The sequence below is a fragment of the Nuphar pumila genome, chromosome 5 (genome assembly GCF_984573655.1).
Source record: "Nuphar pumila chromosome 5, dmNupPumi1.hap1.1, whole genome shotgun sequence".
Classification (NCBI taxonomy): domain Eukaryota; kingdom Viridiplantae; phylum Streptophyta; class Magnoliopsida; order Nymphaeales; family Nymphaeaceae; genus Nuphar; species Nuphar pumila.
Genome location: NC_143253.1, coordinates 124,360,174 through 124,504,352, shown reverse-complemented (window position 1 = coordinate 124,504,352; position 144,179 = coordinate 124,360,174). Strand labels below are relative to the sequence as shown.

At 38.2% G+C, this 144,179-nt stretch overlaps 6 protein-coding genes and 1 pseudogene across 11 annotated transcripts; 5 read left to right on the top strand and 2 right to left on the bottom strand.

Annotated features, from left to right (window-relative positions):
• The first annotated feature begins 21,493 nt into the window (after positions 1-21,493).
• Positions 21,494-44,084, top strand: LOC149838531 (TOM1-like protein 1; annotated as a pseudogene).
• Positions 43,527-58,174, top strand: LOC149838530 (uncharacterized). 2 transcript variants are annotated; one of them, XM_090006653.1, is made up of 7 exons: positions 43,527-44,111; positions 44,292-44,446; positions 45,670-45,849; positions 51,954-52,056; positions 52,932-53,061; positions 53,154-53,219; positions 57,799-58,174. In XM_090006653.1, exons 4-7 carry the CDS (start codon positions 52,019-52,021, stop codon positions 57,856-57,858), a joined length of 294 nt encoding a protein of 97 aa, XP_089862779.1. In that variant the 5' UTR covers positions 43,527-44,111; positions 44,292-44,446; positions 45,670-45,849; positions 51,954-52,018; the 3' UTR covers positions 57,859-58,174. The 2 variants fall into 2 exon arrangements, with proteins under 2 accessions (XP_089862779.1, XP_089862778.1); XM_090006652.1 differs by lacking the exons at positions 43,527-44,111; positions 44,292-44,446; positions 51,954-52,056 and having other exon boundaries at positions 45,699-45,849; positions 57,799-57,975.
• A 7,200-nt stretch (positions 58,175-65,374) lies between these two features.
• TSBTYPE2 (tryptophan synthase beta type 2) lies at positions 65,375-75,465 on the top strand. Of its 2 annotated transcripts, XM_090006651.1 has the most exons (7): positions 65,425-65,563; positions 72,938-73,271; positions 73,366-73,582; positions 73,669-73,924; positions 73,991-74,206; positions 74,281-74,379; positions 75,071-75,465. In XM_090006651.1, the coding sequence occupies exons 1-7, from the start codon at positions 65,500-65,502 to the stop codon at positions 75,325-75,327; spliced, it is 1,443 nt and encodes a 480-aa protein (XP_089862777.1). In that variant the 5' UTR covers positions 65,425-65,499; the 3' UTR covers positions 75,328-75,465. The 2 variants fall into 2 exon arrangements, with proteins under 2 accessions (XP_089862776.1, XP_089862777.1); XM_090006650.1 differs by having other exon boundaries at positions 65,375-65,563; positions 73,669-74,206.
• Positions 75,466-80,857: 5,392 nt separating this feature from the next.
• LOC149838528 (protein FLX-like 2) lies at positions 80,858-112,019 on the bottom strand. Of its 3 annotated transcripts, XM_090006649.1 has the most exons (7): positions 111,892-111,979; positions 111,210-111,552; positions 110,869-111,076; positions 83,585-84,168; positions 82,902-83,047; positions 82,707-82,810; positions 80,858-81,460 (listed from the first exon to the last, which is right to left on the bottom strand). In XM_090006649.1, the coding sequence occupies exons 4-7, from the start codon at positions 84,142-84,144 to the stop codon at positions 81,155-81,157; spliced, it is 1,116 nt and encodes a 371-aa protein (XP_089862775.1). In that variant the 5' UTR covers positions 84,145-84,168; positions 110,869-111,076; positions 111,210-111,552; positions 111,892-111,979; the 3' UTR covers positions 80,858-81,154. The 3 variants fall into 3 exon arrangements, with proteins under 3 accessions (XP_089862775.1, XP_089862773.1, XP_089862774.1); XM_090006647.1 differs by lacking the exon at positions 111,210-111,552 and having other exon boundaries at positions 111,892-112,019; XM_090006648.1 differs by lacking the exon at positions 111,892-111,979 and having other exon boundaries at positions 111,210-111,716.
• Positions 112,020-121,636: 9,617 nt separating this feature from the next.
• On the bottom strand, positions 121,637-126,684 carry LOC149838527 (protein CHAPERONE-LIKE PROTEIN OF POR1, chloroplastic-like). 2 transcript variants are annotated; one of them, XM_090006645.1, is made up of 5 exons: positions 126,392-126,684; positions 126,013-126,110; positions 123,395-123,774; positions 122,039-122,115; positions 121,637-121,931 (listed from the first exon to the last, which is right to left on the bottom strand). In XM_090006645.1, exons 1-5 carry the CDS (start codon positions 126,511-126,513, stop codon positions 121,781-121,783), a joined length of 828 nt encoding a protein of 275 aa, XP_089862771.1. In that variant the 5' UTR covers positions 126,514-126,684; the 3' UTR covers positions 121,637-121,780. The 2 variants fall into 2 exon arrangements, with proteins under 2 accessions (XP_089862771.1, XP_089862772.1); XM_090006646.1 differs by having other exon boundaries at positions 126,013-126,089.
• A 3,065-nt stretch (positions 126,685-129,749) lies between these two features.
• On the top strand, positions 129,750-136,353 carry LOC149838526 (enolase 1, chloroplastic-like). Its single transcript, XM_090007720.1, has 7 exons — positions 129,750-130,265; positions 132,049-132,356; positions 132,611-132,765; positions 132,861-133,178; positions 134,731-134,877; positions 134,959-135,009; positions 136,087-136,353. Exons 1-7 carry the CDS (start codon positions 129,883-129,885, stop codon positions 136,150-136,152), a joined length of 1,428 nt encoding a protein of 475 aa, XP_089863846.1. The 5' UTR covers positions 129,750-129,882; the 3' UTR covers positions 136,153-136,353.
• Positions 136,354-139,152: 2,799 nt separating this feature from the next.
• On the top strand, positions 139,153-143,875 carry LOC149838525 (proline dehydrogenase 2, mitochondrial-like). Its single transcript, XM_090007719.1, has 4 exons — positions 139,153-139,721; positions 140,692-141,337; positions 141,879-142,119; positions 143,386-143,875. The coding sequence occupies exons 1-4, from the start codon at positions 139,203-139,205 to the stop codon at positions 143,429-143,431; spliced, it is 1,452 nt and encodes a 483-aa protein (XP_089863845.1). The 5' UTR covers positions 139,153-139,202; the 3' UTR covers positions 143,432-143,875.
• Positions 143,876-144,179: the final 304 nt, after the last annotated feature.

Here is a 144,179-nt window from a genome sequence, read left to right as displayed (position 1 = left end):
TGGAAAAAACTCTTGAGAATATTAATATTGAAAAATGAATGTCGAAACCTTCTATATATATGGAGCTTTCTCAATTTGGGGTAGGAGTCTTTCATCTAGGGGTGTATGTTGGCATGGCAAATTTCTATGGGTAAATTTCCTTCACAAGTGTCTTTGAAGAATAAAAGGTTCACCAAGTTTTAGTAGATGAAATCTTTGTTATGCCAATGAAGAGGCAAGATGGCACTTATTTTGGAATTTAACTTTCTTTACAAGTACCATGGATTGAGGATGGGGTGACATTCAGTTGGGCTTGGATCTTGGGTTAAGTTGTAAAGATACATTCTAGCTAAGAATATTACAAGAATGGGGAAATTAAAAAATGATTGATTGGCTTTTCAAGCTTATAAGTATATATGTACTGAAAAGAAATGCTGCTAGTCTTTTATTATGTGTGTGAACGTGGAGAACATAAGCATTCAGCTTCAAAGTGATGTGAGATTGAGGGCTGAAAGTAGCCATGCACATTGGACCGGGTAAGCCTGGGCTCGTTTGATAGTACAAGTGAGCCGAGACCGAACATATTAAGATCAGAATCCGTGTTGTAAACAAGCCGGGCTTGAACAAGGAACTAGGATTGATGAAGCCTGATAAACCCTACTAAGCTCATAATTTTGTCATATATATAAGATCAGTTATATAAAAATAAGAAATAGAGCCCTACGATCTAGGGAGGAGGTTGTGTGTTTGATTAATCCTTCCTTCCTAAAAGATAAAGGAAAATGTTTCCTTTTTTTGTTGATTAATTTGTACTCATTTTACACTTACTACTTTGTTAGTGGTTTTATTTTAGATACATTGGTTGCAGGATTCATATGAAATATTTGTTTTGTAACGAGGGTAACATATTTGATGTTTGTAACGCACTTCTTTTGTAGTTCTAAAGTTTCAGTTTTGACGTGATTTCTCATCATCACTGTTTCCGTGAACTGTACTTATTTTTCACAAAGGTTTTCTTCTTTTTGCTAATTTCCACGAAAGCAAATGATTTTTTATCATTCCAAAAAATATTATTGTTATATTCCTATTTTAATTTGATGCGGATGGCTGTAAGAGAGGCCTTTGTTTGTTACAAAATGGAAACAAATGAATTGTATCCATTAGGAGATGCCATAAAAGCACGCGTGTGCTTGTTCTACATTTTTAGTACCTGAAGAATGGTATCTGCAATATTTTTTTTCTTCCTTCATGTTTTTGATTGATCAACTTCGATTGATTACTTGTATTTCTAAATTTGATGAACATTGAGTATTAGATCATAAATAGCATCATTGGAAGTAACAAATTTGCTACACTGTATATGAATACATGATGATTAGACAACCTTGTCTTGACAAAACCTTCGTCCAAAAGTCTCTCTCTCTCTCTCTCTCTCTCTCTCTCTCTCTCTATATATATATATATATATATATATATATATATATATATATATATATATATATATATATATATATATATATATATATATATATATAGATAGATAGATAGATAGATAGATAGGATGCTCTGAGATCACCTACTCCCATCCAATAGAAACCATAAATTTTCATAAAATTAAATGTTTTTGTTGATTAAACCATACAAATATGATCTACATATATTTCTTAATAGGAAATAAGTTTTGGATCGTGTGATTGTGAGGTATATATAGGATTTTCAAGATCTTAAAAATTCAAAGGGTTGGCAATGCACCAAATTTCATGACTTAAAATATCATATTTTCATGTCTGAAAAACACGATTCAAGTTTTGATTTCTATCAAATAAACTATGTTGAATTCTATGGTCTGATTGAGAAGTTGTAGCTCTATTAGGTGGGAGTAGGCCATATATTTATGAAAAATTATTAGCTACACTCTAGAATTCCATACTCTCTAGAGAAAACTCATAGATACAAGTTTTGTTTCATCAGTTCGACCCCACACATGCATTCAGCATATTTCCTTTACAAGAAAATGCACTCTTGATCAACTAGTTTTGATGTAAAAATACGATTTTCCCAATCATGAAATGTTTACATATTATATACTGTTAAATTTTGAAGCATTTAAAAAATCTGCATATACCATGCGATCAAATGATCTAAATATGCTTTTGAGTAAACAAACCATATAGATTATATTAGTAAGGTTTGATCCACAAAAAAAACTCAAAAAAAATGTGATGGAACATACTGTTTCTACTAGGAATGGTAAAATCGAGGGTAGCCAATAATTTTTCCACACACACACACACACACTATATATATATATATATATATATATTTATTTATTTATTTATTTGTGTGTGTAATATTTTATCTGTAAACTTTTTTAGGTACAAAGTTACAAACACCTTTGGATCTCCACAACCCACGTTTTTATTCAACTGGACCTAATACATGGATTCAGCGCGTCCAATTAGTGGGGATTAGTTTTTGAATCGATATGACCTGGGAAGTATCAACATTATAGGCCATTGATTTTTTAATCTTTATAAAAACCTGCCAATGTGTCGCACTTGGTGATCTACGAGCCTATTCTCACTAAGAAAAAACATGTAGATTACATTTCTAAGGTTAGTTTCATGAAAAGCAACCAAAAAGAGCTAATATACAAATGCAAATAAATGGTTTATTTGCTGTGTTTGGAGTTTTACAATGTTTATTACATCATAAGATTCAATTTCTAAGATGGTAGAAAATTGACCGCTTACAATTCATGGTGTCAATGAAAATAGTAAATAAAATGTGCTAAACAATGTAAAGGTTAGCTTTTGCTTTAGAGATTAGATTTATGCAAATCAAGTGTACACTAGAAACAAGCTAAGAGCTTATACACACTCAAACTATATATATATATATAGAGAGAGAGAGAGAGAGAGAGAGAGAGAGGAGTAGTTGCCAACAGGACTGGTAGCCAACCCTGGCCAACGCATCAGGGCCGCTGATCGCGCGCCCAAAAAATAGCCTTTAGCAGCAGGCACTATCTGCGTAAAGACCCTTCAATAACAAAAAAGATGTATGACGTCCACTGTGCACGCGATGGATGTCGCACAGGAGTTGGCTACTGTAGGGACGAAGTGCCGTTGACAGCTACTATATATATATATATATATATATATATATATATATATATATATATATATATATATATATATATATGAGAACTAAAAATATGGGCATTTCCAACACTTTTTTTGCAATTCCAACCATGTGGCTTTGCTTGGCATAGTGAATTTGCTACGAATTTGAATAGTGTATTTTTTTTTTAAAATAAAATTTTTAAATGCTTGAATATTTATGAAGATTATGAGCCATTAATTTCAAAGCATTAAAAAAATCTTGTTTATGCATCAAAATCGGACGATTCAAGAGCGGGTTCTTATATAAAACCAAGCATGCAAATCACATCTGTACCATTAGATTCAAGAGAAAAGAACAAAAAATCCATGACAATAGCAGTTCACACATTAGTTCTCATATTCTAGTGATTCTCTCTCTCTATCTCTCTCTATATATAGATATATATGTTAATATTTAGTAATAATGAAGGCATAGAACTATTGAGCAGAAATCACCCTCTTTTCCTTCTTTTTAGGTTTTTTTTTTTATAGATCCGTCCATGTGGATGTGAACTACATGGGTTTGTGTAGTAGAAATTGAGTTTTGAATCACAAGATTGGAACATGTATGTCTTTTAAAAGTTTTTAAAAACCTTAAATGTCTTTTAAAAGTTTTTAAAAACCTTAAATCAGATGATTGGGACATGTACCTTTTTTTAAGTTTTTAAAAACCAACGGCCAACAATGTTACATAGAAAAACCACAATTGAAGGCTTGATTCTTAGCAAACACTTCATGCTGGATGCTTCTGGTCAGATCGAACTGATAGCTAAGATTTTCAGCTCAATAATTTCATACCTAAGTACATATATAAACCTCTCTCTCTCTCTCTCTCTCTCTCTCTCTCTCTCTCTCTCTCTCTATATATATATATATATATATATATATATATATATATATATATATCATGGTTAAAGGAGCTGAAGGATATCCGGGATCGACCTTGCACGGTTTTTCAAGCTTCTGTCAATGCACGTTTGCTAGCCAAAGTTTGGACACTTTTTTCTTTTTTATGGGCAAAAGTTGGTATAGTTGAAGGTAAGGAAGTGGGAAAAAGATTGTGATATCCTCCTAAATCCGTTGCAGCAGAGGAGGTTTGTGTGATCTCCCTGCAGCCCCATCCATTAACATCTGATGGGTCTGGCAACCGATTACTGATCCAGATCTCCACCGCCTGTTAATCTTCACCAAGGTGGATGCCGTTGTTTGCACAGGATACCAACATGTTGTCGTTAACGACAAAACGATCAGAGGATCTTTTTTCTTAAGAAAATGGAAGGATAGTATGAATTAATATTACCAAGATCAAGATTTGGCTGTCATTCTAATGCTAAAATTTGGACCTTCTTCACCTTTTATCAATTTCTCTTCCATTCCATCTTCCTTTTTCTGTTCTTTCCAAATGACTTCATTTTTCAAGCATCCAGCCTTTCCGTCTTCCTCTCCGACAAAATAAGGCTTCATATACAGGCATATTTACCCTGCAAAATATTGCAGTTCTCCACATAAAATATAAAAAGGAAAACAGAAAAGAGAAGGAGAAGCAACTTTCTCTTTTGACAAAAGCGGGGTAAAAAGTACTCTCTTTCCTTCCAATGCCATCCTCCTCCCCTTGCACACACATACAAAGAAAATAAAAAGTAAATAAACAAATAAAGAGGAAAGAAGAAGCTAGTACCAGAAATGTGCCTCCTTACCTGCTTAAGCCCCAAACCCATCAACACAAACTTAAAAGAAATGGTAGAGAAAAGGCTCAGCAATGCCAATACTGTTACCTTTTGTTGGCACATATATATGTCCATGAATCATGCACCTTCCCTCAATAACAAGAGAAAATTGGAGCCTTTCCATATCTTCCCACAGCATTCTTGAGCTTGCAGGGGGTGAGGCCTGTCAAAAGAATCCCTCCAAACCCTCAAGTTCAAGAAAGCTGTGGAAAAGCATGAATTGGTCCTTCTGAACATTTCCAACGTAGGCAAGGAAAGAAAGTGAGGAAAACACAAGAAGAAGAAGAAGAAGAAGAAGAAGAAGAAGAAGAAGAAGAAGAAGAAGAAATGAAACGTTTAGTCCATGCATTCTATCCCCCCTCCAAGGCCTCTTATTTATTGTACCCCACTCCTCGTCTTCTCTTCCAGCGGAAGAGAGCGTCAATTATTATCTCCGTGTTGTGCTGGAGTCAGAAGAAAATTTAAAAGAAAACCCCATTTGGAAAAACCACTAAAAAAAGATCTGCCTTTTTCATCATATCATGAAAAGTTGAAGTAAATATCACATGTATGATGCACCCTCTCTTTTCATTTCAAAAATAACAGAAAAAAGAAAGAATAACATCACACTATTATATCCATGTTTTTTTAAAGAGTTACTATTTTACAGGGAGGATCAGGTGCAATGTAATTCCACACTTTTAGTGTGTGTGCTGCTGCACCTGATCACCCTCCATCTTTGATATAGTCGTGCAATTACATTGCACACTAAAAGTATGCCGTACCCTCCATCTTTTGGTGCAGCGGCACACTTTTTGCATGCAATGTGATTGCACTTGATCTGCGTCTCTTTGAGATACTGAAGATGTAGAGGTGCAGCAGCACACTAAAGGTGTGCAATTACATTTCACCTGACCCTCCCTCTACTATTTTATCCTCTTGAATGCTCCAAGCAGCCATTCATGCATATTTGAAGACAAATCATGTCAAGAGATCACATCACCAGAGAATCTCCTTCAAGGGCATTATTACCATTTTAGAGGTTCCTTTTCCTTATATTTTTAATGTTAGATATGGAGACAGGCCACGTTAATGTGGCCGTGAGATAAAGTAAAATAAACGTCCTAATCAAGGACAACAAAGGCCTTTGACTCATGAAGTGTCTGCATTCACTTTTTCAAATTCCAAAATTATCAAGGAATTCCAAGAAAAAAAAAATAACCCACTACCAAACGTATAATTGACCGTACCCAACTCCTTCTTGGTCCATGGTGGAAGTATAGAATACACTCTAGACCCAAAGGGTTTGGCGTAGTGGGATGGGGCTTAGACTATTTGACTCCCAGTCTAGGTTTAAATCTCATGTGCATTACTCACTTGCTTAAGCTTAGCCAACATGTACAGAAGACCGTAGGTATGGCAGGCTGAGCCAGCTGATCTAGGTCTATGCACCTGGAGGGGAGTAGAAAAAAAGTATAGAATAAATGTGATAATTTTACATAATCAATGTGTGTTCATAATCACACTGAATTGGTGAAGATACAGTTGCATTTGCCAACTGATTCAGCTTTCAAAGCAAACAACATTGATAGGATGTGATTGTCATCCTTCATTTCACATTGAAACCTTGTGAACACTAGCCGTTTTGTCTTTAAGATGGTTTGTTATCATCAAAAGGTACTGCTCACAAGGACACCGCTCATCTGGTAGGGGCCACACTTGTGATTGTCACCAAGTTACAGTAGTCACAAGTTTAAAACCCACAGATGGCGTCCCTTGTCTAAAGGGCAAAGCTGGGCCCTACTCTTCAGTAGGCAGGGAGGGAGGACCTCAAAGATTTTACCAACCAGAGGCTGGCCAATGCACCTCGGTGATGAGGGTTTTTTCTTTGGATTATAAAAAAAAAAAAACATAATCAAAAGCACTTGATGTTATAAAATTTTGTTCATTATTTTGAATAAAACTTTTTTAAAACTTATAGCCTTTGGCAAATTTACTAGAATATGTAGTTTCTAATCTCCCTCTCTTAACAAACCCTGTTTGATTTTGAAGACTTTCACCCCCTGCTCGTTAACGATCTCTTCTTTCCCAAGGCCTTTACTTTTTTCAGCTCTTCACTAATTGGCCAGCGTCTCCCCCCTCTTCGTTTTCATCAGATCATCATAACCCACCCTCTTCCTCCTTAACGACTTTCTCACCGTTTTTTAGCCTTTCCCATCCTCCCTCTTGGCTTTCCCACGTTTTACCCTTTTCAGGGTCTTTTCCTTCTTCTTCCACTCGCCTTTTTCCTGAACCCACCCCTCGACCCGAACCCTTTCCGAGATTCGACCCGGTTTCAGATCACTGCTCCATGTCCTCTGCCCAACCCGACCTGATTTATGTCCTCACTAGGGGTGGCAATTTCTGACACGACCCGCCAACCCGCCTCTTAGGCGGGTTCGGGTTGGGCTTAAGCCAACCCGTTTAATAAACGGGTCGACCCGCGTAACCCGTTTATTAAACAGGTCGGGTTCGGGTTGGGGGTATGCCAACCCGCCAACCCGGCTGACCCGTTTAATAAACGGGTTAGGCGGGTGGGTCAACCCGCCAACCTGTCTGTCAACCCGCCAACCCGACTGACCCGTTTAATAAACGGGTTAGGCGGGTGGGTCAACCCGACCCGCCAACCCGACCCGTCAACCCGACCCGCCAACCTGACTACCTGCCAACCCGATCCGTCAACCCGCCAACCTGACCCGCGAACCTGAAAACCCGTTTACCCGACACAACCCATTTATTAAATGGGTTGGCGGGTCGTGTCGGGTTACCCATTTATTAAACGGGTCGGGTTCGTGTTTGCCACAGCTGACCCGTTTAATAAACGGGTTGGGTTCGGGTTGAGGTATGCTGACACGCCAACCCGCCAACCCGACCCGATTGCCACCCCTACTCCTCACTCCACCTGTACCCATTTTTGTGTTGGGCAAATCCACTTCACCCTCGTGTTCGATTTCTCCAGGTTCTTCTTCTTCAATGATTCCCCTTCCTTCGATTTCCATTTTGGCCGATCAGGATGTCTCTTGTCTATTGGAATTCGAGGCTGAAGTGTGCATGGTGAGGGAGGAGCTCCATATCGATGGAGGAGAAGGGAATGGGAAAGTGCAGTAAATGACATGCATGCTTCAAGAGGGATAACTTGATACTCTTATCGATGATCTCTTCCCGATGCAGGGGTTAAGTATATCCACCCCCTAGGATAGTCGTTTTCCAGCCTAACTGTCCCTTTGGATTCTCAATCATGTTAGGAAACCAATGAGTTGTTGGCCTACCACTATCTCAGTGGCTTATAACTCAAGGGTCCACTATGTAAGTGGGTCATAGGATTTTTAGTCCATTACTTTTGGGTCATTGGATTATCTTATGAGATTCAATTATAACACTTTGAATTCAATATCAGGATTCGATTCAACTTATGAAATATGGGTTCCAAGTGTGAGACTCAATGAACGCACTAGATTTGTATAAGATCTAACATCTCCCACTTGACTATATGGGACAAACACTCACATTGTATCATAAATAGTCCATCATGTATTGCATATAAAACTTCATGACAAAACATGCACCAATAAACTTGCACAATTCTTTAGGTTATAACAATATCTAGGTATAATATTTTTCTCACATGCTATGAGTTATTTTTTCATATAGTTATGTGGGTTTTTTATCATTCATTTTTTTAATATGAGATTTTCACATATGCTATAGGTTGTTTTTTGCATAGCCATATGGATTTTTTTATCATTCATATTCAGGTATGAGAATGAGGATTTTGCACTTACTATAGGTTATTTTCTACATAGTTATGTGCACTTTCTTTTATTTTCAAGTATGATATTTTTCACACATGCTATGAGTTATTTTTCACATAATCATGTACTACAAAAAAAAGGCAATTGATACAAAATATTAATTATGGCTTCTGAAAGCCCCAGTTAAAAGTAGTTATTAACTATGGTTTAATAAGGAGCCGTAGTTAATAATAGGTCATGGGACTTTTAACTACGGTCCTTTGACTTTTAACTACGGCTTCGGTCATGCTTAAATAGCCACACAGGTGTGCCCTTTTAACTACGACTGCAAGGAGTTGTAGTTAAAAGTTGTTTTCGAGTATTAGCTATGGCTTTAGATCGTAGTCAATATACTCTAGCGAAACTTTGCGGGGCGAGTAAAAAAAACCCTCAAACCTTATTCTCTCTCTCTCTCTTGAGTGATAGCGATGTCGAAGCAAATATCCTTCTTCGTTGCTTTCTTTATCCTCACAAGTCCTAGCATCGCAAAGGACCTCGAGTAGTGTGGTGAGTCCAATTTAACTCCTTTCTAACATCTCTCCCTTTCAATCTCTTCTTCTATGGTTTCTCACCCTTTTGTTTTTTGGGGGGTTCTTTTTTCGGTGTGGTTGCAGGTGGGAGAGAAGGCTTTGCGGTGAAGGTGAATGTAGTCGACATTGATCCTGATCTAGTTGTGAGGGCATCTTCTCCTCCACAGGTAACGAGTTCCTTTATAGATTTTCTTCTATTTTTTATCTCACTGTGATTAGAATCATTGTCACCCATTGTCCTCTTCGTAGCTGATAGGCCTGAGCATTGCTTTACCTCTAGAGTTTTTTTTTGTTTTACGTCACCTTTTTTTGTTGTCTGATGAATTAACTTATCGTGATTCACTCGACCAAAATATAAACTAAGATGCGTGTTTGTTACTCTGAATTGCTCAAGTTCCATCAAACATTTGGGTGGGCGCTCCCCTTATACCTCAAACGCTAATGATGAGTGGGATCGTATTTGTTTCCATTGAATATTTTTGTCCAATGAATTTTTCCCATCCATCAATATGGTATGTTTTTCTTTTTCTTTGGGATACAGAAGGAAAAGTTTGACTTGGTAATTGTGTACTCTATGTTTGGTTTAACAATGGTTGAGTAGATGAGTTTTTCAACTAATGTTTTGTATCTTCTATCATCTTCAAGTTACTTGTGTTGGACATTTAGGATGTGGGTCCAACCCATAAAAGTGACCTGGTTTGACATTGTTAATGAACTATTTTAGTGGATAGTTAATAGGAGTTAGTGGGATGGAGGTTACGTGAATGTGAAGGGACCATATTCACGTAACCACCCCTATCTCCTATTATAAAAGGAGGGGTTGGATTGTATGTATGATGAGAGATAGCAGCCAAAAGCCATTCCTCTAGTCTTATTGTCCACATTCTGGTATAAGGTCCTGCTCACCATCGACCTAAGGCCTGGGCTCATCGTGAGCATCGATAGGCTGAGGAGAACGTCGAGCAGCCATACCTCGCATCCATGGCATCTACTGGTATGTATTTGTAATTCAGTTTTGTTTTTGCGAATATGCCAACATTGGGTTATGGGTCCACAGCATTGTGCATTCTGTTGCGCATGTGTAAGACGAGATACTAGATGTCCCTCATGAATAGTAAAGATATCGCATACACTAATTCCATCCTCAAGATGCCTAACTTCCAAGTCAAAGGCTATCATGAGTAGAGAAGCAAATCTTACTCCATCTTCTCCATCAAAACCTTAGATCTCTTATCACTCTAAACTCTCATCAAACATATAAAAGAGATCCTTCAATTGAATTTATGTAAGAAGTTTTGAAGGATTGGGGGTGGGTGTTTTGCTAAGAGTGCAACTATAATTTAACATCCCAGTTAACTCTTTCCATCAACGAAAGGACGAAAGGACAAAAGGACAAAAGGAGAGGTTTTTGAGGGTGACCCATTATGTTAAAACTTAAAAAAAAGAAAGATATTTTTTGGGTGTTTATTTATTGTTTTGTAGGTAAAAACCCTAGGTAGATCTTGGTGTTTGCTTATTTACTTTAGTTTAGGAAATATATCTAGAAACACTTGTTGAAGAATATCTTGACATGTAGGTTTTATAAAGATAAACTCGATAACCTCCAACAAGTTAGCTTTACATTTTGCGCATGACATTGTTTGCATCGCCTTTGTTCTCTTCATTTATCTTCATTTTTTAGGACTTTGACCTAGGTAGGTTTCTCATCATCCAAACAAAAACAGGAAAGCAAATATCATGCCTTGATAGCCAATGCTTAGTGATGGCTTTAATTGGAAAGGGAGTGGGGTGTTCCCACAATAACTAATAATGAAATCACCATAAATAGTAAATGATGTGGAGAAAAGGTTGATTTGCAAGAAGCTCAACAAACTCTTAAAATAGCTTAAACCAACCTAAAGAAACAAGATTGCAAGAGAGAAGGTGGATTTAGCTCTCTAATGAGCTAGGGCTTGTGTACAAGCTAGGAATGCTATTTGTATTAGTTGATCTATCATAATTCATAAGAACTAAAAGTATTTTATTTATATGCCATATTAGATTCATTACAATGTAGGAGAATTAATCTGATTGATGTGGTAGAAGAGTAGTAAGCAATAGAAATAAGGGACACCTACAAAATGAATAAAATAAAAGAGATTGAAGGTAGAAAAAATTATTGCATTTCTTTCATTAGCTCTGGTACCTCATAGGTTCCACCTACTAAAAGAATCAACAAAAAAAAGAAAAATAAATCTTTCTATGAATCTAAATTTTGATGTACACTTAGATTTTGAATTGGATTTGATTTTGAGACATTATGGGACACCCATTTACAAGCTGAGAATCTTCCCTCCTTCATCGAGTAGAGATTGACCTTGTTAGTCCAACTCCTTTATTTTGGTTTTTGACGTGCAATACAATATATATTGAATGTGATCTTAAAAAATTTGAGATTGATGGTGTAGAGACACCATGAGTGCTCAAAAATATGCAAAAATATAAGCAAATATCCAAATGTTAGTAAAGTATGTACTTTCTCAAATAAATAAAAAAATAAAAGTTAGAAAAGTGTGAAAAATCAAATCTCATCTCGAGCTTTAGTGGCCTTTTTAGGTTGATGCCAATCATGCAGATAGTCTAGCAAACTTTAGTTAGTCACAGGATCTAAGAGGCTTGTTGAGATAGAGATCTAGACCTAGGTCAGGCTCATGCTCAATAGGGTCTCAGTGTGGTGCACTAGGCTAGGTCAACAACAAGATTTGGGTGCTAGAACTTATAGATTCTAAAGGTTCGAATAAGGAAATTGAGACCTTATTATAGGTTTTCTAAAAGATATTGGACTTAGATTCAATGGTATCCAAGCTCAAATATCCAAATCCAATTACCATGCAGTAACTTGGATCTGATTGGCTAAGTTTGAGGTGATGTACTCTAATTGTTGCGTGCAAACTAAAAAATGAGATTTAAAAGGTTGGTGGGATAGGATCTAGGGTTTTTATAGGGTCTATATTTCAAAAATCCACGATTTAAGTTGGTTTGAGCTAAAACACCCTTTCTTAGGTGAAACAGGTCCAAAATGACATATTAGACATGTTTGTTTGTCTTTCAATGTATAAATCCAATTAATATAAAATTTATTGCATTTGAAAGATAACATATTTTCGTTCAATTTTTGCATGAGCTAAAAATGTTATTTGATTGATCAAAACACATTTCAAGTGGCCTCTAGCTAAAAATAAAGGTCTATCTCAAACTCGCTTGTTTTGGCCATATATCTTTTCTTGAATGTCCAATTTGATTGAAATTTGTGTTATTTTGAAAACACATTCTATAATGTTTAGCCTTTTTGTAAGAATTGTCAAAAATGACCTAATGGTCAAAAACCATGTTGCAAGAAAAATCTACCTATTTTAGATGTGAAATACCCTGTTTAAGAAAAGTGATTTAAAATCTATTTTTCCCAATATCCAAATGAATCAAAATTAAGGTGTCCACACTTTTTCTCTTGAAAAGAAAATGCCAACTTGGGATCTAAAGTTAACAAGATTCATATCAAATATCATTTTGAACATATCATTTGAAAAGGTATATTTTGCCTATTTTATTTTGTAATAGAAGCAGTTTTGTAATTTTACCATTCATAACTCATGGCTAACATAAGCCACTCCAACTAGTCCTTATTTGACAAATTCAATGAAAATTTACATCTTGAAAAGTCTTTTTAATAAACATGAGACTATTTTGAAAATAGGGCAAAAGGTTACACTTTAAGGGTGTGTTTGCTTGTCGGAAGAGGGTGTCATGGCAGCACCTGTTGCGACACCTTCTTCCATGGAAAATGAATTGCGGAAACTGAATCCATGGAAAGCGGGGTCCAACGTGTAAAATGAGGGTTAAATGGCAAGGGCGCCCATACATTTCTGCAAAAAAATCCCCTTTTCTATGACATGCACGTGGGCCCTAAATGGAGTTTTCCCAAAACTAGTAATGTGTTGATGCTATGCACCAAAATATGAGAGCGAGTGAGAGAGAAACCCTGAGTTAGGTAGTGTTTGTGTGGAGCAGGATGCTTCACAAAATGTAAATACCAAGTTGGCAAAATGGCTAGTTGACTCGGGAATCGCCCGAGTCGACCCGGATTGGACCCCAATTGGGTCACCCATTCAAGACCACTGATCAGCATGCCACTTATGTGTCTTTTGTCAGGCATTTCATGGTTTTAATGCATAATGCTTATAAAAAGGATAATTTTTATAAAGAATCATCTATTTTTAAATCATTATATCAACAATTATGTATAGTTGAATACTTATATAGCTTAGTCATTGATGTCGTGCTAAATTTAGTGATTATACAGTTTGGAGTTTGATTTTTTTCATGTTTTAATACTAAAACATTCATGTCCTAACTAGTCTGAGTTACCGAGTCAACCTGCTGACTCGCGAGTCAAGGGTCAGGCCATCCGAATCTGAGTCAGGAGTTTATCATCTATGGATTAGTCAATAGAGAACCTCTCCAAAACTGCCATGTTTAGAATTGATTTCATGTTTAAAAACTCAATTACTCCTTATATTAGTAAGGAGAGAGACGACTGGGGTTAAAGGTACTTGAATTCAAACAGGGTGCAAATGGTTTGGTTTTTGGCATACCTTTGATCCAAATCCAGTACATTATTTTTGGAAGATGACTTAAGATAATTTTAAAAAATATATTGAGATTGTAGCTTTTTTGAAAGAAAGGCAAATAGATTAATTATAAGATGTATAGGAAGAATTAGTACATTAATCAGTAGGATGATGAGAAATCATCCCACAAAGGGGGATGCAGGTCTCCTATCCAACAAGAGAATACAACCATCAATGGATGACAGCTATGTGTATGCTTATGTGTGCTTCACAAGACGGAAAAGCCAGTTATTTGAAAATTTGCCAAAGAAGATAGCCTGCATTCTTGAAAAATAGACTGCACCATAAGCATGCACTTCTCCTGATTTTCCGTAAAGAAGCTAGATATAGAATCATAAGTTCCAACATCAGCAAATAGAGTAAGAAGTTTGAGTGACTGCCAACTTCTCCTCTATTATCTTACAGAATTTCTAGTACATTCACAACATCAGTGAATAAAACAAGGAGTTCGAGTGACTGTCAACTTCTAAGATGGCTTCATAGTGTAAAAGATGATTGTGTTGTGAAGCGTGGATTTCTGAGCTTGTATTTGTCCTTCAGTACCCACAAAATCACTATCTTTAACACTCAAAAACGTATATTTCTTGATAGTGTTGATTTACAGAAACACTCAAAAGGGATGACATGCATAACAAAGTTTACATCTGTTACTTTCTTTAGAAGATTTACAGCCAAAAATATCAACTACATAGACTACTAGAGATAGGATTGGCATCTGGTTTCATCCAAACCTGGTCAGGCTTGATCATAGTTTACTGTATCAAGTGGGATATTAAAGAGCAAAGATATTAACATTGTTGGTTAATTAGTGGAACACTGATAACAAGTTCTGCACTTTTTGCTGCCCTTCACTATTGTGCACATGTCAGAATCTGATGCCTACAGTGTTGAGTGCAAGAAGATGAGAAGAGGAAATTCAAATAATGGAAAACAATGGAGACTACTCCTTTTTTGGAGTATGTTTGGACTTGATGATGTGGAATAGTCCCATATTGAAGAGTTTCAAGTATGTTGTGGGTTTTATAGCCTACATGAAAGCTCTTACACTTGTTTCAAAGAACAAGGGAGTGAGATTACTATCACACACATGCGTGTGCGCCCGCCCGCCGAGTTGGGTTCGGGTTCAGGTAATTGGCTCTTTAGGGGCCATATCCAATCAAAGTCCAGTGATTTTTTTGCCCTGATTTTCTGTTTTTATTTGGATTAGATAATGAGTTAAGAGAATGGATAACGGATAGATTCGTTATCGGGTCACGACCCTCGCATTCCGTAACGGGTCTCTTCCACGTTTTTGTAACCGTTCGTGGGTTATAAAACGTGGTTAGGGCTGGGGTTACGAATACAGAAGAAGTCGCTTGACTCTTCATTTTCTCTTTCTCTCTACTGCTATCTTTCTCTCATTCTCCTAAGTTTTCCCAGAAAGGGGTTTTCTGCAACAGTGGTTCTAAGAGGTTGTCTTCGAAGGACGATCTACCGTCGGAGTGCACCGATCTGGATCGTCGAGGCTATTATATTCTAGGGGAAGGACGTCGGACCCTATTTGCACCGTATGTGGAGGCGAATCTTCTTTAAGGAGAGTACTTTCATACGCCTTAGCCTGTTACATAATACTAACATGTTACTGTTATTTTTATTATATTCTATGCATATGTTTGGTCATTTGCATTTGTCTGGATTTTGGTATAATGTGGAAATCGATATGTTTGCTCCATGTTTTTGTTTCGATTGACTGTTAATCATGATTATCGTGTTGATTCCTATTCTGAATTCTATCATGATGTTGGTTGTGAAACGATGTAATCTGAAATATGATCCAACAATCTTAGAGAAGATTCTAAGCATGTCGATTGCATCGAGTTTTATACCAAAAGTGGACATGTCCGGTATGCCTGAAAAAATTGCCGATCAGAATTTCAAGCGTTGGCAACAACACATGAAAATCTGGTTCACGACTATAGGTTTGTTATTTGTTCTAGAACTCGAATGCCCTTCAGTTTCTGAGACTAACCTTGATCCCGCTGCGGTTAATGCGGCTATAGAGTGGAAAGAGAAGGACGGTATATGTCATGGTTGCATTATGTTGGCTTTGTCTAACACTTTGTTTGATGTATATTATTCCTCGTCTACCACTGCTAAAGCCTTATGGGATCAACTTGACAAAAAGTACAATACCGAAGACCAAGGTATTGAGAAGTACTCGGTTGCCAAGTTTCTAAAATATCAGATGATAGAGGGCAAGTTGGTCACTGAACAGACACACGAGTTTCTGTTGTTCCTCCACAGTTTGGTTGAGGCTGATATGAAACTTCTTGAGAAGTTTCAAGTTATGACCATCGTGAAAAAATTTCTAAGTCTTAGGTAGGCTTTGGTATGTCTCTCAAGCACCGTAGAGGAAAGATTTTCCTGTATGATTTCATGATAGTCAAAGCCATTGAGGAAGAGTATATGAGTCAGAAACAGGTTGTGATGCCAACTGAACCTAAAGTGAACATGATGACCTAATCTTTTAAAGGCAAGGGACAAAAACCAAAACCTGCAATGAAAAACCAATTTAAACCTAAGGTCAAAATTCAGAAGATGGCAAAGAATAAACCGTACTGGAACTATGGACAGGTTGGGCACTGGGCTAAGGAATGTCCTTTCAAGAAGACCAAGGCTCATGGGACCACAGATGGAACTCCTCAAGTCAATATGGTGACTGAGGTCGTTGGGACAAGTACTAGGTATATTTCTGTTAACTTACAAATCTATCATGTTTATGACCCGACTGAGTGGTTGGTTGATACTAAGGCTAATGTGCATGTTTGTGCTGATAAGTCTGTCTTTGTCTCATACCAGGTTGCTGCAGGCAAATTCGTGACTATAGGCAATTCAACAACTGCAAAGGTATTACGGATTGGACGAGTGGATCTGAAGTTTCTTTCAGGACGAGTTCTATCTCTAGACAGAGTGCACCATGTGTCTGTAGTTAGAAGAAACATTTTAAGTGGTTCATGTCTAGTTAAAGAGGATTACGAATTCCATTTTAAATGTAATAAAGTTGTTATTTTACATTTTGAAACCTTTATTGGCAAGGGGTATTTAGATGATGGTTTATTTAAACTTCGTGTTGAAAATGTTTGCAGTAATAAATTAGAGAATGATATTTCTTCTGATTCATTGTCTAATGTTGCTTATAATATAAAATCATCTAATTTGTGGCATAATAGATTGGGTCATGTGAATTTTAATTCTGTAAAATGCATGATGAACTTGAAGATGATTCCTGAGCACTCCATAGATAAAACTAAAAAATATGAAATTTGTGTTCAAGCGAAACAATGTAGAAAATCATTTCATACGATTGTTAGAGATTCTAAAATATTGGATCTGGTGCACACAGATATCTGTGAGTTTAATGGAGTGTTAACCAGAAATCATAAAAAATACTTTATCACTTTTATAGATGATGACACTAAATATTGTTATGTGTATCTGCTAAAATCAAAAGATGAAGCTTTTGATAAGTTTTTTATTTTTAAGAATGAAGCAGAAATACAAACTGGTAGAAAACTTAAAAGATTGAGGTCTGATTGAGGGAGATAATATACCTCTAACAAACTTGATGAATATTGCAAATCTGTTGACATAGTTCATGAGTTTACCGCTCCATATTCTTCTCAATCTAATGGGATTGCAGAAAGAAAGAATAGAACCCTAACTGACATGATAAATGCTCTACTTGAGAGTTCTGGATTACCCACCTATATGTGGGGAGATGCTCTGAATACGGCTTGTCATATTCTGAATAGAGTTTCTCAGAAGCATAAGGACAGTAGCTCTTTTGAACTCTGGAGAAATAGGAAATCTAGCTTGAAATACCTCAAAGTGTGGGAGTGTCTTGCAAAGGTACTTGTCTTAGAGCACAACAGGAAGAAACTGGGTCCTAAAACCATAAATATTGTCTTTTTGGGTTATATAGAGAACAATTATGCTTACAAGTTCTTAGTAATTAAGTTTGAGATATCTGGCATAGATGTAAACTCTATTGTTGAGCTTCGAGAAGCTACATTCTTTGAGGATATATTTCTCATGAAAGTTAGTGTACCTCAAAATCTTTCTTCTTTAGATATACCTTTAACTTCTGGTTTCATTCCCGAATATGTAGAAAGGATGACAGATGTGGGGGTTGAGTCATCTTGTTCATACCCTAGATTAATTGAGTCTGAGGAAGTGGTTGAACCAAGAAGGAGCAAGAGACCTCGAATTACCAAGAATTTGGGAAGTGATTATATCACTTACCTTATCGAGGATGATCCTCCCACTTTTTGAGATGCAATGGCTTCACCTGAAGCAAGGCATTAGAAAGAAGCCATAAAGAGTGAAATTGACTCTATTGTCTCTAATGGCACTTGAGAATTGATTGATCTCCCTCGTGGTAGTTTCACTATTGGGTGCAAGTGGATCTTTAAGAAGAAGTTGAAACCAGATTGATCCATTGATAAATACAAGGCGAGACTGGTTGCCAAGGGGTTCAAACAAAAGGAGGGAATAGATAATTTTGACACCTATTCTCCGGTTACCCGGATGACTACAATTAGGGTGCTTATTGCACTGGCTTCCATTTATGATCTCTCGGTTCATCAAATGGATGTGAAGACTGCCTTTTTACATGGCGATTTTAAAGAAGAGATCTATATAGATCAACCTGAGGGTTATGTGGTTCCTGATAATGAAAATAAACTTTGTAGACTTGTTAAGTCATTATATGGATTAAAAAAGCCCCTAAACAATGGCATGAGAAAATTAATAATGTTATTTTATCATTTGGCTTTGTTGTTAATGAATCTGATAAATGTGTTTATTGCAAAGTTAAAAGTGATGCTTGTATCATTTTATACATGTATGTAGATGATATTCTATTGTTTTGTTCCAATATGGGAATTGTGAATGAGACGAAGTCGTTTCTTAGTAGTAAATTTGATATGAAGGATATGTCTGTTGTAAATGTGATCTTAGGCTTAAAGCTGACTCGTTTAGCTGATGGTATAGCTATTTCTCAATCTCATTATGTTGAGAAAGTACTTGAGAAATTTGGCTATAACCAAGAAAGATCTGTAGCAACTCCATATGACCCTTCTACTCCTCTTTATAAGAATACGACTGGTGTCTTTGTGTCTCAATTAAGATATTCTCAGATTATTGAAAGTTTGATGTATCTTGCAAATTGCACAAGATCAAATATTTCATTCTCGGTGACAAAATTAAGTAGATACACAAGTTATCCAAATCGCACTCATTGGAAGGCATTAGACAGGGTGCTTAGGTACCTGAAAGGAACTATTTCTTTGAGTTTGCATTACAAAAGATTCTCTGTCATACTTGAGGGATATAGTGATGCGAGCTGGATAGCCATGAACTCTGAGAGTTATGGCGTAACAGGGTATGTATTTACCTTGGGTTGCGGCGCAGTCGCCTGGAGATCAGTAAAGCAAACCATCTTGTCACAATCTACTTTTGAGGTTGAACTCTTTGCATTAGATATCACATGAATGGAAGCTGAGTGGTTAAAGGGACTTCTTGAGGAACTTCCTTTAATGAGCAAACCAATTCCTGTAATATCTGTGCATTGTGACAATATGACCATAATTGCAAAAATCAAAAGCACAAAATATAATCAAAAGCAGAGAAGACACATCCAAGTCAGAATAAAATTTGTAAGGGAACTGATGTCTAAGTTAGTGGTTGTTGTGGACTATGTTGGATCAAAAGAGAATACAGTTGATCCATTAACGAAAGAACTAGATAAGTCATTAGTTCTGAAATTCAGAGAGGGGATGAGACTGAAACCCATCAGTAGTTCATCTACAGTGGCAACCCAATCTATCTCAGTGGAGATCCCACAAAGTAGGTTCAATGTGGTAATAACAAATTATAGGGTGAACTGAATAGCACATTCCTAATGTGATACTATGTATATGTGTATGTTCCCCTGATTACTCTAGAAAGGTGTTGTAGCTGCAAGTTAAGGAAGATTTAAACTCCAAATGGGTTCAAAGTCTTCTAGACGAGATGTTAGCAGTGCATCTCTGGAGAAGCCCACCTATGTGACTGTGACTGTGTGACCGCAGTTTAAAGAATTGTGTTATGCCTGAAGTCAATCATGAAACAGGATTCGAGCGCATGGCCTTTAATACGCTGCCCCAAAAGATTACAACTAGAATCTTTATCGTGTTGTTGCTAATAGACAATCCTACACCAAAGGTTCAAGTTCAAGACTTCAGTTCACTTTGTTCCTGTGGGGGTAAAGTCAGTCAACTAAGGTAGTGGTTCAAATCGGAAGGTACCATTACTGAAATCATGATATCACTACAAGAAAAATGACCATTAGCGATGGAAGTTTGCGACATATTTTTTTCGTCACAACTTTGCAGCGGATTAACGAGAGAAACAAATCCGTCGCTAAAATTCGTAATATTTACGAAAATAGCGACAAAAAAACTTTCGTCGCCAAATTCGTCGCTAATTGGCGACGGCTTAGCGACATTAGGTTTTTGTCGCAATACCTGTGACATTTAGCGACGGATTTGGCGATAAAGGTTTTTTCGTCGCTACGCAGCGACGACGTTAGCGACGAAAATATTTTGTCGCTAACTGGTCATATAAATTTGCGACGGAGTTGCGACAGAAGTAGGTCGTCACCAAATCCGCTGTTAAGTTTTCCGTAAATCCCTAATCAGAACTCTTCTTTTTCTTTCCTATTTCGTCTCTCTCGCCCGACGCACTCCCCCGGTCACCGCTCTCTCCCGCCCGACGCACTCTCCGGCCTGCCGCCCGCCGCACTCCCCGGCCTGCTGCCCGCCGCCCGTCGCTCCCCGGTCCGCCGCCTGTCCCTTCCCCAGCTCATCGCCTCCCGTTCCACCGCCCGTCGCTGCCCCAAGGAATCTCTGGTTTTTTTAATTTTTTATTTAGGTTTTGTTTTATTTTTTTGTTGTTTTTCGATCTTCCATCTGATCCCCATTTCAGAAATCGAGGTAAGTTTCTCGTTTTTGTCCTAATTTTTAGAGAACTTGGGAATCGATTTTCGTGATTAGTTTGGAAATTCAGGCAATTTTGATATACCGAGCTCGTGGGTGTCGTTCCTAACTGCGTGAATCATTGTTTTGATGCTCGATTTTGTGGCTTCTCGGTGAAGTATTATGTGGGTAATCATTGTTTTGGGGTGTTTCTGATGAGCTTTGCGGGTTTTGTGAAACTCGGGTTTTGCAGGAGGGGGTTGGGTTTCTTGGGTATTGGGGTTTTAGGAATGGAATGTCACTTGGTTTTAGCCTGATTCCATGGGTTTTGTGGTATAAATGTATGTGGGTAGGCATTATTTTGTGGAGTTTGTTGCTTGATTAGCAGATTTTTAGGAAACACTAGGGCTCTTGTATGCTTGTTGCATGGAAGGGCCGGTTCTAGGGTTTTAGATGTGTTGTGTTTTTGTTTTTCTTGATGCCATGCTAGATTCATTTTTCATTTGATATCACATCTTTTCTGAATTGAAACTTTATTTGGATTGAAGTTGCTTTTGATTTTTTTTATGGTTTGATAGATTTAGGAGCCATTGATTTTTTTGCGCGAAAACTAGGGTTCTGAAATATGAGTGATAACCTGTTGGATAAAGTTAGTACCTTTGGTGAGCGATTGAAGATCAGTGGTGTCGAGGTTGGGAGGAAAATGTCGGCAGGGATGAGCTCGATGAGCTTCAAGGTGAAGGAGCTTTTTCAAGGGCAAAACCAAGTTGATAAAATTGTTGAGGAAGCTACCATGGAGACTATGGAGCAGCCGGATTGGGCATCTAATTTGGAAATCTGTGATATGGTGAACAGTGAAAAGATTAACAGCCAAGAAGTTATCTGAGCGATCAAGAAGAGGATCATGTTGAAGAATCCTAGAGTCCAGTATTTGGCTCTCGTTTTGCTTTAGACATTTGTTAAGAACTGCGAGAAGGCATTCTCTGAGGTTTCATCTAAGAGAATTCTTGATGAGATGGTTAAGTTGATTGATGACCCCTAGACTATCGTGAACAATCGAAACAAAGCTTTGATTTTGATCGAACAATGGGGTGAATCCTCTGATGAACTGCGTTACTTGCCTGTGTTTGAGGAGACTTACAAGGTAGATAACCACTGAACATTGAGTCCTTGTATAGTTAATGCTTTTGTTTTTTTATTTTTCTAGCTCTGGAATTCATTACAATTTGAAATTACACTATTAGATGTTAATCAGAATATCACTACTAATAGTTCTGATAACAGGATTGTGGTTTGTTGTGTCCTGTTCTCAATGGTGATGGGATTTGAGATTGAGCCTGTAGTTTCTTGTGTTACCTTCTATTACGTGCTTGTACAGGCTGGTACATGATTTTCCATAGGCTGCACAATATTTGGTTCTTCTCTTATTGCAGAAACAATAGATTGATCCACTTTTGTTGCTTAAATTTTGTGTTTATACAGAGTTTAAAATCCAGGGGCATTTGTTTCCCTGGACAAGATGATGAGAGTCTGGCACCAATCTTTACCCCACCACATTTGGTTGCTACTCAAGATCAAAATGTATATTCTTTTGGGCATCACCTATCAAGTTATCCACAGCCGCAGTTTCATGACAATCATCCTATTCAGAGCTTTTCTCCAGAACAAACAAAGGAAGCATTTGATGTTGCTCGTAACAGCATTGAGCTTCTTTCTACTGTTTTATCTTCATCACCACAACTGGATGTTCTAAAGGTGATTTTAATATGTTCCTCAAATTTGATATCTATGATATAGTTAAGTAAGATAATGTCAGTAGCAGAATATGCAACTTTCTACTAGTTTGTTGGTCGTAAAATGATTACATGGTCACCTTGGATCTCGAATTTTGGGACTTCAATTTTTCATATGACTTGTTCTGCTTGATGTTACATTAAATACTTTAGTTTTGGGTTGCAAATATAATGATTTTGTGTTGCTTTAAATGAAATAAAAATTGGTAATAATAAAAAGTGGTCCTCATATAGGATGCATTAGCAGAGGACCATGTATTTATGATGTTATGTTCTAAGGACTCTTCCCTTTTCTAGCATATATATTGTATGTGTATTTATTGAAAGAACTGAATTCACTCTATCAGACTTATTTTCTCATGGAGAAAACATCAATGGAATAGATATCTTATGTCCTCTCACAAATCTTGCTTATACAAACCACTTTTTTATCTCTCCAGTAGCTTCTAAAGCCCTGCATAATTGTTTTGATCCAACTAATTGCTAATTTGGAATATAAATACCTTATACGATTCATTTGATTGTTACTACCTATTGATGATTCTCCTTATCTCATATCATGGTAAGTTGTTGTAGTGTACATGAGGTTTTTAACCTTTTACAACATTCTTTGAGAGTCAAATTACGAAATGATACTTTACTTACCTCATCTCACTCTTTTATTGAAAGTTGATCTAGTCTTCCAATTGGTCCTTCATTTTCTTATAACAATCCTTATCTTCTCTTTCTGCATGCCTTATATAACATGTTGCATCAACTTTTATGTTATGTGTCAATCTTGCAAGTTCTGCCATGGGAGCTTACTGAAATACTTTTACACTGGACATAGACACAAGCTTAACAAACTTTCTTTTGACATCATTAGGTAATCTTGAGAATCTAGTTTTTTTTTTGTCACAATTCTTATAAAGATTTTTCAGTGATTGAGTAGTAAAGAGTATTAGACCTAATTTCAAAAAATCATATTTGAAATTGCAACCATATTTTTCCTTGGAAAAATCTATTTCTAAACTTTTAAGTGCTCATTTCTAGGAATTTCTTACACAAACAACTTTGATTACCCTTTAAGCTTTTATGATTCTGGTGCATGTATCTCCTAGTGAATGTCTAGACTTTTTATTGACAATAGGTGTTAATCTAACTTCCATATGAATTATTTCTCTTCACATATTTGGTCACTTTTATGAAAATTATAATGTGAACTCATGATAATTTATTATCAAACCTAGTATAATATCACTTCAAGAGCTTCAAATGTTCTCAACTCCATGCTCTGGCTATTGGTTAGAACTTCATAGGTTCTGAACGGCCTCTTCTTTTGGATCATAAGGTATCCTACTGCTCTTTTGGTATCATCTTAAAAAATTAAGTCGGGATTATTATACCCTCTTGAAGATTTTCTTTGGTGAAAATTTCATTGGCACATGCAATAATGAAAAAGACGAACAGTGCTGAGATTCATATGAGCATGGTAGAATCACATATACGGGTTTTTTGACTGCCTTAGAGCACATATGAGCAAGATATAATCACATATACAGTTTTTTGCCTGCTTTAGAACACATATGAGCATGATAGAATCACATATACAGTTTTTTTACTGTCTTAGAGCACATATGAGCATGATAGAATCACATATACAGTTTTTTTGACTGCCTTAGAACATATATGAGCATGATATAATCACATATACAGTTTTTTGCCTGCCTTAGAACACATATGAGCATGATAGAATCACATAAACAGTTTTTTGACTACCTTAGAGCACATATGAGCATGATAGAATCACATATATAGTTTTTTTGACTTCATTAGAACACATATGAGCATGATATAATCACATATACAGTTTTTTGCCTGCCTTAGAACACATGTGAGCATAATGGAATCACATATAAAGTTTTTTTACTGCCTTAGAGCACATATGAGCATGATAGAATCACATATAAAGTCTTTTTGACTGTCTTAGAATACATATGAGCATGATATAATCACATATACAGTTTTTTGCTTGCCTTAGAACACATATGAGCATGATAGAATCACATATACAGTTTTTTGACTGCCTTAGAGCGCATATGAGCATGGTAAAATCACATATACAGTTTTTTTTACTACCTTAGAACACATATGAGCATGATATAATCACATATACAGTTTTTTGCCTGCCTTAGAACATATATGAGCATGATAGAATCACATATAAAGTTTTTTGACTGCCTTAGAGCATATATGAGCATAATAGAATCACATATACAGTTTTTTTGACTGCCTTAGAACACATATGAGCATGATATAATCACATATACAATTTTTGCCTGCCTTAGAACACATATGAGCATGATAGAATCACATATAAAGTTTTTTTACTGCCTTAGAACACATATGAGCATGGTAGAATCACATATACAGTTTTTTTACTGGCTTAGAGCACATATGAGCATGGTAGAATCACATATAAAGTTTTTTTACTGCCTTTAGAACACATATGAGCATGATTGAATCACATATAAAGTTTTTTAACTGCCTTAGAACACATATGAGCATGATATAATCACATATACAGTTTTTTGCTTGCCTTAGAACACATATGAGCATGATAGAATCACATATACAGTTTTTTTACTGCCTTAGAGCACATATATATGAGTATGATAGAATCAGAAAAACAGTTTTTTTACTGTCTTTAGAACACATATGAGCATGATTGAATCACATATAAAGTTTTTTTACTGCTTTAGAACACATATGAGCATGGTAGAATCACATATGTATTTTTTTGACTGCCTTAGAGCACATATGAGCATGATTGAATCACATATAAGTTTTTTTTACTGCCTTAAGAAGACATATGAGCATGATAGAATCACATATATAGTTTTTTTACTGCCTTAGAACACATATGAGCATGATAGAATCACATATACAGTTTTTTTACTGCCTTAGAACACATATGAGCATGATAGAATCACATATAGAGTATAATTTATTTCAGTATATTTTGTTTATCAATACTGACCTTTCTTTTCTCGTGTAGGTTGCTGGCGATAATCAGCGTAGTGGAGCTGAAGGGACAGATCAAGACAATGAACAAGAGGATGCACAAAATCTTGGCGATGATTAGATTCATGTGTTGAATTTGTTTTACCTTCTTTTTGTTTCAAAAATGTAAATGTTGAATTGTAAATAATTAGAACTTGCGAATTTTACAGTTGATCGATTAATTGTTTTAGTTTCCTTTTATATGCATTTTGATGTGTACTTTGTTTTTTATTCACAGAAAATATAAATTGTACAGAAAATATAAATTGTATCACGAGAATTTTTTTCTCGATATTTAATTTTCAAATATTTTTTTAAAATTTTTTCCTTGTTTGTGATGAATTAGCAACGGATATATTTGTCGCTAATTACTATTAGTGTTGAATGTAGAGACGGATTAGCGACGACTATAAATCCGTCGCAACACCAAAATCATTGTATAGTAACGACGGCCCTGCGACGGATGTTGGCATTCGTTATTTCGTCGCAACTTAGCGACAGAACTGGCAACAGAATGGGCGACAGATATATTCCATCGCTAATTAGCGTCAAAAAAATCGTGATAGAAACTATCTCTCTCTAATCCGACGTTAATCCGTCGCTAAGTTGTTTAGCGATGGATTAGCATCGGATTAGCGATGGATTTAGGTCGTCGCAAATCCACAGGTTTCTTGTAGTGTATGTATTGCTGCAGATTACTCCATCTTGCATCTTGGTTTCCACCTGTTTTCATTCTTTGAATTTGTGGGGGAATGTTGAGTGTAAGAAGAGGAGAAGAGGGAATTCAAATAATGGAAAACAATGGGGACCACTCCCTTTTTGGAGTATGTTTGGACTTGATGATGTGGAATAGTCCCATATTGAAGAGTTTCAAGTATGTTGTGGGCTTTATAACCTACATAAAAGCTCTTACACTTGTTCCAAATAACAAGGGAGTGAGATTACTAACACACACACACACACGTCGCGTCGTGCCGAGCCGGGCCGGGCCAAGTCTGGGTCTGGGTTCGGGTAATTGGCCCTTTAAGGCTATATCCAATCAGAGTTCAATGATCTTTTTGCCCCGATTTTTTGTTTTTATTTGGATTAGATAATGGGTTAAGAGAATGGATAACGGATAGATCCGTTATCGGTTCACGACCCTCGTATTTTGTATCGGGTCTCTTCCATATTTTTGTAATCATTTGTGGGTTATAAAAACATGGTTAGGGTTGCGGTTACAAATACAAAGGAAGTCGCCTGACCCTTCGTTTTCTTTCTCCCTGTTGCTATCTTTCTCTCATTCTCCTGAGTTTTCCCAGAAAGGGGTTTTCTGCAATAGTGGTTCTAAGAGGTTGTCTTCAAAGGACGATCTACCGTCGGAGTGCACCGATCCAGATCGTCGAGGCTATTGTATCCTGGGAGAAGGACGTCGGACCCTATTTGCACCGTATGTGGGGGTGAATCTTCTCTAAAGAGAGTACTTTCATACGCCTTAGCCTGTTACATAATACTAACATGTTATTGTTGTTTTTATTATGTTCTATGTATATGTTTGGTCATTTGCATTTGTCTGGATTTTGGTATAATGTGGGAATCGATATGTTTGTTCCCTATTTTTGTTTTGATCGACTGTTAATCATGATTATCGTGTTGATTCCTATTCTGAATTCTATCATGATGTTGGTTGTGAAATGATGTAATCTGAAATATGATCCAACATACAGTTCCTCATGAACTAATTAGGGGACAGCTTGATCATCTGCATCCACTGTTGTCAACCATGTTTTTCATTACCAATTGTTGTTACAATTTCTCATTAATTATCGGTTGTTATATCTGCCTTTTTTTCTTGTCATTGGCTACACATTGTAATTTTCCTTTTCAACCTCAAATTGGTCTTTACACAGGGGGCGTGTGACCTGCTCTCTGACCAGCTTTGACATGGGTGACCTTTAGTGATTTTTTCCAATGAACCAAACCATTTCATATGGATATCAATAACATTAATGGAACAACTTCAAAGCATGGGAGAAAAAGGAAAGAACTGCTGTAAGAAATGGGGGAGAAATGAAAGAAAACATAGCCTTTTTGCAACATCAAGACAACTGGTAAAACAAAATCTCACCAGTAGAACCAAAAGCTTTTAGTATATTTGGTTGCTCTTTACAAAAGTGAAAATAAATCTCATGATTTTTCAAAATTATGTCAATTAGAGTCTCATCAGATTCCACTTATCATCTTTGGTTGCATGCAATGACAAAAAAAATGGGAAAGAAGGAGAGCAGATCAGGTCATATGTCAAGAGGGGCTCTTATAGAAGAGGGCCTTGTCGGAAAACAAGCAGCAGCATGCATTCATCTCTTGTTACCAATGGAGCTTGCTGGAATCACAATTCTGCCAAGCTCCACTATGAAACCACCCTCTGGTGGTTTTGCATCAACCAAGAAAGAAAAGAAAATTCATAGGAATAAGGCCTTGTCGAAAAACAAGCAGCAACACACATTCATCTCTTGTTCAGTGGCCAATGGAGGATGATGAGGATGTCAAATGGCAGATCACTTGATCTGCTCTCGGGAAGAGGGGCGCTTATAGAAGAGGGCCTCATCAAAAAACAAGCAACATCATGCATTCATCTCTCGTTCAGTGGCCAATGGAGCTTGACAGAATCACGATTTTGACAAGATTGACTATGGAACCACCCTCTGGTGGTTTTTCATCAACCAAGAAAAAAAATCATAGGAAGAAAGCCTCATTGAAAAACATGCATCAACACACATTTATCTCTTGTTCAGTGGCCAATGGAGCTTGCCAGAATCATGATTCCTGTGAGCTCCACTATGGAACCACCTTCCGAGCTCCACTATGGAGCCACCCTCCCGTGGGTTTTACATCAACCAAGAAAATAAAAAAATTTATAGTAAGTGTTTATTGTGGCTTGAATGAGTCTCTGTTGAACTATGACTCACCTTGCCATAAAAAAGCCTTTTTTGGACTCTCATGTAGAATCTCATATGAAATAAAAAAAATATGAATCATAAGAACTTTATCTTTGAGAATTATAAATAAAATTTGTACTCTCTTTTGAAAAGGTAGAGTAATACTTCTTGGCTTGATAGAGAGAGAAAATAGATGGTATCTCTTTTTTAGTGCTCAAAGAATGTGGTTTTGCTCTTTTGATCGGTTCAACCATGTTTGAGGTTTTTTTTGGATTTTGAGAGAATTATGAAAGAGAATGTAATGGCTTTTTCTTTGTGAGTAAAATGAAGTTTTGAATTGCATGCATCGATGCTCTTGGTGGGTCAAACAATAGGTGTGGTTTTTCTCGTTTGTGGCTTTACTTATTTTCTCTTGTATCAGTGATTCATTATATTAATAAAAGCTCTCGGTACTTTTTCGAGTAGATGTTAATGGGATCACCTCAAATCCAAATTTAGATTTCAATTTTGAACCGTCCAACATCATCAAGCAGGGAAAGAATGAATATGGAAACAATCATGCTCACACGCAAGGTAAGAGTGAATCAAGCAAGGACTTCAGTCAAGAAAAGCCAGCATATGGAAAGAATCGGAGACATGGTAATGACAATCCTAATGTGGTTACCAGTGAAGGAAAGGTGGCACATGCTAAGGAAGGTAAGGTCAACTCTACTATGGTCACAAGAGAAGTAAAGTTGATTAAGAATGACCCCTGTATGATAAGCACGCATAGCAGCCTCATTCAAAGAATGATCCAAGCACAAGGCAAGAATCAGATAAATAGTCACCTTACCATTGAGAGAAATCAAAGATGAATCAATTGAGCAGGATAAGGATCACGTATTCAAGGAAGCTACCAGAGCTACTGTGGTTGCCAATGTTTGCTCACCTCAAGTAAAGAAAGATAATTTTGTGTCTAAGGCAATCATGTGTGGCATGAAATAGCAATGAAGTCAAAAAGTTGCCTAACATGAAATGAAAATGATGATAGCCAAAGATTATCGTCCCTCTCTTGTAAAAATTTTATTGTTGGTTTTGCTTGGCTCAACTTATATAAAAAAACATAAGTGAGCTAATGTTTTATGTATAATGAAGTGAGGATTTTTCTTATTGTGAACATAGGTCACATCGATCAAATCACAATACTCTTCTTTCTTGCTTTCTTCTCTCTTGCGTTTTTTTTTTTACGTAGGTGGTTTTGCCGAACCACGTAAAATTCTCTTGTCTTGTAGTTATTTATTTCTTTACTGAGTTTTATTGTGATTGTCTGTGTTCTCTAATCGCATCAATATTAGATCTGACCTAATGTGATCATGAGCATGACCCCCAAAATCACAACGGAAAGATTGCCTTGCTAGAAAACAAGTAGCAACAAGCCTTAGTCCCTTGATTCCAGAGAGTTTCACCATGGAACCACCACCTGGTTTTGCATCAACCAGAAAAAGAAAAAAAAAATCTGACTTGATTTTCTTCACAATCTCTGGTGAGCTTTTCCGACATCCTTCACTATCCCTCTTCCAACAAGAGGCAGGTGGCAGTTTCGCTCCCTCTGTTCCTTGCTCTTCTTCTTCGTATTGAAAGAGAGGGAAAAAAAAAAGAGATGACCTTTGCAGGCTTTTTTTGTATAGCAGGTGTGATTTCGAATACGGGTGAGATAGTATATCCCACGGGCCTCATGTTTAGTTGAGCATGAGATTTGGGGGCAATCTTAAAGCATCAAAAGTGACAACAATTCAACCAAGGGGGGTGGGGGTGCTCCCCTTGGTTGGTAGGAGCTGTCAATGTGGTGGGACGTTGCAAGTTCAAAACCCAGCGGTACAGTTGAATAACTAGTGGGAGTCTGCCTAACCCTAGCTTGCCTTTCAAAAAACAGAAAGTGACAACAAATAGAAAGAAATTATGGGATTTTGGTATCCCAGTCCAAAAGCCAGAGAGCACATCAAAATTTTCTATGCAGAGATCATACTTTCTAAAAAAAACCCAAGCCAAAATCGTAGGATTGCGGACAAGAACAGCTGTTTGCATGCCCATGCTAGGATTTAGAAAAGAAACCCTAAAAAAATCTGAATTTTCAAGCAAATATTCACAGTTTCTAATTTTTAGTATTTTCTTACATTTTCTTGGAGAGAAGGTGACTTTTTTTTTTAAAATATCGATTTTTGCAAACAAATTCATCTCCGAACCCACTACGGCGATCAATGGTTTTCCTCGGCCAAACCTTGGATCGCGATTCCTCGCCGATTTTGTCAATGAATCGCCGAGGACAGCTACCCTGATACCAAGGCACTTATGATAAAGGAATTAAATTCTCATAACTATATAGGTGATTCGGTCCCACAACATTAGGAGGGGGGGTGGGGCTCGTCCGTACATATCCTTCTATAATCATATTGGTCAGGCACACGAGGCCTTAAATTACATTACTTTTTTTTTTTTCAAATTCCTTAATTTGAGCAGAACCATCAGATGGAACAACTGGATTTTAAATTTTCAAGTTAAAAAAAAAATAAAAATTTAAAGTACACTATTTTTGCTTGTAGGGTGCTGCATTTTCTCTCTCTATCAGAGGCTGCATTTAGTGCATGTCACCACCGGGCTCGAGTGCCTTATAATTCGTGAAAGTAAAAGGACACTGTTCGCTTTTACTGTTGAGTCATGCGTGTCCTTTTCTTTTTATGCTTACCGTTGTTTTTGAACAAAAAAAAAATATGTAATAGCCTTTTCAAAGCAGGTATAAGACAGTAAGAGAGGGGCGTTGCAGTATTCCCCCTTTCCCTCCATGTAATTGTCAGGACACGCTACTTGGCTGTGCGTCCTTGGTGACACGATTCTGACACGTTATTACATGCTGACATGATCTTGATCTGTAATGGAAGTTTGTTTTAATATTTTTAAATAATATTTCACTAAAAAACAAATTTTATATGTTAAAATATACAAAATAGTTTCTATTGACTAAAAATAAATAAGAGCAATGTTATGGTGCTCCGGGAGCACCTACTAGAAATCAAAATCATAGTTGTAGGTTGCATCTTCTCAATTAGACCCCTTATAGATGTACTTAACACAGTTTATTTGATAGAAATCGTGGATCATGCTTTTTGGACATCAAAATAGGTTTTTTTTTAAGTCATGAAAATTTGGTACATTGTGAGTCTTGATTTTTGAAGTTCTTAAAAAACCTACATGTGTGCCACAATCGCATGATCGAAAACTAGTTTTTCACTAAATTATGATTGTAGAACATATCTATAGAAACTGAACAACAGAAAAAGCACTCAAATTTTGAAAATTTGAAGCTTCTATTAGGTGAGAGTAGGTGCTCCCAGAGCACCCTATCATTACTAAATAAAAAGTGTGACTTTATGTCTTATTTTTTAATAAAATTTAAACTTGAACATCACAGTCAAGTCACTTGTCGGTAGGGATGCAAATGGGTCGGATCCTGGATGGAGGCTTTGCACTTTTTGGCTGTTCTGGATCCGATTTCGATCCAAATCCCTATGTAATTAGCTCTTCCGGATCCGAACTATTTGCATCCCTCCGTGTCAGGTCATAACCGTATCTTTGTCACATAGTTGGACACGGCTTTGTGTAAACAATGCCAAGATCCCCATGAAGCTGCCTTCCTCAGATTTTGAAGCTTCTCCAATAAAATATCAATAGGATTTATTTTCCTTTTGAAAGAAAAAAAGGATTTCAACTTCCAGTGTTGGTGGAAATGCACAATCTCACTATCGAACCACTAACCTCAAAATAGCAAGTGAAAGAATTTTTTTCATTATGTTATTGTATGTGGAAGTTAAAAAGTAAAAAAAAAAAAAGAATTCCATTGGAGTTGACAAAAATAATTCACCATCACCCTTAGAAGTTATCTTTAAGACAAGACATGCACGTTGGGAAAGCAAAAGGACAGCTGGTGAAACCAGACATTTCACTTCAAACAACTGCAAAGCAAATAAATTGTTGGATCTTCTGCGTACACCATCTTCTCTGAAATGGTGAAAAACTCCTTATGTTCCCTCCAATTGTCTCAGAGCTCTCTCTCTCTCTCTCTCTCTCTCTCTCTCTCTCTCTCTCTCTCTCTCTCTCTCTAAAAATACATTGCTACTCTTGTCCATATGCATAACGTCCCATTCTGTGGCATGCAAGGATGCGTGGAAAATGGACCTAGCTACCTATGCATTGTTAATTGGTGAGCAATTAATTGAGATCTCTCTCTCAAGAACGCAGGAAGCCAAGAAAGCTTCTAGATATTTTCTGGGCTAGCTTTGCATTTTTTTTTTGAAAGAAGTTGGCTTTCGAATTAGAGAACGAGTTAACATGAGGGCCACAATCATATGACCCGATGGACCCTATAGATGAGCCAAGGTGATTAAATCTTGTGGACCTTTGGACACCTCATGTATGTGAGCAAATTTTGAAAGGATATATATTTGCTACGGTCTATGTATGTACAATCTAGCTAGTTGGAAAATTGAAGGTAAGTTGCATCCGCTGAAACTGACCTCATAGATGTGTTCAACATAGTTTGTTTGGATCATTTTTTCTATTGTAATTAGAACTTTTTAATTCACAAAAATTTTGATACATTGTGAGCAGTTGATTTTTGAAGCCCTTGGAGAAAACCTACATGTTGCAGATAGAAACATGACCAAAACCTGTTTACTACTAAAGAAACTATGTAGATCACGTCTATAAGGTTAGATCTACAAAAGCAGTGAAAAAAAATGGTGTTTTATACTAGATTGAACGTACAAACAAACGACTATAGCAAATTTTATATCCATTTTGAAATTGCCATTCTTTCATCTAGACAAAAAAAAAAAACCTTTGAAAATTAGCAATCAAATTTTTGCTTCTGTTAACCTTGAAAAAGAATCCAAAAAGTAAAGGAAGGAAGCAAAAGGTATTATCATTCACTAATGAGGTGATCAGGAGGTGACAAGAGACTGGCTTTTTAAATTATAAAACTCATAGTCTAATGCTCAGTTAATTTTGAGCCGACTTAGAGCGACCTGAAGAAACAGAGGTACCTTCTTCCTAGTTAATCCATGCAAATAATCTACATTTGGAGATGCTGTATCTCAATCTAACGCATGTGGGTAATAGCTTAAACGTAAAGCAAAGAGTGAAGAAGGGCATGAGCTTCAACACAGTTATTGTTTGTAGACAGCAGTATGTTTGTGTGTGTGTGTCTGTGTGTGTGTGTGTGTGTGTGAGAGAGAGAGAGAGAGAGCACCTGTTGCCCTTTAATCATCCCCCTGCAGTTCTGTATGCATACCAAAACATAGGTCACCTGGCCAAGAGAATCCAAAATTACCGTTGTTTGCAGCACTATCCTTGTTTCCGGTTGCAGTCGGCCAGTCATTTTACACCTCTCTCTCTCTCTCTCTCTCTCTCTCTCTCTCTCTGCGAAACCCGGATGAAGTGTTTGGAGAAAGTTGGAAACAGATACGGTTGTTTTGATAATCTGCACACTTATAATTTTCAAGAGGAATTTTCTCAAAAAAAAAAAACAATTTCTCAAAAAAAAAAAAATTGTCATGTGGGTGGAGCATGTCGCACCCTCTCATCCACCATCTATCTAAATATGGACTCTCAGCATTGTCAGCATGTTGGTCATTTGAAGGTCATTCGGCAGTGGGTATTGGGTCGCAAAACGTTAAAACCATGCTATGGAACAGGTAAGGGGGAAAGTCCATCTTCAACATAAATTAAGCGTTCTCCAAACAAGGTACATCAACTCTTCAGCCATCTTTCTTTCAAAAAAAAAAAAAACTCTCCATCCATCTCATGATACTCATAGTGCATATTGAAGGACAGCAGATAGGAGGAAGTGACACCATGTTCTTTAATTGCTTTTTTCCCTACCATGTAAATAAATCTCTATGAATGATTTGGGGAAATTAGTCAATTAATTGTTGAAGCCAAACCTGATGCACTGCATAGCACTGGAGTATATTTCTCTTGCATGCACATATCCATGCTCCAAAAGCTCAGCATATATAGCACGCCCAGAAACAGATCTACAATTACAATAAGGGACTACAGGCTCAAAAATCCTCTCTTAATTCTAGAACTATGCATTAAAAGAAAATGAAAGATAAAGAAGAAAGGAAAATTACCCACTAATGATAAGAGAATTACACCATAGATAAGAAGTGACAGAAAAGTCCTAGATCGCCATTGATTCCCACAGCTTTCTTGAACTTCTAGGTCTTAATAACAAGGATAGAAGTTCAAGAAAGCTGTGGAAAGCAATGGCAGGACTTCTTTCCTCCCTCCTCCCTCCTCCTCCTCAGCGTTCTTCCTTAAGGTTTTTGGTCTCTTTAGTCATCGGATTGTTGTAAAAACATACATCAGACAGCCATAGAAACCAAACCTTTGGTTCATATTTGCTATTTGGCTGGGGACTGAAAGCAGATGATAATCTAGTTGAGCGTAAAGATGAGAAACCCTAGAAACCCCAATCCCAACCAATTATTGTGGACCACTCTCTATATTTCTTGGCCAGTATAATACTCCACATACTCTTGGGGACTGGTTTTTGAGCCACTTTTGTAGTGGGGATGGGGCTGGAATGCTAAGTAAAATGGTAGCAGGAAAAAAATAAAGGGGAATGAGAGAAAAATGTGACTCTAAATCTCTATCTCCATCACATGCCACCATGTGACACCAACTCTTTTTTGTTTACTACAATTTAAAGGCATGAAAGAACAAGCTGGGTAGCGGTTTTGATGGTCCCCAACCCTTGCTTCTTTGTAATGGAAGGTGGAGGTGGGTCACCACCATCATTAACTGACCATGGTTTTGATTCCTTAAGCATAATTAAGAGATGGTTAATTACCTTCATGGGCATCGGTAATTAGACTAACTGAGGCCACCTAACTGCTTTACAGGGACCAAGGTGAGTTCAAAATTTGTAACAAGTTTTGGTTTGTGGCACAGAGGACCCCTCTTATTTATGTTGGAATTTAATGTACCTGTGTGATGTCATAAAATGTGGGGGAAGAAAGAGAGCTGGGCCGATGAGTTGGTGCATGGCATTTCGCTCGATTAAGCTCTCTCTCTCTCTTTCTACAGCTTTAAATGAACTGTAAAGGAAACCTTTTTTGTTTTTTCTCGAGACATTTTTGTAAAACTTCACATAATGCATCAGCATGTGTACTTTGATTAGCAATTAACATTTTTTCTTTAAAAGGAAAAAGCAATCGACTTTTTTTTAAAGAAAAAAATAAAGCAATCGACTTAAAATATCCTTTATTTTTTCACCAAGAATCAGCTCATGTAAAATATGGAATTGGTATTTACCATCATTCTGGTTTTCGTGACTTTTTTCTTTTTTTCACTTAATATATTGAAAAATTTGCAAATACCCGACCAATCGTTGTCTTATTTACAAATTCCCGCCTAACATTTAAAATATTACAAATGGCTGCCTGGTATAGACACCAATTCTCAAAGACAGGCTCACCCAAACTCTTGCTCTTTAACCTCGGTCAGTCATCGACACCCAAGCCCACCAATGAAAGGATAACCAGTAATTTAGTTGGGGTGAGCGGTGCCTGTCAATGGTGGGCTTCGTAAGGGCTTGGGTGTCGATAACCCCACCGGAGATTACCTGCTTTGGCAAGGAACTTCGTCATAAAAAAAAAACTAAATTACTGTTTATATTCCATCACAACTGCACATCTTACCTGATGGAGGTGTGTGTGAGCTTCATTCTCACATATCTCAAGTGAGATGCATGGATCCAAGTGAGATGTGAGGTAGGGATTGAATAAAATCGACACTCAGTTATGTACAATTTGACTGTGATCACTTCTCTCGCTGGTATCCCATACATGTTGTAAAGTCCAGCAAGGCTTAAATGGATACTGATAGAAATTATCCTAATTTTAAGTTAAATTGGTCTTTAGTTTGACGATGCCATATATATATATATATATATATATATATGAGAAATTGAAAACTACAAAATGGGTATGGTGCTAAATGAAACATGTTTCTAGATTTTTGGTGTTTTTTCGAAATTTTGACCATACAGATGTGATATATATGCTTGTTTTTATAGGAATCACATATTTGGGCTTTCTGTAAATAGCTGATAAATTAAGCAATTTTTACAACTCTTGAGGCAATTTTTACAACTGTAAATAGCTGATAAATAGATGTCAAGAGCTTGAAACACAAGGGCATGTGTCCTTTGTTGAGAGGCCAAAGCTGGGCGTACCCCTAGTGAGCAGGGGAAACTTGGGTTTATGATAATGAAATGGTGAATGAGACAGTTTTTCTCAGTTGTAAAATAAATACATATATAAATATACAAAAAAAATAAATATAAATATAAATAATATATATGTATATAAATGAAAACCTACAAAATGGGCACGGTGCTAAATGAAATATGCTAATAGATATTCAGTGTTTTTTTTTTTTTTTGACTCATAGATGTGTTCAACATGATTGATTTACTAAAACTGATCAACACTTAGATCATGCATTTTGAATGAAAAAATAGAATTTAGAGCTTCAAAAATTTATGAAAATTGTAGGCAGTTGATTTTTGAAACCTTATAAAAACCTATCCATACATCCAAATCAAATACCCAAATAGCTAATTTATCAGCTATTTACAGAAAGTCATCCAGCATTTGGCTTATTACATTTAACCTGCTACTTTACCTTAATGCATTTCAAATAACTAATTGAATGATAAATGGCATTTTCAATTTTTTTCTTATAAACAGCTCATCTTACGTCATCGTATGGCATTTTGCCAAACAAATCAATTGCTTTAGTCACCTTCAATTTGATTGAACAGAAATCAAGTCAACTGAATGATTATAGGACTAAAAGCAGGTGGCTAAATGTAACAACTGAAATGTTAGTTTGTTTTCCATTAATAGCTGATAAGTTGGGCATTTCTTTGTAAATTACTCTTTCTTTTTTTTACTCCGAGAAACTGTTCCTAGCCGTGCTGGTTCAACCTGCTGTACTTGGGGTCTCTGTCCATGTCAGTGTAAAACTTCGAGGGCTTACCCCTCAACCCCAGGGGGGTTGCCAAGCTTCGGCTTACGCAGGGGGTGACACCCATAAGATTTAAACCTAGACTGCCTGTCAAACGGTCTAGGCCCATCCCACTATGCCAAACCTGAACCAAAATGGAGTATCAATGTGACCTAGACTTGAAATTGGCTTGACCTCTGCTATATGTAATAGACATCTTGCTTGAGGAGCGCCTTGCCCTTACCCTTACATACAGAAAGATGAAATTTGATATATTGGGATATGGCCCTGACATTGGCCAAAACCATAGTGTAGTACATTGAGATGTTAGGATGTGAACCTAGCTTGTGGGTTTCTGCACAGAGGATGTATCTTACATTACCACTAGGCTTGAGGTGCTCTTTTTCATGGTCTGTCCACAAAAATAAAGTGTAAAGATGATAGGAGAGGAATCATGTGAGGCGTTTTCTATTGGAGAATGATTGGTAAGTGGGCAGCCATAATTCACTGTGAAACAGAAAGGCCACCTTGGTCTGGGTGCAGGTACAAGGGTGCATTGCCTTTGTACAGTCTAAAGTGAACGTTATGTGTTTTTTATTATTTTCCCCTGCTCTCTCTCTCTCTTTCTCTCTCATCAGAAATTTGATATTATGCATTTAGATTAGACCATATAGATGGATTTATATATCATTCATGTGACTTTAAACGATTGGTCTAAGGTTCACATTCTCCCCCTCTTGAATGGATTTATCATGGTTCATTTACCATAAAAAATGCTTTGAATAAAGAAATCAAATACCAATAGAAATTTTAAAGAAAGACAAAATGAATAGTTTAGATTACAGAAAAAAATGTTATGGCCGCCCACAAGGGCTCAACTCATCTAGTAAGTGCGACTTATAAAGTTACCAAGTTGATGGGATGTCACAAGTTTGAAACCTAAAGGGTGCATCCTTTGATGAAAGGTCGAAGCTAGGTGTACCCCCACTCGGTGCGCAGCGAGGGTCTCAAGGGTTTTACCAACCCAAGGCCTGCCAAAACTGTGGTTAGTGATGGAGTTTGATATACTTTGTTTTTTGAAAGGCAAGCTTGGGCACACATGGTGATGTGCACTAACAGCTCCTACCAAACAAGCGGAACCACCACCACCACCAACAATCCCCCCCCCCCCCCCACAACACACACACACACACACACATTAGTAATGGAGTTTGATATACTTGATGATGCACGAGTAGGTGTAATTTCTAAAATCTTCAGCACATGCTTGTGCACTATGTTTGTGTGTGCACCATATATATATATATATATATAGAGAGAGAGAGAGAGAGAGAGATAGATACATATATATATATATATATATATAGAGAGAGAGAGAGAGAGAGAGATTTACTATGATTGAACAGTTGAAGAACCAATAAAACAGAGAGGTGTCATGGAATTCAACTCAGCATGATAGTTTGAAGACTGTTTCATAATTGATGTGTCTATTTGAGCAAGGCCGTTGGCTTGTATTGATTATGTAAATGTAAGAGAAGATCATGCCAAGGCCAACTCTCAACATAAGCATGGTGATCGAACTGGAGTACCAAGAAAAATCACATTCTTCCAAATGTACATTGTCCAGACTTAATTGAGGGCTGGGTGGAATCAGAGATCCTGAAGATCCAGTAAAATCCCCAAAGCGACCCACCAAAGATCCAATTGTCCTATTGAGGCAGATTTGGAAGGTAAAATTAGACAAGGAGAAACTTGAGTTTCTTGACCTCATAATTAGAAGAGGGTTGTCAAGTGCTGGACCCACCCAAGTATGTCTGACCTCTAATAAGCCTTAACCTGATTTGTGTCCAATCATACATAACTGGATCTTGTCCTGGCTCAGATCCAACCCCACATAAACTGATAAACCATCTCTGAGCAAAACAATTGAATTTTGAAAGCCCTTGCTTTAAGCAACTTTTATATGCAAAAAGTTGATGGACCCAGGTTGGGCCCATGGTAGGCTCATCCTTTGATGTGCGGACCTGGGCCCAGATCTGGTCAGATCTGACAAAAACTGAGCTGGATCCAGCACATCATAGTCATCAAGTTTTGTCCCATCTAGGCTGGGACCATCACATTATAGGAAACAGGTTGGATCAGGTTCAAGCCATGCCCATTTTCAGGTCCCCCCCCCCACACACACACACACCACACACACACACACACACACACACGTGTTATGATGTTGCCTGTTAGAAAGGGCACCTTTCACAGTTCAGACAGTCGCACCAGGTTTGGTCCTAGGGCTGGAAAACAAGACGAGCTGCTCGCAAACTCACCTTGTTCGGCTTGCCCAAAACTTGTTCAGACTCGTTGAGGCCGTGTTTCGAAAACACGGCATCGGAGTAGATATATAAGCTGAGCATGAACAAGGGATGTCCGGCTGGCTCAGCCCATGTAGGGTTGTTGATATAAGAACTGAAAATATGAGAACTACCGTGTGAACCGAGAACTAGAATATGAGAACTGGAAACAAGTGAAAAATGAAGGGAGCCAGGATCAGGTGCCATCACATGACACACTTTTGAGTGTGCCTCTGCACCTGGGTGCCCTCCATCTGCTTTTGGGCCCCATATCTGACAGACTGTCAGCCAAAGATGAAGGGCCGCCAGGTGCAGAGGCACACTCAAATTGTGCCATGTGATGGCACCTGATCCTGGCTCAAAAAAGGGAGGCATTTATACTTACAAATGACAGTAGCAATATATATTCACCTTGACCTAGTGGATCTAGTAGAGTCTAGCTCTGGGCTTAGATTGCACAGCCAAGGGTTCAACTTAGCCTGGTTGGTCTGACAAGCCTAATGTGCCCAGTCTGTTTCGCAACTGCCATAGGCAGCGCTCAGATCAGAATGAAGCCTGACCAAACTCAGACACATCAACTAAGCTGGCCAGAAACTAGGTCTCGCTGGGTTGGTCGAGCATCGCTATTAGGCCTAAACTTGGACCATATATCAAATAAAGAGTTGGCTAGCCGGCAGCCAATGGCACAGTTACTGGACTAAATCTGTCCATTCAGTTTTAGGCTTAAATGTGCCAAAACCGGCATAATCCATGTAAATGGCCCAGTTCTAGTTGATTTGAGCCCCAACACTAGGGGTGTCAACGGGTTGTGTTTGGTTCGGACTCAGGTGGAACCAGACTTGGACCAGATTTTTGGGTATGGTATTGGGTCCGGACCCTGTTCTAATTAAGTCCACTATAAGAAAAACCATACCCGGACCCAATACGAACTACATGAACCTAACCCGGACCATACCCAGTAAAACCATACTTTTTATCATTTTTACATTGAAAATTTGCAGGTCTTAATCAGAATTCGGGTCGGGTCTGGGTCTGGTATAAAATTTCACAAACTATACCCGGGTCCATGTATTAATCTGACCTTCGGGTCTGGACCCGGGTCTTAATCAAGTCTTCTTATTTATCACCATACCCGAACCCTATAGGGTTTGGTTCGGGTCGGGTTTGGGTAAACCAGGCCCGTTGGCACCCCTACCCAAGACTGGACCTGCTCTGGCTTATTGAACCCGCTTCGGCTATCATGCATGGCAGATCCACATCTGAATCTGAAATGTGAAAAAGTGCAAATCTTAATTGATGTCGTTGTTCTGTTCTTCTGGTCCTTGTTTCCTGTTTTGAATTTGAAAGATGGAATGCAAGAAATCTTTGATGCCCATGAGCAGCCAGGGGTGCAAAAGGATCAGATTCAGGCAGGATCATGCCAGATCCGAACAGAATCCAAAATGTGCGCAATAAATCTGAATTTGAATCCAGATCTGATGCGGTCATGTTGAATCCAATTCAATATGTGCATGTGAATTTCAAGGATCAAAATGAGGAAATAACAGGTCGGACTTGGATTGGATATCCGACTGCATTTGATCCATTTGGACCCCTAAATGCAGCCCTTCATTTATGCCTATTATAACCTAATATTCCAGTCAATTAGCACCTTTAAATGCAGCCCTTCTTTTATGCCTTAACCTAATATTACTAATTTGTTGTCTTTCTATAATTGGAATTAAATGTGCATGTAATGAGAATGTCTAGGCTCATACATGCATGTAGTGGGAATGTGTAAGAGTTACACATGCATATATAGAGTATGTGATGTGTCAAGAGTCATGCATTGTCTTAACGGTCAATAATTTTAGATTAATTTTACAAATTTGTGATTGGTGTTAGAGCCCAATGAAAGGAGTATAAAAGTCATTCTAATGGTTATTGAAGTACATGTGTCGAAGGGTCACCATCATTATATTATAAGCACTGAATTAAAATGTAATTTTTATTGAGAAAGAGAGAGAGAGAATGTGAAGAACAAAGAAGAATATTAGCATTCAAGAAATCGGCACTCTTCTCCTTGCTTCTTCTCCATGCCAGTCACTGCTCTTGCATGGCTTTTGTGATTTATGTACAGAAGAAGATGAGACCTTCTGCTCTTTATGTGAATGTTTTCCTGAACTGGGAAGTTTTCCTTTTTGTTCCTCCCTCCTTGCTGCATAATCATATGATTTTCCTGCATCCTCTAGACTATTAAGGTGCCAACCATAGTCTCAGTTTCTGTAAAGCATCATTTATCTCAGCTACTCATCTTCCTAATGGACTTTGTCTAACACCTATAAATTAAGTTAATTAACCTTACATTGTTATTATCATCTTTCGACAATCTCATCTTTTTCAGTGAATCTTCACCATTAGGGTCAGTATTCTTCAAGATTTTCTTGTGTACTAGTTGATCATTGTATTAAAGGAACATGGTCTCTTCAATCCGCTTTTGGCACCCTTATTACACTGTGTGTGCGTATGACAGAAGGCATGAATCATGAATTATATGATAAGCACAGTCCAACAATGCTAAATTTGATATTAATCCATTTTTTTGCTAAATTTGACACTGTATATATAATTCTTCACGCCTCTGTTGCCCACATACTCGTGTGTGTGTGTGTGTGTGTGTGTGTGTGTGTGTGGAGGGAATAGATTCTCTCCTATTAGTACTTGACAAAACAATCAACAGCTTTTCTATTTTTCCTCATTGGCATGCCTTGTCTATTATCAATCAGCCCACCCTCATGCCGTGAGGCGTTCACTGAAAACAAGTTTGCAAGGATAATGGGGTCGACCATGGTGGTGGATGTACTTGAAACATATCCTATGGTTGCTTTGCATCTTTGAAGAAAGACACCATGTAGTTGGTCTGTTGATGATTATTCAATATGCATCACAGGCACTCTTTAAAGAAAAATAAGTGGCCAAAACCATTTGAGCCCTTGCAATTGAACTCATTAGTCAGTATATGATGGAAATGGTAGCGTTCCTTTTGTTCAGGGCCATCAACAATATATTTATTGGTCCATGCCTGCAGGTGGATCCAAATAATGTTTGGTCTGTTCCCACTTTATGCTTGGGCAAACAAATTTAATAAGGATCAAGATCTTCTACATGACTTTGAATCAAGAAAGTCTTAAAACCCCCATTTGGTTCAAACCAAATCTTTGGTTTATGAGATCTATCCTTGTCACTAATATGCCCATCTAGTCACTACAAGAAATTGTGGAAATAGTGACGGGTTATAGTTCGTCACTATTAAGCCTTTAATAGTAGCGACGGTCAAAACCGTCATTAGAAACCCAACTACCAAAGAAAAAAAATGTATGGGTAAAGAACGAGACGAGAGGAAAGAAATGAGGGTTAGATGAGTCAACTCGCACTCCCTCCTTTATTTCTCACTCCGTGAAATGGGAATAAGAAATCGAAAGCCCTAATTCTCTCGCTCTAAGGAGGTGAGCAAGGGGATCCTCCTCCTCTTTTTCTTTGTGCGATCATCCTCCTCTTTGCGATCGATCGTTCTCTCTGGGATCATCCTCTCTGTGATTGATCCTCAAGCAACCGATCGTTCTCTCTGATTGATCCTCAAAGCAACCAATTGATCCACACTTCTATCATCCACAATTCGTGTTGTCTCTGCGATCATCCTCAAGCAAGCTCTCCGATCATCCTCATCTCGTGTTCTCTTTGCGATCACCTTGTGGGATTGAGCTTGATTTTGGTCGGTTTTTTGGGGGTGAAAAGCCGGGGTGGATCATGCAGTCAGATGCCGTGAAGAGTTTACTGGAGATCATGTGGCGGATTTCTCGGACTCCTCTGGTCAGAGACTCAGCGATGACCCAAAAGATTCCTGCGATCCTCACGACTTCGATTGTCGTGCTTCTCGGCTGCGTGTTCTTTCTTGTGTGGAGGATGTCAGTGGGGAAAGAGACGGGAAGACTGCCAGGGCTGCGGCGGTTGTGAAGCTGATGGTCGTGAAGGAGAAGTTGGAGATCGAGGCTGGGAAGAAGAAGGCCATGGAGTTCTTTGGGACGTAGACCTGCACCGTTGAGGGATTCACTAAGGTAATCCAAGTGGCATTTTTCTTGTTTCTATTTTCCATTTCCAAAATTTGTGTTATAAATGATTTTCTCTGTCTGTAATTCGCGCTATCTGAGTTTGGGGCTCGTTTTCTCTCCTAAACCTTTGTTCTAATATTTATCATCGTCTCTCTTGCCCTCATAATCTCATGTGCTCTGATTTAGGGCTCGTTCTCTCTTGTAAACCCTTACGCTGATCATCGAAAGCTCCTTCCTATTGTTGCCGCTCGTTCAAATATAGTTGTAGTGACAGGAATCAAAGTCGGATCCGATCAAACAAGTGGGAAGAGGGTTCAGCTGCGTGAGATCCTAATGAATAGGTACTTTCTTATCCCATAAAGTAATTTGTTTGTCCTAATTAATCTTTCACCCTTCTTTTTCTAATTTTCTTTGCCTCTGTTGTTTGTTTTGTTTTTCTGTATATATGTACCTTACCTTGTGAGGGTTAGTTGTTCCTTTGTTAATTGGTAGATTGTTGCCTTCAAAAATTCAAAAAACTTTTGCTTCAAACCTCCTCTTTCTAAAGAATGTTGAAGTAAATACAATTCAGAGTGTTTTCTTGGCATTCTTTATTTCCCTTGCATTTCTTTAAGGCTTAGTTTTAATTTGCCTTACATTATTGTTTGTGCAGTTAGTTACCTATATCTGCTCTTTCTTAATATCTGGCTGATCCCTACTATCCCAGACACTTAGACAACTCATAAGTTTGAATCACGGGCAAATATGTGTACTAATTTAGACTTTGATTCTCTTCATGTTTTGTTAGGTCTGAAGCTAAATAAATTTAGCTTATGAACTTTTCTATTCATTATAGTAGCATGGTTGCCAATACTTGTAGCTAGATTTGAACATTTGAGTGCTATCCTGTCATCACTTTTTCTATGTTAAGAACCCTTTTCTCATTTCTCTAATTTGTACATTTTAATTTCCTCTTTTTACTATAATAAGCATGCAGTTGAAGTTACAAACTAGATAAGGGTTTTCTATTGTGTGAACTTTCAAGTGTTCAGCTATCTAATATATACCCAGATTTACTGATGAAATAGCAAATAATATATTAATTTAAAAATAAAAAATGGATGATGGGATTGTGGTGGATTTGGTGGATAAAAGTAGTTAAGGAAAGAATTAATCTTGTTTTTGCCATTGGATAATGGAATAGTACATAAACGCATTAACTATGTATAAGAATTAATCTTTTTTTCTTTTTTTTGAGAAGAATATAAACTGCTGCACTCAAATAGCAAAGCAAGCATATTCTCATTAAGATGCTGTAATTTTTTGCAACTCCACCCTTTTCAACACGCCTCCAAGCCTAGGTTGTAAGTAACTCAGCCAGGCTACTGATTTCACTGTATCTGCCTCTGTCTTGGACGATTGGTGAAGCCAGCTCGATTTGCTAATTGGGTTGGTTTCTTGGGATGTTTTGTCAGCATCTCAGAATTTGAAGGGAGTTGCTATAATTACTTTTGTCATTTACATGTATAAAACGTTTCCTGACTATAAAATTTGTTGTGAGCCCTTTTTTCTTAATGAATTATAGGTAATGCATTGGCTGGCATGAGACAAGCAAAGTTGATCAAATGGTACATAGAGCAGAAAAATGCCAAAGGGGCCTTCAGTAGTCTTGAGGAAGTGGTTGAGGAATATAAATGTCTCAGAGCTATACTCCAGTGTACATCAATGTTGGTGATGGGGGAAATCTAGAAGGATTAGCAACCAAGTAAGTTCGTACTATGAAACTATACTTGTGTAGCAATCTTCTAATACTTCTTTGTGCTCGACACCAAGTAAGTTATTCAAGCAACAATTTTCATTCTGTTTTTTTTTGGTATTTTCCAAAAAAAATTTGTTTTTTGATATTTTTTTAATTAGTTAGCTTAATATTCTTCTCCTATTTGTTTTTTTAATCTAGGTTCCAAGTTTGCCACCTTTTTTGTATTTCTTTTTTATAATGTGTGGTTGGATTTTATGTTTATTTGATTTATTCCTTAAATTCTACTATCAATGTCTGGTCTTTTGTATTTAATGGCCCTTTTACAGTTTAATATGCTTCTTACCTAGTTTTTATGAAGAATCTTTGCAAACAATCAAGTTTTCAAATAACTTGATACTACACAAAATAAATGCACAGTGTTTATAAGCTTTACACCACAAAAGAAGTGCAATAAATGCACAGTGTTTATAAGCTTAAGGAGACAAAACTCCTTAATGTAATACACATTTTTAATGGGCTCAAGTAGCCCTTATTTATAAGGCAAACTTAAAGAGTCATTGGGCTATTCCCAACAGCTCTTATTAGAGACGTTGGGAATCAGCCCACTCTTATTAGAGACGTTGGGAATCAGCCCAACGTCTCTCTTTTTAAACTGTGTACAATAGTTAGTGGCTGACTGTTGTACAGTGACACTATCAGCAGTACAGAAATATTACATAAAAAGAACAAAAAATAAGAAATGAAAATTTTCAAAAATAAGAAAAATTAAAAAGGAGGAATTACAATCATATTAAAAAATATGAATATGTGTAAAATGTAGAAATAACTAAAATACCCCTACAACTAATACAAGAAAGAAATATATATTATATATAAGTAGATGGATACATGTACATATATATGAAATATAGATGTATATGTATCTTATTATATATATAAAATATAGAGAGAGAGAGAGAGAGAAAATATAGTCTTATGAATTACAATTTAACACCCCCCCTCAAACTTAGGGCATAATGACCGAAAGTTTGCCAAGAAGGAAGTTTAATCGCGGAGAGCAGATTTGGTGAAGAAATCTGTCAGCTGATATTCTGAAGTTACATATTAAAGATCTATGACTCCTTTCAGATACGCTTCTCATACATAGTGGCAGTTCATCTCGATGTGTTTGGTTCGCTCATGAAATGTGTGGTTTTTGGCAATATAAATTGCACTCTTGTTATCACAGTATAGCTTGGTGGGTCCTTCTACATTAATCCTCATATCTTTTAGTAGCTGATGAATCCATACAATCTCCATGGTAGTAGTTGTCATGGCTCGATATTCAGCTTTAGTAGAGGATAATGATACCTTTTGTTGTTTCTTACATCTCCATGAGATTAGTGAGTCTCCTAAAAACACACAAAAGCCAGTGGTGGAGTTACGGTTATTTGGATCACCTCCCCAATCAGAGTCAGTATAAACTATTAAATTTAATTCAGAGGAAGAGGATAAAAATACTCCTTTATTCAACGATTTCTTTATGTATCTGATAATCCGCATAATTGCACTCATATGAACGGATGTTGGTGCATGTTGAAATTGGCTGGCAGTATGAACTGCATGTAAAATATCTGGTCTAGTAATACTCAGATACATCAAGGAGCCTACATGCTGTCTGTAGGAAGTGGGATCTTTGATAAGAATTTTATCATCAATTTTCATTTTGGTTTCTACTATAACAGGAGTTTCACAACTTTTATCATCTGTAATACCTGATCTGTCAAGAATCTCAGAAGCAAGTTTAGTTTGAGATAAAAAATAACCTCTATGTGAGTATGCAACTTCAATTCCCAGAAAGTAGGTTAGAAATCCTAAGTCAGACATTTCAAATTTTTCTTTTAAAATAGATTTTATGCTCTTAATTCTTTTAGAATCGCTTCCGGTTATTAGCATATCATCGACATATAGCAGCAATATTACTATTCCTGCGTTGGATTTTCTGACAAATAAAGCGGTGTCAGTAAAACATGAGGAGAAACCATTTTTCAACATTACAGAGTTAAATTTGTCATACAAAGCCTTGGGGGCTTGTTTTAGTCCATAAAGTGCTTTCTGGAGATGAAGTACTTTTCCTTTAGGAGTCTTCATTCCTGGAGGAGCATTCATATACACTTCTTCATTAAGATTGTCATTTAAAAAGGTGTTTTTAACATCTATTTGGTAGATGTTCTATTTTTTAATAGAAGCGATGGTAATAAGGCATTTGACAGTAATCATTCGTGCAAAATGGGAAAATATTTTTTCATACTCAATCCTGTATTCTTGACTATATCGTTTGGCTACTAGACGAGCTTTATTTCTTTCAAGAGATCCATCGCTCTTGGTTTTGACCTTAAACACCCATTTACACCTTATGGTTTTCTTACCCTTAGGAAGATCTTGAAATTCCTGGGTCTTCGCTTTTCTGAGAGCTCTAAGTTCATTATCCATAGTTTCTATCCATTCAATACTTTTTTTGGCTTCTTCAAAGTTTTTAGGTTCTATATATGAGTGAATGGTACTAAGGCAAGCTTTATGTTTAGGTGTGAATGAATCATAAGAAATGAACCTAGAAGGAACTTTTCTATTTCTCTCAGTTCTTCATGGATTTTCCTCATTTGAAGAGGTAGTTCCACTAGATTCGTTATATTTTTTTATTGCACTTTTAAAACTATTTTTATCTCTATGGGAATATGTGATAGGATCTCTAGATGTTCCTTCATCAATATGTTGATAGGTAAGTGGGTGTAATAAAGAGTTATTTTCCTCAACTTCATTATCACTAGAGTCATTATGTGGGAACTCATCATCACTAGCATCATCATTTCTAGATAATAACTCAAATAAAATGGAATAATCCATATTTTCTTCATAAGGTTCACATCTTTCAAAACCGTTAACATTTTCCAGAAAACTCACATTTTTGGACACATATAATTTATCGTTTTTAATATCGTAACATCGAAACCCCTATTGAGTTTTGGAGTAACCAAGAAAAGCACATGTGATAGCTTTTGGTGAAAGCTTGTCATTCTTGTCCGTAAAAACAAAACATTTGCATCCAAAAAATCTTAACCTATTATAATCAGGTTCTTTTGTGTACAACTTTTCAAAGGGCAAAATTTTGTTTAAATTTTTTGATGGAAGCCGGTTTATGAGATAGACAGATGTGAGAGTTGCCTCGGCCCAAAAAAAAATCGTATATTTTGCAAAATGAGAAGGGTTCGAGTAGTTTCAATAATATGTCTATGTTTTTTTTCAGCTAATTCATTTTGTTGAGGTGTTTTCGGACAAGGTTTTTGATGGAAAATACCATAACTCTCAAGATATCTTTTGAATTCATTTGATAGGTATTCTCCTCCAGAGTCAGTTCTAAGAATTTTCAAGTCACCATTAAATTGGTTTTTGATCATCATATGATATGTTTTGAATGTCGTAAATACCCCATGTTTGTGCTTAAGAAAAAATATCCAACAATATCTAGTGTAATTGTCAACAAAAATCACATAATACGAAAACCCCCCTTTTGATAAAACAGGTGTCGGTCCCCCATACGTCCGAATGGACAATTTCAAATGGTCTTGTTGTAAACATAGATCTTTGATTAAAAGATAAACTTTTCATCTTTCGAAGAGTACAATCATTACAAGTGAAATCACTTTTACAAAGATGTTTAACAAAAGGTAAATAAGAAATTTTAACAATATTGGAATGCCCAAGACTTTTATGTCATACATTAATATCGTTATGTTGGACAACATTACAAAAAGGGTTTTTTGGAATTTGAAGGAAGTCGACATAGTATAGATCTTTCTTCCTAGAGCCTTCCCCAATCAACCTCCCGGACTGATGATCCTGTATCCAACATTTATCAGATGAGAATTTTATATCACATCCATGGTCCGAGAGTTGAGAGACCGAAAGAAAATTTAAGTTTAATTTTGGTATAAATCTAATTTTGGGGATAAAAAAACCTTGTTTTTCAAAATTCCCAATTCTTTTGATTTTAAGAAAAGTTTCATCCGCGATTGAAACAAAGGATGGAGATGAATTTTTTTAATATTCAGAAAAGGAACAAATACTTGGAGACATATGAAAGGAGGCACCCGAATCTAAGAGCCAATAAGTCTTACCGGGAGGAGAGAAAGTTGACATGGCAGCTTCGGAAATTGCCCCCTTGAGAAGAGGTTGAAGCGCTTCCACAATTTGATGTAAAGAGAGAGCTCCATTGGAAGAAGATGAACTTTCTTTCTTTTGGGGTTGAGATGTGGTAGTCATGGCTAGCAACTTCTTTCATTTTGGACAAACTGGTTTGATGTGCCCCGGTTTCTTACAAAAGTGGCACACAATTTTGCTATAATCTCTTTTTTCGCCTTGCCCACTATTTTTTCTTGCTCCTTAATTTTGATTTTTGAAGTGGGGAGGTTTGTAGGTTCTCAAATTGTTTTTCGGTCTTGAAACGACATTAACACCTTCACATTCTTCTTGGTTGGAAGGTGTAGCAAGAACACTTGGTTATTTTTGCTTATACTCATACGAGTCTCTTCCCCACTTAATTTACTAATTACATCTTCAAGAGAAGGGGAAGTAAAAGCGGATAGAAGGGATGATCGTATTTGTTCAAATTCGGGTCTAAGCCCATTTAGAAAGTTGAAAAAGCGATCATCTTCTAATTGTTTATGCCTAAGCTCAATGGCTTCACCACTCCATTTGGGCTCAAGCATGGCAAGCTCATCCCAAATAGAGGACAACTCCGCGAAATACTCTCTAATAGTCATTCCTCTTTGTTGGAGGGTCAAGGCTTTTTTTTGAAGATAGTACTTGTGGGACAAGTATCTTGAAGTGTACATTTTTTCAAGCCATGCTTGAGAGGCTTTTTTGAATTTGATAATGTTGGCATTGATTCTTGTTTCAATGGATGAGAAGATCCATGATAGGATTTTAAAATTTCTCATCTCCCATTCTTTATGTTTCTTACTATAGTCTTCAAGCGCTTTGATTCTCTCTTCACCTTCAAGAATCTTTATTTCTCCTCTTGCTACCAAAGTAATCATTGGTTCCGGTTTCGGTATTGAGCCTTGGACATATCCCCAAAGCCCTTTACCTTTGATATGTGCTTTCATATTACCGGCCCAAATATCATAATTTGAGCCATTGAGTTTGAACCCAAGAGAAAAGTGAGAGTCTTTTTCCCCCATTTTGAGAAGAAGGGAATATAGAGTGAAGAAGATCTTACCACAAGCGAGTATTTAGAGTTTACTTGATGTGGTATGATTCTTTCGATATATATTGCAAGTAGTCTACACGCCGAGGATCAAGAGAAAGGTAGGTGCATGCTTTTTGAAGCACACGATCTTCTTCAATAATCTTTACCACAAGCGAGTCTTTAGAGCTTACTTGATGTGGTATGATTCTTTCGATATATATTGCAAGTAGTCTACATGTCGAAGATCAAGAGAAAGGTAGGTGCATGCTTTTCGAGGCACACGATCTTCTTCAATAATCACCTTCCTTCAATAATTCTCAATGGCTTTGATACCATGTGAAGAATCCTTTCAAACAGTCAAGTTTTTACTACACAAAATAAATGCACAGTGTTTATAAGCTTAAGGAGACAAAACTCCTTAATGTAATACACATTTTTAATGGGCTCAGGTAGCCCTTATTTATAAGGCAAACTTAAAGAGTCGTTAGCCCAACGGCTCTTACTAGAGACGTTGGGAATCAGCCCAACGTCTCTCTTTTTAAACTGTGTACAACAGTAGGTGGACTGACTGTTGTACATTGTACACAGTCAGCTACTGACTGTGTACAGAAATATTACATAAAAAAACAAAAAACAAGAAATGAAAAATTACAAAAATAAGAAAAAATAAAAATGAGGAATTACAATCATATTCAAAAACATGAATATGCGTAAAATATAAAAATAACTAAAATACCCCTACAGCTAATACAAGAAAGAAATATATATTATATATAAAATATATATAGAAAAATACATTGTCTTATGAATTACAATTTAACAGATTTTTCCTCATCTATGTGTATCCACATAAATCGCATGAATTGAGTTATCTTGTTTCCAGGTATCATTGTCCCTCAGTATTTGATCCAGCTGAGAAATATATATTGCTGATAATCCCTGCTTTCAATGAGTAGCATAGACCTCCTGAAGATTGAGACCATGAGGTCAGATTTTGTTTACGCCTATGATGCACTTAGCTTTATCTGTTGCTTGTGCTTTTTTTTTCATTATTGAATTAATAATATCTCGACAAGGGAATTTCTTGTGATAATATAGGTTTAGTTGATAAATCTTGGGAAAAGCTCGGGAAAAACTCAGACCTTAAAAAACTTTAAAATTTAAAATTAGCAAAAATAAGAAAATAACATTATAATAAAATAGTACATATAATAAAAGAAATAAGTAAAAAATATAAAATTGTAACCAAATTAAAGGTTAAAAAATAAAATAGAGTCTCCAATCCACATTGACTTGTATGAATGAACCAACTTAGCACCACCCGCACCCAAATTACAAGTGACTTGAGCCTACTAAGGCACAATATGAATCCAAGTAGAGACATATGCACTTTAATGCCACTATATGATTCAAAAATGCTTCAGCATTGCAATGGAGCTAAAACTAAAAACAACCTCTGTGGCAGGATTTACCAGGTACAATTCAACATGACCCTAGCCTGTTCTGTGTTCCTGAACAAACGTTCCAGCCTGAATTTATGTCCTTGTTGATGAAAACTTCATGCTAACGTTGTTGATTCTAAGGTTCTAAAATTAATTGAAAAAGTAGATGATCCTGGATCCTCAAATCAAATGAGTAGTTTTAATTTTTTCATGGACCCGGAGTATGTCCATTTTCTTGTAAGATTAAAAGTTGACCATTTTCTTTGAACTAGCTAGATATTTTCAAGAAAACAGGCATTATTTATACTTCTTTTGACTGATATTTGTTTGCCATTTCTTAATGAGCTAGTTCTCTTACCTCTTTTCTTTTTATAGTTGACAATCACTTCTTTCTTTTTTATTGGCTTTGATCTTTTCAGGTTTGAGCCTAGAACAATGACAGAAAAAAATGATGTATACAGCATTGGGATATTTCTTTTAGAGTTCATAACAGGCCAAGTAGCTTCAGATTTGCGACCGTCAGGATCTGGTCAAGGCCTCAACCAATGGGTAATTATATAATCTTTTTGATTTGTCGAATATGGACTGCTTGATTGCTTTGAATTTTGATTTGTTGAGTTAATCCTATTCCTCTCATGCAGGTCGGGATGGCTGCCACATTGGCTTCAGTTTGTTCAATTGACTATAGGATTTTTCTTCCTCTCATGGTAAATTCTTGCTTCAGAGCTTTGCAATTACTGAGTGATCTTTTTGAAATACATTAAGCTCTTGAAGGGGATGCCTAACACCCCAATTTTTGAAACTGAAATTTTAGACAAAAGAATACAGCTAAAACTCTTTTTTAGTTCGGTTCAAACCTTGGGTGGGTTACAATTTTCGACACTCACTTGTAAGATTAGAATAACTAAATCAAACCATCATTAGCATTAAACGAATCAAATAATAGTCTAAAAAACTATCAGAGTTTACAGGACTTAATAACATAATCAAATAATAAAATATCAAGTTCTATCAACAGCCTTAAAAAATTACGACTCTCTTGGCGCTACCTTGAGCCTCCTTCCATTACCTTGCAGCTTACTTGTTACTTGAAATATTAAAAGTAGAGGCATAAGTCCACTGTCTCGGTAGGTTTTACTAAAACACGTGAACACAAATATATTTCAATCACAAAAATAAGCATTGGCACATTTTCTGATAATATCTAAATCATGAAATAGCTATGTTGCATATCAAAAATAAACATAATTTACATTTACACAATCAATCATGCTTGCATTCATAATTTCAGAACAATTCATGCCACAATGTATCATACCAAGCTGAACATATTAATAATGATGTTCATGTTGGCAGTTGGCCCAGATGGTATACCTATCGAGGCTTGGAAATGCTTGGGAGAGAAAGGTTTAGAATGGTTGACAAATCTTTTTAACTTGATTTGGCGAACAAATAAGATGCCTAATGAGTGGAGGAAAAGTACTTTGGTGCCTTTATATAAGAATAAGGGTGATATACAAGATTGCACAAACTATCGTGGTATAAAACTCATGAGTCATACTATGAAACTTTGGGAGATGGTGATTGAGTCTAGGTTGAGGAAGGTTGTCATGATATCGGAGAATCAATTTGGTTTTATGCCTGGAAGATCAACTATGGAAGCTATACATCTTCTTAGACAACTTATTGAAAGATATAGAGAGAGGAACAAAGATTTGCATATGGTTTTTATTGATTTAGAGAAGGCATACGATAGAGTACCTAGGGACGTTCTCTGGTGGACAATGATGAAGAAAGGTGTTTCTCTCAAGTACATTAGTATAATTAAAGATATGTATGAAGGAGTAGTAACCAATGTCCGCACTTGTGAAGGGGTGACAACCAATTTTCCGATAACGGTTGGGTTACATCAAGAATCTGCTTTAAGCCCTTTTCTATTTGCGATAGTGATTGATGAGCTTACGAGATCAATTCAAGAAAATGTACCGTGGTATATGTTGTTTGCTGATGATATTGTTTTGATTGATGAGTCTAGAGCTGGGGTTAATGCTAAGTTAGAATTATGGAGACAGACATTGGAAGCTAGGGGTTTTAAGTTGAGTAAGAGTAAGACTGAATACATGGAATGTCGGTTTAGTAAGCAACGAAGTAGTGATGGGAGTGTAGTGAAGCTTGGTGAGCAAGAAATACCGGTGAATTATTATTTCAAATATTTGGGATCCATCATTCAAAAGTATGGAGAAATTGATGGAGATGTAAATCATAGGATAAAGGTTGGGTGGATGAAATGGAAAAGTGCAACTGGAGTGCTGTGCGATCGTAGAATGCCATTGCGGTTGAAGGGAAAGTTTTATAGGACGACTATTAGGCCCGCTTTACTATATGGTACGGAATGTTGGGCTGCCAAGAGACATCATATTCAAAAAATGAGTGTAGCTGAGATGCGGATGCTTAGATGGATGTGTGGAAATACAATAAAAGATAAGATTCGGAACGAAGAAGAAGGTAGGTGTTGCACCCATTGAAAATAAGATGCGAGAGAATCGTTTACGGTGGTTTGGGCATATTCGGCGAAGGCCTAATGATGCTCCAGTTAGAAGGTTGGAGAAATGGGAAAATATATTAGTTAAAAGAGGTCGGGGTAGGCCTAGGAAGACTTGGATGGAGGTGATAGGAAAGGATATGAATGCTTTGAACCTCACCGAGGACATGGCATTGGATAGAAATGATTGGAGGAAAAGGATTCATGTGGAAGACCCAAAATGAATTTCTTTTTTTGGTTCATATCGCTGACCCCAATTGTTTTGGGATGAAGGCGTAGTTGTTGTTGTTGTTGTTTGTTGTTTGATGTTTGCTCTACATGCCAAATAGGTAAACAATATTAATTGCATTTCTTTTGCATTTCTTATGATAATCTTGAGCCATTATAAATTATATTTTTTGATGTTTGTGGACCAACCACAGTTCCAGGTGAAAATGGTTATAGATATTACATAATATTTTTTTATGCATTTTCAAGATATTCTTGGCTCTACATGATGAGCTATAAATCTGATGTTGCTAATATTTTAGAAGGTTCAAAGTTTTACTTGAAAAATTGGATGGAAAGAAGATTGAATATTTGCATAAGGATGTTGGTGGTGAGTATTGTGTTCTTGATCCTTTCTTAATAGAGTGTTGTATTGGTCATCGTGTTGTGTTTTCACACATGTAAACAAAGTGGTATGTTTGAGCAAAAGTATAGACATGTCGATAGAAGCCTGAGACTTATGGCTCATGAGAGTGTTCTCCAAAAATTCTAAACGTATGCCTATTATATTGTTATTTACCTCATTAATAGGTTGCCTGCACCAAATCTAAAGTTTAGATGTCCTCTTGAGATTCTTTTTAAAAGAGACCTGACTGGAAATTTCTCAAAACCTTTGGGTGTGTGTGTTATCCTAACCTTAGACCTTATCAAGAGGAAAAACAAAAATCGTCCAGTCAGGTTGATTCTCCTATGTGTGTGTCTATCGATCCAAAACCTGTGATACCCATGGTGACCGATCCTTATCCTGAGCCTGTCTCACCGATTAATGAAGAGGAGTCTGATTCATCTCATGACTCTGCTCCTAGCTCACCTAATATTGATCCTATTATTGATCTCGAATAACTACCTGAAGTGTCTGAACAAAATCATAATGGCACTTTCACACTCGTTCCACAAAGGACCCATCGTATGGTTACCCGTATTCAAGATGGGACTCTTAAGCCCAAGGTTTATCAACTAAATACTCTCTTACCATAAGGATGTTGGTGGTGAGTATTGTGTTCTTGATCCTTTCTTAATAGAGTGTTGTATTGGTCATCGTGTTGTGTTTTCACACATGTAAACAAAGTGGTATGTTTGAGCAAAAGTATAGACATGTCGATAGAAGCCTGAGACTTATGGCTCATGAGAGTGTTCTCCAAAAATTCTAAACGTATGCCTATTATATTGTTATTTACCTCATTAATAGGTTGCCTGCACCAAATCTAAAGTTTAGATGTCCTCTTGAGATTCTTTTTAAAAGAGACCTGACTGGAAATTTCTCAAAACCTTTGGGTGTGTGTGTTATCCTAACCTTAGACCTTATCAAGAGGAAAAACAAAAATCGTCCAGTCAGGTTGATTCTCCTATGTGTGTGTCTATCGATCCAAAACCTGTGATACCCATGGTGACCGATCCTTATTCCGAGCCTGTCTCACCGATTAATGAAGAGGAGTCTGATTCATCTCATGACTCTGCTCCTAGCTCACCTAATATTGATCCTATTATTGATCTCGAATAACTACCTGAAGTGTCTGAACAAAATCATAATGGCACTTTCACACTCGTTCCACAAAGGACCCATCGTATGGTTACCCGTATTCAAGATGGGACTCTTAAGCCCAAGGTTTATCAACTAAATACTCTCTTACCATAGCCTTGTTAAGTGAGCTTACTCGTGATCAAGAACCCTCTACATATAAACAGGCAAACAAAGACCCTAGATGGCAATAAGCTATGCAAGAAAAATGTGGTGCTCTTATCATAAATAACAACTGCCAACTTGTTCCTCAGTATGACTCTCACACCCTGGTAAGTTGTAAGTTGGTCTATACTATCAAAAAGAGAGTTGATGAAACCCTTAAATGATATAAAGCCCATTTGGTTGTCAAGTATTTTCATTAAGGATTAGATTTCTTTGAGACCTTTAGTCCAGTTGTCAAACTAACTGTCATTCACCGTTATATTGTCTATTGCCTTGAGTGCAAGATGGTTGTACAGGCAACTTGATGTCAATAATGTATTCCTTAATGAAACTTTAGAAGATGATGTGTATATGATCCAGCTACTTGGTTTTGAAGATCCACAGTTTTCTAGCTATATTTGCAAACTTAATAAATCCCTTTATGGTTTAAAATAGGTTGGGTTCCAAGAGTTGAGTAACGCTCTTGTTAGGAGAGGCTTCGTTAGTTCTAAAAATTGATCCCTCGTTATTTATTTTTTATAGAGATAAATTATAAATTTTTATCTTGGTTTACGTTGATGATATTTTAGTCGCCAGAAATTGTCAATCTGGTCACTTCTATTGGGAAACAATTTTCTCTTAAAGATCTCGGCAGGTTATATTATTTTCTTGGCATAGAAGCAATATATGCTCAGCAAGGTCTATTTCTTTCACAGAGTAAATATATTTTTGATCTAATTATGTGATCTAATATGTTGGATGCTAAATCTATATCTATGCCCATGTCTGCCTCACTCAAGCTTTTTGCGTGCAGAATTTGATAATCAAACTCTCTACAGAAGTATTGTTGGAGCTCTGCAATATGTTACTCTGACAAAGCTGGATATTGCTTTCATGTGAATAAAGCATGCCAATTTATGCTTCGTCCAACCGTTGAACAGTGAGCAGCAGTTAAAGGCATCCTGTCAATATAGATTGTTAGTAACACCATCAAAATCTCATGGTATCTCAGTTTAATCTGATGTTGACTGGGCAGAATGCCTGGATGATCATAAGTCAACCTCTAGCTATGCAGTTTACCTAGGTCTAAACCTTGTGTCTTGGAGTTTTATAAAGCAACATATTGTATTTTGCTCAATATAGAGCTATTGTAAATGTTGTAATAGAAATTACATGGGTTCAGTTTCTTCTCCATGAACTTGGCATTCACATGTCCTCTTCACCAGTTGTATGGTGTGACATGACAGTGTGTGTCACATACCTTGTAGCACATCCAACCTTTCGTAATCACAGCAAACATATCAAAATTGATATGCATTTTGTTCATGAAAAGGTGGCTAAGAAATAATTGTGTTTAAAACTTATCCTCACGTTACCAGATCGCTGACATCTTAACGAAGCCCTTGTCAGTCTCTTAATTTCAATATTTCAGGTCCAAGTTCAATGTGGGGAGCTATTAGAGATTATCACAGTCCCTTAGTGAGTTATCCCATCGTGAGATCCACCCAACGATGACGACTCCATGAAGAAGACTAGCCTATCACAACAGAAAGTTTTAAGAGAAGAAGGAATGATCGAGAGAGAGTCCACCACAAGAGGGACTATTTGATTCAACCCATAAAACTCATCTTGGAGAAGAAGGAAAGATCAACAAAGAGAGTCTTAGCCTAGGCATCACCTTGGAGAGTCTTACAAGAAACAAGAAAACTATGTTTCCCAATCTTGATAAAAGTCCTCACAATCAAGAGGTTTTCAAAAGTGATAAAACTATTAATGTCCCACAAAAAAAAAGACCTTATGTTTCTAAAGGAGGACTTTCCTTAAAACGTGTGAATGCTTGATCTATAAATAATAGAGGCCATCTCTTGCTTATATCATTGAGAGATAGAGAGAGGATCCCAATACTGTGGATGTAGATCCCTGTGAAAATTCTTCTTGAGTGCTTTTGTTTTTCGTGTGGTTTGGCAAGTCTGCTACTTTTGCAAGAGGTTCTCTCAAACCGATGGAACATAGATTTTTCAAATCCAATCCACCATTGTGACCCTTCATCAAGAGAATCTCTTCATTATTGGGTGTTATATGAAGATGAAGGTCTTATGATATGAATTAGCCACACATGTCGTTCCGCCTACCTGCTCGTGTGGAGCTTCTAAGGCTCTTTTGGTTTCAGCAAAAAACACTAATTTAATTCTTGATGCGACTCAATGAGTTATGTTGTGGTTCAAAGTCAAATTTTGATAATGGGCCCCGTTGCTATCGTAAACAAGGCATATAATCTCTTGCTCAAAGAAGAGAGCCAAAGAGAGTTGGGTATCATTCCCAATATTGAAAATAATGAGGCTGCTTTAGTCAAAAGATGAGGTCTAGATCGATCCTGTGAAGATATGGAGGGAAAAAGTAAAAGCCAATGAGAGTGATCATTGTGGAAAACTTTGTCATACTAAAGATCAATGCTATGTGTTATCTCCCCAAAACCCGATGGCTGCACAAGCACAAATCAAGAGCAAGGTGTCAAGCAGTGGAGGAAGCACATCGACAAATATGGCACCACAACTCGCCATGGAACAATACACTAAACATCTAGCCAACTTAGTATCTTCATTTTCTAGTGTTTGTATTCTTGATACAGGATCAGTGTTGCTCTTCATCCGTCTTGTCTAGTCTAATAGTCTAGTCTAGAAAAAGGCCTATTTCTCATCTCCCATATTGGGAAAGCTCGTATAACTCCCAAAATTGGATTTGATCATGCTTTATTTATTTCATTATTTAGACCCAATCTTATATCCACCAACAAGTTTACCAATTCATTGAATTGTAATGTTATGTTCTTTTCCTACTCATTGTAAAATCCAGAACTCATGCTTAAGAAGGACGATTGGAGTGGGTAGCGTGCAAGTTGGTCTTTATTTCTTGAATGTGGAGAAGAATAAAGTTGCTGCCCCCTCTATCAAACAACCCTTTATTTTTATTTTTATTTATGGCATTGGCGTTTGGGACATCCCTCTTTCCAATGCTTAAAGACTTTATCTCAGATGCATGATTTTATTTCTGTTAACCCAGTATGTTTGCCCTCTTGCCAAACATACTGGGTTACCTTTTGCCACTAGTGGAGAGGGGATCCTGAGAGCGGCTAAGTGCTATGGCTATTTGACACAGTGAATCACATGACAACATTTCATGTGGGGGCTTGCACTATGTAGTTGTGGGCCTCATGCGAGGCTGTCATGTGATTTGACAGCATCGCATAGCCATGGCACTTAGCTGCTCCTTTGATCACAACTCTCCACTAGTGATACACAATCAACTCTTCCCTTTGATCTCGCTCATTTTGATATCTAGGGAGGCTACCCTACTCCATCTACTACATGCTCACATTTTTTCCACACTGTAATAGATGATTTTAGTAGGGCCACTTGGTGTTTTTATTGAGATTCAAATCTCAAGCCAAAGTTTCCTAAAAAAAATCTCATATCAAAGAAATTTTAGGTAATTTTATCATGATGATCAAAACCCAATTTTCAACCCAAGTTAAATGTGTCATATTCGATAATAACGGAACTGATTTTTTTTTCTCATGAGGTCCAGACCTTTTTAAATAAAAATGAGATCTCTCACTAACATAGTTGTGTTTCTACGCTCCAACAAAATAGGGTAGCAAAATGCAAACATAGACATTTGCTTGAAGTTGTTAGAGCTTTATGATTTCAAGCAAATTTGCCCATAAAGTTTCGAGGAGAGTATATTTTTACCGATGTGTACCTCATCAATAGGGTTTCTAGGACCGTTTTTGGTAAAAATTTGATAAAACCCCTCATGAAGTCTGATATGGATCATAGCCTAAATATGAACATCTTAGAGTATTTGGTTGCTTATGTTTTGCTCACAATGTGCATTATAAACATAAGTTTGACACCAGATCTCACAGATGCATATCTGTTGGAAATCCTTTAGAGTAGAAGGGTTAAAAAGTATTTGTTGTTGAAAGTCAGTCAATATTTGTCAACATGGAAGTTATTTTTTATGAGAAAGAGTTTGCTTTTGAAAACTCGATCAGTCTCCAAGACAATGAGCCTGTTTTACCCATTCCTATATATGAGGACCAAACTCGCCAAAATTTATCTGTCTCTTACTCAATGCCAAGAGATACATGATGGAAATCAAGGTGAATCTCAACCGGATGTGCAAACCAATCCTGCAACTTTACTTGAGACTAGAGAAAGCCAATCTGATAAGGAAATCATCCAACCTGAGACAAAACTTAAGAGATCTAATTGGATCAAGTCCAGACCCATCCACTTGAATGATTATCATTGCGACTATGCTGCACTCTATGCCAATACATTGACATCAAGGTACATCTCACCCTTTTGTCATTATTTTACATTTTCTCAATTCTCCACTAGCCATCAAGCGTTTCTTGTTTTCATATCCTCTCACAATGAGCCAAGAGATTGCCAATTGGCCATGAGAGATGAGAAGTGAAGAACTGCCATGAGAGTTGAAGTTTAAGCTCTCCAAATGGGTTTTCAAAATTAAGTATTGCTTTCATAGCGTTGCAAAACTAGATTGGTTGCAAAAGGTTACACAGGAAGTAATGGATATGTTCGCACCAGTGACAAAATTTGTATCTATGTGATGCTTGTTGCCCGTTTTCAATGGACATTGCATCAACTAGATGTTAATAACACATTTATTCACGATGAAGAAATATATATGAAGTTGCCGCCTGGTTACTAAGGTGGAGGAAGACTCGAGTCTACTGTCTTAATAAATCATTATACGACCTAAAACAAGCTTTTAGGCAATGTTTTGCCAAGTTTTTTAATCCACATGCACTGGCTTGAGGGTGACTGTTGGAATAAAATATAAATTCTGAATATTGGTTAAATGATGGATAAGGAAAGAGTTGGATATGTACATCGAGTTTCAAGAAAAGAAAAGTGGAGAGATATCTCCATACGGTGAAAGGTGGGATTGGATTCTCTCAACCAACTCACCCATTGTTTGTATTTTGAATTCAGTTTTATCTTATTGTAGTAAAGTTACCTTAGTAGAAAAGGTACAAAGAAATCTCTCTCTCTCTCTCTCTCTCTCTCTCTCTCTCTCTCTCTCTCTCTCTCAACATGTTCCAACTAAATGGGTTTGGTTTTATTGGTCACGTTTCTTCGTTCCTATCTAAATGGGTTTGGTTTTTTCTCTTTTCCTAATTCATTCCACTTGTACCATGTCAACATTTCTAGATGGTAAGGTCTCTATACATAATGCCCAAACCATCTTAAAAGAAAAAAGATAAATCGTAGTGAATTAAGGCACCCATTCTTTAATTGGGCATGGGCTTAGATCCACGAACCATGAATATCATGTATAAATATGTAGGTGACTAAGACCAGACATAGTAAGTTGCATTTTGTTCAAAAATATGCACACCAACGGATTCCAAGTGAGCTTTGCATATCAAAAAAATTTGTGCAGCTTAAATTGGTCACAAGGCAACCACAGCAGGGGTCGCTCGCGTGGCCAGTGGGATGGTTGTGAGGGTGCTGAGATGAAGGCACCAGATCAAAACCTACTGGAGCATGGGTCAGAGGTGGGCAACGTATGGCAGGGTGGTCATTGGGCCCCACTCGGAATTTTCCTTGCTTTGGCGAAGGTTCCTCATCATAAAAAGAAAAAAGAAAAAAATTGGTCACAAGGCTAGAGTGCTAAACTTTACAGTCGGTAAATCTTGGAGTGAGCTCCATGCTTGATGAATGTGCGCTCAAAAGGGAAAGGCAAATATCAAACAATTTATAGAAAAGTCAAAATAAATTAGTTTGGAAGTTCAAGACTATAGGTAAGGGATGCAGTGGACCGGGGCGGGGTGGGGGACAAGGTCTCCACCCTCGCCATGTCTCAAAATTTGTCCCTTCATCCTCACCTTCATCCCCGCATGGCTTTTGATTTTAACCCCTATCCCCGGTCCATTCTCCATTTTATGTCCTCCATCCACAGTCCAAACGGGGCGAGGCGAGGTGGAGTCTCATTTTTTTGGTCTTTTTACCGTTGTTGTCTTTGACCATTAGAAGAAGGCGAGGAAGAAAAGGAGAGAAATGGAAGCTTGCGTTGTTGAAAAAAAAATAGGCTTTCCCACAAGTGTGAATCGATGGAGGCAATACAACGATGACAGTGGAATAAAGGTAAACCAATAGCGAAAATAAAAGAAGCACACAAAGATTTACGTGGTTCCCTCTCAAACTAAGGTACATCCACGGCGACCAATAGGTCAGCACCTTCCACTATTATCAAACAGAGTTTACAAAATGGTCAAAGAACATAAGCTCTTACAAACACATGAAGGTGTAACGAAATGAACAAAGAGGATATACCTCACTGAAGAACAAAGAACAAATGCTCTGAAGAACCAACCTCACGAAGTTGTCCTGAAAGAAGTGTAGCAACACTTCTCGCTTTTGTTCTCTTCACACCCTTTTGGTGCTCTAAAAGTGTATCTCACACTCTTTCCTGCTTTTTCAACTCTAACTTTTTCTCTCTCATCCATCCCTTAAATAGAGGATGAGACCCGTATTTAATGAGAAAGACTAAACGTCTTGCACAACTTATAATGCGCCTGAATCGCCTTATCACAAATCGTTATCCCGCGAGTAATGAAGCAAATCGCTATCCAGCGAGTACTGAAACAATTCGTTATCCAACGAATACTGAAAATCGCTATCCAGCGAGTATTGCAAATCGCTATCCAGCAAGTACTGAAACAAATCGCTATGCAACTTAAAACACTAACCACAAATCGCTATCGACAAATCGTTGATCCTCAAAACTCTTAACAGCTGAATCATCATTTAGCTGTGAGGCCTTCTACAAATCGTTATCCAGCGAATACTTCAAAAATCCTCGAGAAAATCAAGCATCGTACTTCGAAATTCTGCCGCGATAATGAATGTGCATCGAACTACTGATAATGTCATAAATGATCAGTTATCAGACGATCCATTTCCAAGATAGATGGGTCTCATAAGGAGGAAAACCTAACATGCGTGGCTCTTTAAAAGAAGAGGAAAGAGAGATTGAGAGATTTGAAAAATGGTTTTCCGTTAAGGTTAGGAATATATATATATGTGTGTGTGTGATTTTATAATATGTATAAAAGTATAATAGTAATTTTTTTTACAAAGATCAGGGATGGGGCTGAGCGAAGGCAAGAGTAAGCCTATCCCCACCACCATCCCCGCACAGGTTTTGATTTTAACCTCCATCCTCGGTCCATTCCCTGTTTCATGCCCTCCATCCCCAGTCCAAACAGGGAGAGGTGGGGCGGTGCGGGGGCCCGTTTTACCCCGGTCCACTGCCATCCGTAGGCAGGTCCTAACCAGTCTTATTCATTGAACAGAGTATACCTATAAAATGGACAAGAGCAAGTCGTAGTATCCTGGCTGGCTCTAAATGGCCTTTGTATCCCACCCGGTTGTGACAGCTTTAACCAAATGTTAGTCAGGGTACATGGGTATAAGTTAGTCATAGACAGGGGTGGATCTAATTCAATCCATATCCATGTCCATATCCAACTATATCCATTCACATCCATCCAATTTAAATTTAAGATATAATAGATAGGGTCCTAATCAGTGTTACCTCTTAACCCTGTTAAATGTTTTAGAAAAAAATAGTTGTCAGTGTTTGCTTGATCTGAACTCAAAAATATCCCTTATAGTTTCATAGCAGTAATTAAGGTACCTTTATCTAAGGGCTTAATTGTGTTTTCAGAGCAACAAAAAATCTAAGGGCTCATATTGTACTAAAAGTTGATGTTAAAAAAGGTAGGTTTTTGCGTTTATAAAAACAATATGGTGGGAAGTTTGTTCCCGAGGGGAGAGGGGCATATAGAACGGATTTCATATGAAACCCACAGTCAACGGTATTTTGGCTTCCCATTGACCGCGAGCCCCACCAAAACTCAAGCTTCAACGTGTTTGTTTCACCTTCTCAGAGAATGTTCATTTTCATATGAAACAGAGCTGTTTCATATGAAAATAGGGTGAAACAAACCCCCCCTAAGAGAAAAAAAAACACACAAATCAGGCATGTGCGTAGACATTCGCTGATGATGGTGGGACTGGTGTTGCTGACAACTGATTTACGGAAGCAGATCAGGTCATGCTGAAAATGAGCGTTTTTGCTCATGCTGACATCGTGGCCATCCGATTTGCATTTTAAAAAGTTCAAAAGTCAACAAAACCACGTGGCATTCATCCAAAATGCAAACAGACGGCCATGATGTCCGCATGAGCAAAAACGCTCATTTTCAGCATGACCTGATCTGCTTCCCTGATTTACGGGGTGGTGCGTCATCCTTTGGATTGTACGATACTGGATTATCCATCCAATGTGCTGGTGACGAACATAACATAAACAATGTGGAACACTCCTCCTTGTCAAACTAGAAAAGCAAAGCCTCCCTTTTCCCCTCGGTGCCCTCTCTCTGTGTTTATAGTCAAACCACAAGAAAAAATTCCATAAGATGGCGTCGCTGCTCCCTTCTCCATCCCTCTCCCGACAACACAAGAACCTCACCGGCTTCTTCTGTAAGCAAAACGCATTTCACCATTCCACCAACACCAATTCTCTCTCTCTCTCTCTCTCTCTCTTTGAAACTGATTTTTTTTACTGTATCTGTGGAACTGATCATTAGTACTAAAATGGATGCTATGCGTATTGTTTGATTTTTGGCAATATTTCGTTGAGAATTCAATGACCATCATGAAGATTTGGTGGGTTCGTTCATAATATCGGGAGTGTGAAAGTTCTAGTGTTGTAAATGACCTCTGTTTTGATGAAATTTAGTTCGTGAAAGTTAAAAAGCTGGTTGGTGAGTGTTTGAGCTGCATGAAATTTAGTTGGTGAAAGTTACGCATAGTTGTTTCAGTGATCCATCCTGTTTTTTTTTTAAAGAAAAGTGATCCATTCTGTTGAATCCCATGATTTAAAATTGATGCTTACATGAGATATGTGATAACTGTAACATGCCATAAAATCCTCCTTGATGCTTCATGGTAGCTGATTTCGGTTCTATTGGAATCGTTAGCCCCATCATTTCGAGTATGATAAATCTGTAGGTGCGTCTCTCTCTCTCTCTCTCTCTCTCTCTCTCTCTCTCTCTCTCTCTCTCTCTCTCTCTCTCTCTCTCGGCGGAATAAGCATTGTTGGAAAGGTTTTCATACCTGAGCTATAAAATTCTGGCTGCAATGATGGAAATCTTTCTGTTGAGGAGTTGGATCCTATGTTCACACGGACACTCCATTTTGGCCAGCGCGTATGGCGTCCCCTTATATACTAGTCTTATTGAAAACTTCATAAAAATAGCCATAACCCCCTATCCACAGCTGTATCCATGTGACATAGGCTGGATCCAATTCTTGGAAGAGCTAGAGCTTACACAAACTTTGTCAATAACTTTTGGTACATACCTTGTCAATCAGAAAATAATCATAAAGATAAGAAACAAATGCTGTTGAAAACCATGATTCAATATGTTTTCCTTTGCGCTGAATTCGGGGCATTGTTGGCCCTCTTCTATTAGTATCTCATTTCTTAAGTGTTTGCATTTGCTCACCAGAAAACAGCTCCCAATCTCCTTATATATGATTTTAAGATAGATTATACGATAGGTTAGTTGGATATTTCACCATTACCAATCTGGTAGCATGCTGAAAGAAATCAAGCATAGTTTTAAGATGTTATTGTTGGACGTACATTTGGAAAATATGGTTCACATAGTGCAGCCTCCAGTATAGGCAGTTCTTACAACTCTTAAGATGTTAATATCATGTTGCTTTCTTCAAATCAGTTGGCTGAGATCTACTATGGAGCACAATGTATTAAGACATGGCCAAACAATAAGCATATATATAAATAAATAAAATCAAAATTTACAATGTCACATGGTTTAATTGAGATATTGAATCTACAAATCTTTTGATGCATTGTTATGGATATGATGCCTGCACAAAGGCCTGTATTCCATCTTGGGCTAATATCTGTCTTTGTATCTGCTGCTTCCCGACTTGAAGTGGAAAATTTTCTTTTTTTTCATGCTTTTTAGTTTCGTCCCTGGCTCATAGGCACCATTCTGTATGCTATTCATCTCTTGGCGAAATCAGTGCTCTGTTTCTGCCATTTCTTTCCTTTTCTTCGTTTTACTAATCAAGTTGAGTTTAGATGATAATTAATAAAGGTTGCTTCAGGGATCTAATTTGGATGTTCACTGTTCTTTCTTCATGTAAATTCTAGCTTACCTAACTTGCTAACGTTGAAAACCATATGCTACTCTATCACGCATAAACAATAGATGTTCAACCTATGTCCAGCCTTTGCTAGGAGCTAAGCTTTATCACTGTACTCCCACCTGTGCTTCAGTCGACACAGCACCCGACCACCAATCAATATAACTCATTGAGTTGTTTAATGAATGCGCCAAGAATATCTTTAGATCTGAGATAATTTCACATCAAGGTTCTCAGGTTATCTTCCGTAACATTCTCACCACAATCAAAATTGACATTCCGAACTTGAGATGCTATTTATCAAGAAGAAGATGCCCAAGTCACTGCCACCCTGTGGCCTACGCATATAAATCTCCTAATTATAAGATAAAATTTCTTATGATTGACCATGTTTTGCCAACTAAGCTTTCCCATCATAAATTCAGAAGAAATAAATCTTCTTAGGTAAAAACATTGAGTATCCACCCACTCACCCAATATTACCCTTTCTTATCAATGCCCACATATCCAAATCAAAGGGAGGCCACTTTCATAAGCTCACCTGTCATTTTCTTAGTCATTCATTGTCATAACTTGATATGATTTCATTCAATCTCATTAAACGAACAAGGCCTAGTGATACTAGTTGCCATGACATGTAACATTCTTGAGATTATTTCTATTAATAGAATGTGAAATTAGCTCACTTTATCTAGTGCCTCCAAAACAGTTGAAGAATTAGCTAGAAATGCCATAATTATGAAAGAAAAATAAATCAAAACAGCAAAAAATCATTATCCAAATCCCTGAAACTTGCTAGAAATGCCATAATTATGAAAGAAAGATAGGTCAAAACAGCAAAAAGGCATTATCCAAATCCCTGAAACTTAATTGAAACCTGATATAATAAAATCCTATTCCTATCTGGAAATGCTAAATCCACCATATCATATGCTTCAACAAAGTCCGGTTTCAGATATGATGACATTTCTACTATAAGAAAGAACACTTGTAGCTTCATGTGTGATTAGTGCAATGATTTTTCCTCCCCTTCTAAAATTCTCCTTAAATCTGCAGATACAAACTGTGATGCGCATCTTATCACCGCTGAAATTATTTTGTCTAATGAACTTAGCTTAGCTAGTAGGTTGGATATACAGTAAGTGAACTACCATTTGCATTTTGGGATCGATATCACATGCCTAGGTTAATAGTTTTATCACAGTCAGAACTAAAATGAATTTTACTTGTGAGTGTGTGTGTTTTATGTATCTGGTTGTGTATTTGATAACTAGTCTTGTGATATCTGACTGTTACATTCAGGAATTTGATAGTTCTTATAGAATTATGAAATGATTTACTTTTTTATTATGAACCCTCAACCCATGCTTCACGATTGGTTAAGAATCAAGTTTTGATTGGAAACCAATCGACATGTCAAAACAAAGCGGGAGTTTTTAACTCCACAATTTTGATATATATTCATAGTGCATGGTCACATGTTTCTATGTATATCTGTGCATGTGCACGTACGTGTCATTGCATGATTGTTTTGGCATGGTTTTAAATCTCTTGTTCCTGGGTCAATGCAGCTCTTCCTTTTACTATGGCATGCTTTTCAAAGTTTTATCAACTTGCAATTAGAAGGTCCTTAAAGAGTTAAATTTGGCCAAATTTAGCATTTGTATTTTATCAGCACATGTTTCCTTGCATCCCTACACCAAGTACTGTTAAATTATATGTATGTAATTTCTGTTTCAAGTCAGGGGTATTTTGGTCTTTTCCACTAGGGATAATAGCTTTTAGTATTTTCATTTTGTCTTTTATCTAAAGACTAGGGGCTCTTTGGGCATTGGCCCAAAGAGTCGTTGGGGGTGCCCAACAGTCCCTCCTACTTGGGTCTCTTTGTGTATAAATAGGGGTTAAAACCCCCTTGTTCTTTAATGCTTGTGTTAAGCATTTGGTGAATAATATCCTATATTTTTTACACTCTTGTTATTGCCTTATTGGCTTTTGTTTAGTTCCATAGTGAACTTGTGCATGTGTATGTGCATGTGCATGTGTGTAAGTGTTATCTTGTAAGCCCTTGGTGGCTAGTGTTTGTGTTTCCGCGTATTTCATTACAAAGTAGCTGGGCAACCCTGTGGATTTAATATATCTGCCATCTTAAGCCAATCCAATTAAATCACTTGTTTTCTGAGTTCATTTTCGAGAAATGGAAGTTATGGAAATTCTATAGCTTGTGTAATTTATACCATACTGATGGCTTATATGTACATAGAGCCAGACTAGGATTCATCTCAGAAACACAACAAAAGTTAAAATAAGGATTTTCCTTACAACAACAAACAACAACAACAACAACTACGCCTTCATCCCAAAACAATTGGGGTCAGCGATATGAACCAAAAAAGAAATTTCATTTTGGGTCTTCCACATGAATCCTTTTCCTCCAATCATTTCTATCCAATGCCATGTCCTCGGTGAGGTTCAAAGCATTCATATCCTTTCCTATCATCTCCATCCAAGTCTTCCTAGTCCTACCCCGACCTCTTTTAACTAATATATTTCCCCATTTCTCCAACCTTCTAACTGGAGCATCATTAGGCCTTCGCCGAATATGTCCAAACCACCGTAAATGATTCTCTCGCATCTTATTTTCAATGGGTGCAACACCTACCTTCTTACGTATCTCCTCGTTCCGAATCTTATCTTTTATTGTATTTCCACACATCCATCTAAGCATCCGCATCTCAGCTACACTCATTTTTTGAATATGATGTCTCTTGGCAGCCCAACATTCCGTACCATATAGTAAAGCGGGCCTAATAGTCGTCCTATAAAACTTTCCCTTCAACCGCAATGGCATTCTACGATCGCACAACACTCCAGTTGCACTTTTCCATTTCATCCACCCAACCTTTATCCTATGATTTACATCTCCATCAATTTCTCCATACTTTTGAATGATGGATCCCAAATATTTGAAATAATCATTCACCGGTATTTCTTGCTCACCAAGCTTCACTACACTCCCATCACTACTTCGTTGCTTACTAAACCGACATTCCATATATTCAGTCTTACTCTTACTCAACTTAAAACCTCTAGCTTCCAATGTCTGTCTCCATAATTCTAACTTAGCATTAACCCCAGCTCTAGACTCATCAATCAAAACAATATCATCAGCAAACAACATACACCACGGTACATTTTCTTGAATTGATCTCGTAAGCTCATCCATCACTATCGCAAATAGGAAAAGGCTTAAAGCAGATCCTTGATGTAACCCAACCGTTATCGGAAAATTGGTTGTCACCCCTCCACAAGTGCGGACATTGGTCACTACTCCTTCATACATATCTTTAATTATACTAATGTACTTGAGAGAAACACCTTTCTTCATCATTGTCCACCAGAGAACGTCCCTAGGTACTCTATCGTATGCCTTCTTTAAATCAATAAAAACCATATGCAAATCTTTGTTCCTCTCTCTATATCTTTCAATAAGTTGTCTAAGAAGATGTATAGCTTCCATAGTTGATCTTCCAGGCATAAAACCAAATTGATTCTCCGATATCATGACAACCTTCCTCAACCTAGACTCAATCACCCTCTCCCAAAGTTTCATAGTATGACTCATGAGTTTTATACCACGATAGTTTGTGCAATCTTGTATATCACCCTTATTCTTATATAAAGGCACCAAAGTACTCTTTCTCCACTCATTAGGCATCTTATTTGTTCGCCAAATCAAGTTAAAAAGATTTGTCAACCATTCTAAACCTTTCTCTCCCAAGCATTTCCAAGCCTCGATAGGTATACCATCTGGGCCAACTGCCCTTCTTGATTTCATTTTCTTCAAAGCCTCTGCAATTTCTTTCTTTTGAATCTTGCGCATGAAGCCACGATTTATCTCATGAAAAGGAATGGAGAAGTCTCCAAGATCTTGAGCATGACTATCATTAAATAACTTATCAAAATAATCTTTTCATCTCTCCTTAATCTCCTCATCTTTGACTAAAACCCTTTGCGTTTCATCTTTGATACATCTAACCATACCCAAATCCCTCGATTTCCTATCTCTCATCTTTGCAAACCTATAAATATCCTTCTCGCCTTCTTTGATATTCAACTTGTCATAAACCTCCTTATATACCATAGCCCTCGCGTTTCGAACTACTTTTTTAGCTTCCTTCTTTGCTATCATATACTTCTCCAAATTCTCATTATCACGACTCTTAGATTTCTATAACACTCTCTTTTAACCTTAATAGCTAATTTGACATCCTCGTTCCACCATGATGTATCCTTACCTATTGGTGCACCACCTTTAGACTCACCCAATACCTCTTTAGCCACTTTTCTCATGCCACCCGCTATCTTATTCTACATTGATTCTGAATCCTCCTCGAGACACCAATCAACTTCCTTAACTACCTGCTCTACAAACATTCCTTGTTTAGCTCCTTTCAGTGCCCACCACTTAATTCTAGGATCTATCCTATGTCTATCCCTTTTGCGGCATTGTCTAATTCTAAGATCTAAAATTAAGACTCTATGTTGTGTAGCTACACTTTCTCCCGGTATAACCTTACAATCGATGCAACAACCCCTATCTCTCTTTCTAAGTAAGAAAAAATCTATCTGACTCGTATTAACCCCACTTTTAAATGTTACTAGGTGAGACTCCCTCTTCCTAAACCAAGTGTTTGCTAAGATCATATCATAGGACAAACAAAAATCTAAAATCCTTTCTCCACTTTCATTTCTTTCTCCTATACCATAGCCTCCATGGATACTCTCAAATCCATCCCTACTAATGCCTACATGTCCATTAAGGTCACTGCCGATGAAAAGCTTTTCTCCATAAGATATCCCTTGTACTACTCCATCTAAATCTTCCCAAAATTGATGCTTAATGGAATCATCTAAACCTACTTGAGGTGCATAAACACTAATAATATTAATAATATCCGTACCTAATACTAATTTAATAAATAAAATTCTATCACCCTTCCTACGGACCTCAACTACATTATCTATAAACTGACGACTCATAACAATCCCTACTCCATTCCTATTCCTATTTATTCCTGTATACCAAATCTTATATCCCCAAGGTTCTATCACTTTTGCTTTCTCACCTACCCATTTGGTCTCTTGTAGACATAAAATATCAATCTTTCTCCTACACATAACATCTACTAACTCTACCAACTTACCAGTTAAAGACCCTATGTTCCAAGTGGCTAACCTAATTTTATGGTCTTGGACTAACTTCTTTACCCCCACCCGTCTAACAAAGTGAGGGAACCCTTGCCTATTTGACACCACACTCGGGCGCCGGTGTGACGCGTCGCTTCTGGGCGACGACCTAGCAACCCTTGCCCATTTATCACTGCCTCCGGGCCTAGAGAGTACAGCACGTCGCTCAGTAGGGAACGCCCCAACAAAATTCTCATATTGGTTCATTTTCATAGGGTATGACTAAGTTTTTATGCTGGCTGTCACAGGCCTACCGCAACCCTCCTCCTTTATCCGGGCTTGGGACCGGCAGTGTATAACTAAACAGTTATACACAGGCGGAGTTAAGATTTTCCTTACCAGAATATTTTGCAATAATGCATGATTTTTTATTTTAAAACATTATTTACTTCCACTTTTGAAAAAGGTTGTGGTTATCTTCTGTGTCAGATGGTAGACAATTGCTTCCAAGTTCTGCATCAAAATCCAAGCTGTTACTCCAGAAGATTGGTAAAGGTTGTCAAGTGAGAGCAAGATTGACCTCCAGCACAAAGTTGCAGGCTGTTGAAATACCCAAGCATTGGTACAATCTTGTTGCAGACCTTCCAAAGAAGCCTCCTCCAGCTTTGCATCCTAAGACGCATGAGCCGCTCAAATTTGAAGATTCATCTCTACTTTTTCCTGATGAGTTGATCATGCAAGAGGTCACTGAAGAGAAGTTCATTGATATTCCTGATGAAGTTATTGATGTTTATAGACTTTGGAGACCAACACCCCTTCTTAGGTGAGTCAATTATATGGTCATTTATATATTGCAGAATTACAAGTTTTAGTGATCATATTATCATAACTAGTATAAAATTTTCTGATACAATCAGAGCCAAGAGACTTGAAAAGCTACTTGGAACTCCAGCAAGGATATACTACAAATATGAAGGTGTAAGCCCAGCAGGTTCTCACAAGCCCAACACAGCTGTCCCACAAGCTTGGTATAATGCACAACAAGGTGTCAAGAATGTTGTGACAGAAACTGGTGCTGGCCAATGGGGTAGCGCTCTAGCTTTTGCTAGCAGCTTGTTTGGTCTGAACTGTGAAGTATGACTAATGAAAGTTTCTAAAAACTGAGTTTTTTCTAGGTTTCTACCTTGTACAGAAATATGAAAATTACTTTGTTTATGAAGGTATGGCAAGTACGTGCTTCTTATGATCAGAAACCATATCGTAAATTGATGATGCAAACTTGGGGAGCCAAAGTTCATCCATCCCCTTCTAACCTGACACATGCTGGGCAGAAAATCCTCCAGTTAGACCCAATGAGTCCAGGAAGTCTAGGCATAGCAATTTCAGAAGCTGTAGAGGTTGCAGCATCAAATCCGGATACCAAGTATTGCTTGGGAAGTGTTCTAAATCATGTGCTTCTTCACCAGACAATAATTGGTGAGGAGTGTTTAGAACAGATGGGGGCTCTTGGAGAGATTCCTGATATTATAATTGGCTGCACAGGTGGAGGATCCAACTTTGCCGGACTAACATTTCCATTCATTAGAGAGAAACTAAATGGTAGAATGAATCCTGTAATAAGAGCTGTTGAGCCTGCAGCATGCCCTTCACTCACAAAAGGGGTATATGCATATGACTATGGGGACACTGCTGGATTGACACCCTTAATGAAGATGCACACCCTTGGCCATAATTTTATTCCAGACCCCATTCATGCAGGTAAGATGAACAATATAATTTTCTTTGTTAGTAGTTGATGTTTCACGAAAAAGAATAACCACTTCCATGTTCAGGTGGTCTACGTTATCATGGTATGGCACCACTAATTTCACATGTCTATGAATTGGGTTTCATGGAAGCAGTGGCAATTCCTCAAACAGAATGTTTTGAAGGTGATTGATTGTTTTGTGTTAATTGTCATATCAATGTAATTCTTGCTCCCTTTGCAATGGATAATGGTAGCCTTATTGTGTTAGTGACTAGTGAGGGCTTGACCTTGATTTCTACATCATTCCATGAGGCAATCCCACCCAAGAAAAGAAAAAACTATATATGACTGTTGGTCCCTATGGTATCTGGACACTCCATTTTGCCCTCCGTACCTGTGTGGACACACATATCCCCGTGTTGACACGCGTCGACACCCAGACACACCATTTTACCCTCCATACATACAAAATTGTATTTAAATTGTAATTTATAATTATACTTTTAGTCTATAACTTTATATTTTCAGTATATAATATATATTTTAAATATAACATATATATTTAGATTATATTCAGTTTATTTTGAATTTGTTTTGTATTTATGTGATATTTCCCTGTACCCACATTTTTTGGAATTGCCATGTTGCACCTGCACCCACACCCATACCCAGGTGTCCTAATATCAGGCACACATTATTTGATTGTGGAAGTCTTTCAATAACTATGATCAGTAAATTTTGAAGAGAAAGCTTCTAATGTTTTCGAAATAAATGCATTGCTGTTTTCGGAAAAAAAAAATTGCTGTTCTTTATTGGCTCCTGTCATTTATGATCTTATTATTGTCAAACTTGTGGTATTTCTTTCTGGTTTGCAGCTGCCATAAAGTTTGCACGTTCAGAAGGCCTAATACCGGCTCCTGAGCCTACTCATGCTATTGCTGCTGTGATAAGGGAAGCCCTGAATTGTAGAGAGACAGGAGAAACAAAGGTCATTCTAATGGCTATGTGTGGGCATGGACACTTCGACCTCACTTCTTATGAGAAATATTTGCAAGGAAATATGGTTGATCTTTCATATTCTGATGATAAGATGCAAGCTTCCTTGGCTGACATCCCTAAAGTTGCAGTCTGAAATAAAAGGGCAAGCTGTTTGAAGCTCCATATGCTGATTTTATCACTGTTTTCTAGACCAGCAAGTTTTACCTTTTTGTTGATGATGAAACTTTTAAAAGCTTGTAGCAATAATATCCGTTTTTTGTCAGAGTTCACATTTTATGATCATTCACATTTTACGGTTTTTGTTAAGAGAGAACTCACCAACAGTGAGAAAATCAAGAAGAGGTTATGTGAGAGGACTAAGAAGTGATGTGGGAAATAGATGCCAAAGTTGAGTTATTAGGCCCATATGAAGTAGAAAGTAAGAGATTCAGAAGTGCATTAGCAAACATGATAAGAAATTTGATCCAGTCTGAAGTCATGCATAAATGAATTATTTTTTGAGTATAGCTACCCACTATGATCAAATTCTTTTGGTGCAGCCAAGTTCACTGCAACTTGCAACCAAGTGCATCAACCTACAGCTTATAGTACTAAAGACCTACTCACCATGATAACTTTAGTCCGACCAAAGTTAAAACTCCAGGAAAAAATCCTTTTGGAATTTTTATTTTGTTAATGCAAGAGCAATCCCGATGACCTCTATGTATAGGATCCAATCTGGTGGTAAAAAACAAATGATCTAATAATCAGCAATTCCAATAATTATAATGAAAGATGTGCCGTGGTTCCAACAGTCAAAAATAATAGGAATGAATGTTCAAATGACTAAAAAATGAATCATCTTCTATCCTTTAAGCCATATATTGAAATAAGAACATGGTTCTCTTCTCATAAGAATCACAATTTTGTAAGCCTTCTATAACGTGAGCATTGAGCACTGGTAGTGCATTTATTTCAACTTCTGAAGTAGCTTTTGAAGAAGCAAACTTCTGAGGATATGTAGGAACTTCCAGCAGTGGTGATCAAGACCGTTTGTTAAGATGTTAAAAAATCAATATCTTTCTGTAACTTAAGAAAGAAATGTGCTCCCTAAAAGAGTGCAAGCTATGTCACATAGGTGCGGGTGCGGCAATGCAGCACTTTAAAAAAAAATGGGTGCAGGGGTGCGGGAGGGTGTATATATATAAAGAGAGAGAGAGAGAGAGAGTTTGGGTCTAGATCAAGCGTGAATCTATATTAAGATCCACACTTGATCCAGACCCATCTTTTTTAATAAAAAGTTGTGGTACGAAACCCCCTTTTCTTTCTTTTAATAAAAAGGTGGCAGGCACAAAAAAAACCCTTCTCTCTCACACACACACATTGAAAGGAGAAAAAGAAGAAAATGAGGTGAAGGTCCAACCCTTCTTCCTTTTTCAGTCTTCTTCTTCCTTCTCTTTTTCTTTTGTCTTATTCCCTCTCTTCTTTCTTTTCCTCCTCTACCTTTTTCTTTTTCTTCTTCCTTCTTTCTTCTTCTTCTTCCTCCCTCTTTCACCAACAAAATAAAAAAAACAAGGGTCACTATTTTTTAATGGTCTAAAACAGACTCGGTCAAAGTTGACTAAGTCCGTTTTGTACAAATACAACCCTGGGTGTGGGTTGACTGCACCGGGTGCCGCACCCGCATCGCATCACGTCAGGTCGACGCAGGTGTGGCACCCAGTTTAGCGCGTGCCTGTGACATAGAGTGCAAGAAATGAACTATTAATATATGGCTAGGTGGTAATGTCTCAATATCTTAATATTCTTCTTTTGTGGACAACTTGTCTGGTTGTAGTGTTGACATATCTTATTATCTGTAAAAGTCATACAAGATAAAGATCAGTGGATACTATTTCCACCATTTCAACCCCAAACATCACTGAGAATTGATTTGTGTTTCTTGCTATCAAATATTTTTTTGAAGCAGCAAGAAAACCATGATGCACCCATTCACGAAACAGAATATTTAGAAGACAAAAGTTTCTTGACAGAAAAATGACACGGTTAGATGGATGAAAAATTAAATGAGAACTTTTTGGAGTAGCAGTTTGAACCAACATGAGAGGAGGGCTACCTTCTTATTCTAGTAGAAGTAAACCTTGAAAATTCACGAATTAAACAAATCTTAGTACAGGAAGCCACATGTTTTGAAGTATATAGAGACCTAAGGTTCCACATATGCTTAATCTAAACATCTGAAACCTATGGAATAGGATACCTATGGTAACTTTGCGGCATATTCTTATACAAGCATTACAAGGGACACAAGAATATCGTGGTGAAGACACTTTTGTTTCTTTCCCTGTTGCCTGGCAGCGAACGAATTGCATGCATGGAAACATGGGACATAAAATAATGGACTTGCTATCGAGCAAGAGTAGGTTCAATACTAGAACAATCAGTTGCAATCTTTATAAATTACTTTCAACCATATATTCTTGTACAGTTCTTCCCCATATCATGAATATTTTTTGAGTTCAGCTGAATGGTATCAAACTCACATTGACCTGAATCTGCTAGCAGTTACACTGTTGGCAATGGGTAGATGCATTTTACAGATGCATTCTTCGATTCAGATATGCTACTATACCGTCTAAGTTTTTTTTTTATATTTACACAGAGGAACCAACCCCAGGATCAGAGACCTAGCCGTGCTGGCTTTACCAGCCGTACTTACGGTCACTGTCCTGGCAGCGTAAAACTGGTGGGCTTACCCCTTGCCCCAAGGGAGTCGCCACGCTTCAGCTTGCGCAAGGGTTGACGTCCATGGGATTTGAACCTAGACCACCCGCCTAGCGGCCTAGGTTCCATCCCACTAAGGCAAACCCCTTTGGGGTATACGTTGTCTAATTTTGATCAACGCATAAAATTGGTTCCAAACATCATAATTGCTATTCTATTGTATCATAAAGCAATGTTGAATGTAGCTTATTTATCTAAAAATTTTTTTGGCGCGTCCCAATATTGTAGAGCACTGAGTAGGATAAAATAATGACTTGTTAAAAGTGGACCTTGATTGAGTTATGGAAAACTCCATAGTTTCAAGTTTAATCTTTTCAAAAAATCTACCTTGTTTCCCAATCTTGGAGTTCTTATTGTGCTTGCAATAAGAAAAATTTAATTGTTAGCAGCACAAATCCTATCAGCGGCTCTAGGCCATAGACCCAACGATGGATCAATCCTGCGGGATCACACATGCTTGGCCCCATTCCTTCATGAGCAAGGACGGACATCCCACCTGTTATTAGCCTTATAGAATAATGACCCCATTTTGACAGGGTTTTCAGTGCCATCTAAGTGCTCCCTAAGTGAAAATAAGTGCACATGCATGTGCGCACACACACACACACACACACACACACACACAAACATGCGTGTGCAGACATTGTCCTTAACACAACCTTACATGTCAATTGAATGGAATATTGGGGGTTGAATATGATAGCTGGATGGTTAGGCTGCACTATCATAATCAAGCAGTCTCGGACCCCCAGCTTGCCTAAAACAAAATTGAAACAATTTTTTTATATAGAGTTTACTAGCTGAACAGTACGGTGCTGGAGTAAATTTTACCACTTGAACCTCACTCAATTGGTAGAAAATGGCACTACTGAGGGATTTTAGAATTCATGAGTTTGCGTTACTCGATAAGGACTACACTGGACTATACTAGCTTCGCCCAATGCCAGGCCAAAAACCAGTAACATTTCCCAAAAAGTTCTCTCTGTTGAAACTAATCAGTAATACGAACTCATTTTCTCAAGCTAAAGGGCTCTGCAACATGGCGATGTGGGTCATCTTAACATGTAAAGTACAACACCACCATGAGTTTGATATCCAAGGTATACAACCCTTGCTTCCAATTGAAAAACCAAGCTATCCTCAGCAGGGCAGGGGCAGTGGCTCCTCTTAGCTCATAATGGGATGTCTGAAGACTGAACCATAATGGTGGTTTCTCTAGAACAGTCGGTTCCTTTCCATGGCAGCAGGTTAGTTATCATTAATTCCGTTATTGGATGTCATGTTTTCGGAAGGAATGTGAAAAGACAGTCAGGGAACACGTCCTGCGCATCATCCGGTGGTCAACCGATGATGCTTTGATGGACGATGGTCACCTCCTCAAAGGAACTGGCTCAAGCTAAACATTTGGAGTACATTCAGGAATTGGTGGCAGATTGGATTTACATTCCAAGATTATCGTGGGACTTTCCTGGTTGCAGGATGGTAAATTGACTGATCTCCTATTAAGGACAGGGTACAGCCTTTGGGTCAAAGTTCTTAAATCTCTCCCATGCTTCACTAACTTGATTGTGGAGTTTTTTTTTTTTGAAAGGCAAGCTGGGGTTAGGCAGACTCCTACCAGTTATACAACGATACCATTGAGATTTGAACTTGCAACGTCCCAACACAATGTGGTGTGCACTAGCTGCTCCTACCAGACCAGCGGAGCCCCCGTTGGTAGATTGTGGACTCTTCATGGATGGACTCAATTAAAGAGATCAGAAGGAAGATGGAATGGGTCCTTTGCAACAGCTAGTCGACTGTTCAACTTTGACAGGGTAGTAATTACCCATGTTCCTAAAGAACAAAACATTTTTGCTAGATCGGTGGCATAGCTAGCTATCTCTGAGGAGGATGAACATTGGTCTGATTTGAATCCGGACTGAATTCCTCCCATATAAATATGTAAAAATCTTGGTCTTATTTCAATAAACAGGTAGGCCTAACCACAGCCATAGTGACAAACGTTTTTTCAAAGCAATTTCTCGTTTTTTTCAAAAAACTCACAAGAAATTGAAAATTTTTCATAAATCTTGCAGCTTTTTCGGCAAAATCTCAGCAATAAAAAAATAAATTAAAAAATATAAAAATTATTTTTTGTAAGAAAATATTAATGAAAATTATTTAAAAATAAAAATACACAATTTTTTTGATGTAAATATCACGTTTAAATCGCAGTATTTATGTTTTTTTCATAAATCTTGCAATATTTTGAAAATATCGTGAGAAATTACCGTTTTAAACTTTCAGGCAATTTCTCATGATATTATCGCGAGATTTTCATAAATCTAGCATTATTTGTCACTATGACCGCAGCTCTCTTTCTGAAACAATGACATCAGACCAACACTCACTCACTCTCTTTCTCTGCCACCAGATTCCATGGCAAAGTTCTACGGTAGATATGGCAATGGACCGGGGCAGAGGCGGGGAACAAGGTCTCCACCCCCGCCCTTCTTAAAATTTTGCCCTTCATCCCCCCGCATGGGTTTTGGTTTAAAAATTCATCCCCGCTTTCATCCCTGTTTTATGTCCTACATCTGCGGTCTATACGGGACAAGGCAGGGCACCAATGTTCTCCGGTCCACTACCATCCCTAAAGGTATTTTAGTTATTTTACTAACGAGGATCAGAAAGGGAAAAGTATTAAGTCCATCCCTTCCTCCATCCCCGCATGGGTTTTGATTTTAAACTTCATCTCCACCTCCATCCCCCTTTCATGTCCTCCATCCCCCGGTCCAAACGGGGCGAGACCCGTTTTCCCCCCAGTCCACTGCCATCCTCCAGCATACTTTTCAAATTAAACCGATTAAGAATCACGCTATTCATGTCCATAGGCAACACAAAAACATGCTACCAATGCCAGAATACACCATGAACATCAAAATTAGGAATCCCATCTGATCCATGACATACAATATGTTTTGTGCTTTCAATATCAATTGTAATTGCTGGCATTTCAACTCGAGTACTAAAGGTAAAGCTAAGTCTTATAATGTATACACTAACATTTGGTAAAGGGCGTATGACAACAAATTAAATTAAGCCAGCACGAGAAAACAAGGATCCTGCCAGGAAGTTATCTATATGTTGAAGGCAACTCATCTGCGAACAGCATTACCATCTTGAAGGATCTTTGCACCCTCCACCCGAACTGCTCATCTGCGTACAGCATTTCCGCCTCGAGGGACCTCATACCCTCCACCACGAGTAGGTGCCTGTTGTGATCCACCATAGGAAGGGCCATTTCCAGGTGCAATGGGTGCTTGAGGTCCACCTCCCCTTGGATCATCATATCCAGCACGAGCAGGTGCAGGCCCAGGAGGACCCGAACCATATGGTACACCTGAATCATATCCAGCACGAGCAGGAGCAGGCCCAGGAGGACCTGAACCATATGGTACACCTGAATCATATCCAGCATGAGCAGGAACAGCCACAGCAGGTGGTGGTGGCCCGCGTGCCTGAACATCAAATAAAAAATCAATCAATTCGATGGTCATTTAGAATTTTCAGCACCAAATACATGGACATGGTGTTTGGATACCCTCTTAAACAAGGATACATAAACTATGCAAAGAAAAACTGAAGATTCCACAGCATGGACAAATCAGATATGAATGTTTGGATACCCTCTTAAAACAAGGATACCTAAGCTATGCAAGGAAAAATTGAAGATTCCACAGCATGGACAAATCAGATATGAATCACCAGTGCCCAGCTTCCGGCGTCAAAGTTAACACAACCGAATAACTTAAAACTCATTGTTGTAGTTATCTTTCTGGGTTGGCTACATAATTTTGTAAGCAACAGCACAAACCATGAATGACGTTAGTTTCTTCAACAACCAAGCTAGGCTATAGCAACACTGTGGGATCCAATCCAACATTTCTGCTTAAAATAATGGAACTCTCCTATGTCCAGCTTTCGTAAATCCAAGCCACTGTGATTAGTTGCTATAGGTAAAATAAGTCAAGGTAAAATCCCATAGGCCATCTAGCAAAGGCTTATAAGCATCAGTTAAAAATGGGCACTTAATGTCACATGGATAACACAAGGAGACGGGAAGTCATTTTTTGTATATTTTTCCATTAAGAATATTGTAATGACATGAGACGCAGGTAAAGTGGAGTATCACTGTGACCTTGTGGACACTCCAATCTAAAGCTTCATTCAATGGCCAGTTTACATTTCTAAAAACCTGGGACACATCCATCAAATATATCAAAGGTACATGTGATCAGTTAAAATTAGTAAAACCAAGAGCAAGGGTTAAATGGCAAATCTATGACTTTTCTTGTAAAAATCTAAATTTGATGTATCTAAAGGGTTAATCGGCAACTCTATAATTTTTCATGCCAAAATCTAAATTTATATGTATTTAAACTAAGAACTAGGTTCACTCATTCATCCAGAAGCAGCCTTAAAAATTCCAGTAGGTTGTAACCTGTAACCAACATGGCACACTGCGCGGCCATCCAAATGTACATCATATAAATGGTAAATCTCTTAGCAAATCATGCATATGCAACTAATTTGAGTCGTCATTTTTTTTCCTGTTCTAATTGGGTTAACTGCAGCTACACCTACAAAATTCCTTGCAGAAATATCAATTAAGCCAGGAACTAACCAAGTTCAGAAGATTTTAGTTACTGTTTTTACCAATCAGATTCCTAACATAAAGTCTTAAATACTAAAAATGCTATGCACCTGCTGGGGAGCTCCGTAGCCATCTCCATAAGCATTCTGTCCAGCAGCATGGAATGAAGCAACATCATTCTCCTTATACCCAGTGCCACCTCCATATGTCCCACCTGCATCAAGATCACGTACGTAACCACCCTGAAAGCAATTAAGACAAACCTAATATAGATAATGCATAAATCCTGAAATCAGAGTTCACACCGCTCCTCCTCTCATGGCTAGAAGCATTTGCCAGCTCTGCTCTAAGTTTCTCGACCTCCCTCGCCATTGAAACATAATTTTTCTCCAACACTTGCAACGATTCAAGTTGATCATTATATGCCTTCTTCTCATAGTCGTATGCAGCCCTACGATAGAGAGAAATAGTTCTTTATGCCAAAAAGAAATCACGACACTGGTCTAAAAACAAACAACTTATTTCCATGAAGGATGGGGAAACCACCCTCGGGATAGAGACTTAATCGCGCTGGCTAAGCCTGCCGTATTTATGGTCGTTTTCCCGACTGTAAACCAGTGGCACACCCCTTGCCCCCATGGATGCGACTGGCTTCGGCTGAGCAAGGGATAAGCAAGGGCTTACCCCTTGACTTTTATCACTTGCCCTTATTAATGCAAGGGGTTTGTCACTTATGGGAATGAAACCCTGACCACCCGTCTAGTGGCCAAGGCCCCTTCCACTGCACCAAACCCCCAACTTGACTAAGAACACTAAACTGATCCAAATACAGCACACTCAAATAGAGGCTCATATGGGCACACTGCACAGCCAGACAACTTGACTCAAAACTGAATCACATACAATAGTTATCAGAACAAAATATACCATCCTATTCATCTTCTGGGTCAAGTTATTCAAAACTGAACCAGACAGCAGAACTAAGTACCTGCAATGCTGATATTCCTTTCTGAGACTATCAAGTTCAGACATCAAGGCAGGAATTTGCTGAGCTTCTGGATGAGTCCTCTGCATATCCTGAGTGAGTTGATGTACTTTAGTAATTAATTCTTGTCTGGTTGTAACCAAATTTTTTGCCTCAGCCCTTGCTTGCTGCAATTCTGTCGTCACAGATTCAGCTGCTTGGAGATCAACTTCCATCTTTGCTATCTTTTCCATTAGGACTCTCAACTGCTGCTCTTTGTCAGTTTTGATGACGCCAATGTGAGCCTGAAGTCTCTGCAATTCCTGTTGCGCTGCAGCAAGCTCTTGCCTCAAAGCTGAATGAGTTGCAGCAAGCCTTTGGTTCTCAGTCGCAAGTCTTTGCATCTCCATGTGTTGAGCCGCAAGCTTCTGCTCCATGATTTCAGGAGGGGGAAGCATATCGAAAGGGAAGGGACCTGTTGGAGGCCGAAGACCTGGGGGGCCAAATGGGTCAGGGTGGATTAAGCCAGAGCCTGGTAGAGGGTGACGCATATGAGGTGGTGGCATACGGCCTTTGCTCCCCATCTTCACTCAATTGCCAAAATTGTGCTGCATAAGACAAACCAAAAATCAAGAATATGAGAGAAACCAATAAATGCTTTTATCTAGGAACCAAATAACAGAAAGATGACATTCCCAAAATGATGCCACATTAATTATCATGGACTAAACTATCAAACAAACCGAATGAAACTGTGAAGGTTTTAATCCATTTGTCATAGGTTTTCCTTAACACAGACAATAGCTATATTATCAAAGATAAAAACAATGAGCAGATATGAATCTCATACATGGACCAACAGAATCTCTGATACAAATGTAGAAATCGAAGGCATCTACTATTCAATCCAAAGCAGGAAAACTTACACCTAGATAAAATAACAAGAGACAGCAAAAGTATACAGGATAACTGCATCTGGAAGAAGCCTACTTCAGCAGATCCCCGTAGACTAAGACATAAAAATGCTGGTAATTGTATCAACCACCGCTCACTGTTCCGAGTGAATTCTCAAGTTTTGATTTTAGCCAGTCATTAGAGGTATCAGGGGAGCAGCATTCTTGACCTATTCTTAATCTTTAAGTGATTCTCAAGTTGAAAACCTTGTAACAGAAATATCTTCTCTTGATCAACCCATAAAAGCTTGTCTCACGAAGACTTTACCATTCTGGTTAGCCTTCACCAGGCAATTGACATTCAGTAATACACTGAATTTCTAAAAGGGAAGCATAAAAGAACCGCCATCTCATCTGCAGTTTCCCCATATATGTGACACGTCTGAGAATTTTCCAGTTAACAGGTAAGCTTAAGTTAAGTTTTCACTAATGAGGCAGTCCTTTCGCCTCTGAAAACCACAGAAGAAACCCCAGATCTCAAAAATTGGTCATCTGAATTTTTGGTGAGCAAGAAGGAAAAGATTTAGAATACCAATGTATTCCAACAAGCAAGAGGTATTTCAATAATGAAGTGAATGTCAATGCAATCTTCTAGAAAAAGAAGACGCTGTAGTTGAAATTATTTTTTGAATTACAGTAAATTGAAAACAACTGACAGGTTAGAGTAAGAGATCTTAGAGAAAAAACATGAAAACGGAACACACACTCTTGAAGGTAAGCTTAGATAGTGTCCAAACTTCATCTTCCAGCGTAAAAAGAGTCAGATTATCTGGATCTAGGAGTGCACAATGATATGTTTTCACTTGAAGCTTACCTTGGCTCGTTTGCTTAAACGAGATGAGCCCAAGCACTGTTCTTGGGCATGTTAGGACAAGCCTGTTATTAAATACTCTTGAACACAATTCACGTCCGCAATTTGATCTATATTTTTTTAATTATAATCTTGGTTCCTTATTTAGCAGCTACTTGCTTTCTATTTGAAATTTCATTGATCACGATTCACATACATTCCAACATTCAAATTTTTAACAGGCTAGAATTTTATTTCAAGAATTGTCACTTTTCATAATGCCTTCATGCTATTGTTTTAGATTGTGAATTCACATATCATAAATAGTGCATGTGTGGGTGCAAATGTGCATGTGTACTGGTGTATTTATGGATGTATGGGAATATATGTGCCCTGTGTGTGTTTGAATACTTGCATAAGTATGCATTTACATGTTAATTATGCAAAATAGGAGTCAAGGCCGTCATTTCTCATAATCTTGAAAACTTTTTCAACCAAACCCTAAAGATATGATCTATACACATCCTTCATAGAAAATAACTTTGGATCATATGATTATAACATGTGCTTTTAAAAATCAATGGCCCACAATGTACCAAAACGTCATGACTCAAAAAATTGTGTTTTTAAGTCCAAAAAATATACAATGATCCTAGCAAACAAAGTATGTAGTATATACCTAATGGGGACACATTTCGCAAATGCAACTTAAATGTATGATTCTCGAGTCGGCAAGCATAGATGCCCAAGTACACCTATCATAACTAATATACTTTTATTAATGTTAGTAGCATTCAACTGATTAAAATGACCAAAACACCTTAAAAAAGCAATGACATCTTTGAAAATGCAGTCACTTTTAGTGGTAAGATGAATCTTTTGTTTTGGAAAGAAACAAAAAGTCAAACATATTTTCCAACAATTAACAAGGTGTTCAATAATATGAATGTGAAAAGTGAAAATATCTACTCCCTCTAACTAGTTTGGGATTGATACTTGGAAGTACATATGACCCAAAAAATTGAGATTATTTATAACTATGGGGAGCACTAGCTGCATGCATAGGCAATACTCTCCAGCTACCTTACACCCTTCCAGCTGCCAAAAGATGGCCCTTGCTAAGTTGTTTGATAGAGCTATACATAGCATGACTTAAGAAGGTAGGTTGAGATACCCACTTTTTGGATTACCCTCTAAATCCAAAATGATCTATCCACCAAGTTCTCCTTAGTTGGGTTTGACCAAAAATGCTATGATTACACTCTATTTCCTCATATTGTATATCCTCCATTTAGTTCCAAAAAATCATCAAAGGAGTATATATCTTTCTTTCTGCTAATGATGCAAGTGTGGGCCAAGGGTTTGGACACAAGGGGAAGGTCTAAAATGAGTTCCACCGGAATACCAACAAGAGCACACAAAGAACCAAAAATGGGTTCACTCACAAACACCCACTAAAGAGCACAAGAACAAGAGATGAAAAAAACAATTTCTTATTGATGTAAATCCATCGAAGAAAGCTTACAAATGAGAGGGGGGTTTCACCCCTATTTATACACAGCCAAAGGTCTCTCAAAAGAGACGTTGGGAGAGATCCCAACGGCTCCAATAGAGTTGTTGGGCTCTCTCTCCAATGCCCCTTTTGGCTGATAAGAAATTAAAAAATAAACAAAAGAAAATTAATTTAGTTAAACTAACCTAGTTAGAATATTTACTAGTTAGATACTAACCTAACATATATATATACACAAATACGGATGTATATACATTTACATTTTTATCACTTCCCCTCAAACTTACGGTTAAATAACCAAAAGTTTATCCAAGAGAAAGTGGAACCTTGAAGAAGCAAGAGGTTTGGTAAAAAAAAGTTTGTCAATTGATATTCTGAACATAGAGAAGATCAATAGTGCCATGTAGATATTTCTCTCGTAGATAGTGACCGTTCATCTCAATGTGTTTGGTTCATTGGTGGAAAGTTCGGTTGTCGGTAATGTAAATGAAACTTTTGTTATCACAGCACAGTCGTGATGCTTATGTACTCTGAACACCCATATCAGTCACCAATCTCCTTTAGGGATGGCAATGGACCGGGGCGGGGCCCGGGGGACAAAGTCTCCACCCCCGCCCCATCTCAAAATCCGAACCTCCATCCCTGTTTCATGTCCTCTATCCCCGGTCCAAACGGGGGCAAGGCGAGGTGGGGCCTCGTTTCCCCTTAGATCTATTGTCATCCATTAGAAGGACTGGGGATGGGGCAGGGCGGGAATCGGTACGGGGACGGGGTGGGGCAGGGGAAAGCATGAGTTCATCCCCACCTTCATCCTCGTTTCATGCCCTTCATCCCCGGTCCAAACGGCGCGAGGTGGGGCGGGGCTCCATTCCCCCCCCCCCACCCCACCCCCCCTCTGGTCCACTGCCATCCCTAATCTCCTTAGCCCAGACCACCTCCATAGTGGTTGTAGCCATGGCTCGATATTCTGCTTCGGTTAAAAAGAAAGAAACTTTTTGTTGCTTCTTGTACCTCCATAAAATCAATGAGTCACCTAAAAATACACAAAAACCAATGATTGAGTTTTCAGGTAGTTCTCCATCATCAATCTTCATTTTGATATTGACAACTTCAAGAGTGTCAACCTTCTTATCATTTGAGATATCAGACCTGACAACAATATCTAGAGCAAATTTAGATTGAGTCGACGAATAATCTCTAGAAGAAAATGCAACTTTTATACGAAGAAAATATTTTTAAAATCTCAAATCAGTCATTCCAAAATGTGTTTTGAGAAGCCCTTTAATGTGTTCAACTCTCTATTTATCATTTCCTATGGTGATCATATCATACACGTAAAGGAGGAGGATAATAATACATGTATCAGAAATCTTAACACATAAAAATATGTCAATCAGATAAGATTGAAATCCAACATCAAGTATAACTTGACTAAACCTATCATATCAAGCCTTTGATGCTTGTTTAAGACCCATACAAGGTCTTATCTAAACAAAAGTTTTTTTCTTTAGGAATAATTATACTAGGTGGTGTTTACACATACACTTCTTCAACCAAGTTTCCATTAAGAAATGCATTATTAATATTCATTTGATATATAGATCATTTCTTCACAGAGGCAAGAGCTACTAAGGTTTTAACAGTGGTCATTCTGGCAATTGGTGCAAAAGTTTCTTCGTAATCTATTTCATACTCTTGAGAGTATCCTTTGGCAACCAATTTGGCTTTATACCTTTCTAGAGTTTCATCACTCTTGGTTTTAATCTTATACACCAATCGACACCCTATAGGTTTCTTCCCTAGGGGAATATCTTTGAGAGTCCCAAGTATTTGCGTATTCTAAGGTGTCCAATTCTACTCTCATTGCTTTCACCCATTCAAGATGTTCCTTTATTTCAGCATAATTGGAGGGTTCTATATAGGAATGTATCAATGCAGTATAGGCTAGATACTTAGGTGAAAAAGACTGATAGGACACAAATTTTCCAGGGAGTTTTGATACTCTAGATAATCTTCTAGTTTGTGTTTCTACATATTTTTCATCATTGGTAAATTTTTTAAGAGCATATGGATGTTCAAATGACTACGCCTGGAACATTGGATACAACCTTGATCCTTATGATACGGTTCTTCCCTCATATTATGAGGTTCTTCTTCACTAACCTCCTTATCTATATCAATATCACAATTATTAATCTTAGGAATTAGATCCAACAGAAAAGAATACTCAGTTATTCCTTTAGTTTTCTCAATTTCAAAGAAACTTTCTTTTTCTAAAAATGACACATTTCTTAAAACATATAACATTTTATTTTTAACATCAAAACATTTATAGCCATTTTTTATTATTTTGCATATCTTAAAAAAAGACAAGGAACAGCACAGGAGGGAGCTTGTCATTTTTATCAGTAAAAACAAAGCATTTACACCCAAAAAATTAATCAAGATATCTGGGACTTGTTTGAAAAGTTTTTCAATAAGAGAACATTTTTCAAAGAAGAGAATGGCATTCTGTTAATAAGATAAACCGCAGTTAATGTGGCTTCAGTCAAAAAATTTTAGGTACTTGGTTTATAATAAGCAAAGTTCGTGTTATTTCTATAATATGCCTATGCTTTCTTTCAGCCAAGTCATTTTGTTGAGGTGTGTATGGACAAGATTTTTTATATTTGATACCATTTATATTTAGGTAGTCTTTAAATTCTTTTGATAAAAACTCTCCCTCTGAATTAGTTTGAAAGATGAAAATATCATTCTTGAATTGGTTTTTGACCAGATTGTGAAATATTTAAAAATGTAAGAAAACTTCAAATTTGTGTTTAAGGAAATAAATCCAAGTGTGTAGTGAAATCATCCACAAAAATTACATAACAGACAAAATCACCCTCAGATATATCAGGTATTGGGCCCCAAACATCCGAATGTATTAACACAAGTGGTCAAGAAGAAAAAAATGTTCTTTTTTGAAATGGTAATCTCTTCATATTGCCAAGAATACAATTTTCATATGGAAAATTTTCAGAATTACAAAAAAAAATTAATTTTGAAAAAAAAAATCTTGGATATACTAGGGTGGTCAAGCCTCTAAATCCAATTTCTGAACATTGCAACAAAATGTACTCTTGAGTATTATTTCTAAAAAGTCCATACCGTACAAGCCTCGTTCTCTACGGACTTCTCCAATTAGCTTCCCTGACTGACAATCATGTAATCGACAACCATGAGAGGAGAAGGAAACATTATATCCATAATGAGATAATTGGGAAATAGATAAAAGATTTAAATTTAATTTAAGAATATATCTTATTTTTGAATAAAAAAACTTTTTGAGTTTTGAGAAATGTTTTCAAAATTTCCTATTTCATTTATCTCAAGAGATGTTCTTTAATTAACACAAGTGGTTGAGAAGAAACAAATGTTCTTTCTTGAAATGGTAATCTCTTCATTTTGCCAAAAATACAATTTTCATATGTAAAATTTTCAGAATTACAAAAAAAAAACAAATTTGAAAAAAAATGGAATCTTGGATATACTAGGGTGACCAAGCCTCTAAATCCAATTTCTGAACATTGCAACAAAATGTATTCTTGAGTATAATTTTTAAAAAGTCCATGTCGTACAAGCCTCGTTCTCTACGGCCTTCTCCAATTAGCTTCCCTGACTGGCGATCATGTACTCGACAACCATGAGAGGAGAAGGAAACATTATACCCATAATGAGATAATTGAGAAACAGATAAAAGCTTTAAATTTAATTTAGGAATATATTTAACTTTTGAATAAAAAAACTTTTTGAGTTTTGAGAAAATTTTCTATTTTATTTATCTCAAGAGATGTTTTATAAGCAGTAAATACATTTGATCCACTCAAGTTATGACATTCAGATAACATATCACCATTTAGTGTCATATGAAGAGTCACAAGAATCAAGAGGCCAAAGAGATTTACCGGGATCGAAGAAACTGTAGGAAGAAACCGTGGCTCCAGTTGATGTAGATGTGCTCTTTTGAGCAGAGGCTGAAGAGCTTCCACTAATTGTGTTAAGGACATATTTTTAATGGATGGATCTTGTGAGATTTTTGTATCACTTGACTTTTATGCAGGTCTAACAGAGGCAACTGTTTTCTCGTAAGGTTTCTTCAATTTAGGACAATATGTTTTCATGTCCCGATTCATGACAATAATGGCAAATAACTTTCTTTCTCTCATACTCATTGCCTTGCTTTCCATAATTTTCATTATTTGGCCTCCCATAGTATGGTGTCCTATAGGTACGAACCATGGTTGCCAGTTGAGGAAGTGGGAGCGGGAAGCGAGGCACTTTCAAAATTTTAGGAAGCGGGGAAGCGTGGGACCACTTAGGAGCGATTCGGGAAGTGTCTCGGAAGCGACCTAGGAAGCGTCTCGGAAGCGAGGGGGAAGCGAAAAAAATAAAAATAAAAAATAAAAAATACAAAAAATTGAAAAAAACAGGGGAAGCATGGGGGAAGCGTGATGGGAAGCGCGCTTCCCATTAAAGGGAAGCGCGTCCCCCATTAAAGGGAAACGCGCTTCCCAAAAAAGGGGGATGCTTCCCCCCCACGCTTCGGAAGCGTGAGGTTTCGCGCTTCCGAAGCGCGCTTCGGGGAAGCGCGCTTCCGAAGCGCGCTTCGGGGAAGCGCGCTTCCCCTTTTAGCTAGGCGCTTCCGGTAACCCTGGTACGAACATAGTTTTCCGATTTAGATACAACTATAACTGAGTCAATGTCACTCTTAGAGATATGTTTTTAAGCCTATCCTCTTTCATACTCAATTCTTTTATGGTATCATATATATCGCCGACCCCAATTGTTTGGGATGAAGGCATTGTTGTTGTTGATATATTGAGGGAACTTTTCCTCGAAGAAAAGCGGATTTAGTGTATTGAAAATCTGATCTTAAACCATTGATAAATTAGTAAAAATGCTTTGCGTTTATTTTAATTTGGCGGAATTCAATATCTTTGGGACAATGCCACTTTGGTTCAAGAATAGTCAAACTCTTCCCATAATTCGGACAATCCATTATAGTATTATCTAATACTCTTGCACCTTTGAGTCATATTTTGTATATTGTCTTGCAAGTTGCACAAATGTGCAATATATTTAAGAGAATATATTCTCTTAAGGTAATCTCATGCATCGTTTGCATGTTCGAATTAAGCAAGACAAGAACACTTCTTAATGTTTATACTACTAATTAGTCAAGACATAATCTTTTCATTCCTCCAACTTCTTATCATAAGTGATCATTGCTTTATTTTTCTTGCCCAAGAGGTACATCTTTTTCCTTTTCTATTTTGGTGAGGATTAGCTTGGGTTCTCAATCGGTCCCATGTACTAGTCCCCACATTTTTTTCCCCCATATAAGGTGCTTCATAATTGAAGCCCATGTTACATAGTTTGAATCATCCATTTTTACAAATGGTAAAACAAAAGAAAATAATAAAGAGAAGTTAGAGAAAGAGGAGAGTAAAGATGGAAGTCACGAGCATTTTACCACCAAGCAAACGCCACCAATTACAAGCACTTTGAATAGAAATTGCAAGAGGGCTTCAACACTTTCAAATTTGGAGTGGCATGCTTCCCAATGTACCGAAAACAAATTCAACTTAATCACCAAGCTCTGATACCATGTAAAGAAATGAGTTCCTCCGTAGATATTCATTTAAATCACCAAAAGTGGACACTCAAAAGAGTTCCACCAAAATACCAACAAGAGCATGTAAAGAACCACAAATGGATTCACTCACAAACACCCACTAAAGGGCACAACAAGAAATGAAAAAAAAAATTATTGACGTAAATCCATAGAAGAAAACTTACAAATGAGAGGGGGTTACAACCCTATTTATACACAGCTAAAGGTCTCCCAAAAGAGACGTTGGGAGAGATCCCAACGGCTCCAATAGAGCCATTGGGCTCTGTCTCTAATGCCCCTTTTGGCTGACAAGAAACTAAAAAATAAACAAAAGAAAACTAACCTAGTTAAACTATTTACTAGTTAGATAGTAACCTAAGATAGATAGATAGATATATTTGAATGTATATACATTTACATTTTTAATAGGCACAATCCAATTTTCAGGTCCAGAAGACACGAGAACAGGGAGTTATGGATTTTTGAAGTGATCGGATTATAAAGATTGATTCTTTGCACTTGAGACTCAATTGGCTCTAAAATTTGGAGGGTTGACTAGGTACACAAATTAGGACCGACACTTCACAGTTTGGGCTAAAAGCTAAGGGTTTTATAGGGATTGCAAAGTTGAGGTAAACCTAACTAAGTCAAAACAGATTCAATCAAGGTTGAAAAATGAGGGAAGGAGATTCAGACCTACTTAGACCACAGGGACCAAGTGAGGGACGTCTCAAGAAGGTTGAACTTGTTGGATGAGGTCAACTTCACTAGGGAAAGCTAGGGACGGCTGGATCACAACGACGCTATGAGCTTGGCAGCACGTAGACTTGGCTGGACTTTGGGCCGCACCCAAATACCTGATCAAAGTTTCACATGAGGAGGTTAAGTAACCAGAAAGGAAAAGAGAGAAGAGGGCGAGATTTAGAGAGAGAGAAAAGGGAATACATAAGATAGAGAGAGGATTCAATTTTTCATTCATGCTCAACAAGGGAAGTACAAGACCTTTATATAAGCATAGGAGGCCCTCATAAGTTCTTTACACAAGTTTCATAAAATATTAAAATTATCCTAATTTTGGTTAAGGCTCATTGAACTCTAAGTTGACTAAGTTATTTTTGGAATTCTTACCTCCAAAAATAGCCCACCCTCTTATCTCCTCTTTCCCATTCTTAGTGCCCTCATAACTCACCCTTTCACGCCCTGCTAGCCTGGCCAAAAATAGGGGGACACCTCTTGGGTGAGCTCCACCAGGCCTAGTGATCCTAGCCGATTGGGATTTTGGATAAGGGTCTACCCGACCCATAACATTCCCTCATCCTTGAGTTTTGTCTAGTCCACTAAGCAAGAATATGGGACAATGATTCCAGAGGTTATAGTCGAACTCCCAAGTTGGAGTTCCATCATCTCATTCCACAAGGTGCTTCTTGACCCTTCGCTCATTCCACAAGGCTCTTACGATTTGTGTTGTGCATTTTCGGGGGTAAGGCTATGAAGTATGAAAATTTGGTGAGCCTATCAACTACGTCATATATGGCTTCTTTTCTATTGGAGGCAAGCAGGCCTTCAATGAAATCCATGAAAACATCGAACCAAGCTCGGTCTGGGCTAGTATGGGCAAGGAGTGGAGGTAGCCGGTGGGCTTGATAGCCTCGTATTTTTTGGCTTGAAAAGTGAGGCACTCTTTAATGAACTTCACGTGCTCTTTCATTTTAGGCCAGTAGAACTCACCCTTGATCCTTTGTTGGGTCTTAAAGACCCTTTCATGACCACCCAAAGGGGAGGAATAGTAATAGTGGAGGAGATTGGGGATGATCTCGGCATAGTCATGAAGTAAGAACATTCTCTTGTAGAAGACGGCTTCACCCTTCACTTCATAGTAGGCTTGGCTACTTGGATCCTCCTCGACGGTCCTCATCAACTTTTGTATTTTTCACTATCTTTTTGTATCTTACACGCCTTGCTTCACATAGCTTCCTCCATTCACCTAGATAAGGCATCAGCGACATGATTCTCCGAACCCTTCATGTATTAGAGTTCAAAATCGTACCTCGTTTGACCCTTCGCCTTTATCATGCAAAGGAAGGCTTCTTATGTAGCTCTATAAATTTTGAGAGCATCATCAGAGCCTACTTTATCTCCTCCCTTAAGTCTATGTGTCGTTAAACATATTGTTTTTCCGTCCTTATCAAAACACATCTCCATCTTACTAAAATTTCACTTAACTTTTCCAAAATTATAGATCCAACTCATTCCTAGCACCACATCGACACCTTGCATGGGCAACACGTAAAGATCCAATTTAAACTTGGATCCCTAGAGATCCAACTCAACACTGGGGCACACAGTAGTGCATCTAAGATGGTTGTCATCCCTGACCATAACATTGAAAAGTGGTTGCTCCTTAGCATGGCAACTCATAGCTTGCACAAGGTCTTTCGACACAAAGTTGTGGGTCAACCCGATGACGATGAGCACTTCAACTTGTTGTTTGTGAGACGTCCTTCTACCCTCATGGAGTTTGGGACAGAGTAACCAGCAACGGCATAGTAAGAGATTTCATGTCCTTGTTCATCTTTCTTGTCCATGGCATAGTAAGAGATTTCATGTCCTTGTTCATCTTTCTTGTTTGTTTCACTATTGTCACACTTATTCTTCTTTGCTCTCATCCACGCTTTCACACACAACGTACATTCTGAATGATTTGCATTTGTGCCTGAGAGCCCATTTTTTATCACAATTATAACATAGACCATTGTTGTGCCTATTTATCATTTGGGTCTTAGTAATGAACTCGATCTTCATACCGAATTTTGTTTTGGCTCCCTCATCTTTGCTTGGTTTGTGGTTTCCCGACCCATCATGGGGTCGACTAGGTTTTTTAACAAAGGATGATTTTCTTAATCTCTTCCACCACCCTAGCCTTCAAAAAACATTTATCTAGGGTCTAGGGTCTGGGGTCCAGAGCCATGAGTTCGACCTGCATGGCATCCTTAAATCCTCCCACGAATGTGCCTATCAAGGAGGTTTCAGACCAATCCCCACACATAGTACATAGGTCCTCAAATTTTGCTTGATAATCTTAGACGAACACATTTTGCTTGATGTCTTTCATTTCTATATTATGGTTTACATAGAGTGAGGGACCAAACCACCTTAGGGTTCTCTTTCAAACTCGAACCAGGTAGGCGTCACATGGCGTTGCTCACGCTACCACCTTAAAGTTTTACAATCAAGGTGAGCTATGGCACATCCAAATTGTTTTTCATGGAAAATTGTTTGTCTTATAAAGTAGTGTTTGGTCTTATACATCTAGTCTTGTGGGTTTTTCTTTGTGAAAGTGAAAAACAGAATTTTACCAATCACAGAAGTGAAATGCCAAAATTTTGCATTCTAAGGATCGTTCCTTGCTCTCCTGGGTGCGGTCCAGGAATGGATTCTTGTGCATCCTCATCTTCTGAATCGACAAGCTCCTCGCGAAAACATCCACTACAGTTAGCAAATAGGAATTGTTGTTGAGCAGCTTCAAAGCTTCCTTGGAGTTGTTGCAGCAAGTTCGTTATTTGTTGGAGGTTAGCCTCAAGTTTGGTCATGCGATTTTCAACACCACCAAACTTGGTGTTGATCTATTCAGCAAATTTGTTGATGAACTCGAGATTAATCTCCGGTGGTTGGCCCTGGGTTTTCTTAGGTGGCATGGGGTTTGCTCTTATACTAGTTGATACAGACGTGGGTCGAGGGTTCGAACACGAAAAGGGGAAAGTCTAAAATGAGTCAACTGGGGTAGATAGGTAGTTGGGTTCAAACAGGGTCTCAGAGAAAATTTGGCTCTCCCAAATGACACAACAGAAAAATCTGAAATTTAGTGAATTGGTTCCTGACACCATAAGGTAGGTGTGGTCCAATTTTTAGGTCCAAAAAACACGACAACAGGGACCAAGTGGGAGACGTCCCAAGAAAGTTGAACTCGTTGGATGAGGTCAACTTCACCAGGGAAGGTTGAGGTCAGCTGGATCACGCTGATACTACGAGCTTGGTGATACTACAAGCTTGGCGACGGGTAGACTTGGTTGAACCTTGGGCCACACCCAAAGACCCTATTAAAGCTTCACACGACCCAGATGAGGTCAAGTAACTAGGAAGGAAAAGAGAGAAGGCAAGATTTAGAGAAAGAGAGAGGCAAGAATTAGAGAGAGGAATACATGAGATAGAGAGAGGACTTCAATTTTTCATTCATGCTCAAGAAGCAAAATACAAGGCATTTATATAGGCATAAGAAGCCCTCATAAGTTCTTTACACAAGTTAGATAAAATATTAAAATTCTCCTAATTTTGGTTAAGCCTCCTTGGACTCTAAGGAGATTAGGCTATTTATGAAATTTCAACCTCCAAAAATAGCCCATCCTCTTATCTCCTCTTTCCCATTCTTAGCACCCTCATAACTAACTCTTTCACGCCCTTCTAGCCTGTCCAGAAATAGAGGGACGTCCCTTGGGTGGGCCACACCAAGCATAGTTGCCCTAGCCGACTAGGATTTTGGATCAAGGTCTACCTGATCCATAACAACTAATTAGATGTCTACAATATAGTAGAATCCTCTCCTTCAATTTCAAATTATCAAAGTACAGTTTGTTGTTTTTTTAAATGTGTTCAACAACTTTTTGTTTTCCTTCCAAACAAAGCCCACTTTCCTCCTAAAAGTAACTATGTATTTTCAAAAAATGTCAATGTGCTTTTAAGAGTGTTTTGATTATTTCAATCAATTGAACACTGCTACATTAATATGCTAGATTACCAAACAAGCCACCTACTAGAAAAGTTAATCACCAGAAGTAGAAACTAGAGCTAATTACGAAGTTTTCCCACCACCACTCCTTCAAAAACAAGACTAAAAGGTTTCATAGTACCTAGCTTGATGCAATTTTGATTCAAAAAGTAACAGATGGTCTACCTTCTCAAATTTTAGCAAACCATCCAAGTATCCATCTTCCACTCTAATTATCTTCATCTATCACTAGCTTAAAGTTAAACTATTATAATTTATGGTAGTACACTCTTACTTTACCAAAAGTGAAATCTATCCTTTGAATCATGCTTATTATGTTCTATTTTGCTAATTTCATGTGATAAAGTTGAATTGATCATGATGTTTTGGGCCCTTTTCAAATCATTCTCACCTTCAAGAATTATGATCCCTTGACTTTTCACCATCATAAAAACTGAACATTATGGCATATTACAGATTATTAAATCTAGTAGCATAGTAAGTAAACTATCTGGAACACATCTGAATAGCTATATATCAACAAATGGTAGCTAGATCCATGAAAACATGTGTACCACCTTGAACCATACCTATGTGACATAGTTGCTAATTCTGTTTTTGGGTGCAGCCGCAAAGGAGGAAATGCCTCACCTACCTCTCCAATTCCACAAATAACTCCTCAACTACTCGCTCCAAATAATCATTACCATATTTGCTTGATATATGCACCCTCATATAAAAAAGTTCTAGAGCTGTACTTTATGTCCCTCAATCTTCCTTGTGTGGCATAGTTGCCAATTCTATTTTGGGTGCAAACACAAAGAAGAAAATGTCTCACTTACATCCCAATTCCTTAGATACCCCACCAATTACTCTCCCAGGTTACCATTGCCAAATTTGTTTGATTAAAACTCAAACCAAATCCTCAAACTACTGGGTCCAATACAAAGTGGAAATGGAAACATTATTTTATGCTTAAAAGAAGTTTTGGAAAGGACCATTGAAATCATAGTTACCAATCCTAGCTTCTTGAAAGAATTGCACTTCTCCATATTTATTTTTTCTTCCAGCTAAGTTTCAAAAGCATCTAGCTTTTTGCTTTGAAAATTCCTCTATTGGGACAAACTTTCAAAGCTATGTAGATGGATATGCTAGTCATGGCCCAAAATAATGATAACAAAGGATTGTTTCATATTATGATCTACCTAAAGGTGGCAATCAATTGGGTAATTTATTGAACTACTTGAGTTCAACTTAATATACGCTCAATTCAAGGGTGTTTGCTCACTAGGCAAACTGAGCTCGAACTTTAAATTCAAGTTGTGTTGTTAAGCAAGCAGAACTGAAACTCTTAACGAGTTTATTAAGAGTTTAATAAACTTATACATGTACATATGGGTTCATCCAACACTAAACTAGTAGTAATTAACATTAGATATATTCAACTCATTGAAATGATCAAAATGCCCTTCAAAATAAAGATATTTTTTAAAAATACAATACCACATTTTAGGGTCAAAAAAGTAACTTTAACTTTCCATATTGATATTTGTAGAGTACACTTTTTACTTTTTGAAAAAGGTGTTTTGACTTTTTATTTCCCGCCAAATACAAAAAAATCATAATGCCAAAAAAAGTCATCATGCATTTTTTAAAATGCAACTACTTTTAAGGGTATTTTATATATATTAATAAGTTGAATGTATCAAATGTTAAATACAACCAGTTTAATGTTAAATAAACCTTTTATATATATAGGAAAATGGAAACCTACAAAATGGGCACAGTGCTCAATAAATGCTATTGGATTTGCGGTGTTTTTTTCAAAATTCCAACCCCATAGATGTGTTCAGTATGATTGATTTACTCGAAGTCGACACTTGGATAATGCATTTTGGATGGAAGAAATGGTATTTGGAGCCTAGAAATTTTATGAAAATTATAGGTTGTTGGTTTTTTAAACCTTATAAAACCTATCCATGCATCGGAATCAAATGCTCCAAGAAATAATTCCTATAAAAACAAGCATATAGATCACATCTGTATGGTCAGAATTTCGAAAAAACACCGAAAACCAATACCATGTTTCTGTAAAAGTGTCTTCAAAAAGGACATTATGATCAAGACACTAAGTTCTTGACGAATGAAGTGTGCACGAAGGCACAATAAGGACACTTAGAACACTTGTGCATAAAGGCACTACCCACAGTGGCTCACAAATGCACAAAGATATAAAAGAATATGGAAAACTTTATTGAAAAACAAATGGCTTTGACTCAAAGCCCCCACTAATACAAAAGGAGAAGCCCATATTTATAGGGCATTGAATGAGCCTTGGAGGGGCTCCAACAACTAGAGTGTGGGCCCCCCAAGGTACACAAAGTACATAAAGGAAAAAGTAAAAAAATAAAAATGAAAAATAAATAACATACAAACATATTCAAAAAGATAAATATGCGTAGAATAGAAAGAAGACTAAAATACCCCTACAGCTAATACAAAAGGAAATATATATTTGTAAATATATAAGTAGATAGATACATGTATATGTATCTCTCTTTATATATATAAAATATATATGTAGGATTTCAAATATTATGGAATACAATTTAACACTCCCCCTCAAACTTAGGGCATGATGACCGAAAGTTTGACCAAAAGAAAGTTGAATCAAGAAGAGCACAACGCCTTAGTGAAGAAATTTGTCAGCTGATATTCTGAAGTTACATGTGGAAGATTTATGGCTCCTTTCAAATATGCTTATCGAACATAGTGGCAGTCCATCTCGATATGTTTTGTACGCTCATGAAAAGTGTGGTTTTTGGCAATATAAACTGCACTCTTGTTATCACAGCATAGCTTGGTGGGCGCTTCTACATTAATCTCCATATCTTCCAACAGATGATGGATCCATGCAATCTAGATGGTAGTAGTTATCATAGCTCGGTATTCAGCTTCGGTAGAGGATAACGACACCTTTTGTTGCTTTTTATCATGGTTGTCGGTCGAGAAAGCGGGAGCAAAAAGCGATACGGAAAGCGGAAGCGGGAAGCGAAGCACTTTCAAAATTTAGGAAGCAGAAAGCGTGGGAAGACTTAGAAGCGAATCACGAACTGTCTCAGAAGCGACCCAAGAAGCGAACCGAAAGCGACCTAGGAAGCGAGGGGAAGCGAAAAAAGAGGAAAAGAAAATGAAAAAAAAAAGAGGAAAGTGAGGGGGAAGCTTGCTTCTCATAAATGGAAAGTGTGTTTCCTATAAAAGTAAAAGGGAAACACTTCCCTGCGCGTTTCGGAAGCGCAACGTTTCGCACTTTCGAAATGCGCTTCGGAGAAGCGTGCTTCCCCATATGCCTGGGTGTTTTCGGTAACTCTGCTTTTTACATCTCCATGAAATTAGTGAGTCTCTTAAAAACACACAAAAGCCAGTGGTGGAGTAACGGTTATTTAGGTCACATCCCCAATCAGAGTCAGTATAAGCTATTAATTTTAATTCAGAGGATGAGAATAAGAACACTCCCTTATTCAATGATCTCTTTATGTATCTGATGATCCTCAGAATTTCACTCATATAAACGGATGTTGGTGCATGCTGAAATTGGCTTGCAGTATGAACTGCATGTGAAATATTTGGTCGAGTAATACTCAGGTACATTAAGGATCCTACAAGTTGTCTGTAGGGAGTGGGATCTTTGAGAAGAATACCATCATCAATTTTCATTTTGGTTCCTACTATAGCAGGAGTTTCACAAAGTGTATAATCTGTAAGACCTGATCTGTCAATAATCTCAAAAGCAAGTTTAGTTTGAGATAAAAAGTAACCTCTATGAGAATATGCAACTTCAATTCCCAAAAAATATGTCAGAAGTCCTAAGTTAGACATCTCAAATTTATCTTTTAGAATGGATTTTATGCTCTTAATTCTTTTAGTATCACTTCCAGTTATTAGCATATCATCAACATATAAAAGTAATATAACTATTCCTTCATTGAATTTTCTGACAGACAGGGTTGTATCAGTGAAGCATGAGAAAACACCATTTTTCAACATTACAGAGTTAAATCTGACATACCAAGCCTTGGTGGCTAGTTTTAGTCTATAAAGTGTTTTTTGGAGACGATGAACTTTTCCTTTAAGAGTCTCCATTCCTAGAGGAATAGCCATATACACTTCTTTATTTAGATCGCCATTTAAAAAGGTATTTTTAACATCCATTTGAAAGAAGTTCCATTTTTTAATTGAAACGATAGTAATGAGGCATCTGACAGTAACCATTCGTGCAACAGGAGCAAATGTTTCTTCATATTCAATCTTGTATTCTTGACTATATCCTTTGGCTACTAGACGAGCTTTATATCTTTCAAGATATTCAATACTCTTGATTTTGACATTAAACACCCATCTACACCCTATGGTTTTGTTACCCTTAGGAAGATCTTGAAATTACCAAGTCTTAGCTTTTCTGATAGCTCTAAGTTCATCATCCATAGCTTCTACCCATTCAATACTTTTTGTGGCTTCTTTAAAGTTTTTAGGTTCTACATATGAGTGAATGGCGGTAAGGCAAGCTTTATGTTTAGATGAAAATGAATCATAAGAGATGAACCTAGAAGGGACTTTCTTATTTCTCTCGGTTCTTAGCGGATTTTTCTCATTTGAAGAGGTAGTTCTACTAGATTCATTATATTTTTCTATTACATTTCTAAAACTATTTTTGTCTCTATGGGTATACGTGATAGGATCTCTAGATGTTCCTTCATCAATATGTTGATAGGTAGGTGAGTGAGATAAGAAGTTATTTTCCTCAACTTCATTGTCACTAGAGTTATTATGAGTAGATTCATCATCACTAGCATCATCATTTCTAGATAATAACTCAAATAAAAAGAAATAATCCATATTTTCTTCGTGAGGTTCACAACTTTCAAAACCACACACATTTTTCAAAAAGCTCACATTTTTTCATACATATAATTTGTCGTCTTTAATATCGTAACATCGAAACCCCTTTTGAGTTTCGAAATAACGCTGTCGACGTGCATGCAAAGCAGGACCGGGCCAGGCCTATACAGAGTGACCCGGGCGTGGCCAGGGATCTCGGCACCAATGGGATGGAAGATCAGACCCCGGTGATGGATCCGACCTCAAGCATTATACCATGATCCAGGGCGTGCCCCTGTGCAACTATTCCAGGCGAGCGAAGGCCTGAAGCATGCACGTCGACAGCGTTCCAACACATGAGATGATACAGCGCGTCAGCAACATTGATTTAGTCTCGGGTCCAAGGACTGGACCCGAGATCCAGATCCACTATGCAGTCTATTAATATTCAACCCTAGAGTTACGTAGGCTAGAGAAGATTGATGATTCTTTTTCTCTTTCTGTCAGCACATGTTTTTCCACTGCAGCCGTTATTTCTGTTTTCTCTTTAATTCTTTTCTTCATTATATCTTCCTTTTCAATAAGTGAATTAACGTAGATTGATTGGTTTACCGATCCTCGTTGCATCAAAGTGGTATCAGAGCACAGCCCCTCCTCCTTGGTCGACGGTATGGCGCAAGAAACGAGGGACGATCCTACGAGCGGGAGGAATCGGGTACCGTCAACGAAGACCCCATGATGCGAATGATCGATATGATGACGAAGATCTAGGAGAATCTGCTACACGTCAACAAGGACGTGGCCGGCATGTCAAAACGTTTGGATGGGATCGATGGTCGGATCGTCGTCCTTGAGTCGTCGGTGGAGCCGCGCACGACGTCAATGCAAAAAACGGGAGTGACAATGGGTGATGGTCCAGCGGATGCCGCAACACTCAACCCAGTCCAGCCGACCTTTCATCCGTCGACCGTGCACGGGGAGGGCGTCGGGATGGGCCTGCATAGGGAAGCTGGTCGCACAAATGCCCCGCAAATGGTACTGTTTCTGAATCTCGTCCCGGTGACGGTTGCAATTCAGGTGGCCAGTGCCCTCCAGCCGAACCAGGGGGGCGTTGAAGGACCTCCCGACGTCGGCCTGGGTGCGCAGGCATGGCCTCGATCCACGGCAAAGGGGTTGCAGGCCAGACATGGCCTGCAGGGCCCGAGCGTGACGTTGGGCCAAGTTGCTGGCACAACCGCTTTAGCCCGGACCGGGGCTGACCTATCTCCCCTACCGAAGTTTGTGCGTGGGGGTGCGGTCGCAGCCCACCAGCGAGCAGGGTGGTGTGGTCCTTTGTGGTTAGGACCAAACTTGACAGGGTCCGGTCCAGAGCCGATAGTAGCAGGGCCCAGACCCGGGTCCCAGGGAGTGGGTCCGAGCTTTGAACCCCATCATCCGGCTTACCCAGTTGGGTCTGGTTCGCAGGTTCTCCCGAATCTGACCCAACCTAATAATTTTGATCCTAATGCGCGATCCAATACCGACCCAAACTTACATCGAACCCGACGGAACTCCAGTTTGATTTTGAGCCGAGTCAAAACCAGACCCATCATGTTATGGATCAAGGATCGAGTTCCAAACAGGCCTTTACCACCCCCAATCGCTTCATGAACCTACCTACCCCATTCTGGGTTCGACGAATAGTGTAGGTTTAGACCCGATCCAGATCCAAGCAGGTGAGTCATCCCAATACTACACAAACCAGACCCAATACCCATACCAAACCCCAAACTTGGCCCAATCCATTATCTCATCCCCGATCGAGAACCTTGTCCCATATCCAACCCACTACTTCCACCATACACCAACTTCCAACCAAAATCCATATTACCCCATTCCCACCAACCCAGAAACGGCTCACCGACCAGTCCTCCCACCTACTATATCGGTGTCTCAACGTCGACAGCAGATGGCTCACACCCAAGGACGGGCCAGACCAAGGCAGTTTCACGCAGCAGCTATACAGATTCAACAGAGACCGTGACCTGAGCGTCGACAACATGTCACTGGAGTTCGTCAGCATCAACCCCCAGGCGAGCAGTACCGTGACGAAGATGACGATGCCCTGATGGATGATGACGCCTTCTAGAACGAGTACCCTGCAGGCATGGTGGAACCATGTCAGCAGAGAACGCCAGAGCACACCTCTACCTACGGGGTGAAGTTGGACCTTCCAAAGTTCGCGGGACGATTTGATGCAGAGCAATTCTTCGACTGGGCCTATGCAGTGTAGTTTTTCTTCAACTACCACTCGGTAGCTGAGCTCCATCGTGTCTCTCTAGCGTCCACTCGATTAAGGGGCCTAGCGCAGACATGGTGGGTTGAGTTGCAAAGGTCGAGGGAACGACAGGGGCAAGAACGTGTGCAGACATGAGAAGAGATGCAGAGATTGATGCAGTCCAAGTTTGTGCCTTCAGACCAAGAGCCTACAAGGAGTACATGACCTGCGTCAAGGCACCCGTACCGTGGCAGAATACACAAATGAGTTTCATTGTCTATCCCTACGAGTGCAGATCGAGGAGACCGTCCATCAGCAGGTCACGAGGTATATTTCTGGTCTTCGTTCTGCTATTTCTGATGATTTCAGTTGTATCACAGTCGAGTCATTGGATCAGGCCAGCAGTTATGCCATGAATGTGAAGGAAAAGTTGAAAAGGAGGCAAGAATATAGAGTTTCCGGAAGTGACCAGTCCAGTCGACCCAAGTCGAGTTTCCCAACCAGGAGAGCGAGCTCCCCTAAGAAGAAAGACTCAAAGCCCACCCCAAGAGTTGACCCTAGCAAGTCTGACCAGTCTGGGCCAGCATTCCATACCAGGTCCAAGTCCAAACCTAGTGAGTCAACCATCCGTTGTTTTAGGTGTCAGGAGTTAGCACACGTAGCGTCCAAGTGCCCCACCGTAAACAAGAACGCCCATTTTATCGAGGGTATTGTTGAGTCAGCATTCGATAGTGAGCATGAGGGTGAGTCGTCGGTTAAGGGAGAGAATGAGAGGGAAGTTGTAAAGTTCGACGGTAACGTCAAAAATTTGTTGTTCATCCATCATGTTTTGACTGCACCCCGAGAGTCAGCCCCTGCAAAATGGTTGCGAAACAACATTTTTAGAACCCGGTGCAACTGTGAGGGGCATGCATGTGATGTTATCATTGACACTGGGGCTTGTGAGAACATGGTTTCCGAGAGTGTCGTGTCCACCCTGAATCTGAAAACGAAAAAATTGTCCCAACCATACAAGATGGAGTGTTTCAAAAGAGGGAACGAGGTTCCCATTACCCAACGTTGTCTAGTTTGGTTCTCTATGGGGGAGCATTACCACGATGAGGTGTGGTATGATGTAACCCCTATGAGTGTGTGTCATGTTCTTTTGGGACGTCCCTGGCAGTTTAACCCCAAGACCATTCACGATGGTCGTAGGAACACATACTCATTTATTTTTAAGGGTCATAAGATAATCCTTCTCTCTATGAAGGAGGTCGATTTTCCCATTATGGATAAGCCTGAGCGAGTTCCCCGGCTCACGGGCCTGTCATACCGGACTTTCTTGAGCCATTGTAGGGAGGACGATTATTGTTATGCCCTGGTGGCTAAACCGTCTATGAGTACGTCGTTGCCCGTTCCCGCGAACATCGTGCCCCTTGTTGAGAAGTTTCGCGACATTATGCCAGACGACCTTCCTGATGGTCTACCTTCGATGAGAGTGGTGCAGCATGTCATCGATTTTGTCCCGGGGTCGAGTCTACCTAACCTCCCCACGTATCGCATGAATCCATCTGAACATGCCGAGTTGTTGAGGCAGGTTCAAGAGTTACTGCAAAAAGAGTTTTATTCGTGAAAGTGTGAACCCTTGTGCAGTGTCCGTCCTTCTCACACCTAAGAAAGATGGATTCATGCGCTTGTGTGTCGACAATAGAGTGATCAATCGCATCACTGTCAAGTACCGTTTCTCCATTCCCCGGTTGGATGACATGTTTGATATGTTGATCGATGCCTCTATTTTCTCTAAAATCGATTTAAAAAGTGGGTACCACCAAATCCGTATCCGATAGGGGGATGAGTGAAAAACGACATTCAAAACACGTGATGGGTTGTATGAGTGGTTAGTCATGCCATTTGGGTTATCAAATGCCCCGAGTACTTTCATGAACATGATGACCCAAGTGTTGCGTCCTTGTATAGGGAAGTTTGTCGTAGTATATTTTGATGATAGTTTGGTCTATAGTTCTTCGTTGTCTGATCATTTAAGTCAATTGCGTCAAGTCCTCGAGATTTTAAGGAAGGAGAAGTTGTATGTGAATGCTAAGAAGTGTGAGTTTATGACGTCAAGTGTGGTATTTTTGGGTTTTATTGTGTCGTCTGATGGAGTCAAGGCGGATCCCGCCAAAGTCCGTGCGATTGTAGAATGGCCTACCCCAAGGACTTTAGGAGAAATCCGCAGTTTCCACGGGCTAGCCACTTTCTACCGTCGTTTTGTGAGGAACTTTAGCACCCTCATGGCCCCTATCACGGAATGCCTAAAGGGCACTAGTTTCCATTGGACTTCAGTCGTGGGCAAAGCATTCACGGTCATCAAAGAGAAAATGACTAGTGCCCCCATCCTAACCCTTCCTGATTTTAGCGCAGTTTTTGAGGTTGAGTGTGACGCCTCTAAAGTGAGAATTGGTGTCGTCTTGAGTCAGAACCGCAGGCCCATCGCATTCTTTAGTGAAAAGTTGACTCAGTCGAGGTGCCAATACTCTACTTATGACGTAGAGTTCTTTGAAATTTGAAGAGAGTCGACATAGTATAGATCTCCCCTCCTAGAGTCATCCCCAATCAACCTCTCGAACCGGCGATCCTGTATCCAACATTTATTAGATGAGAATTTTATATCACATCCATGGTTCGAGACTTGAGAGACTGAAAGTAAATTTAAGTTTAATTTTGGAATAAATCTAATTTTTGGGATAAAAAAACCTTATTTTTTAAAGTTTCCAATTCCTTTGATTTCAAGGAAAGTTTTATCCGTGGTTGAAACAAAGGATGGAGAAGAATTTTTTGAATATTCGAAAAAAGAACAAATACTTGGGGACACATGAAAAGAGGCACTTGAATCTAAAAGCCAAGAAGTCTTACCGGAAGGAGAAAAAGTTGACATGGCGGCTCCCAAAATTGCACCTTTAAGAAGAGGTTGAAGTGCTTCCATAATTTGATGCAAAAAGAGAGTTTCATTGGAAGAAGATGAACATTCTTCTTTTTTAAACTGAGATGTGGTATCCATGGTTAGCAACTTCTTCCACTTTGGGCACACCGGTTTGATTTGCCCCTGTTCGTTACAAAAGTGGCACACAATTTTGCTATAATCTCTTTTTCCACCTTGCCCACTATTTTCCCTTGCTCCTTGATTTTGATTTTTGAAATGAGGAGGTTTGTAAGTTTTTAAATTATTTCCCGATCTTTAAACAGCATTAACACCTTCACGTTCTTCTTGGTTGGAAGGTGTTGCAAGAACACTTGGGTTATTTTTGCTTATACCCATACGGGTTTCTTCTCCACTTAATTTTGTAATTATGTTTTCAAGAGAAGGGAAAGTAAACGAGGATAAAGGACAGGATCGTATTTGTTCAAATTCGAGTCTAAGCCCATTTAGAAAGTTAAAAAACGATCATCTTCCAATTGTTTATGCCTAAGCTCAATGGCTTCTCCACTCCATTTGGGCTCAAGCATGGTATCATACCAAATAGAGGACAACTCCGTGAAATACTCTCTAATAATCATTTCGCTTTGTTGGAGGGTCAAAGCCCTTTTTTGAAGATAGTACTTATGAGTAAAGTCCCTTGATGTGTACATTTTTTCAAGATATTGTCATGCTTGAGAAGCATTTTTGAATTTGATAATGATGGCATTAAATTTTGTCTCAACGGATGAGAAGATCCATGATAGGATTTTGAAATTTCTCATCTTCCATTCTTCATGTTTCTTACTATAGTCTTCAAGGGCGTTGATTCTTTCTTCGCCTTCAAGAATCTTTATTTCTCCTTGTTCCACCAAGGTAATCTTTAGTTCCGGTTCCAGTTCCGGTTCCGGTATTGAGCCTTTGACATATCCCCCAAGCCCTTTACCCTTGATGTGGGCTTCCATATTGTCGGCCCAAACATGATAATTTGAGCCATTGAGTTTGAATTTTGAACCCAAGAGAGAAATGAGTCTTTTTCCCCCATTTGTAATGGAAAAGAATATAGAGTGAGGGAATTCTTAGCACCAATGGGTCGATCTAGAGAAAAATCTAGATGTGGTATGATTCTCACGATATATATTGTAAGAGTTCTCCACGCTCAAATTCAAGAGAAAGGTAGGTGCATGACTTTCGAGGCACACGATCCTCTTCAATAATAATCTTGCTTTGATACCATGTAAAAGTGTCTTCAAAAAGGACACTATGATCAAGATACTAAGTTCTTGATGAATGAAGTGTGCACGAAGGCACAATAAGGACACTTAGAACACTTGTGCACAAAGGCACTACCCACAATAGCTCACGAATGCACAAAGATATAATAGAATATGGAAAACTTTATTGAACAATAAATGACTTGGACTCAAAGCCCCCACTAATACAAAAGGAGAAGCCCATATTTATAGGGCATTGAATAAGCCTTGGAGGGGCTCCACATCTAGTCGTTGGAGCCCCTCCAACGGTCACATTTATGACCATTGGAGGGGCCCAACGACTAGAGTGTGGGCCCCCCAAGGTACATAAAGTGCGTAAAGGAAAAGTAAAAAAATAAAAATGAAAATTAAATAACATACAAACATAGTCAAAAATATGAATATGCGTAAAATAGAAAGAAGACTAAAATACCCCTACGGCTAATACAAAAGAAAATATATATTTGTAAATATATAGGTAGATAGATACATGTACATATATATAAAATATATATGTATATGTATCTCTCTTTATGTATATAAAATATACATGTAGGATTTCAATAAGTATGCAATACAATTTAACAGTTTCATTTAGCACTGTGACCATACTGTAGGTTTCCATTCCCCCCCCCCACCCCCAAAACACACACACACACACACACACACACACACACACACACACACACACACACACACACATATATATATAGCTCTCTTGTTCTTGCCTCATACATGTATATAGGTCAAAGGTTCAAATTCCATCTTCTATTATTATAGTTAGAACAAAATTTTTATTAAGTTTAATCAAGCTGAACCCAAGCTTCACTGTTAAGGCTCAACTGAACTTGAGTCAAAGTCAATCTTGCATTTAACAAACTCAAGCATGAAGAGTTAATAAACTGAATTCAACTCATGTACCCACAACCACTACCTTGACACAAATTGATCCACACCAAGTCAATTTTCTTCCAAGCTACAGTCATAGGATTTACCCAGCCGAAAGAATTATATGATTTAAATTCCTGAACATGAATCATAGATTCCTGATTCAGATTACACTCCTTGAAATTGATAGTGCGCCCCCGAATCACTAGGATGAGCATCAAGAATAAGAAAATTAATGGGTTGGATACAGATTGGATCTAAGATCGACAAATCAACTTAATCAAATATGCATTAATCAGATCCATTATTGATTTGATTATCTCCAAACCAGATCTGGTGCAAATACAAAAAAGAAAACTGAACCCAATTTACAACCATTTATGTAGTTAGTTTTGGTCAGAAACCAAATCTATATTTGAGTCGGAGTCTCATCAAAATCAATCATTAAAACAATAGGGCCTACCAAGTGCAGGCCACCACTTCGTGGGGATGGGGAGGGGATACTGGAGTCAGTCCTAGATTTCTACCACTTTTTGCAAGAAGTGGGCGCTATCAAGACTTAAACACATGTTTTCAAGCATTTTACAATTACACCAACCAATGGCCCTCATGGAAATAAAATAATCATTCTGAATATTAGTCCAATTAAATCAAACTTAAAACAAAAATAAAATCACATAAATTAGGAAACCGGATATCTATTGGTATCTTCCATACATTTACAAGATCACATTTAGCTTGAACATAAAAGTTACTCAGAATTTCCTGCACCAAATATATTAGGAAGCAATCCTTTTCATGGTGACCTCAACTGACTCCATGTCTAGAAAGCTTTCAAAGGTGCTAAGTTAGTTGGGAGTGATATTATGACCTCAAACAGAGAGTCATATGTTGAACTTCTAAAAAACGATGTGAAGTATGTTGAAAGAGGAAGATACGTAAAATATATTGGTTGCTTCTCACTACCATCCTGGAAATGTAATATATCATATGTTGATCCATTTGAGAGCCATTTCTTGGCGCAACAATAAGTCTTCAGGATGTCAGAATGGAGATACAGTTCGAGAACTGAGGGCCACCACTTGTTGCAGAAAAGCAGAAGACTGGGACCGACCCCAGTGTGTCCCTCCCCAGAACTCTGAAGTATGGGACCACATTGAGCATGGCCCTTCTTTTTCATGTACCATAAAATACGGAAATAACAGTAACAGAAGTTATGTTCACCATCAAAATTATAACCATGCAATTATCAAGGATTTCCATTCAATGCTTATTATCAAGTCCCAACAACATGTGGCACAACAACGCATCTGATCCGGAAATGAGTCAAACTCCAACTCCTTCACAAGAATGGCAACGAAGTGGTCATTTTCACTATTTATAGAAGCAGCAGGAAATTAACCAACTAAAGAGTGAAGAAACTAACCTTCAAGTGCTTAACACAATGAGTGTCACCTCCCGCGCAAGCCCGAGCGTGGCGGCAACCTGGGGGTGAGGGGTAAGCTCTTGGAGTCTTATGCGACCAGGACAGCGACAGTATGTACGGCAGGCAGAGCCAGAGAGACTACGTCTCTAATCCTGGGGCGGTTTCTCCAAGTAAAAAAAAAGTGCTTAACACAATGAAAGTTCAAACCCTACAATTCAGAGAGAGTGAGATAAGCCAGAAAGTTAACAAATCCATGTCCTCATTCGACCTATTAGATTCCAAAATAGAGACGCACAAGGTCAGATCACAAATACAAAATTCGCATTAGATATAACACCAACCTTTCAAAACTCTACAGATTTTTTTTTTGTATCCTACGTCAATCAATCGATGTTGGCAAACCAAGTCCAGCCTGATTCAACAAACGCGAGATCTTGGCCACCCAAGAAGTTCCCAACCGAAGTTCCACCATGACTTGCTTTCTGCAAAGTCCTAGCTTTGTGTCCACAAGATTATGAAAAGATGGGGATTCCACCCAATAAAGATGCACCTTTACACCCACTACATGAACCAAGACCGGAGTCGAGCCAGACGCATCCCTTATGAAACCCCAGCCCTATGTGTATCAAAGAGTCGATTCATTGCATGGAATTGGTACAAACAGCCATCAAGGAATGCTCAATGCTGCTCATGCAAAGTGCGCGGTATGAGAAACGCGATTTCTGATGAATTTACAGCGCTTTTAAATTGACAATAATACCATTCGATATTCGGATGGAATATAACACATGATTCCCAACAAAAACTCAAAAAATGAGAACAAAACACATATCATAGGATTATCAACCTTAGGGAGTCATATATAAGAAGATAGGAAGGTAATACAGAAAAACTTTCAGAGGGAATGAAACATAACAAATAATTTACAAAATAGAAAACCCCTGGAATATGGGGGAAAGAGGAAATCGGAGTTGACGGTTTCAATCCTAGTTTCTTAACAACACAGAGAGAGAGAGAACTTGCCGATGGGGGATGAGTGTCGCACAGCCTCAGCCGTTCGATTATTGGCCGGAGCACCGCACCATTTCTCGTGCCGAGAGAGAGAGAGAGAGAGAGAGAGAAACCCTAGGGTAGAACTCTCTTTCTTTGAATATATGGTCGGACTTAGCAACGGGCTGGCACCTTGTATTGGGACGTTGCAAGTTCGAACCCCAAATGGTATGGTTGTATAACTGGTAAGGTCTAACCCTAGCTTTCTCTGTAGAAAAGATAAAGAAAAAAAAATGGTCGGACTAGGGTCTTGGACCGTTATCCTGGATAATCCGTACCAAATGCATCAAGAGAGAAGAGACTCGGGACGAAACACAGACCAACATCCGTGGATGGAACCCATGTTGGGTTCAGACTCTCTAGGGCTCTAGGTGTCACGGGTCTATTTCCTTCTATAGGTTAGCGTGGCGCGATGGTCCTTCCTCACCGCCGCAAGCCTACTTATCGCTCGTTTGTCAATCGCGAAAGCTTGTAATCAGAGTGCAAGAGAGAATAGAGGGAGAAGAATTGCAATCACAACGAGGGTGAACAAAAGAAATATCAATGCATTTGATTCATTCATAATTTTACCCGCAGACTATTACAGTTCAAGTATACGGGCTCCTCCTTCGGGGTATTGATTCACCTGAACCGGGCAGCTTATATCAGACTCAACAAAAGCAAAACAGACTCTAGACGCAACTTTACAATATAAGTCACAAAGAAACATGCTCTCCCCTTCAAATCATGTGTCGTCTTCGACGTCATCTGTTTTATGGTAAGCTCTGACTTCAGACGGGTAGCGGTTGTTCATCCAAAAAGCTAGCTCTTACGTAGGTTTCATTGTTTTCTCCCACTGCACTAAGTATTTCTTCATTTTGCCCAAATAGTTGACCTTATGACGAAGGATCTAACTGAGATGCTTCTTGACCCGTTGTGTTGTTGGGGCCCTCTACATAATGCAAACATGTTGTGGCATGATGTGTTCTGGGTCTTCATCGTCTGGATGAAACTGCTTGAGGTTGCACACATGGAACACCAGGTGCACCTTGAAGTCTGGGGGCAACTCCAACTTGTACACCAGCTTGCTCACATTCTTTGTGATGGTGAAGGTTTCTTTATACTTTCTTAGCAGTTCGCAGTGCCGCCCGCAAAAGATGCATGTGCAACCTGGATATAACTTCACCAACACTTGGTCCCCAACTTAGAACCTATCGGGCCGACGATGTTTGTTCGCTCACTTCTTCATTCTCTTTGTCACCTTGTGTAAGGATGCATTTGTCAACTCATTATGCTCATGACAGTCTTGAACAAACTAATAGTCGAAGGATGACCTTCCTTTTTCTTGCACCACAAGAGTGTACGGGGTCAGTTACTGCTGAAACATGGCTATCTCGAATGGGTTGTGCCCTGAACACTCGCTCTTCTGCAGGTTGTAACAAAACGGTGTCACATCAAGGTGTTTCACCCAATTTTTCTGATTGACACTAACAAAATGCCTAAGGTACTGCTCCAGTATCTCGTTGATGCGCTCTATTTATCCATCTGTCTGCGGATGGAAGCTTGTTGAAAACAGCAAATCATGGTCAAGTAGCTGAAATACTTCATGTCAGAACTTACTCGTAAAGCGAGCATTGCGATCACTCGTAAAGCGAGCATTGCGATCACTCGCAATGCTCTTTGGTATGCCCCAGTGCTTACCACATGTATTACAAACAACTCTGCAGGGCACTCCTTAGAAGTTGGGATGAAGGTGACATACTTTGAGAAACGATCTACCATGACCAGAATAAAATTGAGGCCCTTTACCTTTGGCAGACTAACAATGAAGTCCATGGAGATGCTATCTGAAGGACGTTCTGGAATTTGTAGAGGTTCAAGGAGACTGACAGCCTTCTGGTTTATCACCTTATCTTGCTCACAGATGAGGCAAGTTCGTACATACCTCTCCACGTCGTCCCTTGTCTGCAGCCAATAGTAGCCGCACTCATGAAGTGGTAAGGTCTGCTCCTCACCAGAATGGTCGGCCCATAGTGTATCATGGCACTCCTTAAGCAGTTCTTCATGGAGGCTTCCCCACTGTGGCACGAAGACATGTTTCCCTTTTGTCACAAAGAGGTCATCCTATAGCCAAAATTGTCGAGTCTTCCTCGCCTACGCTAGAGAAACAAGGTATTGTGCTGTCAGATCCTGTTGCATACCTTCGTGGATGTGGCTCAGCAATGTGTCATCTAAATGCACTTCAGAAAGCTTTGTGTGTGCAGTTGCTAGTGCAACTCTACTGCTCAAGACATCCACCACAACATTGTTCTTTTCAACCTTATACTCTAAGGCAAAGTTGAACTCTGCCAAAAACATCTGCCACCGAGCTTGCTTAGACGTCAGCTTTTTCTATGTCTGAAAATAGCTCATAGCTACATTGTTAATCTTGACGATGAACTGGGCACCCAGAAGGTAGTGTTGTCAAGTCCTGAGGCAATATACGATGGATATCATCTCACGTTCATGCACCGTGTAACTCCTCTCTGCATTCTTTAGCTTACGGCTCTCATATACAACCGGGTGACCCTTATACATAATAACTTCGTTGATGGCAAAGTCTGACGCATCTGTGTGGACCTCAAAGGGTTTTGAGTGATTAGGTATTCACAACACTAGCTCCCTCATTAAGGTTTTTTTTCAAGCCGTCGAAGGCATCTTGGTATGCTCCTGTTCAGAGCCATACCCGATTCTTCTTTAACAAACCTGTGAGGAGCACAACAATAAGAAAATAGCCTTTGATGAAACGTCGATAGTAGTTTGTCAAACCAAGGAATGACCGCAACTTTGGCACTTTACCTGGCGAAACCTATTCTTGGATGACTCTTATCTTTTGTCCATCCATGCACAGCACACCACGCCCCACAACGTGGCTAAGGAAGTTGATCTCCTCCTGCCCGAAGAGACACTTCTCCCGTTTGACACATAGCTTATTCTCCTTCAGTACCTGAAACACTGTTCGCAAGTGCCCGACATATTCCTCCATGTTGTTGTTGTAAATCACGATATCATCCAAGCAGACTATCATGAACTTGTCTAAGTACGGGTAAAAAATCTGATTCATTAGGGTCGTGAACATGGCTGAAGCATTCGTCAACCCGAATGGCATTACTAAGAATTCGTAAGCACCATAGCGGGTGACGCAAGTTGTCTTCGACTCATCACCTTCAGCAATCCTCACCTGCCAGTAACCCGATCACAGATCTAGCTTTAAAATGATAAAGGCACTGCCTAGTTGATCGAACAAGTCCGCTATCAGTGGCAACAAATACTTGTTCTTCACCGTGACCTTGTTCAAAGCACGATAATCCACACATAATTGCTTGGAGCCATCATGTTTCATCTGAAATAGGATTGGGGCATCAAATAGGGCTTTCGATGGACGAACGATGCCTGCATCCAACATCTCGTTCAATTGCCTGCACAGTTCTTTCAACTCAGTTGGCCCCATGCGGTATGAAACCATTATGAGAGGCTTCGCTCTCCGGATCAACTTAATCTTATGGTCAACCTCACGTCTTAGTGGATGATGCTTTGACAATTTTGGAGGCATCACCCCCCGAAACTCCTCCAACAGTAGGGCTAGGGTTGGTGGCACTGTTGCTTACACCTTCCCTTCTTTTGTGTGCACGACAGTAAAGAATGTCTGCTACCCATGCTTGACACCCTTCTTCAGCTGCATTAACGATAACACTGAAGACTTGTCATTCTGTGTCAGGCACTGCACTATGTGGAACAAGTTTGGCCCCATGATCGTCAAGGTGTTAAACTTTGGTATCATCATCACATTCTGACTTCGCAAAACCCAAAATCATCTTAAAATCATTCAGGGGCACCACAGAGAAGTTGGTTTTGTCGACCCAACTCCCCACTTGGATAGCCACAAATCTTGCTTCACCAAGGATGAGCTTGGCCTCAGAGTTCACTATTTTGATGGTCTTCTGCTTTGGCTTGGGCTTCAAGCCCAATCGCTCTGCCTCTTCCCGCGATACGAAGTTGTGTGTGGCCCCAGAATCTACCTTTGCTGAAGTAGACTTTTCATTCGTAATGACTTCGAGATACATCAGTTCTTTGCTAATCTGCATGTTCTCAACTGCATAATTTCTAACTGCATTGATCGACCGCATGACTCTTATTCGCGGTTGCATGATCTCAGTAACACTGTATTCTGCATGTGCAACATTGACATGCCTGTCGTCCTCCACAAGGCGCTTTGGGCACTGACTGACGATATGCCTATCATCACAAAACCAGCATGTCACAATTGCACCCTTGTTGTTGTTGTTATACTTTGTGTACTTATGTTTCTTATCGGATTGATGGTGTGTTGATGCCTCACATTTGTTATTGCTTCGTTTATCCTTTTTGCCTTTGTGGTCAGGCTTATTACCGACTTTGGTTGATGGGGTGAAGGTCTTGCATTAAGTGTCAGCTAAACTTTCGACTGTCACATATGCGTCTTCCAAAATATGGGGGTTGCTCATTTCCACTTCAAACTGTGCTCATAGCTGAAGTCCCACAATACACCCATTGAGCTTGTCATCTTCTAACATGTTAGACACCTCCAACATAAGCTTCTTGAATGTTCTGATATAGTCTTGTAACAAACCAGTAAGTTTAAGCTCGCCTACCATCCTGTACGTCTGCCTCTGCGCATTCTTTGGCATGAAGTAGTTGCACAACTCTATTTTAAAGTTGTCAAAGGTGTCTATCACGCATTAACCATTTTCTATGTCATTGTGCTTCTGCCTCCACCAAGCGATAACATCTCCATCAAGTAGAGTTGTTGCAGCCTTGATTCTGAGATCCTCAAGCATCACATTCTGAATGTCCAAGTAGTCTTCTACTTGGAACAAAAAGTTCTCAATGACCTTGTTGTCGCGAGAACCATTGAACTTTGCTGATATTGGCACATCAATCTTTGATAACCTCTCACCATTTCCCCCCCCATTTAGGGTCACTGTCTGCTGCAATGTGCGGTTCTTAAACTAAAGTTCCCCTACTTCAGTTTGCAAGTCGACCACTGTTGTCATTAACGAAGTGACCTGTTTCGTCAGCAAGATCACATCATTAAATCCACTGAATGATTCAACTACGCGTGAAATTCTTCTTCGTGCAAGGTCACATCTTGCACCAGCCTGTTGACAGTTGCATCCATCTCCTCTTGGCTCCGAGGTGAACCCATCTCCTCAGCTTCGACAACTATCTCACCTTTGGTGTTGCGCAAGTTTTGATAAGGCACCATGATGTCTTGCTCATAAATCGCAGCTTGTCGACGTGTCTGTCGACACCGACTCTTGAGTCCATTCTCTAGCATGAGAACGAGCTCTGGTAGCACTTGTCATAGGCCTATTTCCTTCAATAGGCCAGCACGACGTGACAGTTCTTCCTCACCGCCGCAAGCCTACTTGTCGCTCGCTTGCCAGTCGCAGAAACTTGTAATTAGAGTACAAGAGAGCAAAAGATAATAGAGGGAGAAGAATTGCAATCACAATAAGCAATCACAATGAGGGTGAACAAAAGAAAGCTCAACGCATTTGATTCATTCACAATTTTGCCTGCACGCTATTACTGTTCAAGTATACGGGCTGCCCCTTTGGGGTATTGATTCACCTGAACCGGGCAGCTTACATAAGGCTCAACAAAAGCAAAACAGACTCTAGATGCAATTTTATAATGTAAGTCACAAGGGAACACTGGGGGTGAGACCAATAAACTGGGTTGAGTAAGAGAGGTTGGGTTGGCCATTTGCATTAACCAAAATATGCGGTTGGGCCTTGGGGGTTTGAATCGGTTTGACTTGCCATCACTAACAAAATTAAAAATTGCTCAGGCGCTGAACTTAAGATAGAGATTAGGAATTACTTAAACCAACTTGGTGTCGAACAAGGTATAACATAATAAAATGGGTTTGGGTTCTTTAAAAACATTTTCAATTCAGACTCATATCTAAACAAATCTAAAATTTAAAAGGATATCCAGCTTTATCATAAGTAATCCAAGTGCATGCTCTCTCTTTATATATATATATATATAATATTAAGCTAGTTGTGTTTAACATTAAATAGATTCAACTTTATTAAAATAACTAAAACACTCTTAAAATAATAACTCTTCTTAAATACAAATGATTTATGAGGTCAAAAAAGGTAATTTTGATAGCTTAATAGAGTTACTTTGTTATTTCCTCTAAGTTCAAAAGACTTTCAGTGTATTTTAAAAAAATATAATTATTTCAAGTATATTTTAATCATTTTAATAAGATTGGATCCATCTAATGTTAAGTTATTTAATGTTAAATTAATCATATATATATATATATATATATATATATATATATATATATATATATCACAAAGATTCATGAACACAATGACATGTGATGCAAGTTTGAATTTTTTCAAAAAACATGACACAAAATTTTAGTTTTTAATCAATAAAAAGCTATATTTTTAATTATAAAACATGTATTTTTATTGTCAAATAAAAATGTACTACAGTATTATTAAAAATATTACAATGATAGTCATATGTGTCGGTGTAGGTGTCGTGTCGACATATCCATTCGTGTCCTCTGGTGTCATGAAGGGCGTGCTCCCAAAATAGCATCCTGTCTGCCTCTCTCTCTTTCTTTGTTTGCATGTGTTTTGGCCGAGACAACTGCTGATACTTTCATCTTTAGATAAGAGTAGGATAAAGGGCACTGGAAGTCCGGAACAGAGATAGTTCAAGAGTCTGCTAAAATGTTCCTAACTGCTGGATTTGAGGTATTTTTAAGTGGGTTGGTGGAAGAAAGAGTAAATGCTGCAAAAGTTTTCAACTTAAAAGGCCCAAACTTCCTAGGAAGCATGCTTCTAAAGAACAAAACTCATGTTTTTTTTATATTTACACGAAGAAACCACTCCCGGATCAGAGACCTAGCAGCGATGATTCTGCCTATGGCACTTACGATGAGTATCATGGCAACGTAAAACTCTGTGGGCTTTTATCTTGCTTTCAGGGAATTGCCTGCCACCTTCTTACAGAAGGTGCGACGCCCATGAGATTTGAACCTAGATCACCTGCCTAGCAGCCTAGGCCTCATCCGACCACGTCGAACCCCTTTGGGGCAACTCAACTTTCTCAGTTTGAAATCAAACTTTTCAGTGATGTAAATATAGTTCCTATGTTAAAAATATTTTTTAAAGTAATTTCGATATAAAACCTATGTACCAAGGGCATTTTTTCGGCAAAAAGGTTTCAGATTCACTGAGTTAAAACAAAAAAAGTATAACTGTGAGGTTATCTATTTTTATTCATTTTTTTTTATTGTTCCTACTTCTTATTCCCGTTATTTTGGTATCTATGAAAGTAAAATGAGAACTGCTACTGAAGAATGCATTAGGTAACTATTAGAGAAAATTAAGTATGACATTGAGTTCAAGATTTTTATTAATCTGATTTTTTTTTTATAAGCAAGCTGGGGGGTTAGGCAGACCCCCACCAGTTATTATTCAATGTAACATTGAGTTTTGAACCAGCAATGTCGCGCCTCAAGGAGAGGCGCAGTGCTAGCTCCTACCAACCATGTGGAGGCCCCCGTTGGTCAAGTCATAATTTTATAATTGTTTGTAACCATATTAGCATTTAGTGAGAAACTACAAGCAGTGATGATAGTTGACACCTAACTATTTTTTTCACTATTGGCGAACATTGAAAAATATTTGTGTAGTTGACGAAGTTCTCATAAAATATAGGTGAATAATGATCAACATTTGTGAAGATAAGGAAGTAAGGAAGTATGTGAAGTCTATGTGAACTTAGTCGAGTATTTGCATAAAATATACGCAAACTTTATCAACTATTTTGCATAAAATATATACAAACTTCATTCACTATTCTTGAAGTTACATGGTTTAGTTTAACGATGCATATATTTTTATAAATTCACATATATAAAATGAAATTCACACAAATATATTTATGAACTTCTTGTAATTAAAATGTCAACACTTCACAAATAGTGCACAAGAGATTCACAAATTTACTGAAGACTTAAATCCAAATCTCTTCATATTTTTGTGACAGTTCAATAGTGACACTTTGATTTTTATAACTATATGATAGTGCAAACCAACATTAATTATGATGCTTCAAATTTTACAATGATGCTTGGTTCACTTTTAAGGTTGATTTTGCCTTTAAAAAGCAACATTGAAAAAGATTTTGGAACACCAAGGATATTTTGGAACAACAAGGATGTTATAGTTAAAGTGGACAAGATTTTGAAGAAGATAAGCGGTAAAGATGCTCATATGGTGAATGATGTTGATGGTTTTCAATAAAAGGAGTAGGCTTCGATTGTAACAAGTGTGCAGAGTAGGTAGATTCACCTCAATCATTTGCTTGAGAGAAGAGAAGGTATGCAAAAAAAAAAAAATCGACTGACATTAAGAAGCCAAAAACCGAACGTCTGATATGGTGCTATGTTTGATTGGAAATGAACCTTTGAAGAAACAAGTGTATGCTTTGGGTTGGATTAAAGAAGAGGTGATTTTACCTCAATTATTCACTCAAGAGAGGAGAGGGTTTGCGATCAAGAAAAATAACTCGATTGGCATTAAGAAGCCAAAGAATGAACCCTTGATGTTGAACATTTTCCTATTTCATCAATTAATGTTGCTATGTGACATAGTCTCTCGAACCCTTTAATGTTGAGTTATGTATTATGGTTGTTTGTGACATTTATTTTTACTGTAATGAATATATATGTATACGTTTATTTTTTAATTATTCATGTGGAAGACCCAAAATGAATTTCTTTTTTGGTTCATATCGCTGACCCCAATTGTTTTGGGATGAAGGCGTAGTAGTAGTTGTTGTTGTTGTATAAACAAAGAAAAACCTAGGCATGTCTTTGCAAATGAGGCTATGTTTGGAAGCCTTGTAATTTGATGGATGTGTTGTCAAAATATCATTTTGCCAATGTGTGATGTTGAGAGAAGAAATTGCCAAAAACATCCTCTAAAAAAAAGGTGTTAAAATGTGGTGTTGGGCCTGCCAATATCAGTCCCAACACATTGATTTTACATCGCCAGCAAGGGATTATGAATGCGTGGCAGAAACCACAACTAAACCGACGCCACTGTTCCCAAACAGCAAAAAAGTACGAGAGCATGGCAGAAACCACAACACAACCGCCTATTCAAGGATCCCAAAATAGCCTTAAGAGTAAAAGGCGTAGCAAGACAAGCTGCCCTTGCAATTAATTAGCAAGGGTACCATTTTGAGAGTACCTTCATTTAAAAAGTAAAAAACATTATTTTACGCTTCCAGCAGGTATTTAAAATGCATTCAGATAGCGTAGGAGGTTAAATGCAATAAGTGAAACATTGAGCAGCTCCCATAAACAGCTGATAAATTAAATCTCTCTCTCTCTCTCTCTCCGCGTGTGGGGTGGGGGTGAAGGATACAACAAGCAATATAAGGAACCTACAGCACCATTGGTGATAAGTGCACCAGGACAAGGACAAATCCAGAGTGGTGTCCATTGTGCTTTAGCACCAGTTACCCAGATCACTATCCTGTTAGATCACTAAAAGAAAAGGAAGAGACATTTCATTCCTTACAACATTTGAAAATTGATATTTTTTTCCTGTCGCAGGGGTCAATTCCTTCCTCATTAAACAAAAATAGAACTTGAACCAAAACAAAGGAGAAATTTCAGAAAAATTCTGGTTGAATATCAGACTCAGAACACATGAAAAATTTACAGCTCATGATCTCAAGATTATATCATAACTGTAAACCTAGAACTAAAACATCGGAAGAGGGCCAAAACAAAATACAATCTGGCAAATTATTTTCATTTAAGAAAAGTACAAGCAAGGAAGAGGAAAACATATGCCACCAAAGAGGTGAGGAGTTCAAGAGTCCATGTTGGTCGGAGAAGAACAGTGGGAATAAATGGAACCACTACAGATCCGCATACCCATCCAATTGCTAACGCTAAAAATCTGATAGCCAAAGATACAGCATCACAAGAAGAAAAATGAATAAGCAATGAGAAAAGAATAATGGTGGTGATTAAATTTCTGAAAACCTCACTGTAACTATAGGTTACCCAGTGATGAAAGCCCTGGTAATGCTTTTCATCTTGTCATTCAGGAAGTAAATGCACGCCGCAAGGGAAACTGCCACCTGGGGAAAGATAAGACAGGAGTTAGCCGTTCGGTAGTTAATCTATTGAGAAAAATGGAGAACATAGTTCATGTCTCATCATGAAAGCTTTTCTTAGTTTGCTCTAGTAAAAGTCACAGTTAGCCTTATCTCTACCAGCTCATAAACAAAATTAAAATTAACCTAGGAATGCCCTCAAACTCTAGATGCAACGCATAAGATAACTATGATGGAAGCATGTAAGTTAAATAAAATTGAAACCACATTGAAAGAAAAAGGTAGAAGAAAACTGGAACTCCTGGCAACACACAATCAAACCTTGAACAATTCAGAGGTACTTATCCATCTGTTATGCATCCCATTTTTTATGGGGGAATTATAAAATAGATGGATCGTTTGGTTCATTTTTATCAATATTTTTTCCGTAAAACAAGAATTTTTTCAAGGGAACCACAAAGATTGCATCAACTTACCTAAGGCCCTCTTTGGAAGCTCATAGCCGGAATGGAAGTTGACGATTTGGATTTAAATTTGGTCGAACTACTATGATAGTGGTTATAGTTTATGGAAATGAGAAAGGTCAGATGATCTCTCATTTGTATTTGAACTTAAAGCAGGATTTGGTAACAACAACCTCCTACAGGTGGTAGCTGCCAATTACAGGACTTGATGGCTTCCACTTTTCCAAATCCATCAACTCCCCTACACCTACCAGTTCCCAAACAGAGCCTAAGTAACAATTTAGAAAAGATAAAACAGTAAAACTTATTTTTTCTGAGACTAAGTAAAAGACTTATAAACTTCCTATTTCATTTGGATGCCCTTGTTAGGAGGCACACTTTTATAGTTAATTAAACAGCTAACTAGGACACAATGACCAACTTTTTAATTTTTTCTCATTGGGAATCTCTTTTCACAAGTTCTTCTCAAGAACTATATTATACTTGTTAATCTGTTGGTGAACAGAAAATGATGAATAGACGAAACATGGAAAACAGAACTACAAAAATCTAAGTATAACCGACACTTGATACTTTAATCAATCCTAAGAATTTTTCACATTTGTACCTTTGTCTTTGAAAGTACTACTTAACAAATGATACTAAGAACTAAGAAGAGACTACTTAATTGTATCTACTACTTCAAAGATCGATATTAACTCATATGAGGTTCATAATGAAAAGGAGACCTTGCTACCAAAAGTAGAAACATGAACTCAAATGAGTTCATAATAAAAAGTAGATCAACATTAATTAAAAACATAGTCTCTTGTACTGAAACACAACCATGAAAAGTATACCTGGAATGCAGGGCCAGTTTCAGCAGAATTTGTGATGCTCCAACCTCCCATGAAAGCAAAGAGCGCGAATCTTCTAAGGATAACATCAGTTGGTGGAAGCTCAACAAACTCCAGCAGTCTTTTAAACCAAGGAGGGGATTCCTCTACTTTCTTCCTTAGCCTAGTTTTCAGATTAATTTTTGTTTTCTTTCTTTGTCTGAAACTGGCCATTATTATTTTCTCATAAGCAGCTTCTATGGACTCCATACTTTGCTCATGCTCAGCAAACTGCTCCCGGAGAAAATTCCGTGCCCCTCGAATTTCTTCTTCAGAAGCATCCCGGGATACACCCAAGCGTTTATAAGGATCCCATTCATGCATCCTTGGAAATTTTGGTAGAGCTGTGCAGCCATTTCATAATTTAGAGAATGTCTATCTTGACCGAAAAAAGGTATTGCATGGCAGCCAAGAAAAGAAAAGAGCACTAGCATCATAAGAAGATTAACAGTGTGTATGAAATTTAGAATATGCTGAATGAAGAAACTACTAAATACAGTTTGGAATAAAACCAAGAGTTTATTATATGAGAACTGGAATATATGTTTGCAACAATGGAGAGAGAGAGACAAATTTGCATGGATCAAACATGGAAGTTAGCAACTGAAGTGTGTGCATGTGCATGCATGTAATAAGTTAAAATATATAAATTCACTGAAACAGGAATAAAAGAATACATAAAACACAGAATTTATAAGTACAGAATATATACTAGGTACCGCATAATATCTAATAACATACAGAAAAAGGCAACAAAGGCTACCACAAGTATGCAGTCCATTCCAAAAGACCACCATGTAGCATAGGAGGATCAACAACGCAACCAGACTCAAAACCCAAAAATTGTACTATAGTTCATGAGCAGCTCTTTGGTAGGTGCTATCCACGGAGGCATTCCGGGAGAGTATGTGGCAGTTTATTGGCCAACTAGCTAAAAAAAGATATGAATGCTACTAGAACTTTCTACCTACTTAGGAAGATCGCTTCAGAAGCCAAAAGTTAAGGATTTTTAGGAAGTTCGAATTTAGAAGTCAGAAGTTAACATTTCCAAAGATCAGTTCCCTTATTATTGAAGCATACTACCAAAGGCATCACATTTTCATCACGAGAATTGAACTTTCACTAAAAGACAACAAATTTACATAATGAACAATGGTTTTTATATTAGCAACACTATAATTGACCTATTTTAATTAGATTGAAGAATAAACCTTAAATGGAAACAATTCTTTTATATTCATTTTTATTAAACTAAAAGGTATTTTAAGTTATTCATTTAACAAAATGAGGCAAGGGACAAATGTTCATTCAAAACTTTCTCCTGATTATAAGAACATGTATGCTATTATGTCCTCTCTATAAAATTCATAGTGTACAGTGTTATCTATTATTTGATGCTTAGTTGCTTACTAGTCATTACAATTTCATAAACAATGATTTTTTTAGATGAATGGAGAAATAGGACTAAAAAAGCCGACCTCATGAAGTTAGGATAAGGCTTGATGATGATGAGTGATTTTGCTTAGAAACGTTCAAATCAAAATTTGTTTTTATATTTAATAAACGTATAATAAACTACTTATATAATTAGATAGTAAAAAATAAAAATTCATTTTGGGTCCAATAGGTATTATATTACCATATACTTTATTTTCTAAAAGCAAAAAATTTAGTTAGCAAACCTTAGATGCATTAGCAATATCATATAGTACACCAACAATAACTGTTTTCTTTTAATGCATTCTGGAAAACTTCTTAATTCACTTTTTAAATCCTTCTTAGTAACTTCTCACTTCACACTTGACATATTTTTCTTCCTGCAGCGCTGCTTGAATCTGCACCTCTCTTATGCAACCTTGATAGAAACTAACCTAGAATATTTCTGATCTTGAATTTTGTAGTGATAATAAACATCTTGTTTATGTGTTTGAAAATTTATAAAAAATGAATCCACTTTTATTCTGGACAACCAAACTAGAAGAGGGCAATTGCAATTCACTTTCCATAGAATCACAATCATTTAGAACTTAATTAGTTGATGGATTAGTCATTTTCATATCCCTACCGTCCATAGCGAAGGTTTTTCTGTTGCCTTGTGAAATACAAAATGATACTTCCTTCTAGTGTTGTATTCATTTTCACATCGGGTCTTACTTAAATTTCAATGACCATAATCCTTTGTTTGCATAAAACCAAGAAAACAAAACCAAAGAGTAGCTTTCGATCCCAATGTTTGTCAAAAGAAGATAAAAAATCTGGAGCGGTAACGAGTTAAACCATGACCAAGGACCATTGTGCATTCATTTCAAAACTAGTTTGGTTTTGTGGAAGAACATCAATTCATCAGATTCTTGTGTTCTACTCCCATTTAACCTTCCACTAAGGAAAAACTTTGCTACAACGGTAATCAACCCATTAAACAGAAAACTCAAGTCATTCGATCAAATTAAAATACAAAAATCAACTCAATCAAACCGTAAATGCACCAATTTCTCACCCATGGCCTAAAAAACCCAAATAAACATAATAAATAAATAAACCAAAGAATCAATTTTGGGGAACATCAACCACAGTTAATTTACCTACACCGCCACCGAACGTAGCATCCATCGTGCACCGTACAACACCACCCTCTCCCCATCCACCCTTCCTTCCATTCCTACATTTTCGGCAGTACATTCTAAAAATAAGAAAATAAAGAAATCCCACATTCAAACACCCCAAAGAGAAACGAAATTGAAAAATCAATCCTCTAATAGAACACCAACCTCATGCTCAAAAGTGAGACACCAAACAAGCAAAACAAACAAACAAAAAACCTAAAGATTAGGGTTTTAGCCAGCGGCAACCGGTTCAAACAAATTCAAATTACTTAAAAAAAGAACGGATAGCAAAGAATGGAACCAAACTCGCACAATCTCTACAAATAAGCAAAAAAACAGAAGAAAAAAAACCACTTACGGATTGAAGTTGGAACGAAGAGAGGGCCCGTGGTGAATAAAGAAGGCGTTGTGGGTCAGTAGCCCTAATTTTGGGTTGGGGTTGGGCTTGGGCAGGCTGGTGCAGAGCAGAGACGCCTCCATCGCTTCTAGAAGTTTCCTTCTTCCCGATATTTCCTTTCTTTCTTTATTTCTTTTCTGGATTCACAGGGAAACCCTAGCGCTTCTCCTCGCCATTTTTCGAACGCTCTCGAGCTTTTCCCTGCGAGAGAAGAAGGTTCGGTGGGAGCGCGGACGCTCTCAGAAGAGGCGGATGGATGAGGAGGAACGACGGGGCTTATTTTTATTGGGAAAATGAGTGGTGAAAAAAGGCTACAGCGAAGAACAGCTTAAAGTCAAGCCGGTTTTGATGGCGTCGCCACGTTTCTAGGATGTTTGGACGGATCGGTCCGGATCATGGCTGGTTGGCACTTGGATCGAGTCTGTGGAAGCAAACGAAGGGATGTAAACGGGTCGGATACTGTTTCCGGACTAATTGGATTTCGCATAATCAGACACAAAGTTGGATGTGGGAGTCGAATGAAAAAAGTAAAACCAAATCTAGATCTAACTTACTTAAATAGTTCACTGGATCCAATGTTTACTTGTTGTATTCAGTTTGGGTATGGATTTGGATGTAATGTAATACCTATGTTTAAATTGAATCTGATTATTAATTGGATTCAACTTCGAATCCAACCAAATTAAGATTCAGTTGAATATTTGGCTTGAGTTCAAACCATAGTTACCAGAAAACAAAATGGATACAAGAAGCAATGCATGAAGCGGGTTTGATTGGACCCGGATCTGAACCCAATACTAGTACCTCAAATCAAGGCTGGGCCTGGTTCTACATGGGTCTGAACCAAACCCGACCTGTTGTCACCCCAAGAAGAAACACAACCTATTTGGGGCTAGGCAGCAAGCCAGCCTAGTCAATGGCTCCAGCCAAGTTTGGTCATCTTGACTCATGACTGATTTTGGGTAAGCTTGACTGGCTTGTTGTCAGGCCATGAGCCAGTCAAGTTCAGTCCTGGTACAACTGTGGCTCAAAAACCTGGCTCAAGCCTACCCTGATGCTGAGCTCTATCTTAAATGGATTTGGAGTAGGGTCACAAGTCTTGACATGAACTCGGACCTTGATTTGATTAGCTATTGACAATTTCTAGTAAGGCATAATTAAGGATGTCAATGAATTGGATTTTATCTGATATTACATCAAATTTGATTGTGTTTAGTTGCATTTGGTAAGTCAAAACCATATCCACTTATAATCAGATGCGGATATGGTTTTGATTTTTTACTATACCAAATCTGATAAATATCTAAGTTTGACTACATTTGAAAAAGTGGATTTGGTATGAGCTTTCAATTAATAGAATATGGTATTGGGCACATCTGATCTGAATCAGAACCATTACATCCCTTGGCTTAAATGAGCTGGATCAAAAATGGATCTTAGCTGTGGATCCATATTTCACATTGCTAATAAAGAACAAGGAAGACTTTATTAAGGATAACTTTCGGCCTTTGGGATCGCAACTTATAATTGGGGGCTTGTTTTTCACGAAAAATGGCATCGCATAGAAAATGATTGTGACATAATCAGGTCAGGCACTTCTGATGTATTATGCCTTAGAAGTCGTTCATTCATGTGATGAACGACAACCCAAACACCATGGTTGAATAGTTTATCTCTTAAATGGGTCCTACAAAAATTTTGAACACCAAGGAAAAATGATGGTGTTTGGGTTGACATTCATTTCATGGATGAACATCCAAGTTAGATCTGACCATATTATCATCACACTTTGATCATATTTTGGGTCTTTTTACTCACTTGATTTTAATTTAAAATTATATGATTTGGAATCACATGTAATTTTGAAACATGTGATTTCATATAACTTGAGATGCAAGCAAACACGGCCTTAGTGTGGCTTGACTGCTATTGTTTTACATTGTCATCTAGGCTCCTTTAAAACATGTTTTTCTCAGTAAAACTTTCGAAACTAGAGAAAACAAATGAAACTCGATTCTTTCTTTAAAAACAAACAAACTCCTTTATGTGGTTTGGTAACTCAAGTTATCAACATTTACGATAGGGTTAACTCCAAAGTTACGAGTCGAGGAAGCGAAAATGAGAAGCATAACACTTCTAAAATTTTAGGAGGCAAGAAACACAAGATGATTTAGAAGCGAACCGAGATTTTTTCTCAAGAATGAGAAAAAAAATAAACCGAAAGTAATCTAGTAAGCAAATAGGAAACAAAGAGGGAAGCAACCTAAGATTCGAGTGGGAAGCAAATAGGAATCAAGTTTTTCCGATATTAAGTAAAAATAAAAATTGTTAAAAGCTCCAAGCCCTCAAAGAAAAAAGAAGAAGAACTCACTTCCTGATATTGAGAATCGAGCTTCCTAATAATGAGAAGCATTCTTCCCCATAAATGGAAAGCAAGTTTCTTGATAATGGAAAGAACATTTTCCCATAAATATGAATCACACTTCTCATTTAAAAGGGTCATAGCCAAAAGGGTGATTTAAAAGCAATTTTTCCACACGTTTAGGAAGAGACGCATTAATCAGACCTTCGGGTCTGGATCCGGGTCTTAAGCAGGTCTTCTTATTTATCACCCTACCCGAACCCTATAGGGTTTGGTACGGGTCGACCCGTTGACACCCAAAGGGACAAAAAAGAACTATTTGTTGGGCCCACCCTCTCATAGCTTCTCATCATTTCAGAAACTTCATTTTCCTACTGTTTCTGGAGGAGATGTCTTTTATGACCGTTGTCTTCAAACTTCCTTTTTTTAAATTTTAGACCCGGATAAAATTCTACTACACCACATCCGATCTGAGTCTGTTATTTCTGAAAATGGGCCCCATTCGTAAATTTTTTAAATGTTAAAAAGCTTGTTTCTAGTATTTCTTTTGTATCAGATCCGGTATTACAATATGGTATTCAAGGAGATACTCGAGTCCGGACCCATTGCATAAATTTCGGATTCGGATTACGGTCCGAATCGTATCCGAACCCCTTGCACTCCCACTTAAGTGTCATTTTTTAAAACACTAAAGGGTAGAACAGTCGTTTCCTATAAAACCTAGACCCTTTCCCTCTCCGGCCGCCGTGTTCAAATGTCCCCGCAGAAAAAGAAAACGAACGATAGCCTCTTAAAATTGGAGTACTTATAAAACAAGTACGCGCTAAATCTTATGCCACGTTACACAAATCTCGCACCACCTCGTCAACCTTCTCCAGACTAAAGCATTTGGCAGCATATAAGAAAAGGCTTGATTTTAGGGTGATTTTATCTCTCCCAAAAAGTAACTCCAACAACCACCGCCATGGCCGCCAGTCACGTCTCTCTCTCTCTCCAGGCGGACTGTACGAGGCCTCTTCCTCCCCTTTGGTACATATACTCCGCCGGTCCGCCTCTGAGCTAATCCTTCCCTCTGCAGACCTCTCCAGCGATGGCCCTCCCTCTCTCCTCCAAGTCCTCCCTCTCGCCGGAGATCTCCTCCCTCTCCTTCTCCACACCTTCCCTCCCCGCTCTCAGGATTAAGCCCTCCGGCTTCCGATGCTCCGTCGCCGCCGCTCCGGCGAGGGCCGTGAAGTCGCTCAGGGCGAGGCAGATCGTCGATAGCCGCGGGAACCCCACGGTGGAGGTCGATCTGGTCTCCCGCTCCGGCGATCTCTACCGATCGGCTGTCCCGAGCGGCGCGTCGACCGGGATCTATGAGGCCCTGGAGTTGCGGGACGGCGATAAGGCCGTTTACGGTGGCAAGGGGGTGCTGAAGGCCGTCCGGAACATCAACGAGGTCCTCGCCCCGAAATTGATCGGCATCGATGTTAGGTGAGCTCGGATTCTGGCTTTAGTTCTTCTTCGTCTTTGATTGTTTCACCGATCGATCGCTTTTTGTTAGCATCAGTGCGTGTTGTTATCATTTAATGCTTTCCGTCAAATTGATCGTGATAATGTTCGTCACCGATATGTAAAGGTATATGTTTATTCGTATTAGTGAATTCAGGATGAAAATTGCGATTTTGTTTCTAGAAATTGATTAACTAAATGGGAATTTGAAATAAATGTATGCGAGATCAAGAAAAAATAGTTTACTCTTCATTTTTACTTTTCTTTTTCATGTTTTGTACTCGAATTGAATGGATTGATCTACATGAACTAATGTGTAGAAGACGAAATAATCGGCAGTTAGTTTGGTTGCAAACTGGTTCAACTCTGATTTGTTTCTTCATTTCTTAATTGCTGAATCCAAAATGTATCTGAAAAATGTGGAGAGATGGAGAAAATATAAGAATGATATATATACCTATGATCCTTCCATGATATATATATATATATATATATATATATATATATATATATATATATATATATATATATATATATATATATATTAAGGATGAGCTAATGAAGTCAATGTGATATACGACGGAAATTTGAAACATGATTCTGTTGATAGTCCATGCTATTTGTTTTGTATCAGCAACTACAACATAGAGTGGCTGTTAACATGCAAGCTGTGATCATTACATTCAGAGTAACGGTAAGTTCCATAAGTTGCTGCTTTAGTCTAAAGGCCCCTCCATTCTTTTGCTTACTGTAATAGCTGAAATTTACCTTTGATATATTAATTGTATGATACCTATAATCCCTTTTTCATTGAAGATAATTAGCAATATTATACTCCAGTAACTACTAATGACTGTAAGAAGGATTAACACATTTATGAAAATAACGGAATAATTGTTGAATCAGGATGCCCATCGCAGTTTAGGTTGGTCAAACTGGAATAATAAAGTAACGAGCACCAGATTGGGCACAAAGAACAGATCTGTCTGGAAACAGATGAGTATAGAACACCATAGAATGTGATTGTCGTAGCATAAAGACTGGCACTGTGTGAATGAAGAGAAGTGGTGAAATGACACTAACTACTTGTAGATCATATGATCTAAGTTCTACATAGGAATCAAGGTAATTGACTGAAAATAAATGATGCAAGCGTGGTTGAGAAAATATAGGGATGAGAAGAAGGGAATAACACAATCAGAGGACCAAAAATATAAATCCAAAGGAACTCATATTTATATGAGGTTCAGTCTATCTGTTATCTCAGTTTCTCAGACTTCAGACTGAACTTTTAACTGGATGAATTACAGTTGCATAACTTGGCTGCTTACACTGTTAAAGAATAGATTACTATATATATATATATATCAGCTTCACTAGTTTAACTTACAGTAGTACACTTGTACATAGCATACTGGAAGTGAGGCAGTACTCAATGCACGAAAAAAGACTGAAATACAATTCATGGTTGGTGTGACATCTAAGTATTGGGAGTCTGGGACTCTTAGTGCATATGCCATGTTTGGTTCATGATTCCACAGTTAGGTTCATATGCAATGTCTCATGTTCCTTTGAATGCGGCATAATAGGCCATGAGAACACAGATTGAACACTTTGTAGAAATGAATTCTATGTTATCCAGGCCTTCTAATTGACATAATTGCTACTATTCTGTCTGTGCAGCAGTGGTTTGAACATGCTTACCTTCTTTTGCTCTATTTGTTGTATGAAAATCTGACTTTTTAATTTTCACTTCTTGATCCAGGAACCAGGCTGATGTTGATTCCATCATGTTAGAGCTTGATGGAACTCCCAATAAATCAAAGCTAGGGGCTAATGCTATTCTTGGAGTGTCACTGAGCATATGCAGAGCTGGTGCAGGGGCAAAGGGCATACCTCTGTACAGGCATATTCAGGAGATCTCTGGAACAAAGGAGTTGGTTATGCCTGTCCCTGCTTTCAATGTGATTAATGGAGGAAGTCATGCTGGAAACAATTTGGCCATGCAAGAATTCATGATATTGCCCGTTGGTGCAACTTCATTTGCTGAAGCCATGTGCATGGGCAGTGAAGGTTAGCTCCATTCATCCTTCCTTCTCCATAGGTGGAATGGATTACAGTGATAATTGACCCGGTGGTTCTGACCTTTTCTGCATTCATATCTAATTAAAGATTCATATCCTCATTCCATCAGTAGGATAGTTTTACAATTTGTGCTTTTACTTATTGATCTATTGCTAAACAAACTGCAATAGATGCATGTGTATTTACTTCTGTTAGCTTCTGCATGTCCTTAATTAACAAATGGCATTCTATGTATGCAACAGTCTACCACACACTGAAGGGAATTATCAAAGCAAAATATGGACAGGATGCGTGCAATGTTGGAGATGAAGGTGGGTTCGCTCCCAATGTTCAAGATAACAGGGAGGGCCTTGTTTTGCTGCTTGATGCAATTGAGAAAGCTGGCTACACAGGCAAGGTAACATTTATTGGGATCTTGCATTTTATATGTTTTCTCATAAATAGAAGTTGTCTTCCTGTTCAGTATGGATGATTTTGAGCTTGGTTATGCAGATCAAGATAGGCATGGATGTTGCGGCTTCAGAATTCTTCACAAAAGATGGGAAATATGACTTAGATTTTAAAAAGCAACCAAATGATGGATCTCATGTGCACACAGCTCAGGGCTTATGTGACTTGTACAAAGAATTCATTAGGGACTTTCCAATTGTTTCTATAGAAGATCCTTTTGACCAAGATGATTGGAGCTCATGGGTTTCACTGCAATCTTCAGTTGATATCCAACTCGTAGGAGATGATTTACTAGTCACAAATCCAAAGAAAATAGCAGAGGCAATTCAAAAGAAGGCCTGCAATGGTTTACTATTAAAGGTATGTGTTTTTTAATGTCTTTCTCCATGTACTGCCTTGATTAGCGCTTGCATACAGCATGGCAATCAAATAAATATATGCACTTCCTCATATATAATCTTATATAAATAACCTCTGGAAGATAGGCATTTGATGCATTTATTTTATGTATTTGCATTTAAATTTCATGTTTGAAGCCAGAAAAAGCCAAAGCGTTGGTCCATTAGGCTGCCACAGCCAGATTGCATTTAAGTGAGTTGAATAAAAGAAAGAAAGGGGTTCAAAGATAGACTGCCACAGCCAGATTGGACCCAAATTCCTATTAGGCTTTGGTAGAAACATGTGCAAATTTAGCCTGGTCCATTAGGCTATAAGCTGGACCAGTGGGCCTATTCCTGGTCTTAGTCAGGCTTAATATCATTTTGATGGTTTTCTTACATGTACTTATTATAGTGGGCTGGCACTAGGGTAGTCTAGGCCCTTGATATTTATACGTGAGAGCTTGCGGAATCACGGTCATTATGGACAAGTTGGCAAAGAAGAATGGGGCTGAAAGATATTAGGGACAGAATAAGAGAAATGGAAGAGATGGAAAATAAAGTAAATAAAGGATGTTAAATAAGAATGTGAATAATAAGAGTTTTAGAGTGGAAATATTAAAATAATATGACGTTCAATTCTTTCTCTAGCTATTGGTATTTCATGGTAGAGGGCCTAGAGGCTACTGTAAAGAACCTTTTTTATGAAGTCAACAACAGCAGCAGCTGCAACAATAGCAATAATGACAATAGTAGCAAGCACGCCAGCAACAACAATAAATTTTAGTTTAGTCTACTGAAATTTGAAGGGAAAAAAGAATATTTTTTAGCACTACTACTGCTATTGGAGAATCAAATAGAAAACATACAAGAAGGGAAAAGAGCAACTATGAGAAGACCTGGATCATGGCTAATGAGTTTTTGAACAACTGAATTAAAAGATGTAGCAGGACCAACAAGGAGAAAATGATGAGATAAAAATTTATCTTTTAGGCCTATTGAAATATTTTGCTACATTAGGCAAACCTGCCTCTGGTGCCAGGTAGTAAAGGTATATAATGAAATGGAGAAGGAAGAATATAATGTTGCCACAGCAATAATGGATTGTCTTGCACTCTACCAAGAAGGGCATTCTCTTTATAATGTGGATTAAAACTAGAACTGGAATTAGCTTTTTATGACCACAACAACAGGTATGTATGTCTATGACTGATGTGACAGACACAATATTGACTAGTTGCAGTAGTGCATCACTGAAAAACAAAAATCCAAAGAAGAATGTTACTAGTCAATTTTTTGTTTGTTTTCTTGCATCTAGTTACATGTACCAAAGTGGTTAAGATGCAGCAATGCGTGTAGAATCTACCTTATTGATTGATATGGAGAATCCACCCCAAGTTTATGGGCTGGTTGACTGTCTTTGATGGAGACAGCGAGGGCTGAACATCATGCCCACAGAATTATTCTGGAAGTGCATCCATGCACATGAATCCTGGCTGCTTGATCCTTTGTTAATTATCGCTATTCTTTTGCAGGTTAATCAGATTGGTTCAGTTACAGAATCAATTCAAGCAGCTCTTGACTCCAAAGCAGCTGGCTGGGGTGTGATGGTCAGCCACCGTAGCGGTGAGACAGAAGATAATTTTATTGCTGATCTTTCTGTTGGTCTGGCAAGTGGACAGGTACTTATTTCCATATGTCCTCTATCTTTTCCTTAACCTTTTGTTATGTTTGATCTTTCTAAATAACGTGCTATATCACAGATCAAAACTGGAGCCCCATGCCGAAGTGAGCGGCTGGCCAAGTACAATCAAGTATCGTCTCTTTCTCTCTCTCTCTGTGAGCTTAGGTTGTCTTTGCTTTCTCTGTATGGAAAGGTTAGCATCTTATTTGGTGAAAGAAAGTTACACATAAAAGCGAAATTAGGTCTTTTATCTTTAGTTGGTGTTCACATAATCACGTCCTAAGGATAAAAACAAGAAATCTGGCTAATCATCTTTGTTTGCATGAGCTTCTTCTTAGTTCTGTTTTCTTCCAAGTCATCCAAAACCCTAAATCGTTTAGTGGATCTTGTATGGATCCGATCGACTAGATCTGTGTCTAAATGCCTCGTGTTTTGTACTCTGATCCATGTGGATTCAAAATGGGTTTCTATAGTTGCTTTCTGAAGACTTTAAGGCTCTGTTTGGGAGCCTTGAATTCAAGGTGTGTTGTGGCTTCTCATTCTCTCTAAATGTGGCTTCCCTAGTGTTCTCAAAATGGGTTTCTATAGTTGCTTTCTGAAGACTTTAAGGCTCTGTTTGGGAGCCTTGAATTCAAGGTGTGTTGTGGCTTCCCTAGTGTTCTCATTCTCTCTAAGTGTTGTTTGGGGGCAGTGGTGTTGCCAAAACACTGGATTGGGAATACTGTTGGCATCCCCAACACCACATTTCAACACCATTTACAAGAGAATTTTTTTGGCAACTCCATCCTCACCACCACATTTTGGCAATACATGGAAATGGTGTTTCCATCCCAATGCAGGGTTCCCAAACAGAGACTAAAGAGTAAAGACTCTTCACTACACTATAACAATATTATAAGCATACATTGTTTTTTCCAACTGAACAATTTTCATTTGGTTATGTACTAACCTTTTTCTTCTATGGGATTGAATTGCTTCTATGTTTGTAGGCACAACTTATAATCTTCAAAGATGATCAAGTTGTTTTTCGAGATTGAACTTTAGAAAAGCATTATAACTGAGTTGGTGTATTTGTATCAAGTTGCCTTTCTGTAAAATAAAGTAACCTTATCAGTTTCTTAAGTCCAACTGATTTGAGATACAAAGACGAGTCATTTGTTGATTTAACTAAATTCCACATACTAATTTCTGCCTTGATCTTGCCCAGCTTCTCCGTATTGAAGAAGAGCTTGGAAGTGTACGTTATGCTGGTGAGTCTTTCAGATCTCCATGATGATATCCAAGATGCAGACGAAAGGTTGCCGAATAAGATGGTGGCTTGATCCATATCAATTTAGGTCTACCCAGTTTAAGCATCGAATTTTGTAGAATTAGTTCTATAAGATGCACTTAGATGGGGATACAATTCTTTGTGCCATTTTTAGTAAATCTCTTCTGTTGTGAGAATAATATTGTCACATCGGGTAAGTTCTTATTTATTCATCTTCTATAAGCTCGCACTTGCTTGCAGGTATTTTTTGCTTGGTCTGAGCCGGTTGATGTGTTTACCATAATTTGCTAAGTGAAAAATGTATATTAGGTTAGGTAATTTTTTATGCATAGTTGTAGGTTTTTATATTTATTTTTAATGAAAATTCATAATAATTGAAACAAAACTCCTACAAGTTTAAATAAATATAAATAAAATTTTTCCATTAATGAATACATTCAGACTTTACCTAAATCTCTCCTAATAAGAAAGCAAAAACAAGAAAACAAGAATTAGGCCAACTTAGTGCCTTTTAAGTATTTTAGCTATGTCGTCTAAAACTAATCCATGTTGCTCCCAGGGCTCAGAGGTAGATTAAGCAGACCAAGGATATGGATCCTCTAAGTAGGATCCAAATCTATATTCAATCAGATTTTGTTTTAGGATTCGGGTCAGTCGGATCAGCATTTTAAGTTGGGTCTCAAATGGATCAGAATCAAAATCTGAGCCAATTACATTTTTTACATGTAAATACCGTGTTTTTGTTCTATTTTTTCTGGATCCAATAGTACCACATATATTTCGGATTGGGATTCAATTTTTACATTTTGAATTTCGGATTCTTATTTGGAAAGATCTGGCCCCATTTGAACTCCTAATGTCTTCAGATCGTGTTTAAGTTGGAAATCGGACTGAATCCAAATCCATGTAGTTAGATTAGCAGAACATATGAGATCCGATTAATAATTGAATTTAGATTTGATATGCAGTTCTACATCGGATTCCAAATCTGAACCTGAAATGACTCCGAACCCAAACACATACAATATTTCTCTGATTAGCTGGTCGTATCCTTATTGGTATTGCATTTTTTATCCGAATTTCGTTTAGGCTAAATATGATTAGTTTTGATTCAGTAATCCAAGAATCCCAACCAAACCTAACCTGCTTACATCCTTAGTTTCAGTAGATTTTGCTCAATGGTAATCCACGTAACTTGTTCATTCAGAGAGAGAGAGAGAGAGAGAGAGAGAGAGGTCCAAGAGAGGGCCATGCCCCAAAAACTTGCAGGAGACTGAGATAAAGGAAGTAATACAGTAAGGGAAATAAAGACCGGAATTCATGCGTAGGAAAAAATGATGCTAGGAATCAAGTTAAGAGTGTCTAGTAATTTTCATAACTTAACCAACATGCTCAATCTTTGACCACGGTTAACTAGACAATGGTTCTAATCTTTTAAAAGGCAAGCTGTATTTCCAGGGGGCAGGTTATATCTTCCCCCCGCCCCCCGAACACGCACACGATCCCATCATTTGAAATATGTTCATACATTCAATCCTAGCCATCCAGCAGACCATTTAGCCATTGATTGGATGGCTAGGATTGAATGTATATGATCATATTCAAATGATGGGATCCGTGTCCTTTTTTTAGCCAAGCACCTTGCAAATCTTGCAAGGGCAGGTTGGAGAATGACCCCCTTGACTGGCAACCTCCAATTTAAGGAGGCTTACCATATTTTTGTAATTGAGCTATAGTTTTCGCTTAAAAACAGGAAGGGAACCGCTAAACCCCAGCTTAGCTTTCGAGAAAAAAAAAAAAAGCAAGCTGAATTTGCAAAGATCTTTAAAGAGGAACCAATTTGGGGTGGTGATAATTTACAACGCCAACCCAGTACAAATTGGGCATTTCCAATAATTTTTTTTCCACAAATTTGACCGGACATGTGTTAAACATGGCACAATTGCTAGGAATTGATACCTGCACCGTATTTTTTGCATGAAAAAATGTGATTTTTGAGGTTTGTTTGAATATTTATAAAAAATTTTGTTCGTTGGTTTTTAAACTTTATAAAAACCCACTCTCTAAGAGCTGGTTCACATCAAATCAAACACGTAGAACGCATCCCTATAGTTGGATTTAGAAAGAAAAAAAAAACAAAAAATAATCGATTCGTAAGAAAGTATGGAGGATTTGAGGAAAGATAATATCATTACTACCAATTTAGTTTTATGGCATGAAACAGGGATTAATTTAAAAGAGAGAAGGAGAGGGGGGCTCATGAGTGGAAGTGATTTACCTCGGTTATTAAAGAAAAAACGATAATATATCATAATATTTAGTTTTTTTTTGCAAATTAGTCACTGTTTTTTTCATCTATTTACAAAGCAGTCTCTGCCTTTTTGTCCGTTTGCAAATTCATGATATACAGTTAATCAAAAGGCGGGGACTGATTTGCAAAAGCCCAAAAGGCGGGGACTAATTTGCAAAAGAAAACCCTAAAATTCATCATGTCCAAAAGATTATGAATTTCTTTTTCAGAATTGTATCTGCTTTCGATAACATCCTTATAACATCATAATATTTTCAAAATATCAATCATATTTGTGACAGACACGAAGGATCAGGATTCGGACACACGTGGAACCTTCTCAGGTCCAGTGTGGCCCCCACACTACTCATGCCCAAAAAAGGCAAAAAAACTGATTTTTTGAAAAAAAAAGAGAAAAAAAAATGAAAAAGGAAAAAAAGAAAACCTTCGACCTTTCTGTTCCTCGCTGCTCTTTTAAAATGACCAAAATACCCTTTGACCTCCTTGTTCCAGAAAAAGGGTGGACGTCAACGTTCACCGAACAACAAAGAAAGTGATGACGTGGCATGCAAGCCCATCAAAGATAGTCATGCCACGTATAAAACTATCCCATTTTCCCTATAATCTCCCTAGTTTTTCCATAATACCACTCGGCTCCCTTCGCTCGCTTATTATAAAGATACGCCCGCCACACGGTTGTTAAGGACAAGTCAAGTCTCTCTCTCTCTCTCTCTCTCTCTCTCTCTCTCTCTCTAAGTTTTGCATGGCGATCAGAAACCCGTTGGCCATCCGGAAATCACTCCCCGCCGGCACAGCCAGGCGGCTCTTCTCCTCCTCCTCGCCGTTGGATTTGGCTGATCAGCACGCTGGGCCGATCGATCATGCCGAGCTCCGTCGTGGCTCTTCGCCGGAGACCCTGGGGTTCGACGACCCGCAGACGCTGTTCGCGTCACTGCCGTCTTCCGAGCTGGTGAGGACGGCGTTCAACCTCCACCTCGCGTCCTGCGGGCCGCTCGTCGACGCTGGAGCGTGGCTGATGGCGTCTCAAGCGATGAGGATTCCGGCGGTGCGGCGGGCGGTGAAGGCGACTGTGTACGAGCAGTTCTGCGCGGGGGAGGGGGTCGGGGAGGCGAGCGAGACGCTGAGGAGGATGTGGGGGAGGGGGCTGAGGGTGATACTCGACTACGGCTTGGAGGACGCCGAGGGAAACGGCGACTGCGATCGCAACCTCGAGGAGTTCCTGCGGACGGTGGAGATGACGCCCTCCTTGCCACCTTCCTCTGTTAGTCTCATCTCCTTCTCCTTTTTCTTTCTTCTTTTTTTGTGTTTTTTTTGAATAATTATTTCTTCTTCTTTCATTTTGGTAGTTTCCTTTTCCGAAATGGTGAGATGGGGATTCCTTCTTGTTTTCTCTCTCTCTCTCTCTCTCGTTGTGAAGAAATGATGGTGAAAATTTCCGTATCCGTACACCCATGCTTTTTCATATGATACGATTATTCAAATTTTGTAAGAAACAATTTTACCAGTTCAAGCGTGCCTCTTGGTTTTCAGTTTTGACTTGATTTCGATTTGATGGGATGTTTTTCGATGTAGTCGCTTATCCTGATAAGGTAGGATAAGTTGAGATATTTCATTGTGGAGAAAAATTGATTATCCAACTTAGCCTTGTTTTTTTTTTTATCTTTTATTTATTTATTTTCTGTGTTGCTTTATTTTATGACAGTTTCACTCATTTCGCATTACTTGATACTTTCGTTTATCTTGCTTCTCAAATTCTCTTATACGAAGATTTCTTGAAAAATGTAGACCATTTTCGTTCGAATATGTTTTTTTTTTCTCTTAATTTTCTTAAACATATTGGACTTTTTATGTTGAATTTCATTTTCTAATACTGTTTTTAAACATTTAGTGTTGATTTCTTGGTAAGCTTCATAGTTTCTTTTTGTGTTTATTGACGAATTTCAGAAATCTGCTCAAAAACAAAAATACTGCTCTGTTCTTGATGAAGATCTTTGTTAATTGCGTTTTCTCTTATTTCCTTTGTTGGATTTTCTTGGTAGAACCATGGAAGCTTGGTCTTTATCAGAAAATATTCAGATGTGAAAAAAATTAAAAGAAAAGTTTTGGAGTTTAACCATGATTGCTTTTTGCAACACAATTTGATTTTTTGTTGATCATACTCATTTAAAAAAAAAGGAAACATAAAGACAAATAGTTGTTAAAAGGGAGGTTCGTGTTTCACATGTGGACAGGTGAGTTTTGCCTGCGTGAAAATTACTGCCATCTGCCCAATACGTTTACTGGAGAGAGTAAGTGATCTACTGAGATGGCAGCACAAACACCCTTCTTTCCATCTTCCATGGAAACTTGATTCTTTGCCGATCTTGACGGACTCAAGCGCTTTGTATCACACCCCTTCAGCGCCGCCACCTCTTTCACACCTGGAGGAAGCTGATCTGCAATTGGCTCATCAAAGACTGGAGAGACTTGCAAGAAAATGCAGTGAAGTGAATCTTCCACTGCTTGTTGATGCAGAGTATACATCAGTACAACCTGCAATTGATTACTTCACTTACTCTGCTTCAATTTCCTTCAACAAGGGAGATCTGCCAATAGTTTTTGGGACCATCCAGGCCTACTTGAAAGATGCAAGAGAACGACTTGTTAGAGTGACAGAGGATGCTGAGAGGAGAGGAATCATGATCGGCTTAAAACTGGTTAGGGGCGCTTATATCAGCAGAGAAACTAAGCTGGCATCGTCTCTGTGTGCCGATTCTCCTATCCATTCAAGCATTAATGAAACACATGAGTGTTATGATTCATGTGCCGCCTTCATGCTTGAAAAGGTTGCCAAAGGTCATGGATCTGTGGTGCTTGCTACCCATAACATCAACTCTGGTTAGTAGCTTTAATTTCCTGTTTCATTCCATGTCATGTTTGCATATTTGTGGGGAGTTGATTCAACAAACATGTTCGAAATTCCGATCCTTTTTTATTTCAAATCAATGCATAACCATGGACTTCTGAATTTTTCAATTACAGATTATGCAGAGAATTGGTGTCTAATTAACACTAAGTATAGCTTGCTATTTTAGCTAAGCACACTTTCTCATAGCATAGAATGTTCTTCTACAGTCTTAGCTAATCATGAGTGAATTGTGACTTTGAAACGATTCCAGAGTGCCTTACTGATTCCCAATTGAAAACGGTAGCAGAATACATATGAAAACTATTTCCTTTGAAATTTTTTGAGCTGTTTATGAGAATTTTACCGGTATAGAGAGAATAAAGCTTGGTGTTGGTATTATCATTCATGGGCATTACTTGCTTTATATTTATGTGAATGAGACTCTCAATTATTTGTGATCACATGGATATAATAAACTTCCTCCAAGTGATTATTTTTTAAGGTTAGAGCTAATTATGATGGTTTTCATAGGAAAATCAGCAGCAACAAAGGCAGAGGAGTTGGGGATAAGCAAGGGAAACCAAAATCTCCACTTTGCGCAACTCAAGGGTATGGCGGACAGCCTGTCCCTTGGATTGAAGAATGCAGGCTTCCAAGTGAGCAAGTACCTCCCTTTTGGCCCCTTGGAGAAGGTCATCCCTTACCTTCTCAGAAGAGCAGAGGAGAACAGAGGCCTCTTGTCGGCTTCATCTGTAGACAGGCAGCTCATAAGGTAGAAATCTTGATACCCTTTTTAACCGCTTAAATTGGTTGTCCTGTTTGTTAGGAATTCTGTTTGAGTGCCCTCCATTTTCAAATATGGTTGATTTGGTTGTATGGGCTATGGGAACTACACCATTATTAAGATGGTGGCCCAATGGAGAGCAACAACCAGTGATGGTTGCTTGTTAACCAATGGAACACATTGGATAAGGACAAGCAATTAGCTTGATACCTGTCCTTTATATTTGGAGTCTCCACTTTGCTTATCAGCACTTAGAAAAGTTGGGAATGAGAGTCAACTTATAGACAAAACCATTTTGATGGAACATCTAGGCATTAAATAAATATGTTGGTGTTGCATTGAAGTCACTAACTTGCTAAACTGTCTTCATTCATTGAGTCATATCTGGATATTAAACTATGATAACAATCTGTAAAAGAATATAAAAAACTTCCAAAAGCCACTTAGCGCCTCAATGATAATAAATTGAAAAAAAGAAAAGAAAAAAGCAATGGATGCAGATGTTGCACCTGTACAAGACTTTTGGTGCTTTGTGATTTAAAATAAAATAAGACAGCATGAGGAAAAAAAATTTGCAACTTTAGGTATGGCATCACTGAAGGGTTTTTTTTTCAAGTCAGTTGCGACAAATCTTGCGTCCTTGTTATTGCTCACCAAGTGCAACTTTCTTGACATAGTGACAATACTGCTATTCCGCTTGTGCAGCTTTCCCTTGAAGTTGGTGAAAACCATAGTTATTAAGCCTGTTTGTTTCATTCACAAAAAGGTCTTTCATGAGAAAAGGCAAGGATTTCTAAAAAACTTTCCTTGAAAGTTTTTTCATATGAAAGGAAGTGTAAAGGATTTATACATGAAAAGAGAAAGGTGGTGGAAAAAACTAGGGTCAAATGTGTCAACATGGCACTTCCACATGATGCTTGAATGCTTGTTTCACCTATGGTGGGAAAGGGAGAGAAAAGGTATGGTAGCTCAGCAATTTCCCATGAAAACCACATAAAACAAATGGGTAAAAGAAAAAAAAGAACTAGATGAACAATTACAAGCTATCCATAAAATGTACGCATCAATTATATCTAATTGAATAACAAGTAACTGATAAAAAAATTAGACTGGAGTAAATCATACTCTCAGGCTATGTGGATATGATAAATTATTTTAATGGTTGATGATTATGAATGAATGAGGATGGTACGATTGGCTCTCTTTCCCAAGCAAAAATATGATATGATATAATTTATTATTGATGTTTTGCAGGGAAGAATTGAAGAGAAGATTGAAGGCTTCAATATTAAGTGGTTGAAGTCTGGGTTTGGAGATGGCTTTCATCGGCATGGTGGCAGATTTGGAAGTAGCGAAATGGCAGATTTTTCAAGGATAAGTATAACGATGTAGGTTGCGTTCTCCTGGCCATTCAATCGGACATGTTTCACTCGGCCCACATGGCATGGCCGAATCAGGACATAAAATGGATTGGGGCTCGCCTTCTGGGACCTTTTTTACGAGACTGATCTCCGAATTTCTCTATCTGTATGTTGCTTAATAATATCCTTCTTATTTCTTCTCAAAAAGTAGAAATGAGGCCAACCAGGCATACCATCTTCATTTTAAGATGGTTGGTATGGATGTACATAAATGAATAATATAATTTGTAAACGTTAAGTTCTGTTGTATATATGTGCTATCTTTATATAAAGAAGCACACAATTAATAGAATAAATAAAGGAATGCTCAATTATTTTTGAGCGATGGCAAATACTTGACGTTATTCTGATATGGTTTGTTTAAGGCCTGGTGATGGGACTTGTTTTTTTAACGGCCCCCTCCCTCTCTAGAGAACGAGAGAGGGTAGCTGTTTTCTAGATTTGGAAATGTTACCCGAATCCAGAATCTCATAATATGTTGAGAATCTCTTGTGATAATTATCTACTCATGAAACGAATTTTGATGCCCGCCCCCCCCCCCCCCCTTCGTGGCCTACTCACAGGGGCCTCCTATGGCACAAGATGTGTGGCTGATGTACATAGCGCGTTGCGTGCAATAGACTTGGC

What these genes read in the sequence shown, in the direction of transcription:
- LOC149838530 (XM_090006652.1), top strand. Translation starts at nt 45,779, where the DNA reads ATGTCTCAGAGCTATACTCCAGTGTACATCAATGTTGGTGATGGGGGA. An exon ending in CTAGAAGGATTAGCAACCAA is followed by an intron (nt 45,850 to 52,931) that starts GTAAGTTCGTAC and finishes TGATCTTTTCAG; the next exon opens with GTTTGAGCCTAGAACAATGA. An exon ending in GGATTTTTCTTCCTCTCATG is followed by an intron (nt 53,220 to 57,798) that starts GTAAATTCTTGC and finishes TTTTGCGTGCAG; the next exon opens with AATTTGATAATCAAACTCTC.
- TSBTYPE2 (XM_090006650.1), top strand. Translation starts at nt 65,500, where the DNA reads ATGGCGTCGCTGCTCCCTTCTCCATCCCTCTCCCGACAACACAAGAAC. An exon ending in AGACCAACACCCCTTCTTAG is followed by an intron (nt 73,272 to 73,365) that starts GTGAGTCAATTA and finishes TGATACAATCAG; the next exon opens with AGCCAAGAGACTTGAAAAGC. An exon ending in TCCAGACCCCATTCATGCAG is followed by an intron (nt 74,207 to 74,280) that starts GTAAGATGAACA and finishes TTCCATGTTCAG; the next exon opens with GTGGTCTACGTTATCATGGT.
- LOC149838528 (XM_090006647.1), bottom strand. Translation starts at nt 84,144, where the DNA reads ATGGGGAGCAAAGGCCGTATGCCACCACCTCATATGCGTCACCCTCTA. An exon ending in TAGCCATGAGAGGAGGAGCG is followed by an intron (nt 82,811 to 82,901) that starts GTGTGAACTCTG and finishes ATCTTGATGCAG; the next exon opens with GTGGGACATATGGAGGTGGC. An exon ending in GCTACGGAGCTCCCCAGCAG is followed by an intron (nt 81,461 to 82,706) that starts GTGCATAGCATT and finishes TTTGATGTTCAG; the next exon opens with GCACGCGGGCCACCACCACC.
- LOC149838527 (XM_090006645.1), bottom strand. Translation starts at nt 126,513, where the DNA reads ATGGAGGCGTCTCTGCTCTGCACCAGCCTGCCCAAGCCCAACCCCAAC. An exon ending in TACGTTCGGTGGCGGTGTAG is followed by an intron (nt 123,775 to 126,012) that starts GTAAATTAACTG and finishes ATGGCTGCACAG; the next exon opens with CTCTACCAAAATTTCCAAGG. An exon ending in ACCAGGGCTTTCATCACTGG is followed by an intron (nt 121,932 to 122,038) that starts GTAACCTATAGT and finishes TTTGGCTATCAG; the next exon opens with ATTTTTAGCGTTAGCAATTG.
- LOC149838526 (XM_090007720.1), top strand. Translation starts at nt 129,883, where the DNA reads ATGGCCCTCCCTCTCTCCTCCAAGTCCTCCCTCTCGCCGGAGATCTCC. An exon ending in CATGTGCATGGGCAGTGAAG is followed by an intron (nt 132,357 to 132,610) that starts GTTAGCTCCATT and finishes TGTATGCAACAG; the next exon opens with TCTACCACACACTGAAGGGA. An exon ending in AAGCTGGCTACACAGGCAAG is followed by an intron (nt 132,766 to 132,860) that starts GTAACATTTATT and finishes TTGGTTATGCAG; the next exon opens with ATCAAGATAGGCATGGATGT.
- LOC149838525 (XM_090007719.1), top strand. Translation starts at nt 139,203, where the DNA reads ATGGCGATCAGAAACCCGTTGGCCATCCGGAAATCACTCCCCGCCGGC. An exon ending in CCTCCTTGCCACCTTCCTCT is followed by an intron (nt 139,722 to 140,691) that starts GTTAGTCTCATC and finishes ACATGTGGACAG; the next exon opens with GTGAGTTTTGCCTGCGTGAA. An exon ending in TACCCATAACATCAACTCTG is followed by an intron (nt 141,338 to 141,878) that starts GTTAGTAGCTTT and finishes TGGTTTTCATAG; the next exon opens with GAAAATCAGCAGCAACAAAG.